The following is a 144179-nucleotide window of genomic DNA, read 5'->3' as shown; positions in this document are numbered from 1 at the left end:
GACCGACATGAGCACAGCCGTGGCCAAACGTCAGCAGGCCGTCTTGAAACTAGTTTCATTGGGGCATCGAAGCCACACAGCGCAGGAGCTCTGGAATGCCATAAAGCAGGAGAGCGATGTGTGGTTACTGCCAGCGAATCTCCAGCCAGGCATGGTAGTGTGTGACAATGGCCGAAATCTGGTGGCAGCTTTGGCCCTTGGCAACCTCACTCACATCCCATGTCTGGCACATGTGCTCAATTTGGTTGTGCAGAGTTTTCTGAGGGACTATCCGGATCTTGATGCCCTGCTGCACAAGGTCCGCCTAGAGTGTGCTCACTTGCGGCGTTCCAGCTTGGCCAGATCCCGCATTGCTGCTCTGCAGCGCCGATTCCGCCTTCCGGAACACCGCATCATATGTGACCTACCTACCCGGTGGAATTCCACGTTACATATGTTGGAGCGGTTGTGTGAGCAGCAGCAAGCAGTTATGGAGTACCAGCTGCATCAGGCGCAAAGAAGTCGCAGTCAGCGCCGATCAGACTTCACAACCACAGAGTGGGCCACTATGAAGGACGTCTGCCAGGTTTTGCGTCCTTTTGATTATTCCACGCGGATGGCAAGTGCAGATGATGCACTAGTCAGCATGACTGTCCCCCTTATCTGCCTGCTTCAGCAAACTTTGCAAGGGTTAAGGGATGATGTGGTGGAAGAGGTGGAGGATGAGGAGTCACCTTTTCCATCAGCTTCTGGAGAGTCAGCGCCACGTGGTTCCTCACAAAGGGGTACGCAGGGGCCAATTTGTGAGGAGGATGAGGAGGAGTCAATGGAGGAGGAAGAGCTCCGTCCAGAGGAGGGAGCGACACAATTGTCCAGTGGTCAGTGTGTACAGCGAGGGTGGGGTGATGACGAGCGGGCAGAGATCATGTCTCAAGCAGGGGACAGCGTTTCTGGGCCGGTTGGCACTCTGCAGCACATGGTGGATTTCATGCTGCAGTGCCTGAGAAACGACCGCCGCATCGACCACATTCTCAACATGCCTGATTATTGGGTGTTCACCCTCCTCGATCCTCGCTACCGGGACAACGTCCAAAACCTCATCCCTGCGTTGACCCGGGAGCGTAAATTGCGGGAGTACCACGACACACTGGTGAATTCCATCATCTTCTCCTGTCCAACTGAGAGGAGTGCTGCTAGTGCTTTACAAAGCAGCTCAGTGCGTCGAGGCAGTGGGGGAGGCTCTGCCCAAAGAGGGAGCAGAAGCAGTGCCTCTGCCCAAGGCAAGCCCAGTATGGCACAACTCTGGCACACTTTTGTGTGCCCGCCCCAAATGTCTACACCATCACCGGCGGCTCCAGTCAGCAGGAGGCAACGGTTCCGTCAGATGGTGACAGACTACATGGCTTGCCCTCTTACTGTACTCCCAGACGGCTCTTCCCCGTTCAAGTTTTGGGTCTCTAAGCTGGATACATGGCCAGAGCTAAGCCAGTATGCATTGGAGGTGCTGGCTTGCCCTGCGGCTAGTGTCTTATCGGAACGTGTCTTTAGTGCCGCAGGTGGTGTACTAACAGACCGTCGCATGCGACTATCCTCCGATAACGTTGACCGGCTTACTTTCCTGAAAATGAACCAGGCCTGGATCTCGCAGGAATTTGCCACTCCTCTGCCTGATTAAGTAATTGGGTGTCATCCAGGTCTCCTGCTGTGTTCATCTTTCTACCACTTGAACTGCTATTCCTGGGCTCCAACACCGCCAGTTGCGGCTCAGAAGTGCAGGCTGCACAGTAAAAACATACGACCCAGTGTTATTGGGTTTCAGTAACGTCAGCTGATCCCCAGCTGTGTAGCCGGCAATGTGTCCTGCGACCGCCACGCTGGCACAACAACCTAAATGTAAGGGAACCTGTCCCCCCCCCCCCCCCCCCGTCGTTTGTTACTGAAAGAGCCATCTTGTGCAGCAGTAATGCTGCACAAGGAAAAGGTAGCTCTTTTTTTTTAGCTCTTTGCACACGCAGAACTTAACACTTATAAAATGTGTTCACTGATACCGTTATACCGTCCCGGAGCTGGGACTTTCCTTCGTAATGTGACGCAGCACAGCCGTCATTCCTACCCCCTTGGTGCCATGCGCTGCCTCCTCAGCGTTGTTTTAAGCTGTCACGGAGCCTGCGCTGTTCTGTTATCCCTTGGGCATGCCCTATTTGCGCTGCCTGTCTTCTGACATAATTTGGTGTCAGGCTGGCTGCGCCTGTGCGGCCGCGGTGCCCGAGATCCCGCCTCGCAGTGTCTTCTGATTGAGTCACACTGCGGGCCTGGGATCCATGGGCATGCGCAGTGCATATCTTCCCCTCGGGCTCTCGCTCATTTCCCTCCGCCTTCTTTAGACTGTGCGCCGTCAGCTGATCCCTAGCATGCCACGGCCGTGACACCGCACAGTCTGAAGAAGAGGGAAGGAGGGGAGTGAGAGTCGAGGTTATGCACTGTGCATGCCCATGGTTCCAAGGCCCGCAGTGGGATTACGTTAGATGAGACTGCGAGGTGGGATCTGGAGCAGCGTGGACGCACAGGCACTGACAGCCTGACACCAAATTATGTCAGAAGACAGGCAGCGCTAATTGGGCATGGCCAAGGGCTAACAGAACAGCGCAGGCTCCGTGGCAGCTTAAAACAACGCTGAGGAGGCAGCGCACGGCATCAAGGGGATAGGAATGACAGCTGTGCTGTGTCCCATTACGAAGGAAATTCGCACCTCCGGAACGGTTTAACGGTATAAAGGGACACATTTTTAGTGTTTACTTCGGTGTTTGCAAGGAGCATAATTAAAAGAGCAACCTTTTCCTTTTGCATCCTTAGTGCTGCACAACATGGCTCTTTCAGCTACAAACGTCTTGGGGGGGGGGTTAAAGGTTTCCTTTCAACTTGCTCCAATCAGGCTTCGGCCTACACTCTGTTCCTCTGCTCCTCCTGCTGTCCCTGGGCTCTAACACCGCCAGTTGGTGCCTGGAAGTGCTGTGTGCACAGTCAACAGTCGCTCCTCTGTTATTGGGGTTCAGTAACGTCAGCTGATCCCCAGCTGTGTGTGCGGCAATACCTCCAATCTGCTCCTCCTGCTGTCCCTGGGCTCTAACACCGCCAGTTGGTGCCTGGAAGTGCTGTGTGCACAGTCAACAGTCGCTCCTCTGTTATTGGGGTTCAGTAACGTCAGCTGATCCCCAGCTGTGTATCCGGCAACGTGTCATGCGACCGCCACGCTGGCACAACTAAAATGTAAGGGGACCTGTCCCCCCCCCCCCCCTAGGCGTTTGTTACTGAAAGAGCCACCATGTGCAGCACTAATACTGCACAAGGGAAAGGTCGCTCTTGAAATTATGCTCCTTGCAAACGCTGAACTACACACTCATGTAATGTGTCCCCTCACACCGTCCAACCGTCCCGGAGGTGGGACTTTCCTTTGTAATGTGACACAGCACAGCCGTCATTGCTACCCCCTTGGCACCGTGCGCTGCCTCCTTAGCGTTGTTTGATTCCGTCATGGACCCTGCGCTGTTATGTTATCCCTTGGCCATGCACAGTTTGCGCTGCCCGTCCTCTGACATCATTTGTTGTCGTCCTGGCTGCGCCTGTGCGTCCACGCTGCCCGAAATCACACCTCGCAGTGTCGTCTAATGTGATCCCACAGTGGGCCTGGTATCCATGGCCATGCGCAGTGCATATACTAGCCTCTCACTCCCCTTCTTCACGCTTCTTCAGACTAGGCGGCGTCAGCTGATCCCTAATAGCATGCCACGGCCGTGACGCCGCACAGTCTGAAGAAGCAGGAAGGAGGTGAGTGAGAGGCGATGATATGCACTGCGCATGCCCATGGATCCCTGGCCCGCAGTGGGACTACATTAGATGACACTGCAAGGTTGGATCTCGGGCAGCTTGGACGCACAGGCACTGCCAGCCTGACACCTACATGATGTCAGAAGACGGGCACCGCTAACTGTGCATGGCCAAGGGATAACATTACAGTGCGGGCTCCGTGACAGAACCAAACAACGTTGAGGAGGTGGTGCCCGGCACCAAGGGGGTTGGAATGACGGCTGTGCTGTGTCACATTACAAAGGAAAGTCCCACTTCCGGGATGGTTTGACGGTGTGAGGGGACACATTATATGAGTGTGTACTTCAGCGTTTGCAAGGAGCATAATTTTCGGAGCCACCATTTTCCATGTGCAGTATTACTGCTGTACAAGATGGCTCTTTCAGCAACAAATGCCTGGGGGGGGGGGTTAAAGGTTCCCTTTCAACTTGCTCCACTGCAGGCTTCGGCCTACACTCTGCTCCTCTTTGATTCCCTGGGTTTCAACACTGTCAGTTGCCACCTGGAAGTGTTGTCTACACAGAAAAAAACACTAGGTGATGTGTCAGTGGGGTTCAGCACCGCCAGCTGTTCCCCTGCTGTGTAGTCGGCAACGTGTCCAGCACAAGCCACGCTGGCACAACAGAACAAAAGCTGCCACCAGTGCAGGCTTCGGCCTACACTCTGCTCCTCTCCTCCTCCTGCTGACCCTGGGCTCAAACACCGCTAGTTTTTGCCCGGAAGTGCTAGCTGCACAGAGAAAAACACCAGCCAATGTGTTAGTGGGGTTCAGCAACGCCAGCTGTTCCCCTGCTGTGTAGCCGGCAACGTGACCTGCAAACGCCATGCAGGCACAGGAACTGAAATTAAAAGGGAACCTGGCCCCACCCCCCCAGGTGTTTCTATGTATAACAGCCACCTAGTACAGCAGTACTGCTGCATTTGTACAAGGTGGCTGACTTTTTCTCCTTGCCCACGTGGAACTCAACACGTACAAAATGTGTCTCATTGAGACCATTCCACTGTCCCTGAGGTGTGACTTTCCTTTGTAATGATACGCAGCACCCCCCTTGGTAGCGTTTCCCGTCTTTTGTCATCATGGTTAGCTGGCTGCGCCTGTGCATCCGCCCTGCTAGAAACAACGCCCCTCGTTGTCATATTTATTTTGTCAGCGAGGGTGTGGTTTATGGGCACGAGCAGTGCATATGTTCGCCTGTCTTAACTCATCTCCTTCCGCCTTCTTCAGACTGTGCGGCCTCCTGGCCGTGGTAGGCGATAAGGGATCAGCTGAGGCCGCCCAGTCTGGAGCAGGTGTAAGGACATGTGTAAGCGGCAAACCTATTTACTGCACAAGGCCACGAATCCCAGCCACGCAGTGTGATTTTTTGAAAACACACTGTGGGTCTGGGATTCATGTCCATCGCTAACCGCAACGGCCGACATGAAATGAGGTCAGAAGACAGGAAGCGCTCACAGCGCATGGCCAAGGGATCACAATAGCGCAGACTCCTGTACAGCAAATAACAACGCTCAGGAATCTGCGCCCAGTACCTAGGTGCAAATTTTGACACCTGTGCTGCGTCTCGTTAAAAAGACAAGTCACGCCTCCACAACTGTTTGACAGTATAATGGGCTAAATAGTGTACGTGTTTTAGTCAGCGTGTGCAAGGAGCAAAACAAATAGAGCAACCTTTTACTTGTGCAGCATTAATGCTGCACAAGGTGTGGCTCTTGTACCTTGCAACACCTGAGGGGGGGTTAAAGGTAACCTTTGAAATTGGTTCAACTAGGCTTCGGCCTACACTCTGCTCCTCTACTCCTCCTGCTGACCCTGGGCTCAAACACCGCTAGTTTTTGCCCGGAAATGCTAGCTGCACAGAGAAAAACACCAGCCAATGTGTTAGTGGGGTTCAGCACCGCCAGCTGTTCCCCTGCTGTGTAGTCGGCAACGTGTCCAGCACAAGCCACGCTGGCACAACCGACCAAAAGCTGCCACCAGTGCAGGCTTCGGCCTACACTTTGCTCCTCTCCTCCTCCTGCTGACCCTGGGCTCAAACAACGCCAGTTTCTGCCCGGACATGCTAGCTGCACAGAGAAAAACACCAGCCAATGTGTTAGTGGGGTTCAGCACCGCCTGCTGTTCCCCCGCTGTGTAGCCGGCATCGTGTCCAGCACAAGCCACGCTGGCACAACCGACCAAAAGCTGCCACCAGTGCAGGCTTCGGCCTACACTTTGCTCCTCTCCTCCTCCTCCTGCTGACCCTGGGCTCTAACACCGCTAGTTTTTGCCCGGACATGCAATCTGCACAGAGAAAAACACCAGTCAATGTGTCAGTGGGGTTCAGCAACGCCAGCTGTTCCCCTGCTGTGTAGCTTGCAACGTGACCTGCAAACGCCACGCAGGCACATGAACTGAAATTGAAGGGAGCCTGCCCCCCACCCACAGGTGTTTCTATGTATATCAGCCACCTTGTACAGCAGTACTGCTGCATTTGTACGAGGTGGCTGACTTTTTCTCCTTGCCCACGTGGAACTCAACACGTACAAAATGTGTCTCATTAGAGACCATTACAATGTCCCTGAGGTGTGACTTTCCTTTGTAATGACACGCAGCACCACCCTTGTTAGCGCTGCCCGTCTTTTGACATCATTGGTTAGCTGGCTGCGCCTGTGCATCTCCCCTGCTCGAAACAACGGCCCTCGGTGTCTTATTTTTTTGGACAGCGAGGGTGTGATTGATGGGCATGTGCAGTGCATATGTTTGCCTGTGTTCACTCATCTCCTTCCGCCTTCTTCAGACTGGGTGTCCTCATGGCCGCGGCAGGCGATAAGGGATCAGATGAGGCCGCCCAGTCTGAAGCAGGTGTAAGGACATGTGTGAGCGGCAAACATATTTAGTGCACCAGGGCACGAATCCCAGCACCGCAGTGTGATTTTTTAAAAACACACTGTGGGTCTGGGATTCATGTCCATCGCTAACCGCAACGGCCGACATGAAATGAGGTCAGAAGACAGGAAGCGCTCACAGCGCATGGCCAAGGGATCACAATAGCGCAGACTCCTGTACAGCAAATAACAACGCTCAGGAATCTGCGCCCAGTACCTAGGTGCAAATTTTGACACCTGTGCTGCGTCTCGTTAAAAAGACAAGTCACGCCTCCACAACTGTTTGACAGTATAATGGGCTAAATAGTGTACGTGTTTTAGTCAGCGTGTGCAAGGAGCAAAACAAATAGAGCAACCTTTTACTTGTGCAGCATTAATGCTGCACAAGGTGTGGCTCTTGTACCTTGCAACACCTGAGGGGGGGGTTAAAGGTAACCTTTGAAATTGGTTCAACTAGGCTTCGGCCTACACTCTGCTCCTCTACTCCTCCTGCTGACCCTGGGCTCAAACACCGCTAGTTTTTGCCCGGAAATGCTAGCTGCACAGAGAAAAACACCAGCCAATGTGTTAGTGGGGTTCAGCACCGCCAGCTGTTCCCCTGCTGTGTAGTCGGCAACGTGTCCAGCACAAGCCACGCTGGCACAACCGACCAAAAGCTGCCACCAGTGCAGGCTTCGGCCTACACTTTGCTCCTCTCCTCCTCCTGCTGACCCTGGGCTCAAACAACGCCAGTTTCTGCCCGGACATGCTAGCTGCACAGAGAAAAACACCAGCCAATGTGTTAGTGGGGTTCAGCACCGCCTGCTGTTCCCCCGCTGTGTAGCCGGCATCGTGTCCAGCACAAGCCACGCTGGCACAACCGACCAAAAGCTGCCACCAGTGCAGGCTTCGGCCTACACTTTGCTCCTCTCCTCCTCCTGCTGACCCTGGGCTCAAACAACGCCAGTTTCTGCCCGGACATGCTAGCTGCACAGAGAAAAACACCAGCCAATGTGTTAGTGGGGTTCAGCAACGCCAGCTGTTCCCCTGCTGTGTAGCTTGCAACGTGACCTGCAAACGCCACGCAGGCACATGAACTGAAATTGAAGGGAGCCTGCCCCCCACCCACAGGTGTTTCTATGTATATCAGCCACCTTGTACAGCAGTACTGCTGCATTTGTACGAGGTGGCTGACTTTTTCTCCTTGCCCACGTGGAACTCAACACGTACAAAATGTGTCTCATTAGAGACCATTACAATGTCCCTGAGGTGTGACTTTCCTTTGTAATGACACGCAGCACCCCCATTGTTAGCGCTGCCCGTCTCCTGACATCATTGGTTGGCTGGCTGTGCCTGTGCGTCCCCCCTGCCCGACACAACGCCCCCCGTTGTCTCATATATTTTGACTGCGAGGGTGTGATTGATGGGCACGAGCAGTGCATATGTTCCCCTGTTTTCACTCCCCTCCTTCCGCCTTCTTCTGACTGTGCGGCCTCATGGCCGCGGCATGCGATAAGGGATCAGCTGAGGCCGCCCAGTCTGAAGCAGGTGTAAGGACATGTGTGAGCGGCGAACATATTTACTGCACAAGGCCACGAATCCCAGCACCGCAGTGTGACTTTAGGAAAAGCCACTGTGGGTCTGGGATTTATGGCCATCGTTAACCGCACCGGCCAACATGAAATGAGGTCATGAGACGGCCTGCACTAACAGGGTATTGCCAAGGGATAACACAAGAGCGCAGACTCCTGTACAGCAAATAACAACGCTCAGGAATCTGCGCCCAGTACCTAGGTGCAAATTTTGACACCTGTGCTGCGTCTCGTTAAAAAGACAAGTCACGCCTCCACAACTGTTTGACAGTATAATGGGCTAAATAGTGTACGTGTTTAATTCAGCGTGTGCAAGGAGCAAAATTAAATAGAGCAACCTTTGACTTGTGCATCATCAATGCTGTTCAAGGTGTGGCTCTTGTACCTTGCAACACCTGAGGGGGGGGTTAAAGGTAACCTTTGAAATTGGTTCAACTAGGCTTCGGCCTACACTCTGCTCCTCTACTCCTCCTGCTGACCCTGGGCTCAAACACCGCTAGTTTTTGCCCGGAAATGCTAGCTGCACAGAGAAAAACACCAGCCAATGTGTTAGTGGGGTTCAGCACCGCCAGCTGTTCCCCTGCTGTGTAGTCGGCAACGTGTCCAGCACAAGCCACGCTGGCACAACAGAACAAAAGCTGCCACCAGTGCAGGCTTCGGCCTACACTTTGCTCCTCTCCTCCTCCTGCTGACCCTGGGCTCAAACAACGCCAGTTTCTGCCCGGACATGCTAGCTGCACAGAGAAAAACACCAGCCAATGTGTTAGTGTGGTTCAGCACCGCCAGCTGTTCCCCCGCTGTGTAGCCGGCATCGTGTCCAGCACAAGCCACGCTGGCACAACCGACCAAAAGCTGCCACCAGTGCAGGCTGCGGCCTACACTTTGCTCCTCTCCTCCTCCTCCTGCTGACCCTGGGCTCTAACACCGCTAGTTTTTGCCCGGACATGCAATCTGCACAGAGAAAAACACCAGTCAATGTGTCAGTGGGGTTCAGCAACGCCAGCTGTTCCCCTGCTGTGTAGCTTGCAACGTGACCTGCAAACGCCACGCAGGCACATGAACTGAAATTGAAGGGAGCCTGCCCCCCACCCCCCCAGGTGTTTCTATGTATAACAGCCACCTTGTACAGCAGTACTGCTGCATTTGTACAAGGTGGCTGACTTTTTCTCCTTGCACACGTGGAACTCAACAAGTACAAAATGTGTCTCATTACAGACCATTACAATGTCCCTGAGGTGTGACTTTCCTTTTTAATGACACGCAGCACCCCCATTGTTAGCGCTGCCCGTCTCCTGACATCATTGGTTGGCTGGCTGTGCCTGTGCGTCCCCCCTGCCCGACACAACGCCCCCCGTTGTCTCATATATTTTGACTGCGAGGGTGTGATTGATGGGCACGAGCAGTGCATATGTTCCCCTGTTTTCACTCCCCTCCTTCCGCCTTCTTCTGACTGTGCGGCCTCATGGCCGCGGCATGCGATAAGGGATCAGCTGAGGCCGCCCAGTCTGAAGCAGGTGTAAGGACATGTGTGAGCGGCGAACATATTTACTGCACAAGGCCACGAATCCCAGCACCGCAGTGTGACTTTAGGAAAAGCCACTGTGGGTCTGGGATTTATGGCCATCGTTAACCGCACCGGCCAACATGAAATGAGGTCATGAGACGGCCTGCACTAACAGGGTATTGCCAAGGGATAACACAAGAGCGCAGTTTCCTGTACTGCAAATAACAACGGTAAGGAATCTGCGCACAGCACCTAGGTGTAAATTTGTACACCTGTGCTGCGTCTCCTTAAAAAGACTAGTAGTCACGCCTCCACTACTGTTTGACAGTATAATGGGCTAAATAGTGTACGTGTTTAATTCAGCGTGTGCAAGGAGCAAAATTAAATAGAGCAACCTTTGACTTGTGCATCATTAATGCTGTTCAAGGTGTGGCTCTTGTACCTTGCAACACCTGAGGGGGGGGGTTAAAGGTAACCTTTGAAATTGGTTCAACTAGGCTTCGGCCTACACTCTGCTCCTCTACTCCTCCTGCTGACCCTGGGCTCAAACACCGCTAGTTTTTGCCCGGAAATGCTAGCTGCACAGAGAAAAACACCAGCCAATGTGTTAGTGGGGTTCAGCACCGCCAGCTGTTCCCCCGCTGTGTAGCCGGCATCGTGTCCAGCACAAGCCACGCTGGCACAACCGACCAAAAGCTGCCACCAGTGCAGGCTTCGGCCTACACTTTGCTCCTCTCCTCCTCCTCCTGCTGACCCTGGGCTCTAACACCGCTAGTTTTTGCCCGGACATGCAATCTGCACAGAGAAAAACACCAGCCAATGTGTTAGTGGGGTTCAGCACCGCCAGCTGTTCCCCCGCTGTGTAGCCGGCATCGTGTCCAGCACAAGCCACGCTGGCACAACCGACCAAAAGCTGCCACCAGTGCAGGCTTCGGCCTACACTTTGCTCCTCTCCTCCTCCTCCTGCTGACCCTGGGCTCAAACACCGCTAGTTTTTGCCCGGAAATGCTAGCTGCACAGAGAAAAACACCAGCCAATGTGTTAGTGGGGTTCAGCAACGCCAGCTGTTCCCCCGCTGTGTAGCCGGCATCGTGTCCAGCACAAGCCACGCTGGCACAACCGACCAAAAGCTGCCACCAGTGCAGGCTTCGGCCTACACTTTGCTCCTCTCCTCCTCCTCCTGCTGACCCTGGGCTCAAACACCGCTAGTTTTTGCCCGGAAATGCTAGCTGCACAGAGAAAAACACCAGCCAATGTGTTAGTGGGGTTCAGCACCGCCAGCTGTTCCCCTGCTGTGCAGCTTGCAACGTGACCTGCAAACGCCACGCAGGCACATGAACTGAAATTGAAGGGAGCCTGGCCCCCACCCCCAGGTGTTTCTATGTATAACAGCCACCTTGTACAGCAGTACTGCTGCATTTGTACAAGGTGGCTGATGTTTTCTCCTTGCCCACGTGGAACTCAACACGTACAAAATGTGTCTCTTTGAGACCATTCCACTGTCCCTGAGGTGTGACTTTCCTTTCTAATGATACGCAGCACCCCCCTTGGTAGCGCTTCCCGTCTTCTGACATCATTGGTTGGCTACTTGCGCCTGTTCGTCCGCCCTGCCTGAATAAAATGCTCCTCGTTGTCTTAATTATTTTGACTGCGAGGGTGTGATTGATGGGCACGAGCAGTGCATATCTTCGCCTGTCTTAACTCATCTCCTTCAGCCTTCTTCAGACTGTGCAGCCTCATGGCCGCGGCATGCGAGAAGGGATCAGCAGAGGCCGCCCAGTCTGAAGCAGGTGTAAGGACGTGTGTGAGCGGCCAAAATATTTACTGCTCAAGGCCACGAATCCCAGCACCGCAGTGTGGCTTTATGAAAAGACACTGTGGGTCTGGGATTTATGGCCATCGTTAACCGCACCGGCCAACATGAAATGATGTCATAAGATGGGCAGCGCTAACAGGGCATTGCCAAGGGATAACACAAGAGCGCAGACTCCTGTACAGCAAATAACAACGCTCAGGAAGCTGCTCCAAGCACCAAGGCGTTATTTTGGACACCTGTGCTGCGTCTCATCAAAAAACCAAGTCACGCATCCACTACAGTTTGACTGTAGAATGGGGTAAATTGTGTATGTCTTTCATTCAGCGTGTGCAAGTAGACAAATTAATAGAGCAACCTTTCACTTGTGCAGCATTAATACTGCACAAGGTGTGTCTCTTGTACTTTGTAACACCTGAGGGGGGGGTTAAAGGTTTCCTTTGAAATTGGTTCAACTAAGCTTCGGCCTACACTCTGCTCCTCTCCTCCTCCTCCTGCTTCAACACGGGCTCTAACATCGCTAGTTTTTGCCCGCAAGTGCTAGCTGCACAGAGAAAAACACACGCCATTGTGTTAGTGGGGTTCAGCAACGCCAGCTGTTCCCCCAGTGTGTAGCCGGCAAAGTGTCCTGCAAACGCAACGCAGACACAAAGCTGCCTCCAGTGCAGGCTTCGGCCTACACTCATCTCCCCCTGCTTACCCTTTGCTCCAACACCGCTAGTTGGGGCTCTAGGAAGACAATCTTTAATAGGCAAGGCAACGCATCCGGGTTCCAGCACCGCCAGCTGGTTCTCGGCAGTGTTCTTGTCACAGGTACTCCCTCGTGCCAAGCCTGGTTTCAGCACCGTCAGCTGTTTCCGGGTTGTGTCAACTTCACTGAGACGCCTATGCTTGCCCCGTCGTGGTGCGGTCGAGTTAGCCAACTCCAGGGTGCCTCCAGTTTAGGAGCTTCCTATGTGGGCTGCGTGAACTGGTAGTCAAGGCTGGTTCTGTAGTGCCAGTAGGCTCAGCTCCCCCTGTAGGACTGTTGGGGTTCGGTAACTGCGGCTGCCTCGCGGCCTAGCTGTTCTCTCCTCTCCTGTGGGCCTTGGGGTCCACCACCTGGTTCCAGCACCGTCAGCTGGTTCCGGGCCGAGCCTTTGGCTTAGGTGCCTCCTCCTGGGTATCCGAGTTCCGCCAACGCCAGGCGGTCCTTGGTAGTGCTTTTAAGCGCGGGCACCTACAGCTTAGTAACCGGGTTCCAGCACCGTCAGCTGGTCCTCGGTCGTGCCATTGGCTCTTGCACACTGGGGCAACGCATCCGGGTTCCAGCACCGCCAGCTGGTTCTCGGCAGTGTTTTTGTCACAGGTACTCCCTCGTGCCAAGCCTGGTTTCAGCACCGTCAGCTGTTTCCGGGTTGTGTCAAGCTCACTGAGACACCTATGCTTGCCTCGTCGTGGTGCGGTCGGGTTAGCCAACTCCAGGGTGCCTCCAGTTTAGGAGCTTCCTATGTGGGCTGCGTGAACTGGTAGTCAAGGCTGGTTCTGTAGTGCCAGTAGGCCCAGCTCCCCCTGTAGGACTGTTGGGGTTCGGTAACTGCGGCTGCCTCGCGGCCTAGCTGTTCTCTCCTCTCCTGTGGACCTTCGGGTCCACCACCTGGTTCCAGCACCGTCAGCTGGTTCCGGGCCGAGCCTTTGGCTTAGGTGCCTCCTCCTGGGTATCCGAGTTCCGCCAACGCCAGGCGGTCCTTGGTAGTGCTTTTAAGCGCGGGCACCTACAGCTTAGTAACCGGGTTCCAGCACCGTCAGCTGGTCCTCGGTCGTGCCATTGGCTCTTGCACACTGGGGCAACGCATCCGGGTTCCAGCACCGCCAGCTGGTTCTCGGCAGTGTTTTTGTCACAGGTACTCCCTCGTGCCAAGCCTGGTTTCAGCACCGTCAGCTGTTTCCGGGTTGTGTCAAGCTCACTGAGACACCTATGCTTGCCTCGTCGTGGTGCGGTCGGGTTAGCCAACACCAGGGTGCCTCCAGTTTAGGAGCTTCCTATGTGGGCTGCGTGAACTGGTAGTCAAGGCTGGTTCTGTAGTGCCAGTAGGCCCAGCTCCCCCTGTAGGACTGTTGGGGTTCGGTAACTGCGGCTGCCTCGCGGCCTAGCTGTTCTCTCCTCTCCTGTGGACCTTCGGGTCCACCACCTGGTTCCAGCACCGTCAGCTGGTTCCGGGCCGAGCCTTTGGCTTAGGTGCCTCCTCCTGGGTATCCGAGTTCCGCCAACGCCAGGCGGTCCTTGGTAGTGCTTTTAAGCGCGGGCACCTACAGCTTAGTAACCGGGTTCCAGCACCGTCAGCTGGTCCTCGGTCGTGCCATTGGCTCTTGCACACTGGGGCAACGCATCCGGGTTCCAGCACCGCCAGCTGGTTCTCGGCAGTGTTTTTGTCACAGGTACTCCCTCGTGCCAAGCCTGGTTTCAGCACCGTCAGCTGTTTCCGGGTTGTGTCAAGCTCACTGAGACACCTATGCTTGCCTCGTCGTGGTGCGGTCGGGTTAGCCAACTCCAGGGTGCCTCCAGTTTAGGAGCTTCCTATGTGGGCTGCGTGAACTGGTAGTCAAGGCTGGTTCTGTAGTGCCAGTAGGCCCAGCTCCCCCTGTAGGACTGTTGGGGTTCGGTAACTGCGGCTGCCTCGCGGCCTAGCTGTTCTCTCCTCTCCTGTGGACCTTCGGGTCCACCACCTGGTTCCAGCACCGTCAGCTGGTTCCGGGCCGAGCCTTTGGCTTAGGTGCCTCCTCCTGGGTATCCGAGTTCCGCCAACGCCAGGCGGTCCTTGGTAGTGCTTTTAAGCGCGGGCACCTACAGCTTAGTAACCGGGTTCCAGCACCGTCAGCTGGTCCTCGGTCGTGCCATTGGCTCTTGCACACTGGGGCAACGCATCCGGGTTCCAGCACCGCCAGCTGGTTCTCGGCAGTGTTCTTGTCACAGGTACTCCCTCGTGCCAAGCCTGGTTTCAGCACCGTCTGCTGTTTCCGGGTTGTGTCAACTTCACTGAGACGCCTATGCTTGCCCCGTCGTGGTGCGGTCGAGTTAGCCAACTCCAGGGTGCCTCCAGTTTAGGAGCTTCCTATGTGGGCTGCGTGAACTGGTAGTCAAGGCTGGTTATGTAGTGCCAGTAGGCCCAGCTCCCCCTGTAGGACTGTTGGGGTTCGGTAACTGCGGCTGCCTCGCGGCCTAGCTGTTCTCTCCTCTCCTGTGGGCCTTCGGGTCCACCACCTGGTTCCAGCACCGTCAGCTGGTTCTCGGCAGTGTCTTTTGCTCTTGTACCTTCTGCTCCCCATCCTGGTTCCAGTACCGTCAGCTGGTTCCGGGCAGAGCCTTTGGCTTAGGTGCCTCCTTCTGGGTATCCAAGTTCCACCAACGTCAGGTGGTCCTTGGTAGTGCTTTCAGGCACGGGTACCTCCTGCTTAGTAACCGGGTTCCAGTAACGTCAGCTGGTCCTCGGTAGTTCCATTGGCTCTTGGACCTTCGGCTACCCATCCGGGTTCCAGTACCGTCAGCTGGTTCTCGGCAGTGTCTTTTGCTCTTGTACCTTCTGCTCCCCATCCTGGTTCCAGTAACGTCAGCTGGTTCCGGGCAGAGCCTTTGGCTTAGGTGCCTCCTTCTGGGTATCCGAGTTCCGTCAACGTCAGGCGGTCCTTGGTAGTGCTTTTTAGCACGGGTACCTCCTGCTTAGTAACCGGGTTCCAGTAACGTCAGCTGGTCCTCGGTAGTTCCATAGGCTCTTGAACCTTCGGGTAGCCATCCGAGTTCCAGTTCCATCAGCTGGTTCTTGGCATTTTCTCAGCCTTCTTGTACCTTCTGCTACATTTCCAAGTTGAAGACCCTAACGTCGACGACCCGGAAGACCACCACGATGACGACGACACGGAAGACCACCCCGATGACGACGACGACGACGGCGGAGACGACGACGGCGGAGATGACGACACTGGAGACGACGACCCTGGAGACGACAACATGGAAGACCGAGAAGCAGAAGAACAAGAGGCTGCAGAACAAAGAGCAGAAGAACATTAAGCATAAGACTTAATATCAGAGCAAAAGATATTATCTAAATTATATGCAGAAGAAGACTAAGCAGTGTATGGGGGTGAGTCCGTTCCTCCTCGTGGTGCCCCTGGATAAAGCCTGATGCTGCAGGCCAAACTGAACGCGGACAAATGTAACTTTTGTGACTGGCAGAACGGAAGGTGTAATCTTCAAACTTTTATAGATAACAACTACGGGAATGCCTGTCACAAATGAGAATATGATGAAGAAGTAGAATAGGAAGAATAATAACAGTGGAATAAAAAGAATATGTAGAATAAGAAGAATAATAATAGTTGAATAAAATGAATATGAAGAATGTAATAAAAAAAAAAAAATAGGTAGAAGATGAAGAAGAAGATGAATAAGGTGAAGAAGTTGATGTCAAAGATGCTGATGATGATGAAGATGAAAGTGTGGGAAAAGAAAAAAAAAAAGAAAAAAAAGAAGGGGAAGGGCGTGGAATAGTGAAACATCAATATCTGACAAAATAAAAAAAAAATTTACATAGTCAATATCTTTGTCACTCCGAACGTCTTAAAAAAAAACAAAAAACATGCTATTCTATTTGATTGGGATAAACCTCTATGACTTTAATGTCTCCGCCACCTCCCCAAATACATCCGGCATTATTCTTAGTTGTTTTCCTTCATGTAGAATGAACCTACAAGGAAAGAAAGGGTTTATTTTAATTCCGATATTTTGGTCCCATTGACTTGCATTGGGATCGGGTATCGGTATCGGCGATATCCGATATTTTTTGAATATCGGCCGATCCAAACCGATACCGATACTTTCCGATATCGGAAGGTATCGCTCAACACTAATAATCACTATATTTATTTAATCCTTATATGTACTTATTAACCTGTGTATGTTAACAAATGCAAAAGTGTACGCACTCACACAATTCAATCTTACTATTCCTTGAATTTTGTAGTTTGCAAAAAAATTGCCTTGTATTGCAAGTATTAGCCTTTTTAAATCTGTATCTGAACCTTATTGTTAAAAACATGTCAAATAAAATTGCCAAATTATCCTGTAAATAATCGTGCAAAGAGGGAACCATCACACCATTAAAAAATACGAGTGAATTTTCCTGGGCCCATCCAGTATGTGGGTTCCAAGGCCTAATGGGGTGCATAAGACTGACTATGCAGCAGGGCTCGCCTTCCTGCCATGGTATAAAACAAAGGAGTATGGAGCACAAAATGCATATTCGGAAGTAAATTTTCATGGGCCATCCAGTCTGTGGGTTCCAAGGCGTAATGAGGTGCATATGACTATGCAGCAAAGCTCGCCTTCCTGCCAATGTATAAAACAAATGAGTATGGAGCACAAAATGCATATTGTGAAGTGTATTTTCTTGGCCCATCCAGTATGTGAGTTCCAAGGCCTAATGGGGTGCATATGACTGACTATGCAGCAGGGCTTGCCTTCCTGCCAATGTATAAAACAAATGAGTATGGAGCAAAAAATGCATATTGTGAAGTGGATTTTCATGGGCCCATCCACTATGTGGGTTACAAGACTTAATGAGGTGCATATGACTATGCAGCAGGGCTGGCCTTGCTGCCAGTGTGTAAAACAAAGGAGTACAGGAGTACAAAATGCATATTGTGAAGTGGATTTTAATGGGCCCATCCAGTATATTGGTTCCAAGGCCTAATGGGTGCATATGACTGACTATGCAGCAGGGCTCACCTTCCTGGCAATTTATAAAACAATGGAGTATGGAGAACAAAATGCATATTGTGAAGTGGATTTTCATGGGCCCATACAGTATGCGGGTTCCAAGGCGTAAGGGGGGGGCATATGAATTGGTAGCAGGGCAGGCCTTGCATTCAATGCAACATTTTTTCAGGAGGCCCTCCTGGACATCTTATGAAAGGGGTATTGTGGTGTTTCATATTTCTTGGCACCCCATCCACTCACAGCATAGGCTACAACAGCTTAGGAGACTCACTGTTTCATAATGGCCCTTTAAGAAGATTAAAGCCGCCTGATGCACCAGTAAAAATAGGCTCTGTGACTTTAAGAGTCGCTCCTTCGTACATGAAACAAGATGGGTCTGCTTATGTGTCACACACCACATGGCCAGCTAGGGGTGTTAAATGTTATAATGACATTTTCCAGTGAATGCATTTGTAGTGGTTGAAAGCAATGCTAAAGTTGAAATACGCTTCAAAAACGCAGCTTCTGAACTAAGCCTAACTGGGAGAGGAAATTTTTGGTCATAGGTTAAATATTTGGCCTTACAGGCAAGTCATTAACCCGCAAAGGATGTACCTTGACATATTTCCAAGCAAAACCCGTTTTGGTTTCGTTTTCATGTGTATTTTGTGGCATCGGCAAAAAAGGCATGACTCTTCGAAAAAAAATTATTAAAGCTGTGAACTAGGAGTCAGGAATGCTTCCAGGGGCAATCCCCATGAGGTTCCTGTGTCATTTGAGCAGTGTTTCCATCATTTTCAGATGTTTTTAGACTTTAAAAGGACCCCCGGGGGGATCATGGTAAAAACACTGGGGTCTCCCATAGACTTACATTGGGCTCGTTGTTCTGTCCGAGTACCCGAGTATTCCAATTTGCTCGACTCGAGCAACGAGCACCCGAGCATTTTAGTGCTCGCCCATCACTATTAAGAACCTATACAGTCTGTTTACTGAGGAAAAGGATGAAGGATTAGCAATATGCTAGAATCCACACCGCATCATACGTGGAGGAAGGCAGAACACTGGGTCTACCAGCAAGACAATGACCCAAAACATACAGCCAAGGCAACAAAGGAGTGGCTCAAAAAGAAGCACAGTAAGGTCATGGAGTTGCCTAGCCATTATTATTAATTATTGACCTAAAATTGTGAAAGGTTTATTCTGATTTCATGCCAGAAATTGAGATAAACATGCATATGTGTCTTTTTATATAGTGTATGTAAACTTCTGGTTTCAACTGGATACATAGCACACAATTATCCATTAATTTTAAGTGACGGTCACCGCGCACCACCTCCCCCTCCTTTCAGAATGACCTCTGCAGAGATTTCAGAGCATGCCCACAACACTCTTCCTCAAAAGTCAATGAACATACACACTCTGTTAGGGCTAGCGGAATACACAAAGTAAATAGAGATGTTTTTATTGATATTGGTGCGTTCGCAGCCCGGGGTCCACCGTGCAGGAGTACCTGCTGCTAACAAACAGCGGTACTATATGGCGGTATAGACTAACTCAGTTACTTCACCAAGTAGCCGTGAAAGAGAAGCACTGTGCCCTGTTAGACTCCACAGAGGCACAGGCTAACTGCCCAAACAGAGAGCAGTCAGTGGTCACGCATGTACACAAAACTCCTAGCCGGAGGAGCCAGCATTCTAGGGGCTTATTTCAGCCGGGTCCCTGAACACACTCTCACATGACCACACTGGCGCAAAGCACATAACAAAAGACAATACTAGCGCATAGACGTGCGACCATGCGAGCATTAAATAGTTGCAGCACGTTTAGGACCTTCAAAGAAGGACCAATGGAGTTGCTGCAGTACCTGAGCATATGACCCCAGATCTCCACTGAGAGATCTTGCCCTGAGCATGTTCAGAGTGCAAAGCAGGACTTAGTCCTAGCACCTACAAGGACCTTCCAAGAAGGACCAATTACCTTAGCTGCAGTATCTGATCATGTGACCCTCAATCTCCACTGAGAGATCTTACTCTGAGCATGCTCAGAACGTGAAAAGCAGGACTTAGTCCCAGAAGCGGCGAGCAGACGTCCTGCTTTTCACGTTCTGAGCAGAAGCAGGAAAAGCAGCAATAACTCTTAGCACAGAGTCAGACTGAGCGAGACGCTGGGATCGACGCCTCTGCTGAGCAGGCTCCACTGCGGCAGGAGAAGAATGGGAGACCGCAGCGGAGATGGCCCGAGATTCCCCCTGTGCAGAGGCAGGAACTCGACCCCTAACATGGCCTCCCTCCTTGGGACTTGCTACGTTCGAAGGCAGCAATGAGCTGCAGAGCCCGAATGTGCTCAGCAAGCTCCCAGGATCTATCCTCAGGACCGTAACCCCTCCAGTCCACCAAATAAAATGTTTTGCCACGAACCACCTTGCACCCCAAAATAGCGTTCACCTCGTAATCGTCCGTAGACGAACCTGATGTCCCGGCAGATGACTCAGAAAACCGGGACATGTATACGGGCTTAAGGAGGGACACATGAAAGGTGTTGGTGATACCTAGGCGTGGAGGAAGGGCCAGACGGTAGACCACAGGATTAACCTGTTCGAGGACCTTGAAGGGACCCAAGTAGCGAGGAGCAAACTTAGTGGACTCAACACGCAGCCTGATGTTACAAGCAGAGAGCCACACTGTCGCCAGGAGCAAAGGTCGGGGCAGGGCGCCGATGTGCATAGGCGGAGGACCTCATTCTCTCCTTGGAGGCCCGGATGGCATCCTGAGTGTGGTCCCAAATGTCTCGTGCCTCCACAGCCCAGTCTGCCACCCTGGAGTCAGCAGAGGACACGGGCATAGGCACAGGAACCCGCGGATGCTGGCCGTAGTTAAGGAGGAAAGGAGTCTGACCGGTGGAGTCGGCTACAGCGTTGTTAAGGGCAAACTCTGCCCACAGTAACAAGGATGCCCAGTCATCCTGCCTAGCAGAAACAAAATGTCACAAATAAGTGACCAGAGTCTGATTGGATCTCTCAACCAACCCATTCGTCTCGGGATGATAAGCCGAAAAGAGATTTAACTCAATACTGAGTAGACAACAAAGCTCCCTCCAGAAACGAGACGCAAACTGGGGACCCCGGTCACTGACAATCTTGTCCGGCATACCGTGTAAGCGGAAGATATGTTTGATGAACAAGGCTGCCAGAGACCGTGCAGATGGTAGCCGTGGAAGAGGCACCAAATGAACCATTTTGGAAAATTGGTCAGTGATCACCCAGATAATGGTGCAACTACGAGACTTGGGTAAGCCCACAACAAAGTCCATCCCGACCATCTCCCAGGACCTGTCCACCACCAGCAGAGGATAATGCAAACCAGCTGGCCGTTGCCGAGGGGACTTGTTCTTGGCGCAAGAGACACGTGCCCGAACATAGTCTGCGACATCACGAGCCATATGCGGCCTCTAGTATGTCCTCGCCAGTAACTCAGATGTCCTTTTGGAACCAAAATGTCCACCCACCCTGGACGAGTGTGCCCAAGAGAGAACCTCTGGTCGCAAACTGGGTGGTACAAAAGTCTTGCCCGGAGGCACAGACTCTAGCGAAACCGGGGCACAGTTCTCAGACTCTCGGTGGGGACAATAAGCCAAGGCTCCTCTTCCTCCTCCACAGATGACACAACGGAGAGAGAGAGAGCATCGGCACGAATGTTCTTCTCCCCAGAAAGAAAATGAAGGGTGAAATGAAACCGGGAGAAGAACAAGGACCATATAGCCTGGCGAGAATTTAACCGCTGGGCTGTCTGCAGGTACACCAAATTTTTATGATCTGTGAAGACTTGGAAGGGAAAATGATCTCCTTCCAAGAGATGTCTCCACTTCGAAAAAGCCAACTTCATGGCTAGCAACTCCCTGTCCCTGATGGAATAATTCCTCTCTGCTGGTGAAAAGGTCTTAGAAAAGAAGAAGCAAGGATGCTTCCGACCTTGAGCATCCTTTTGGAAGAGGACTGCTCCAGCACCAACAGATGAGGCATCCACCTCCATTATAAATGGCTTATTTACATCGGGGCGATGTAGGATGGGAGCGCTAGCGAAGTGTGAGTTTATGGAGACAAAGGCCTTGGAGACCTCTTCAGACCACAATTTGGGATTTGCCCCCTTCTTGGCGAGAGCAACCAAGGGAGCCACCAAAGTTGAGAAGTGCGGAATGAACTGGCGATAATAATTTATGAACCCCATAAAGTGCTGCACCACTTTAAGAGAATGGGGTTCCTGCCAGTCCATTACAGCCTGTAGTTTGGCAGGATCCATAGCCAATCCCTGGGCGGAGATGATATAGCCGAGGAAAGGTAAGGACTCCTGCTCAAACATACACTTCTCCAACTTGGCATAGAGGGAGTTTGCCCATAGGAGGTCGAAGACTTTGCAAACATCTCTCCAGTGGACGTCAATATCTGGAGATCTTTATTAATTTAAAAACATAGTAACTGGACAATCTAGAACAGAACGAGTAGAACAGAGAACCACATGGTGCGCACATAGACCTCACCAGTGTATAAAACTCCACAGGCACACGGAATCGGGGAAGGGAAACACCTGCATTAAAGTATGTGATAGTTCACATGAAATCCTGAGGCAGATCGCAATATGAAACCACCATCCGGCATAATATATATGGCAGTACAAATCACTTAGCTATAAATAAATAGTCATACTTGACCGAGGATCCCTGCCTCACCGAAAGGAAGAAGATGTGCGACCGAAACGCGCGTCGGGGAGGGCACACGGACTCTGGGAAGGCTGGCACACTGCTTTTGACAGCGAGGTAAGATCCGCTCTGTACAGCTCCTGGTCTATTACTGCTGTGGCTTGGTTGCCTTTGATATTATTAGACTCAGGCTGTATCCTTTCGGTGAGGCAGGGATCCTCGGTCAAGTATGACTATTTATTTATAGCTAAGTGATTTGTACTGCCATTTATATTATGCCGGATGGTGGTTTCATATTGCGATCTGCCTCAGGATTTCATGTGAACTATCACATACTTTAATGCAGGTGTTTCCCTTCCCCGATTCCGTGTGCCTGTGGAGTTTTATACACTGGTGAGGTCTATGTGCGCACCATGTGGTTCTCTGTTCTACTCGTTCTGTTCTAGATTGTCCAGTTACTATGTTTTTAAATTAATAAAGATTTCTTTGTATATTTTTTCAAATACGGACTCTGTGGTCGTTTTCTTTGGTCCCCGTGGACCACTCTTTGCTCCATAGATATTAGCGACTAGTCCGATTATAGTCCTCCTTTTCTTGTGGTATTATGCTGTATCTTGTCGTGTTTTTAGCTAGTCAATATCTGGAGAGTAGATGAGAATATCATCCAGATAGACTACGACTGAGGTGGAAAGCATATCCCGGAAGATGTCATTCACAAAGTCTTGGAAAAAGGCTGGGGCATTACAGAGCCTGAAGGGCATCACCAGATATTCATAGTGCCCATACCTGGTGTTAAAAGCCATCTTCCATTCGTCCCCCTCACGGATGTGAATCAGGTTGTAAGCACCCTGCAGATCTAGTTTAGTAAACACCCTTGCTCCCCGAAACCTATCGAAGAGCTCAGATATGCATGGACGCAGTTCTCCATTCTTCTTCTGCACGAAGAAGAACCCAGCCCCAGCAGGTGACACTGACGTCCTGATGAACCCTCTTGCCAGATTCTCTTGAATGTACTGAGACATTGCCTCAGTCTCCGGGAGAGATAACGGATAAACTCGACCCCGGGGAGGCTCAGCACCAGGCAAGAGATCAATAGGACAGTCATAAGGGCGATGGGGCGGAAGGGTCTCCGCCACCTTTTTGGAGAACACGTCTGCATAAGACCAATATTGCTTGGAAAGAGAGGATAGATCTGCGGGTACCTCTGTAGTAGCAACCTGAACACACTACCTCTGACACCTACCCCCACAAGATTCACCCCATCCCAGAATTCTGCCTGAGGACCACTCGATATGAGGAGAGTGGTACCGTAGCCAAGGTATCCCCAACAGGACCTCATCAATTCCATCAGGAATGACGAGCAGAGATATAATCTCCTGATGGGATGGCGACATGGACAGAGTAAACTGGATGTTCTGGTGTGTTATCTGTGAGGGCAGTGTCGACCCATTCATCACTTGTACTGTTACTGGTTGAGCTAGCATAACCAGGGGTATTGCGTGCCGTTGGGCGAAGGCAGAAGACATAAAATTGTCCTCCACCCCAGAATCCATGCAGAGCTCTACCGAGTGGGAGGATGAGCCTAAAGTAATTGTCCCTTTAAAGGACAATTTGGAGGCAAACGTCGCCGTGTCTAGTGTATCTCCACCTACTACCACTAGATGCTGACGTTTCCTCGACCGCTGGGAACATCTGATGGCAAGATGTCCTGACTGCTGGCAAACATGACAGACCTTGAGTGCAATAGCAGTCCGGGACTTAGATCCCGCTCGTGACACTTCCATGGCGTCATGTAACTCAGGAACCTGGACCGGAGATTCCAGAGGTTTGGCGAAGGTGGGAGCCAGCCGAAACCTCTGCCTACACTGGGATCGCTCTAACCTCTGCTCGTTAAAACGGAGGTCAACGGGGGGCGTGTCCGGATGCCGAGCTGAGCAGACGTGTGGTGAGGGAGCTCCTGCCATCTTCCAGCTATAAATAGCATAATATCACCCTGCATCACCGGGTTCCACAGTCAGCATGGGGCCCAGGAAACCTAGAAACACACAGCAACCAGCGGTGGACCAGCCAGCGCAGCGGACAGCTCTGGACACCTTCCTGGGCCTTGAACAGGTCCAGGGAGATACTCAGGCACCATCTTTACAGAGGCAGGTCGGTGAGGAGGGGGTTTCCTGGCGTGACACTCTGCATCAGGACAGCATTCAGGAGGCAGATGGCTGCGGGGAGGAGGAGGAGATCTCCCCCTCTACATCGGGGGAAGAGCCGTGCACAGAAGGAGCTGAACTTCATGGAGACCAGACCAGCACCGCTGCTGACAGCAGCCACGAGGTGAGGGGGAGGGGGGATGTGGGGCCCCCCTTCCTACACCCGTCTTATCAGCTCACACAAACAAACAGCTCCTCTTCACATCAGGAGGCCCATGGACGGAATATTACACAGGACACTGCCTATATCCAACCCCATCAGGGACACTACTCCTCATCATCCACATTCTTCAGTTAACTATCCTCCTAACTCACAGCCTGTTGGCAGCTTCAGGGGGCCTCCCCCTCCCTCCCAAGACTGGCAGTCTATTCTGGCATCCCTACCATCTAAAGAGGACTTTAAGATCCTTATCAGTGAGGTCAAAGACATATGCAGGGCAGAAATAGCCAATGTAAGACAAGATTTACAACACTTAAATGGGAGGATAGAAGCCCTGGAAGAGGAACATGACTCCACAAGAAAACACATGACAGAAATTCACCAGCTAGTGTCCTCACAACAAAAAGTGATGGAGGAAATGCAGTCCCACTTAGAGGATTTGGAAAATAGAGGACGCAGATGCAACATTCGTGTGAGAGGAGTGCCTGGGGTAGAGGACTCTGAATCTCCTGATCTGATCCTGCAGGACATCTTTAATAACATTCTGGGTGCACCTTCAACCAATATAACTAAGTTGGACAGAACACATAGGGCGCTACAGCCTAAGAACATGTCTACTCAACCCCGAGATATTATATGCTGTGTTCACGACTTTACTACTAAAGAATTGATCATGTCCAAAGCCAGGACCCGGAACCAGATCCCCTCATTTCGGGGAACAGAGTTTCAGCTCTTTCCAGATCTCTCCCGTATTACCCTGCAGAAGCGGAGACACCTCAGGCCCCTGTTGTTAATACTCCAGGAACACCAAATTAAATATAGATGGGGGTTCCCATTTGCCCTGACAGCCAGGAAGGATGGAAAGTCTGCGTCTCTGCGCACCCCTGCTGATGTGACATCCTTCTGTACAACCCTAGAGATCCCAGCGGTTGACATTCCGCCATGGGTCCTGCATGTCCCTGGGGCTCCCCCTCCGCCGGTGTGGACCAAGATGGGGAGAGGAAGGCACGGGGCGCGTGGGGGAGGTGGGGGGAGGGGTGGCTGCGCCCCGTCTTCCCCCCGTGCCCGTTGACTTGACTCTTAGTTTAGGCTTGTTTAGAACGGGCCGCGTACTCTCTTTTTCCCTAAGTCCCCCTTTCTGATTGGCCCCTCTGCTTTTTGGCCTGCGACGCTGGAAATGGGACATCCAAACCCCGCCGAGGGATGGATACAGTGCTGCCCCTGTGTGTCTGGAGCCGCATCATTTACTGAAACAATTGAAGCAGGTCACCCGGGAAGGCGGGTGGCGGGGGCTCCACCAGGGCCACTTCAGTTGCTTCTCAGTTGCCCCTTTCTTCACGTTGGAGGGGCGGCTGGCTGGTTATGGACTGGCTCTCTCAGATTCGGAGACTTCCACCTATCCTAGGGCTTCCCTGGGATTGATATTGAGACCTACTATTTCTACCACTCTGGCCCTCCGAGCCAAGAGTGGGTTTCCTCAGGGGATCCCTCTCCGGATTAAACCCCGGGTATTGTTCTCAATTGTTCTTCTATGTTTTTTCACTTTTTGGATATGTAATTTACTAACTGAGTGTCTATGTCTTCCCTTTTCCCTGCTGTTTTTATCCTACCCAACCATCCAAATTTCGTTTTCACCCTCGGTTCGATCCTTGACAGCCTTCATCTGGTGGACCAGCCGCGCTGAGATAACCTCTATGTTAACCTACACCTTCAAAGGTAACGGTCCCGACACCTGCACTACATTCCACTCAATACAACTAAGATGACACGTATTGTATCTATTAACGTGCGGGGTCTTAATTCTCCCCGCAAGAGGAAATTGCTGTTACAGGAGCTGCGCTCCACTAGGGCAGATGTGGCCTTTATCCAAGAGACCCACTTTGACTCTACAGGCTCATTTAAGTTTGCCGCCCACTTATTTCCCCAACAATACCTAGCAAGCACGAATTCTAAAAAAGGGGGGGTTGCAATCCTGATTGCAAAAAACTGCCCCATAGAAGTCACTGGAAATCACTCTGACCCTAAGGGACATTACGTGATCCTAGAGGCAAAGGTGGGGGGCTCTCCTCATATTCTCGCTAACATTTATGCCCCGAATGAGAGACAGATTCGCTTTTTGAGGGGGGTATTCTCACTAGTGGGGGGGCTTCCCCGCGCGGCAACGATAGTGGGTGGGGATTTCAATCTTCCATTCTCTGAAACATTTTACAGGCTCTCTCTCGGGGGGTTGCCGCCCTCTGACTCTGTAAAGAAGCTGTCTTTGGGCTTCCGGAGGATTATAAGATCTGAGGCTCTCTTTGACGCATGGAGGGTGGCACACCCTGGAGAGAGGGCCTTCACTTTCTTTTCGCACCCACACCGGACCCATACCAGGATCGATTACTTCTTTGTAAACTCTGCTATTCTTAAGAGGCTGGTGGGGTGGAACTGGGCTCCATTACTTGGTCAGATCATGCTCCTGTGATCATGGAACTTGGGGGAACCCACTCACGACCTAGATTTGGCCACTGGCGCTTAAATGAATCTCTACTCAAGGACCCGGAAGTTAGGGCCTCACTGCATAAGCAACTGGAGGAATTCTTCCAGCTCAATACGGGCTCAGTCTCCTCCCTGGGAGTTCTGTGGGAAGCACATAAGGCGGTGATGAGGGGCCATTGTATTAGGGAGGGCGCCAGGGCCAAGAGATCCGCAGGGGTCCAGAGGGCACATTTGACTTCTCAATTAAAGCTTCATGAGAGGAAACTCGCTGAATCTCCCTCTCTGGCCGCTTTGAAAGAGGTGGTCAGACTAAGGGAAAAATTAAAAGATCTGGCGGTGGCGGGGGCGGAGAAGCTGCTAACTTTCTCTAGACAGAAATTCTATGAAAGGGGCAATAAGGCACATACCCTCCTGGCACGCCAGCTGAAGGAACGCTGCGCGGCTTCATGTCCTCAGGCCTTACGGGACGCTGCAGGGGTGACGCACTATCACCCTGATGCCATAGCTGACATTTTTTATAATTTCTACAAAAAACTGTACAATCTCGGTCCCCCATCGGCTGATGGTTCCCAGGGTTCAGGGGCTATTGGAGACTATCTTGCTACCTTAGATCTCCCCTCACTACCTAGTGAGGCGATTGAATCTTTAAATAGCGCAGTATCCCCCGAAGAGGTAGAGGAGGTTTTGGAGTCCCTACCCATGGGAAAATCACCTGGCCCTGATGGTCTGACGTATTTTTACTATAAGATATTCGCCAAAACACTTCTTCCTCACATGACCTCGGTATTTAACTCCTTCTTTCAAGGCGACCCAATCCCGTCCACAATGATACATTCCCACCTCATCCTCCTTCCAAAGCCGCCTAGGGACCCCTTGGACTGTGCAAACTATAGGCCAACAGCCCTTTTGAATTCGGATTTGAAGGTGTTCACCAAGCTGCTGGCCTCCAGACTTAATAAATGGCTACCCTCAATTATTCATAAAGACCAAGTGGGCTTTATTCCATGCCGTCAGGGGGGTGATAACACTAGGAGGGTTGTCGACTTGGTGGACATCTCGAACCGAAAGAAATTGCAAACATTAGTACTGAGCCTCGACGCCGAGAAGGCTTTCGATCGCCTCTCCTGGCCATTCCTTTTTAGTACGATGCGGGTCTTTGGCATTTCTGGGGGATTTTTGTCCGCGCTGAGATCCCTATATAACCACCCTACAGCGGCCATAAAACTTCCTCTCTGTACATCTAAACCATTCACTATATCGAATGGCACCAGGCAGGGGTGCCCTTTGTCGCCTCTTCTGTTTGCCCTTTGCATAGAGCCCCTGGCAGCGTCCATACGACGGGACCCCAATATCTCTGGGGTGATGGTTGGGAGTAAATCTTTTAAGATCGCACTATTTGCGGATGATGTTCTATTGACGCTTACTAATCTCCACGTGTCCCTTCCGAACCTCATGAGGGCTTTGAGGAGATACGGGGACCTATCTGGATATAAAATCAATTCCAGCAAAACGGAGGCTATGCCGCTGAAGATCCCCCCTGAGGTATGGGACCATCTACGCCTGAATTTTAAATTCAGGTGGAAACAGGATGCTGTGAAATATTTGGGGGTGAATATTACATCCTCATATGAGACCCTCTACAAACTAAATTTCCCCTCCCTCTTTAAAGAATCAAAAGCCCGCCTAACTAAATGGCAATCACTTCCTCTCTCGTGGATGGGTCGGATAGCGTCGGTAAAAATTAGTCTTTTACCCAGATTGATCTACGCCTTTGAGACCCTCCCAGTTGGAGTTCCGGTCTCGGAACTGAAGTCCCTTCAGGCGGCTATTATTAGGTTCATATGGCAACAAAAGCGCCATAGAGTGGCTAAGGAGGTTCTCACAGCTCATAAGACCAGGGGAGGGCTTTCTGTGCCAAATATTCTTAAATACTACTGGGCTACACACCTGAGGAGAATCCCCTGCTGGACGTCCCTATGGGCCTACAGCAGGTGGAATGAAATAGAGAAATTATGGCTTGCCCCAATACACCCTAACTCTCTTTTATGGTCGCCAGCACAATGTAAGTCCTTTCCACCCCTTCTAGGCCCCATGCAGTCCACTCGTGACATTTGGAACACCTGCACACGGAGATTCGCCCTCATGTCACCTTGCTCCCCCCTGGTGTCCTTCATCTATCATCCACAGCTCCCAGGCAGTTTAGAATCTCCTATGGTTCACCCTTGGCTTAAAGCAGGCCTATTTAGATTTGCGGACATTATAGACGGGGAGACCATGGAGATTCACTCCTTTGAATTATCTTAAGCAACATTTCTCGATTTCCAACAGGGAATTCTTTCAATACCTACAAATTAGAGATTTTGCTAACTCCCTATATGGTAAAGCGGGAGCTTCTATCCCCACGGATTTCGAGAAAATTTGAAGGAGAGGTGTGAACACCAGGGGTCTGATTTCAGAAATTTACAACATTTTATCGGATCCACAGGATGGGTCTGGTGAATCTTTTCTATATATGCGCAAGTGGGAGGCCGCCTTGGAGCGGCGTATTTCTCCCCGAGAGTGGTCTGTCATTTGGAGGAATGCCGCAAAATCATCAGTGTGTACTCTCTACAGAGAAAATATCTATAAGATACTAATGCACTGGTATCACACTCCAGAGTTTTTGCATGGACTGAATCCCTCTTTCCCTCCCTCCTGTTGGAGATGTGGGGGAAGCACTGGGTCTCTTGTCCACATATTTTGGTCATGCCCAAAAATTGTGCCCTTTTGGGGTCAGGTTAAGTCCCTCATAGATAAGGTATTGCATGCAGACATAGAACTAAACCCGCTAGTGCTTCTCCTGGGTCACGGGGCGCCGGGTATGGGCAAACTTTCCAATAGATTATTGCAACATATCCTTACGGCGGCCAGATGCCTGATTGCGCGTCTTTGGAGACAGCCGAGTCCCCCTTCGCTTCAGATCCTCCTTGGACGGATCATGGATGTCAGAAGGATGAAACACCTTACAGCCTTACTAAATGACTCGGTGGTGCGCTTCCAGGCTATATGGTCCCCGTAGGATTATTATGCAGCGGGATCCGACCTGTAGTGCGACTGAGTTCGGATTTGATTAATCGATTTAACTGAGGTTTTTCCCTTTTTTTTTTTTCCCCTCTCTCTTTCCTCCCTTCCCTCTACCCCTTATTGTCTTGTCTTTGTCATTTACGTCTTTGTAGAATTAAGGTCATTGATGGCCTTATATCATCTATATTGTTTATATCGTTTACTGTTCATGCATTCTATACAGAAACTAAATGCTTGTAAGACCCTGTTTTGTTCTAAAATGTTTAATAAAATAAAAATTTTATGGTTAAAAAAAAACGGAGGTCAATTCGAGTAGAGACAGTTATTAACTCCTCCAGTGTGGCAGGAATCTCCCTAGTGGCCAGAGTGTCCTTAACGTGATCAGCCAGCCCCTCCAAAATATGGGGATAAGTGCTTTATTTGACGACTCCAGCTCAGAAGCTAAAGTATGAAAGCGGACGGAAAAATGGCTGACCAAGGACTCACCCTGAGTTAGTGCCAGTAGTTGGAGCGCTGTGTCATGGGTGACTTGAGGTCCTAAAAAGACCTTTTTTCAGAGTGCTCAGGAACAGCGGAGCACTCTGCACCACATGATCACCATGCTCCCACAGCGGCGTAGCCCATTCCAACGCCCTGTCCGACAAGAGAGACAGAATAAATCCCACCTTAGCCTGCTCTGTAGGAAAACATGCAGCCAGGAGCTTGAGGTGAATAGAGCACTGACTCACGAATCCCCTAGAAGAATTGCTATCTCCAGAAAATTTTTCTGGCAGCGGGAGGCGAGATAATGTCAGAACAGGGGTGGCAGTGGACAAGGTTGCTGCAGCCACGCTAGCAGCCTGTACAGCAACTGCGGTAACATCCACAGCTGAGGTTGAGCTCTCGAGAGCCGCCATCCAACCCTCCAGCTGCTGGATATACCGCAAAGATTGCTGAATGTCCGCCATTTACTAGCCAGACCCTGGAGCTAGTATTCTGTTAGGGCTAGCGGAACGCACCGAGTAAATAGAGATGTTTTTATTGTATTGGTGCGTTCGCAGCCCGGGGTCCACCATGCAGGAGTACCTGCTGCTAGAAAACGGCGGTACTATATGGCGGTATAGACTAACTCAGTTAATTCACCGAGTAGCCGTGAAAGAGAAGCACTGTGCCCTGTTAGACTCCACAGAGGCACAGGCTAACTGCCCAAACAGAGAGCAGTCAGTGGTCACGCATGTACACAAAACTCCTAGCCGGAGGAGCCAGCATTCTAGGGGTTTATTTCAGCCGGGTCCCTGAACACACTCTCACGTGACCACACTGGCGCAAAGCACATAACAAAAGACAATACTAGCGCATGGCCGAGCCTTAAATAGTTGCAGCACGTTTAGGACCTTCAGAGAAGGACCAATGGAGTTGCTGCAGTACCTGAGCATGTGACCCCAGATCTCCACTGAGAGATCTTGCCCTAGGCATGCTCAGAGTGCAAAGCAGGACTTAGTCCTAGCACCTACAAGGACCTTCCAAGAAGGACCAATGACCTTAGCTGCAATATCTGATCATGTGTCCCTCGATCTCCACTGAGAGATCTTACTCTGGGCATGCTCAGAACATGAAAAGCAGGACTTAGTCCCAGAAGCATCTGCTCACCGCTGCCCAGCACTGACTTCAATGGCAGAAGCAGGAAAAGCAGCAGTAACTCTTAGCACAGAGTCAGACTGAGCGAGACGCTGGTATCGACATCTCTGCTGAGCAGGCTCCATTGTGGCAGGAGAAGAATGGGAGACCGCAGCAGACATGGCCCGAGATTCCCCCTGTGCACAGGCAGGAACTCGACCCCTAACACTAATGGTCAAAATTGTTGGTACACTTCGTTTAATGACAGAAAAACTTACAATGTCACAGAAATGACTTGAATCTGACAAAAGTAATAATAAATAAAAGATCTATGAAAATGAAGAAATGAAAGTCAGACATTGCTTTTCAACCATGCTTCCACAGAATAAAAAAAAAAATTAAACTCATGATATAGGACGGGACAGAAATGAGGGAACCCCTGAAAATAATGTGACAAGAGTCATGTTAAATCAAGATGTGTCCAGTAATTAGCATCACAGGTGACTACAATCTTGAAATCAGTGAGTGGGCCTGTATATAGGGCTAAAGATACTTGCTGTAGTGCTTGGTGACATGATGTGTATCACACTCAACATGGAGCAGAGGAAGCGAAGGAAAGAGTTGTCTCAGGAGATTAGAAAGAAAATTATAGACAAACATGTTAAAGGTAAAAGTTATAAGACCATCTCCAAGCAGCTTCATGTTCCTGTGACTACAGTTGCACATATTATTCAGAAATTTAAGATCCATGGGACTGTAGCCAACCTCCCTGGATGTGGCCGCAGGAGGAAAATTGATGACAAATCAAAGAGATGGATAATATGAATGGTAACAAAAGAGCCCAGAAAAACTTCAAAACAGATTAAAGGTGAATTTCAAGCTCAAAGAACATCAGTCATTGTATAAGCCAAAGAGGACTTCATGGGAGACGACCAAGGAGGACACTATTGTTTAAAACAAATCATAAAAAAGCCAGACTGGAATTTGACAAAGTACACATTGACATGCCACAAAGCTTCTGGGAGAATATCCTAGGGACAGATGAGACAAAAATTGAACTTTTTGACAAGGCACATCAGCTCTATGTTCACAGACGAAAAAATGAAGTACTGTATATCAAACAAAGAACACTGTCCCTACTGTGAAACATGGAGGAGACTCTGTTATGTTCTGGGGCTGCATTTCTGCATCTAGCACAGGGTGTCTAGAATCTGTGCAGGGTACAATGAAATCTCAAGACTATCAAGGGATTCTAGAGAGAAATGTGCTGCCCAGTGTCAGAAAGCTTGGTCTTAGTCGCAGGTCATGGGTATTGCAACAGGATAATGACCCAAAACACACAGCTAAAAACACCCAAGAATGGCTAAGAAGAAAACATTGGACTATTCAGAAGTGGCCTTCTATGAGCCCTGACCTAAATCCTGTTGAGCATCTTTGGAAAGAGCTGAAACATGCCATCTGGAAAAGTAAACCTTCAAACACGAGACAACTGGAGCAGTTTGCTCTTGAGGAGTGGGCCAAAATACCTGTCGAGAGGTGCAGAAGTCTCATTGACAGTTACAGAAATCATTTGGTAGCAGTGATTGCCTCAAAAGGTTGTGCAACTAGATATTAAGTTAAGGGTACCATCATTTCTATCCAGGCCTATTTCATGAGTTTTATTTATTTCTTTTAATTCTGTGGAAGCATGGATGAAAAGCAATGTTTGACTTTCATTTGTTCATTTTCAAAGATCTTTTATTTATTATTACTTTTGACTAGTGTTGAGCGATACCGTCCGATACTTGAAAGTATCGGTATCGGATAGTATCGGCCGATACCCGAAAAATATCGGATATCGCCGATACCGATATCCGATACCAATACAAGTCAATGGGACATCAAGTATCGGAAGATATTCTCATGGTTCCCAGGGTCTGAAGGAGAGGAAACTCTCCTTCAGGCCCTGGGATCCATAGGGATGTGTAAAATAAAGAATTAAAATAAAAAATATTGATATATTTACCTCTCCGGCGGCCCCTGAACTCAGCGCGGGTAACCGGCAGGCTTCTTTGTTCAAAATCAGCGCTTTTAGGACCTGAGAATCACGTCCCGGCTTCTGATTGGTCGCGGGCCGCCCATGTGACCGCCACGCGACCAATAACAAGCCGCGACATCACCGCAAGCTATTAGCGCGCTCATTTTTGAAAAATGAGCGCGTTAATGACTTTCAAAGACGTAGCGGCTTGTGATTGGTCGCGGCCACGCGACCAATCACAAGCCGCGACGTCACCGCAAGCTATTAACGCGCTCATTTTTAAAAATGAGCGCGTTAATGGCTTTCAAAGGCGTAGCGGCTTGTGATTGGTCGCGTGGCCGCGACCAATCACAAGCCGCGACGTCACCGCAAGCTATTAACGCGCTCATTTTTAAAAATGAGCGCGTTAATGACTTTCAAAGACGTAGCGGCTTGTGACTGGTCGCGGCCGCGACCAATCACAAGCCGCTACGTCTTTGAAAGTCATTAACGCGCTCATTTTTAAAAATGAGCGCGTTAATAGCTTGCGGTGACGTCGCGGCTTGTGATTGGTCGCGGCCACGCGACCAATCACAAGCCGCTACGTCTTTGAAAGCCATTAACGCGCTCATTTTTAAAAATGAGCGCGTTAATAGCTTGCGGTGACGTCGCGGCTTGTGATTGGTCGCGTGGCCGCGACCAATCACAAGCCGCTACGTCTTTGAAAGTCATTAACGCGCTCATTTTTCAAAAATGAGCGCGCTAATAGCTTGCGGTGACGTCGCGGCTTGTGATTGGTCGCGTGGCGGTCACATGGGCGGCCCGCGACCAATCAGAAGCCGGGACGTGATTTTCAGGTCCTAAAAGCGCTGATTTTGAACAACGAAGCCTGCCGGTTACCCGCGCTGAGTCCAGGGGCCGCCGGAGAGGTAAATATATCAATATTTTTTATTTTAATTCTTTATTTTACACATCTCTATGTATCCGATACCGATACCCGATACCACAAAAGTATCGGATCTCGGTATCGGAATTCCGATACCGCAAGTATCGGCCGATACCCGATACTTGCGGTATCGGAATGCTCAACACTACTTTTGACAAATTCAAGTTATTTCTTTGACCATTGTAGGTTTTTCTGTCATTAAACTAGGGGTGCCAACAATTTTGACCACGTGTATAAATTCCATGTAACTGCTGCAATGACAAAGAGACTGCCTGTGTAATCATATACACAAAATAAAAAAAAAATCTATAATCAACAAACCAAAACTATAACAAAAAAACAATATGTTCACAATTTGGCTGCAATTAGTAAAATAATCTATGTGATGAGATACATCATTTGCTTTTATGCTCTTTACACTCCACTGAAACTGCCCTCACTAAAGTCTCTAATGACCTAATAACAGCTAAATCCAAACGTCATTGCTCTCTGCTGATTCTCCTGGATCTATCTGCCGCATTTGACACTGTGGATCACCAGCTCCTTCTCACCATGCTCCGCTCCATAGGCCTCAAGGACACAGCCCTCTCCTGGTTCTCCTCCTACCTCTCTGACCGCTCCTTCACTGTATCTTTTGCCGGCTCCTCTTCCTCTCCTCGTCCCCTTACTATCGGGGTTCCGCAGGGCTCAGTCCTGGGCCCCTCCTCTTCTCTCTATACACTGCCCCTATTGGACAAACAATCAGCAGATTTGGGTTCCAGAACCATCTCTATGCTGACGACACCCAATTATACACTTCTTCCCCCGACATCACCCCTACCCTAATTCAAAATACCAAGGATTGTCTGTCTGCTGTCTCTAACATCATGTCCTCCCTTTATCTGAAACTAAATCTCTCCAAAACTGAACTACTTGTGTTTCTCCCTTCTACTAACCTCACTCTACCCAACATCGAAATTACCCTGGAGGGTTCAACCATAACTCCCAAGCAGCATGCCCGCTGTCTTGGGGTCATATTCGACACCGAACTTTCCTTTACTCCCTATATCCGATCACTCACTCACTCTTGTCACCTGCATCTTAAAAACATCTCCAGAATCCGACCTTTTCTCACCTTTGAAACTGCTAAGACTCTTACTGTTGCTCTTATTCATTCTCGTCTGGACTACTGCAACTCTCTTCTAATCGGTCTCCTTCTTTCCAAACTTTCTCCTCTCCAATCCATCTTGAATGCGGCAGCCAGGGTCATATTTCAGTCCAACCGCTTCACCGATGCCTCCATCTTGTGCCAGTCATTACACTGGCTACCCATTTGCTACAGGGTCCAGTATAAACTCATCTCTCTCACCCACAAAGCTCTCCGGAGTTCTGCACCGCCTTATATCTCCTCTCTCATCTCTGTCTATCACCCTACACGTGCCCTCTGTTCTACAAATGACCTTAGACTAACATCCCCCGTAATCCGAACCCCGCACCTCCGTCTCCAAGACTTCTCTCGTGCTGCGCCAGCTCTCTGGAATGCACTTCCCCAGACGATCAGACTGATACCTAGCCCCGACCTATTCAATCGCGCTTTAAAAACCCATCTCTTCGAACAAGCCTACCACATCAACTACTCAGTAAACTAACTTTGCCCTGTTCCCTCCTTCCAAATATTATCTGCATGTGAATCTGCACCCTACTGTTCATCTGTCTCCACACCCTCCATGCACATGATAACTGCACTTGATACTTGACTATTGCACTTAAACACACGGACTGATGACCGGATCATGCAGCTTCGTATGAAAATCCAAATTTATTATAATTGCCAGACCTGAAATAACAAGCACTTTTCACCTATTGTGTCCCCCCATTTCCTTGTAGATTGTAATCTTGCGAGCAGGAACCTCACCCCTAATGTCACTGTTTAAATTGTCTTAACTTGTACTGAATTTATTGTCTGTACATGTCCCCGCTTAATTGTAAAGTGCGGCGGAATATGTTGGCGCTATATAAATAAAAATTATTATTATTATATTCCTGCAAGTGTATCCTTCTTGTATAACTTTTACCGTGTGAATAATATCAGTTTATCAGCATTGAGCCTATGTATGCTCAATGCTTCCTGGTAATAGCATGCCGTGTAGACCAGTAAGCAATTTATGAAGAGACATTGATTTTTAGTAACGTTTCATTTAATGAAAATTCATTTTTTGTTCCTTTCACTGCCCTCCGTATAGGTTCAGCACATACAGCCCTGCATTTACACGGTAGGAGTCCAGCCGGTGAATTATGAGCGAGGTTTTGAAGCCTTACTCTGCATACATCAGCATGGCTACAGATGTGTGGAGCTGTTTATATTAAAAGCAGTAGATTGCACCTTTCAAAATCCCATTTGGAAAGGACAGAAAAACAGTGCTAGAAAAGTCAGGAAAATTTAATTTATCACGCTATTAAGTTAAGGGATTGAAAAATCACCTAGCTTCCAAGTTGCCAACTTTGATCTTTTCAAATTGGTTTGAAACACGCTGCCCTCGGTAGAAAATGAAGTATGTCTCTACGTACATGTGGGAGGGGGCTGGACTCTAACCTCCAGCTATTCCCTGCCATCTCAGCTTTGCTGAATAGAGTAAACTGCAGATATTGTGAGGCTTTAAGCAGCGCCAACAAGCCAATCTCCAACTAAATTAGATCTCGGGCTGACTTGGCTTCCTTTTTCTTCTCAAAGCCCATGAATAGACTCGAAAATGATGTGATACATTAACTCCTTCCCTGCCATTTCAAAGATCTTAATGATCTCCTCGCCAGATACTCTTAGGTGGAAATAAAGAGTGTTAAATGGGATCTGCTGTAACCAGCAGCTTGCAATGAGACTGTCTTATCCACATTATACGGATCTGTAGGTACGATGTTCAAGTAACTCTGGCATGGCCCATATTGTTAGATGCCATTCCCAAGAACTAGTTTAATGTACCGTAAATGTTCTGTGATTTTTTTTTCATCATTAGAAACATATCCAGTCTAGTCTACGGGGATTTTTCACATGTCTATTTTATTCGGGGACCAAACTTGACCACTCAGGCAAATAGGTCAGTGTTGCTTTTTCACTGATCGTTCTCTCAGACTAAAAATATGGATGATATATGGATGGAAATATGGACACCCAGAAAAAAAAGTTTGAAATCAGATGCAGCAAGCTGATAAGAATCAGTTCTTTGTGCATGAAAAAAAACAACTTGTAAATTTGGCATTCAATTTTTTTTCTTGCTTGCAGCTTGATTGTGCCCTTAAAAAGAACCTGTCAGCACTTAGGATGGAAGAACCCGAATGGTAAAGTTTTGGTCCGTAACGATCACTGTTGTGAATTCTGTGGCAGAGCTCCCTCCTGTGGTCACAAGTGGTACTTCGGCTGATTCTCTCTGGGAGCTTCCGTTTGTGGAGGAAACTGGTACTGCTGCTTCTGAGTTTCCTCCCTCAGGGGATCTGGTGAGGTCGTTAGGTGCTTCTCTACTTAACCCCACCTAATGCTTTGATTCATGCTTCCTGTCAATGTTCCAGTGTTGGACTTGTGTTTCTCTGGATCATTCCTGTGGCCTGCTGCTCTGCATAGCTAAGTGCTTCTTTGCTATTTGTTGCTATTTTTTCTGTCCAGCTTGTCTATTTGTTTTGCTGGAAGCTCTGGGACGCAAAGGGTGTACCTCCGTGCCGTTAGTTCGGTACGGAGGGTCTTTTTGCCCCTTTGCGTGGTTTTCCTTAGGGTTTTGTGTAGACCGCAAAGTTATCTTTCCTATCCTCGTTCTGTCTAGAATATCGGGCCTCACTTTGCTGAATCTATTTCATCCCTACGTTTGTCTTTTCATCTTACTCACAGTCATTATATGTGGGGGGCTGCCATTTCCTTTGGGGTATTTCTCTGAGGCAAGGTAGGCTTATTTTTTCTATCTTCAGGCTAGTTAGTTTCTCAGGCTGTGCCGAGTTGCATAGGTAGCGTTAGGCGCAATCCACGGCTGCCTCTAGTTGTGTTTGGAGAGGATCAGAGATTGCGGTCTGCAGAGTTCCCACGTCTCAGAGCTCGTTCTATTATTTTGGGTTATTGTTAGTGTTGAGCATTCCGATACCGCAAGTATCGGGTATCGGCCGATATTTGCGGTATCGGAATTCCGATACCGAATTCCGATACTTCCCGCGTATCGGATACCGGAATCGGAAGTTCCCAGAATTCAAACAGAACGCAGCAGCCAATGAGGAATGATTGGAAGTGTGGGCACATCCTGTTTAGCATGGTGGGCATGTAAGTACTGGCAAGGCTGTGATTGGCTGCTGAAATGATGTCACTCTGCACTATAAAAAACGCTGCCGCCATTTTGCGCTCACTCTGCTGTGATTTCAGTTAGGGACAGGACGCTGTGTTCTAACTGAAGGCCAGTTGAGATAGCTAATTGCTTTATTTTGCTTTTCCAAGGCTAATTTAGCAAACGCTGTGTTCACTGTTCAGTTCACCTTGCTCTTGCCTTGCAGCGCTGTTTTAACAGCGTTCTGCAAGGTCTCTGTGTGTGTGTGTGCAGCTCACTCTGTAGTCTGTGTGCAGCCATATACCCGGTTGTATTCAGCTCAGGGGGGGTTCACACTGCCTCACACAGTTGTCCTTTTTTGCTCATAGTGCAGCCTGCTGCACATTTTTTCTCAAATTTCCTATTAGTGTTTCTCCACCCGTCTCCAGCTAAATTGTGGAAAAACACTATATAGGATAACCTAGAGGGGGGTTTTGGGGCCTTGTAGCGCCGTTTACGGCTGTCTGCACGGTCTCCGTGTGAGCCCAGCTCGCCCTGTAGTCTGTGTGCAGCCATAGCCGGTTGGATTCAGCTCAGGGTTCGTTACTGGCTCATACCTTGAGAAAAATTTTCCTTTTTTTCAAATAGTGCAGCCTGTTTAAAAATTTAAACAAAAAATTCCCTATTAGTGTTTTTCCACCCGTCTCCAGCTAAATTGTGGAAAAACACTACATAGGATAACCTAGAGGGGGGTTTTTGGGCCTTGCAGCGCCGTTTACAGCTGTCTGCACGGTCTCCGTGTGAGCCCAGCTCGCCCTGTAGTCTGTGTGCAGCCATAGCCGGTTGTATTCAGCTCAGGGTTCGTTACTGGCTCATACCTTGAGAAAAATTTTCCTTTTTTTCAAATAGTGCAGCCTGTTTAAAAATTTAAACAAAAAATTCCCTATTAGTGTTTTTCCACCCGTCTCCAGCTAAATTGTGGAAAAACACTACATAGGATAACCTAGAGGGGGGTTTTTGGGCCTTGCAGTGCCGTTTACGGCTGTCTGCACGGTCTCCGTGTGAGCCCAGCTCGCCCTGTAGTCTGTGTGCAGCCATAGCCGGTTGGATTCAGCTCAGGGTTCGTTACTGGCTCATACCTTGAGAAAAATTTTCCTTTTTTTCAAATAGTGCAGCCTGTTTAAAAATTTTAACAAAAAATTCCCTATTAGTGTTTTTCCACCCGTCTCCAGCTAAATTGTGGAAAAACACTACATAGGATAACCTAGAGGGGGGTTTTTGGGCCTTGCAGCGCCGTTTACGGCTGTCTGCACGGTCTCCGTGTGAGCCCAGCTCGCCCTGTAGTCTGTGTGCAGCCATAGCCAGTTGGATTCAGCTCAGGGTTCGTTACTGGCTCATACCTTGAGAAAAATTTTCCTTTTTTTCAAATAGTGCAGCCTGTTTAAAATTAAAAAAAAAAAATTCCTATTAGTGTTTTTCCACCCGTCTCCAGCTAAATAGTGGAAAAACACTACATAGGATAACCTAGAGGGGGTTTATTGGGCCTTGCAGCGCCGTTTACGGCTGTCTGCACGGTCTCTGTGTGAGCGCAGCTCGCCCTGTAGTCTGTGTGCAGCTATAGCCGGTTGGATTCAGCTCAGGGTGCGTTACTGCCTCATACCTTGAAAAACAATTTACTTTTTTTCAAATAGTGCAGCCTGTTTAAAATTTAAAAAAAAAAATTCCTATTAGTGTCTTTCCACCCGTCTCCAGCTAAATAGTGGAAAAACACTACATAGGATAACCTAGAGGAGGGTTTTTTGGCCTTGCAGCGCCGTTTACGGCTGTCTGCACGGTCTCCGTGTGATTTAAACTAGCTCTGTAGCCCGATCTGCACAAAAAAAAAGTAAAGTTCACCAAACACAACTTAACACTTGTGTAGGCCACATTTGAAAAATAATAAAGTTTAGTCCACACTTTACAACATTAGTGTTTCTTACACCTGTTAGGAGGAGCATTTCAGGAATAAGCACACTAAGGCCTTAGTACTTTTCTGCTTATCTTTATCTGTCAACCGAGATGAAGAGGGCAGGGAGTAAGGCACGTGGGCGTGGGCGCGGAGCAGGGAGAGGAGCAGGGAGAGGACGTGGTGATTCTGTGCCTGCTGCGGGCGCCGGTGACTCGTCGTCACTCAGTTTCAGCAGGGAACAGTCCTTCATGCGCAGCTTTGTCGGAGAGCGCCGTGCACCGCTGCTGCGTGAAGACCAAATTGAAGCCGTTGTCGGGTGGAAGGCAGCTAACGCCTCGGCATCGACTTCAGTTAGTGCCACATCCTCTCAGGCACAGAGCACTGGAGAGCAGCCATCTGTCTCTTCACCACCTGCCAAATTGGCCAGGCAGTCAGAGAGCCCAGGACAGGAGCCGTCTCTACTTCTGTTCTCTGAATCTCTTGGCTTGGAAACAGGGGGCCAGCCAAGCAGCATTGGAGAAATGGAAGAAGAGGCAGTGTGCAGTGATGCCCAACAGCTTTTTCTCTCTGACTCTGAAGAGGCAGGTGGGCCAGTGCCTCCGGTGACCACAGCGCAGTACGCATCTGATGATGAAACTCAGGTGCCGCTTTCTGATGCGTACTGTGCTGCCGAGACTACCCAGGAGGAGCAGTTGGTGGCAGAGGGTAGTGGAGATGATGAGGTCCTTGACCCATCGTGGCGTGAGGAACAGGAAGGTGGTGGGAGCAGCTCTGAGGAAGAGCTTCCCCTTACGGGCCTAAGAGGGAGAGGGAGGGGGAAGACTGCGGAGCCTGTAGCCTCCACTTTGGCACCCGTTAGGAGCCTGTCTCTTTCCAAAGTCAAAAAGGGCGCTCCCAAGACTTGCAGTGCCTGGTCCTTTTTTGACACAGTTGCAGATGACATTTGTTTTGTCAAATGCAAGCTGTGTCATCAGAAAGTAAAAAGAGGGAAAAATGTCAGCAACCTCAATACCACAAATATGTGGAAACATGTGCGGACCAGGCACGCGGTGGAGTTACAGAAACAGACTGAAGATGTAGGCCAACCAACAGCGGCAGCTACCACCTCTTCAGCTCGTGTTGCCTCTTCCTCCAGCTCACGCACAGCTGGTTTGGCTTCCTCCCAGGATCGCCATGGAAGAACCTCTGGCACTGTTGTCCAGAGACCTTGTGTAATTGCACCCACAGCACCACCTTCCCAGTCATCCTCACACTCCCAGTCTACTCTACAGTCATCGGTAGTACAGGCATGGGAGAAAAGGCGGGCATTCTCGGCCAACCACCCCCGAGCACAGGCTCTGAATGCAGGCATTGCCAAACTGTTGTCCCTGGAAATGTTCTCGTTCAGGCTGGTGGAGACTGACAGCTTCCGTGACTTGATGGCATTGGCAGTCCCACAGTACAAGGTGCCCAGCCGCTTTTACTTCAGCAGGCAGGCTGTCCCTGCCCTGCACAGGCATGTTGAGGCAAACATAAAACATGCGCTACTGAACGCCGTCAGTAGCAAGGTCCACCTCACCACCGATGCGTGGACCAGTCAGCATGGACAGGGGCGATATGTTTCCCTCACTGCCCATTGGGTTAATGTTGTTGAGCCAGGTACAGATCGTGCGAGTGGCGCAGGACGTGTCCTGCCCACTCCAAGGATTGCAGGAATCCAGTCTGTACGCATCGACTCCTCCTCTTACACCAGTTCCTCAGATTCCTCTCTGCAGGATCCGTCACAGTCCACCTCCACATGGACCCGTGAACGTTTACCTATGACCGACATGAGCACAGCCGTGGCCAAACGTCAGCAGGCCGTCTTGAAACTAGTTTCATTGGGGCATCGAAGCCACACAGCGCAGGAGCTCTGGAATGCCATCAAGCAGGAGAGCGATGTGTGGTTACTGCCAGCGAATCTCCAGCCAGGCATGGTAGTGTGTGACAATGGCCGAAATCTGGTGGCAGCTTTGGCCCTTGGCAACCTCACTCACATCCCATGTCTGGCACATGTGCTCAATTTGGTTGTGCAGAGTTTTCTGAGGGACTATCCAGATCTTGATGCCCTGCTGCACAAGGTCCGCCTAGAGTGTGCTCACTTGCGGCGTTCCAGCTTGGCCAGATCCCGCATTGCTGCTCTGCAGCGCCGATTCCGCCTTCCGGAACACCGCATCATATGTGACCTACCTACCCGGTGGAATTCCACGTTACATATGTTGGAGCGGTTGTGTGAGCAGCAGCAAGCAGTTATGGAGTACCAGCTGCATCAGGCGCAAAGAAGTCGCAGTCAGCACCGATCAGACTTCACAACCACAGAGTGGGCCACTATGAAGGACGTCTGCCAGGTTTTGCGTCCTTTTGATTATTCCACGCGGATGGCAAGTGCAGATGATGCACTAGTCAGCATGACTGTCCCCCTTATCTGCCTGCTTCAGCAAACTTTGCAAGGGTTAAGGGATGATGTTGTGGAAGAGGTGGAGGATGAGGAGTCACCTTTTCCATCAGCTTCTGGAGAGTCAGCGCCACGTGGTTCCTCACAAAGGGGTACGCAGGGGCCAATTTGTGAGGAGGATGAGGAGGAGTCAATGGAGGAGGAAGAGCTCCGTCCAGAGGAGGGAGCGACACAATTGTCCAGTGGTCAGTGTGTACAGTGAGGGTGGGGTGATGACGAGCGGGCAGAGATCATGTCTCAAGCAGGGGACAGCGTTTCTGGGCCAGTTGGCATTCTGCAGCACATGGTGGATTTCATGCTGCAGTGCCTGAGAAACGACCGCCGCATCGACCACATTCTCAACATGCCTGATTATTGGGTGTTCACCCTCCTCGATCCTCGCTACCGGGACAACGTCCAAAACCTCATCCCAGCGTTGACCCGGGAGCGTAAATTGCGGGAGTACCATGACACACTGGTGAATTCCATCATCTTCTCCTGTCCAACTGAGAGGAGTGCTGCTAGTGCTTTACAAAGCAGCTCAGTGCGTCGAGGCAGTGGGGGAGGCTCTGCCCAAAGAGGGAGCAGAAGCAGTGCCTCTGCCCAAGGCAAGCCCAGTATGGCACAACTCTGCAACACTTTTGTGTGCCCGCCCCAAATGTCTACACCATCACCGGCGGCTCCAGTCAGCAGGAGGCAACGGTTCCGTCAGATGGTGACAGACTACATGGCTTGCCCTCTTACTGTACTCCCAGACGGCTCTTCCCCGTTCAAGTTTTGGATCTCTAAGCTGGATACATGGTCAGAGCTAAGCCAGTATGCATTGGAGGTGCTGGCTTGCCCTGCGGCTAGTGTCTTATCGGAACGTGTCTTTAGTGCCGCAGGTGGTGTACTAACAGACCGTTGCATGCGACTATCCTCCGATAACGTAGACCGGCTTACTTTCCTGAAAATGAACCAGGCCTGGATCTCGCAGGAATTTGCCACTCCTCTGCCTGATTAAGTAATTGGGTGTCATCCAGGTCTCCTGCTGTGTTCATCTTTCTACCACCTGAACTGCTATTCCTGGGCTCCAACACCGCCAGTTGCGGCTCAGAAGTGCAGGCTGCACAGTAAAAACATACGACCCAGTGTTATTGGGTTTCAGTAACGTCAGCTGATCCCCAGCTGTGTAGCCGGCAATGTGTCCTGCGACCGCCACGCTGGCACAACAACCTAAATGTAAGGGAACCTGTCCCCCCCCCTGTCGTTTGTTACTGAAAGAGCCATCTTGTGCAACAGTAATGCTGCACAAGGAAAAGGTAGCTCTTTTTTTTTAGCTCCTTGCACACGCAGAACTTAACACTTATAAAATGTGTTCACTGATACCGTTATACTGTCCCGGAGCTGGGACTTTCCTTCGTAATGTGACGCAGCACAGCCGTCATTCCTACCCTCTTGGTGCCATGCGCTGCCTCCTCAGCGTTGTTTTAAGCTGTCACGGAGCCTGCGCTGTTCTGTTATCCCTTGGGCATGCCCTATTTGCGCTGCCTATCTTCTGACATAATTTGGTGTCAGGCTGGCTGCGCCTGTGCGGCCGCGCTGCCCGAGATCCCGCCTCGCAGTGTCTTCTGATTGAGTCACACTACGGGCCTGGGATCCATGGGCATGCGCAGTGCATATCTTCCCCTCGGGCTCTCGCTCATTTCCCTCCGCCTTCTTTAGACTGTGCGCCGTCAGCTGATCCCTAATAGCATGCCACGGCCGTGACACCGCACAGTCTGAAGAAGAGGGAAGGAGGGGTGTGAGAGTCGAGGATATGCACTGTGCATGCCCATTGTTCCAAGGCCCGCAGTGGGATTACGTTAGACGAGACTGCGAGGTGGGATCTGGAGCAGCGTGGACGCACAGGCACTGACAGCCTGACACCAAATTATGTCAGAAGACAGGCAGCGCTAATTGGGCATGGCCAAGGGCTAACAGAACAGCGCAGGCTCCGTGACAGCTTAAAACAACGCTGAGGAGGCAGCGCACGGCACCAAGGGGATAGGAATGACAGCTGTGCTGTGTCCCATTATGAAGGAAATTCGCACCTCCGGGACGGTTTAACGGTATAAGGGGACACATTTTTAGTGTTTACTTCGGTGTTTGCAAGGAGCATAATTAAAAGAACCACCTTTTCCTTTTGCATCCTTAGTGCTGCACAAGATGGCTCTTTCAGCTACAAACGTCTTGGGGGGGGGTTAAAGGTTCCCTTTCAACTTGCTCCAATCAGGCTTCGGCCTACACTCTGTTCCTCTGCTCCTCCTGCTGTCCCTGGGCTCTAACACCGCCAGTTGGTGCCTGGAAGTGCTGTGTGCACAGTCAACAGTCGCTCCTCTGTTATTGGGGTTCAGTAACGTCAGCTGATCCCCAGCTGTGTGTGCGGCAATACCTCCAATCTGCTCCTCCTGCTGTCCCTGGGCTCTAACACCGCCAGTTGGTGCCTGGAAGTGCTGTGTGCACAGTCAACAGTCGCTCCTCTGTTATTGGGGTTCAGTAACGTCAGCTGATCCCCAGCTGTGTGTGCGGCAATACCTCCAATCTGCTCCTCCTGCTGTCCCTGGGCTCTAACACCGCCAGTTGGTGCCTGGAAGTGCTGTGTGCACAGTCAACAGTCGCTCCTCTGTTATTGGGGTTCAGTAACGTCAGCTGATCCCCAGCTGTGTGTGCGGCAATACCTCCAATCTGCTCCTCCTGCTGTCCCTGGGCTCTAACACCGCCAGTTGGTGCCAGGAAGTGCTGTGTGCACAGTCAACAGTCGCTCCTCTGTTATTGGGGTTCAGTAATGTCAGCTGATCCCCAGCTGTGTATCCGGCAACGTGTCATGCGACCGCCACACTGGCACAACTAAAATGTAAGGGGACCTGTCCCCCCCCCTAGGCGTTTGTTACTGAAAGAGCCACCATGTGCAGCACTAATACTGCACAAGGGAAAGGTCGCTCTTGAAATTATGCTCCTTGCAAACGCTGAACTACACACATGTAATGTGTCCCCTCACACCGTCCAACCGTCCCGGAGGTGGGACTTTCCTTTGTAATGTGACGCAGCACAGCCGTCATTGCTACCCCCTTGGCACCGTGCGCTGCCTCCTTAGCGTTGTTTGATTCCGTCATGGACCCTGCGCTGTTATGTTATCCCTTGGCCATGCACAGTTTGCGCTGCCCGTCCTCTGACATCATTTGTTGTCGTCCTGGCTGCGCCTGTGCGTCCACGCTGCCCGAAATCACACCTCGCAGTGTCGTCTAATGTGATCCCACAGTGGGCCTGGTATCCATGGCCATGCGCAGTGCATATACTAGCCTCTCACTCCCCTTCTTCACGCTTCTTCAGACTAGGCGGCGTCAGCTGATCCCTAATAACATGCCACGGCCGTGACGCCGCACAGTCTGAAGAAGCAGGAAGGAGGTGAGTGAGAGGCGATGATATGCACTGCGCATGCCCATGGATCCCTGGCCCACAGTGGGACTACATTAGATTACACTGCAAGGTTGGATCTTGGGCAGCTTGGACGCACAGGCACTGCCAGCCTGACACCTACATGATGTCAGAAGACGGGCACCGCTAACTGTGCATGGCCAAGGGATAACATTACAGCGCATGCTCCGTGACAGAACCAAACAACGTTGAGGAGGTGGCGCACGGCACCAAGGGGGTTGGAATGACGGCTGTGCTGTGTCACATTACAAAGGAAAGTCCCACTTCCGGGATGGTTTGACGGTGTGAGGGGACACAATATATGAGTGTGTACTTCAGCGTTTGCAAGGAGCATAATTTTCGGAGCCACCATTTTCCATGTGCAGTATTACTGCTGTACAAGATGGCTCTTTCAGCAACAAATGCCTGGGGGGGGGGTTAAAGGTTCCCTTTCAACTTGCTCCACTGCAGGCTTCGGCCTACACTCTGCTCCTCTTTGATTCCCTGGGTTTCAACACTGTCAGTTGCCACCTGGAAGTGTTGTCTACACAGAAAAAACACTAGGTGATGTGTCAGTGGGGTTCAGCACCGCCAGCTGTTCCCCTGCTGTGTAGTCGGCAACGTGTCCAGCACAAGCCACGCTGGCACAACAGAACAAAAGCTGCCACCAGTGCAGGCTTCGGCCTACACTCTGCTCCTCTCCTCCTCCTGCTGACCCTGGGCTCAAACACCGCTAGTTTTTGCCCGGAAGTGCTAGCTGCACAGAGAAAAACACCAGCCAATGTGTTAGTGGGATTCAGCAACGCCAGCTGTTCCCCTGCTGTGTAGCCGGCAACGTGACCTGCAAACGCCACGCAGGCACATGAACTGAAATTAAAGGGAACCTGGCCCCACCCCCGCAGGTGTTTCTATGTATAACAGCCACCTAGTACAGCAGTACTGTTGCATTTGTACAAGGTGGCTGTTTTTTTATCCTTGCCCACGTAGAATTAAACACGTAAAATATGTGTCTCATTACAGACCATTACAATGTCCCTGAGGTGTGACTTTCCTTTTTAATGACACGCACCACCCCCCTTGGTAGCGCTGCCCGTCTTCTGACATCATTGGTTGGCTGCCTGTGCCTGTGCGTCCGCCCTGCCCGACACAACCCCCCTCGTTTCATATATTTTGGCTGCGAGGGTGTGATTGATGGGCATGTGCAGTGCATATGTTCGCCTGTCTTTACTCATCTCCTTCCGCCTTCTTCAGACTGTGCGGCCTCCTGGCCGTGGTAGGCGATAAGGGATCAGCTGAGGCCGCCCAGTCTGAAGCAGGTGTAAGGACATGTGTGAGCGGCAAACATATTTACTGCACAAGGCCACGAATCCCAGCCACGCAGTGTGATTTTTTGAAAACACACTGTGGGCCTGGGATTCATATCCATTGCTAACCGCAACGGCCAACATGAAATGAGGTGAGAAGACAGGCAGCGCTCACAGCGCATAGCCAAGGGATCACAATAGCGCAGACTCCTGTACAGCTAATACAACGCTCAGGAATCTGCGCCCACCACCTAGGTGTAAATTTTGACACCTGTGCTGCATCTCCTTAAAAAGACAAGTCACGCCTCCACTACTGTTTGACAGTATAATGGGCTAAATAGTGTACGTGTTTTATTCAGCGTGTGCAAGGAGCAAACTAAATAGAGCAACCTTTTACTTGTGCAGCATTAATGCTGCACAAGGTGTGGCTCTTGTACCTTGCAACACCTGACGGGGGGTTAAAGGTTACCTTTGAAATTGTTTCAACTAGGCTTTGGCCTACACTCTGCTCCTCTCCTCCTCCTGCTGACCCTGGGCTCTAACACCGCAAGTTTTTGCCCGGAAATGCAAGCTTCACAGAGAAAAACAACAGCCAATGTGTTAGTGGGGTTCAGCACCACCAGCTGTTCCCCTGCTGTGTAGCCGGCATCGTGTCCAGCACAAGCCACGCTGGCACAACCGACCAAAAGCTGCCACCAGTGCAGGCTTCGGCCTACACTTTGCTCCTCTCCTCCTCCTGCTGACCCTGGGCTCTAACACCGCCAGTTTTTGCCCGGACATGCGAGCTGCACAGAGAAAAACACCAGTCAATGTGTTAGTGGGGTTCAGCAACGCCAGCTGTTCCCCTGCTGTGTAGCCGGCATCGTGTCCAGCACAAGCCACGCTGGCACAACCGACCAAAAGCTGCCACCAGTGCAGGCTTCGGCCTACACTTTGCTCCTCTCCTCCTCCTGCTGACCCTGGGCTCTAACACCGCCAGTTTTTGCCCGGACATGCGAGCTGCACAGAGAAAAACACCAGTCAATGTGTCAGTGGGGTTCAGCAACGCCAGCTGTTCCCCTGCTGTGTAGCTGGCAACATGTCCTGCAAACGCCACGCAGGCACATGAACTGAAATTGAAGGAAGCCTGCCCCCCACCCCCAGGTGTTTCTATGTATAACAGCCACCTTGTACAGCAGTACTGCTGCATTTGTACAAGGTGGCTGACTTTTTCTCCTTGCCCACGTTTAATTAAACACGCACTAAATGTGTCTCATTGAGACCATTCCACTGTCCCTGAGGTGTGACTTTCCTTTCTAATGATACGCAGCACCACCCTTGTTAGCACTGCCCGTCTTTTGGCATCATTGGTTAGCTGGCTGCGCCTGTGCGTCTGCCCTGCTCGAAACAACGCCCCTCGGTGTCTTATTTTTTTGGACAACGAGGATGTGATTGATGGGCATGTGCAGTGCATATGTTTGCCTGTGTTCACTCATCTCCTTCCGCCTTCTTCAGACTGGGTGGCCTCATGACCGCGGCATGCGATAAGGGATCAGATGAGGCCGCCCAGTCTGAAGCAGGTGTAAGGACATGTGTGAGCGGCAAACATATTTACTGCACAAGGCCACGAATCCCAGCCACGCAGTGTGATTTTTCGAAAACACACTGTGGGTCTGGGATTCATGTCCATCGCTAACCGCAACGGCCGACATGAAATGAGGTCAGAAGACAGGAAGCGCTCACAGCGCATGGCCAAGGGATAACAAGAGCGCAGACTCCTGTACAGCAAATAACAACGCTCAGGAAGCTGCGCCCATGCACCAAGGTGTTATTTTCGACACCTGTGCTGCTTTTCTTTAAAAAGACAAGTCACGCCTCCACTACTGTTCTACAGTAGAATGGGCTAAATAGTGTACGTGTTTTATTCAGCGTGTGCAAGGAGCAAAATTAAGAGAGCAACCTTTTACTTGTGCAGCATTAATGCTGCACAAGGTGTGGCTCTTGTACCTTGCAACAACTGAGGGGGGGTTAAAGGTTACCTTTGAAATTGGTTCAACTAGGCTTCGGCCGACACTCTGCTCCTCTCCTCCTCCTGCTGACCCTGGGCTATAACACCGCCAGTTGTAGCCTGGAAGTGCTAGCTGCACAGAGAAAAACACCCGCCAATGTGATAGTGGGGTTCAGCACCGCCAGCTGTTCCCCTGCTGTGTAGCCGGCATCGTGTCCAGCACAAGCCACGCTGGCACAACTGACCAAAAGCTGCCACCAGTGCAGGCTTCGGCCTACACTCTGCTCCTCTCCTCCTCCTGCTGACCCTGGGCTCTAATAACGCTAGTTTTTGCCCGGAATTGCGAGCTGCACAGAGAAAAACACCAGCCAATGTGTTAGTGGGGTTCAGCACCGCCAGCTGTTCCCCTGCTGTGTAGCCGGCAACGTGACCTGCAAACGCCACGCAGGCATATGAACTGAAATTGAAGTGAGCCTGCCCCCCACCCCCAGGTGTTTCTATGTATAACAGCCACCTTGTACAGCACTACTGCTGCATTTGTACAAGGTGGCTGACTTTTTCTCCTTGCCCACGTGGAACTCAACACGTACAAAATGTGTCTCATTGAGACCATTCAACTGTCCCTGAGGTGTGACTTTCCTTTCTAATGATACGCAGCACCACCCTTGGTAGCGCTGCCCATCTTCTGACATCATTGGTTGGCTGCCTGTGCCTGTGCGTCCGCCCTGCCCAACACAACGCCCCTCGTTGTCTCATATATTTTGGCAGCGAGGGTGTTATTGATGGGCATGTGCAGTGCATATGTTCGCCTGTCTTAACTCATCTCCTTCCGCCTTCTTCAGACTGTGCGGCCTCATGGCCGCGGCATGCGATAAGGGATCAGATGAGGCCGCCCAGTCTGAAGTAGGTGTAAGGACATGTGTGAGCGGCAAACATATTAACTGCACAAGGGCACGAATCCCAGCCACGCAGTGTGATTTTTTCCAAACACACTGTGGGTCTGGGATTCATGTCCACCGCTAACCGCATCGGCCAACATGAAATGAGGTCAGAAGACAGTCAGCACTCACAGCGCATGGCCAAGGGATAACAAGAGCGCAGACTCCTGTACAGCAAATAACAACGCTCAGGAAGCTGCGCCCATGCACCAAGGTGTTATTTTCGACACCTGTGCTGCTTTTCTTTAAAAAGACAAGTCACGCCTACACTACTGTTTTACAGTAGAATGGGCTAAATAGTGTACGTGTTTTATTCAGCGTGTGCAAGGAGCAAAATTAAGAGAGCAACCTTTTACTTGTGCAGCATTAATGCTGCACGAGGTGTGGCTCTTGTACCTTGCAACACCTGAGGGGGGTTAAAGGTTACCTTTGAAATTGGTTCAACTAGGCTTCGGCCTACACTCTGCTCCTCTCCTCCTCCTGCTGACCCTGGGCTCTAACACCGCCAGTTTTTGCCCGGACGTGCTAGCTGCACAGAGAAAAACACCAGCCAATGTGTTAGTGGGGTTCAGCACCGCCAGCTGTTGCCCAGCTGTGTAGCCGGCAACGTGACCTGCAAACGCCACGCAGGCACAACAGAACAAAAGCTGCCACCATTGCAGGCTTCGGCCTACACTCTGCTCCTATCCTCCTCCTGCTGACCCTGGGCTCTAACACCGCTAGTTTTTGCCCGGAAATGCGAGCTTCACAGAGAAAAACACCAGCCAATGTGTTAGTGGGGTTCAGCACCGCCAGCTGTTCCCCTGCTGTGTAGCTGGCAACGTGTCCTGCAAACGCCACGCAGGCACATGAACTGAAATTGAAGGAAGCCTGCCCCCCACCCCCAGGTGTTTCTATGTATAACAGCCACCTTGTACAGCAGTACTACTGCATTTGTACAAGGTGGCTGACTTTTTCTCCTTGCCCACGTGGAACTCAACACGTACAAAATGTGTCTCATTGAGACCATTCAACTGTCCCTGAGGTGTGACTTTCCTTTCTAATGATACGCAGCACCACCCTTGGTAGCGCTGCCCGTCTTCTGACATCATTGGTTGGCTGCCTGTGCCTGTGCGTCCGCCCTGCCCAACACAACGCCCCTCGTTGTCTCATATATTTTGGCAGCGAGGGTGTTATTGATGGGCATGTGCAGTGCATATGTTCGCCTGTCTTAACTCATCTCCTTCCGCCTTCTTCAGACTCTGCGGCCTCATGGCCGCGGCATGCGATAAGGGATCAGATGAGGCCGCCCAGTCTGAAGTAGGTGTAAGGACATGTGTGAGTGGCAAACATATTAACTGCACAAGGGCACGAATCCCAGCCACGCAGTGTGATTTTTTTCCAAACACACTGTGGGTCTGGGATTCATGTCCACCGCTAACCGCATCGGCCAACATGAAATGAGGTCAGAAGACAGTCAGCGCTCACAGCGCATGGCCAAGGGATATCAAGAGCGCAGACTCCTGTACAGCAAATAACAACGCTCAGGAAGCTGCGCCCATGCACCAAGGTGTTATTTTCGACACCTGTGCTGCTTTTCTTTAAAAAGACAAGTCACGCCTACACTACTGTTTTACAGTAGAATGGGCTAAATAGTGTACGTGTTTTATTCAGCGTGTGCAAGGAGCAAAATTAAGAGAGCAACCTTTTACTTGTGCAGCATTAATGCTGCACGAGGTGTGGCTCTTGTACCTTGCAACACCTGAGGGGGGTTAAAGGTTACCTTTGAAATTGGTTCAACTAGGCTTCGGCCTACACTCTGCTCCTCTCCTCCTCCTGCTGACCCTGGGCTCTAACACCGCCAGTTTTTGCCCGGACGTGCTAGCTGCACAGAGAAAAACACCAGCCAATGTGTTAGTGGGGTTCAGCACCGCCAGCTGTTCCCCAGCTGTGTAGCCGGCAACGTGACCTGCAACCGCCACGCTGGCACAACAGAACAAAAGCTGCCACCAGTCCAGGCTTCGGCCTACACTCTGCTCCTATCCTCCTCCTGCTGACCCTGGGCTCTAACACCGCCAGTTTTTGCCCGGACGTGCTAGCTGCACAGAGAAAAACACCAGCCAATGTGTTAGTGGGGTTCAGCACCGCCAGCTGTTCCCCTGCTGTGTAGCCGGCAACGTGACCTGCAAATGCCACGCAGGCACATGAACTGAAATTAAAGGGACACTGCCACCCACCCCAAGGTGTTTCTATGTATAACAGCCACCTTGTACAGCAGTACTGCTGCATTTGTACAAGGTGGCTGACTTTGTCTACTTGCCCACGTTTAATTAAACACGGAAAAAATGTGTCTCATTACAGACCATTACAATGTCCCTGAGGTGTGACTTTCCTTTTTAATGACACGCAGCACCCCCCTTGTTAGCGCTGCCCGTCTTCTGACATCTTTGGTTGGCTGGCTGCGGCTGTGCGTCCGCCCTGCCTGAAACCACGCTCCTCGTTGTCTTGTTAATTTTGACTGCGAGGGTGTGATTGATGGGCACGAGCAGTGGATATCTTCGCCTGTCTTTACTCATCTCCTTCCGCCTTCTTCAGAATGTGCGGCCTCATGGCCGCGGCATGCGAGAAGGGATCAGATGAGGCCGCCCAGTCTGATGCAGGTGTAAGGACATGAGGGACAGGCGACAAAATTTACTGCGCAAGGTCACGAATCCCAGCTCTGCAGTGTGACTTTATTAAAAGACACTGCGGGTCTGGGTTTCATGGCCATCGCTAACCGCACCGGCCAACATGAAATGAGGTGAGAAGACAGGCATCGCTCACAGCGCATGGCCAAGGGATAACAAGAGCGCAGACTCCTGTACAGCAAATAACTACGCTCAGGAATCTTCGCCCAGCACCTAGGTGTAAATTTTGACACCTGTGCTGCATCTCCTTAAAAAGACAAGTCACACCTCCACTACTGTTTGACAGTATAATGGGCTAAATAGTCTACGTGTTTTATTCAGCGTGTGCAAGGAGCAAACTAAATAGAGCAACCTTTTACTTGTGCAGCATTAATGCTGCACAAGGTGTGGCTCTTGTACCTTGCAACACCTGAGGGGGGGTTAAAGGTTTCCTTTGAAATTGGTTCAACTAGGCTTCGGCCTACACTCTGCTCCTCTCCTCCTCCTGCTGACCCTGGGCTCTAACACCGCCAGTTTGTGCCCGGACGTGCTAGCTGCACAGAGAAAAACACCAGCCAATGTGTTAGTGGGGTTCAGCACCGCCAGCTGTTCCCCAGCTGTGTAGCCGGCAACGTGACCTGCAAACGCCACGCAGGCACAACAGAACAAAAGCTGCCACCAGTGCAGGCTTCGGCCTACACTCTGCTCCTCTCCTCCTCCTGCTGACCCTGGGCTCATAACACCGCCAGTTTTAGCCTGGAAGTGCTAGCTGCACAGAGAAAAACACCAGCCAATGTGTTAGTGGGGTTCAGCACCGCCTGCTGTTCCCCCACTGTGTAGCCGGCAAAGTGTCCTGCAAACGCAACGCAGACACAAAGCTGACTCCAGTGCAGGCTTCGGCCTACACTCTGCTCCCCCTGCTTACCCTTTGCTCCAAAACCGCTAGTTGGGGCTGTAGGAAGACAATGTTTGATAGGCAAAGCATCCGGGTTCCAGCACCGACAGCTGGTTCTCGGCAGTGTTTTTGTCACAGGTACTCCCTCGTGCCAAACCTGGTTTCAGCACCGTCAGCTGTTTCCGGGTTGTGTCAAACTCGCTGAGACGCCTATGCTTGCCCCGTCGTGTTGCAGTCGGGTTAGCCAACTCCAGGGTGCCTCCAGTTTAGGAGCTTCCTATGTGGGCTGCGTGAACTGGTAGTCAAGGCTGGTTCTGTAGTGCCAGTAGGCCCAGCTCCCCCTGTAGGACTGTTGGGGTTCGGTAACTGCGGCTGCCTCGCGGCCTAGCTGTTCTCTCCTCTCCTGTGGACCTTCGGGTCCACCACCTGGTGCCAGCACCGTCAGCTGGTTCCAGGCCGAGCCTTTGGCTTAGGTGCCTCCTCCTGGGTATCCGAGTTCCGCCAACGTCAGGCGGTCATTGGTAGTGCTTTTAAGCGCGGGCACCTACAGCTTAGTAACCGGGTTCCAGCACCGCCAGCTGGTCCTCGGTCGTGCCATTGGCTCTTGCACACTGGGGCAACGCATCTGGGTTCCAGCAACGCCAGCTGGTTCTCGGCAGTGTTTTTGACACAGGTACTCCCTCGTGCCAAGCCTGGTTTCAGCACCGTCAGCTGTTTCCGGGTTGTGTCAAGTTCAATGAGACGCCTATGCTTGCCCCGTCGTGTTGTGGTCGGGTTAGCCAACTCCAGGGTGCCTCCAGTTTAGGAGCTTCCTATGTGGGCTGCGTGAACTGGTAGTCAAGGCTGGTTCTGTAGTGCCAGTAGGCCCAGCTCCCCCTGTAGGACTGTTGGGGTTCGGTAACTGCGGCTGCCTCGCGGCCTAGCTGTTCTCTCCTCTCCTGTGGGCCTTCGGGTCCACCTCCTGGTTCCAGCACCGTCAGCTGGTTCCGGGCCAAGCCTTTGGCTTAGGTGCCTCCTCCTGGGTATCCGAGTTCCGCCAACGTCATGCGGTCCTTGGTAGTGCTTTTAAGCGCGGGCACCTACAGCTTAGTAACCGGGCTCCAGCACCGCCAGCTGGTCCTCGGTGCCATTGGCTCTTGCACACTGGGGCAACGCATCTGGGTTCCAGCACCGCCAGCTGGTTCTCGGCAGTGTTCTTGTCACAGGTACTCCCTCGTGCCAAGCCTGGTTTCAGCACCGTCAGCTGTTTCCGGGTTGTGTCAAGTTCACTGAGACGCCTATGCTTGCCCCGTCGTGTTGCGGTCGGGTTAGCCAACTCCAGGGTGCCTCCAGTTTAGGAGCTTCCTATGTGGGCTGCGTGAACTGGTAGTCAAGGCTGGTTCTGTAGTGCCAGTAGGCCCAGCTCCCCCTGTAGGACTGTTGGGGTTCGGTAACTGCGGCTGGCTCGCGGCCTAGCTGTTCTCTCCTCTCCTGTGGGCCTTCGGGTCCACCTCCTGGTTCCAGCACCGTCAGCTGGTTCCGGGCCGAGCCTTTGGCTTAGGTGCCTCCTCCTGGGTATCCGAGTTCCGCCAACGTCAGGCGGTCCTTGGTAGTGCTTTTAAGCGCGGGCACCTACAGCTTAGTAACCGGGTTCCAGCACCGTCAGCTGGTCCTCGGTCGTGCCATTGGCTCTTGCACACTGGGGCAACGCATCTGGGTTCCAGCAACGCCAGCTGGTTCTCGGCAGTGTTTTTGACACAGGTACTCCCTCGTGCCAAGCCTGGTTTCAGCACCGTCAGCTGTTTCCGGGTTGTGTCAAGCTCACTGAGACGCCTATGCTTGCCCCGTCGTGGTGCTGTCGGGTTAGCCAACTCCAGGGTGCCTCCAGTTTAGGAGCTTCCTATGTGGGCTGCGTGAACTGGTAGTCAAGGCTGGTTCTGTAGTGCCAGTAGGCCCAGCTCCCCCTGTAGGACTGTTGGGGTTCGGTAACTGCGGCTGCCTCGCGGCCTAGCTGTTCTCTCCTCTCCTGTGGGCCTTCGGGTCCACCACCTGGTTCCAGCACCGTCAGCTGGTTCTCGGCAGTGTCTTTTGCTCTTGTACCTTCTGCTCCCCATCCTGGTTCCAGTACCGTCAGCTGGTTCCGGGCAGAGCCTTTGGCTTAGGTGCCTCCTTCTGGGTATCCAAGTTCCACCAACGTCAGATGGTCCTTGGTAGTGCTTTCAGGCACGGGTACCTCCTGCTTAGTAACCGGGTTCCAGTAACGTCAGCTGGTCCTCGGTAGTTCCATTGGCTCTTGGACCTTCGGCTACCCATCCGGGTTCCAGTACCGTCAGCTGGTTCTCGGCAGTGTCTTTTGCTCTTGTACCTTCTGCTCCCCATCCTGGTTCCAGTACCGTCAGCTGGTTCCGGGCAGAGCCTTTGGCTTAGGTGCCTCCTTCTGGGTATCCGAGTTCCGCCAACGTCAGGCGGTCCTTGGTAGTGCTTTTTAGCACGGGTACCTCCTGCTTAGTAACCGGGTTCCAGTAACGTCAGCTGGTCCTCGGTAGTTCCATAGGCTCTTGAACCTTCGGGTAGCCATCCGAGTTCCAGTTCCATCAGCTGGTTCTTGGCATTTTCTCAGCCTTCTTGTACCTTCTGCTACATTTCCAAGTTGAAGACCCTAAAGTCGACGACCCGGAAGACCACCCGATGACGACGACGACGACCCGGAAGACCACCCCGATGACGACGACGACGACGACGGCGGAGACGACGGCGGCGGAGACGACGACGGCGGAGACGACGACGGCTGAGACGACGACGGCGGAGATGACGACACTGGAGACGACGACCCTGGAGACGACAACATGGAAGACCGAGAAGCAGAAGAACAAGAGGCTGCAGAACAAAGAGCAGAAGAACATTAAGCATAAGACTTAATATCAGAGCAAAAGATATTATCTAAATTATATGCAGAAGAAGACTAAGCAGTGTATAGGGGTGAGTCCGTTCCTCCTCGTGGTGCCCCTGGATAAAGCCTGATGCTGCAGGCCAAACTGAACGCGGACAAATGTAACTTTTGTGACTGGCAGAACGGAAGGTGTAATCTTCCAACTTTTATAGATAACAACTACGGGAATGCCTGTCACAAATGAGAATATGATGAAGAAGTAGAATAGGAAGAATAATAACAGTGGAATAAAAAGAATATGTAGAATAGGAAGAATAATAATAGTTGAATAAAATGAATATGAAGAATGTAATCCAAAAAAAAAAAAAAAGGTAAAGGATGAAGAAGAAGATGAATAAGGTGAAGAAGAAGTTGATGTCAAAGATGCTGATGATGATGAAGATGAAAGTGTGGGAAAAGAAAAAAAAAAAAGAAAAAAAAGAAGGGGAAGGGCGTGGAATAGTGAAACATCAATATCTGACAAAATAAAAAAAAAATTTACATAGTCAATATCTTTGTCACTCCGAACGTCTTAAAAAAAACCAAAAAACATGCTATTCTATTTGATTGGGATAAACCTCTATGACTTTAATGTCTCCGCCACCTCCCCAAATACATCCGGCATTATTCTTAGTTGTTTTCCTTCATGTAGAATGAACCTACAAGGCAAGAAAGGGTTTATTTTAATTCCGATATTTTGGTCCCATTGACATGCATTGGGATCGGGTATCGGTATCGGCGATATCCGATATTTTTTGAATATCGGCCGATCCTATCCGATACCGATACTTTCCGATATCGGAAGGTATCGCTCAACACTAGTTATTGTCAGATCACTGTATGTGCTCTGACCTCCATGTCCATTGTGATACTGAATTGCCTTTCATAACAGTACAGGAAGCCCAAAAGTACTAATGATTCTCAATAGAGGGAAAAAAGAAGTTCTGAGACCATTTTTTTTTCTTGGCTTTGTGTTTTGTCTTTTTTTTCCCCTAGACATTTGGGTGGTTCAGTACACAGATGTAGCGATGGACATTAGAAGTCTGTCTTCATTTGTGGATCAGCTCTCGGCAAGAGTACAAAAGATTCAAAACACTATTGATCAGAAATCTATGTTAGAACCAAGAATTCCTATTCCTGATTTGTTTTTTGGAGCTAGAACTAAGTTTCTGAGTTTCAAAAATAATTGTAAGTTATTTCTGGCCTTGAAACCTCGTTCCACTGGTGATCCAGTTCAACAGGTTTTGATTATTATTTCTTTTTTGCGCGGCGACCCTCAGGACTGGGCATTTTCTCTTGCGCCAGGAGATCCTGCATTGAGTAATATCAATGCGTTTTTCCTGGCGCTCGGATTGCTGTACGATGAGCCTAATTCAGTGGATCAGGCAGAAAAGAATTTGCTGGCTCTTTGTCAGGGTCAGGATGAGATAGAGGTATATTGCCAGAAATTTAGAAAATGGTCAGTGCTCACTCAATGGAATGAATCTGCGCTGGCAGCTATGTTCAGAAAGGGTCTCTCTGAAGCCCTTAAGGATGTCATGGTGGGATTTCCTATGCCTGCTGGTTTGAATGAGTCTATGTCTTTGGCTATTCAGATCGGTCGACGCTTGCGTGAGCGTAAATCTGTGCACCATTTGGCGGTATTACCTGAGCTTAAACCTGAGCCTATGCAGTGCGATAGGACTTTGACCAGAGTTGAACGGCAAGAACACAGACGTCTGAATGGGCTGTGTTTCTACTGTGGTGATTCCACTCATGCTTTCTCTGATTGTCCTAAGCGCACTAAGCGGTTCGCTAGGTCTGCCACCATTGGTACGGTACAGTCAAAATTTCTTCTGTCCATTACCTTGATCTGCTCTTTGTCATCATATTCTGTCATGGCGTTTGTGGATTCAGGCGCTGCTCTGAATTTGATGGACTTGGAATATGCTAAGCGTTGTGGGTTTTTCTTGGAGCCCTTGCAGTGTCCTATTCCATTGAGAGGTATTGATGCTACGTCTTTGGCCAAGAATAAGCCTCAATACTGGACCCAGCTGACCATGTGCATGGCTCCTGCACATCAGGAGGATATTCGCTTTCTGGTGTTGCATAATCTGCATGATGTGGTCGTGTTGGGGTTGCCATGGCTACAAGCCCATAATCCAGTATTGGATTGGAAATCCATGTCGGTGTCCAGCTGGGGTTGTCAGGGGGTACATGGTGATGTTCCATTTTTGTCAATTTCGTCATCCACCCCTTCTGAGGTTCCAGAGTTCTTGTCTGATTACCGGGATGTATTTGATGAGCCCAAATCCGATGCCCTACCTCCGCATAGGGATTGTGATTGTGCTATCAATTTGATTCCTGGTGGTAAATTCCCAAAAGGTCGACTGTTTAATTTATCCATGCCTGAGCACACCGCTATGTGCAGTTATGTGAAACCAGAACACATGAGCTGCGCGCACAGTGAACAAGCCCGTAGAGACATGTTCACACCACCAAGAGACTTGAAAACACAAAAAAGCACAGTAAAACCAAAAACACACTGTTGCAAAAAAATCACAGTGGACAGCAAGTGCTAGTAAAAATATGGAAAAAACAGGGTATTTGGTTGATACGTTTTTTGCAAAAAATGTGTATTAAGCCGCTCTACCAAACGTCAAGGTATACCCATATCAGAGCAGTCCTAACTAATGTATGTAATCCCTATCTGATGTATTTAAAACCTGGTCATATGTACAATACCTGTATGAGCAGGATTCAGAAAAGGAATGTCCATGTGGACACGCTGGACAGAACGGCTCCTGTGCGGACAGCTCAAAAAAGAGGGGTGGAGGCCTCCCCAGTCTTGTGGACACAAGAAAACAATTATATGAAACCAGAACACATGAGCTGCGCACACAGTGAACAAGCCCGTAGAGACATGTTCACACCACCAAGAGACTTGAAAACACAAAAAAGCACAGTAAAACAAAAAACACACTGTTGCAAAAAAATCACAGTGGACAGCAAGTGCTAGTAAAAAGATGGAAAAAACAGGGTATTTGGTTGATACGTCTTTTGCAAAAAATGTATATTAAGCCGCTCTACCAAACGTCAAGGTATACCCATATCAGAGCAGTCCTAACTAATGTATGTAATCCCTATCTGATGTATTTAAAACCTGGTCATATGTACAATACCTATATGAGCAGGATTCAGAAAAGGAATGTCCATGTGGACACGCTGGACAGAACGGCTCCTGTGCGCACAGCTCAAAAAAGAGGGGTGGAGGCCTCCCCAGTCTTGTGGACACAAGAAAACAATTATATGAAACCAGAACACACCAGAACACAGTGAACAAGCCCGTAGAGACAAGTTCACACCACCAAGAGACTTGAAAACACAAAAAAGCACAGTAAAACCAAAAACACACTGTTGCAAAAAAATCACAGTGGACAGCAAGTTCTAGTAAAAAGATGGAAAAAACAGGGCATTTGGTTGATACGTTTTTTGCAAAAAATGTATATTAAGCCGCTCTACCAAACGTCAAGGTATACCCATATCAGAGCAGTCCTAACTAATGTATGTAATCCCTATCTGATGTATTTAGAACCTGGTCTTATGTACAATACCTGTATGAGCAGGATTCAGAAAAGGAATGTCCATGTGGACACGCTGGACAGAACGGCTCCTGTGCGCACAGCTCAAAAAAGAGGGGTGGAGGCCTCCCCAGTCTTGTGGACACAAGAAAACAATTATATGAAACCAGAACACATGAGCTGCGCGCACAGTGAACAAGCCCGTAGAGACATGTTCACACCACCAAGAGACTTGAAAACACAAAAAAGCACAGTAAAACCAAAAACACACTGTTGCAAAAAAATCACAGTGGACAGCAAGTGCTAGTAAAAAGATGGAAAAAACAGGGTATTTGGTTGATACGTTTTTTGCTTTTTTGTGTTTTCAAGTCTCTTGGTGGTGTGAACATGTCTCTACGGGCTTGTTCACTGTGCGCGCAGCTCATGTGTTCTGGTTTCATATAATTGTTTTCTTGTGTCCACAAGACTGGGGAGGCCTCCACCCCTCTTTTTTGAGCTGTGCGCACAGGAGCCGTTCTGTCCAGCGTGTCCACATGGACATTCCTTTTCTGAATCCTGCTCATACAGGTATTGTACATATGACCAGGTTTTAAATACATCAGATAGAGATTACATACATTAGTTAGGACTGCTCTGATATGGGTATACCTTGACGTTTGGTAGAGCGGCTTAATATACATTATTTGCAAAAAACGTATCAACCAAATACCCTGTTTTTTCCATCTTTTTACTAGCACTTGCTGTCCACTGTGATTTTTTTGCAACAGTGTGTTTTTGGTTTTACTGTGCTTTTCTGTGTTTTCAAGTCTCTTGGTGGTGTGAACATGTCTCTACGGGCTTGTTCACTGTGCGCGCAGCTCATGTGTTCTGGTTTCATATAATTGTTTTCTTGTGTCCACAAGACTGGGGAGGCCTCCACCCCTCTTTTTTGAGCTGTGCGCACAGGAGCCGTTCTGTCCAGCGTGTCCACATGGACATTCCTTTTCTGAATCCTGCTCATACAGGTATTGTACATATGACCAGGTTTTAAATACATCAGATAGGGATTACATACATTAGTTAGGACTGCTCTGATATGGGTATACCTTGACGTTTGGTAGAGCGGCTTAATATACATTTTTTGCAAAAAACGTATCAACCAAATACCCTGTTTTTTCCATCTTTTTACTAGCACTTGCTGTCCACTGTGATTTTTTTGCAACAGTGTGTTTTTGGTTTTACTGTGCTTTTTTGTGTTTTCAAGTCTCTTGGTGGTGTAAACATGTCTCTACGGGCTTGTTCACTGTGCGCGCAGCTCATGTGTTCTGGTTTCATATAATTGTTTTCTTGTGTCCACAAGACTGGGGAGGCCTCCACCCCTCTTTTTTGAGCTGTGCGCACAGGAGATGTTCTGTCCAGCGTGTCCACATGGACATTCCTTTTCTGAATCCTGCTCATACAGGTATTGTACATATGACCAGGTTTTAAATACATCAGATAGGGACTACATACATTTGTTAGGACTGCTCTGATATGGGTATACCTTGACGTTTGGTAGAGCGGCTTAATATACATTTTTTGCAAAAAACGTATCAACCAAATACCCTGTTTTTTCCATCTTTTTACTAGCACTTGCTGTCCACTGTGATTTTTTTGCAACAGTGTGTTTTTAGTTTTACTGTGCTTTTTTGTGTTTTCAAGTCTCTTGGTGGTGTGAACATGTCTCTACGGGCTTGTTCACTGTGCGCGCAGCTCATGTGTTCTGGTTTCATATAATTGTTTTCTTGTGTCCACAAGACTGGGGAGGCCTCCACCCCTCTTTTTTGAGCTGTGCGCACAGGAGCCGTTCTGTCCAGCGTGTCCACATGGACATTCCTTTTCTGAATCCTGCTCATACAGGTATTGTACATATGACCAGGTTTTAAATACATCAGATAGGGATTACATACATTAGTTAGGACTGCTCTGATATGGGTATACCTTGACGTTTGGTAGAGCGGCTTAATATACATTTTTTGCAAAAAACGTATCAACCAAATACCCTGTTTTTTCCATCTTTTTACTAGCACTTGCTGTCCACTGTGATTTTTTTGCAACAGTGTGTTTTTGGTTTTACTGTGCTTTTTTGTGTTTTTATGCGCAGTTATGTGAAGGAATCCCTGGAGAAGGGGCATATTCGCCCGTCATCGTCACCATTAGGAGCAGGGTTCTTTTTTGTAGCCAAAAAGGATGGTTCACTGAGACCTTGTATAGATTATCGCCTTCTTAATAAGATCACTGTTAAATTTCAGTACCCCTTGCCTTTGTTATTTGATTTGTTTGCTCGGATTAAGGGGGCTAGTTGGTTCACCAAGATTGATCTTCGGGGTGCGTATAATCTGGTGCGAATCAGGCGAGGCGATGAATGGAAAACTGCATTTAATACGCCCGAGGGTCATTTTGAGTATCTAGTGATGCCATTCGGACTTGCCAATGCTCCATCAGTGTTTCAGTCCTTTATGCATGACATCTTCCGAGAGTACCTGGATAAATTCCTGATTGTGTACTTGGATGACATTTTGATCTTCTCGGATGATTGGGAGTCTCATGTGAAACAGGTCAGAACGGTTTTTCAGGTCCTGCGTGCTAACTCTTTGTTTGTGAAGGGATCAAAGTGTCTCTTTGGTGTGCAGAAGGTTTCATTTTTGGGGTTCATCTTTTCCCCTTCTACTATCGAGATGGATCCTGTTAAGGTCCAAGCCATCCATGATTGGACTCAGCCGACATCTCTGAAAAGTCTGCAAAAGTTCCTGGGCTTTGCTAATTTTTATCGTCGCTTCATCTGCAATTTTTCTAGTATTGCCAAACCATTGACCGATTTGACCAAGAAGGGTGCTGATTTGGTCAATTGGTCTTCTGCTGCTGTGGAAGCTTTTCAAGAGTTGAAACGTCGTTTTTCTTCTGCCCCTGTGTTGTGTCAACCTGATGTTTCTCTTCCGTTCCAGGTCGAGGTTGATGCTTCTGAGATTGGAGCAGGGGCTGTTTTGTCGCAGAGAGGTTCTGATTGTTCAGTGATGAAACCATGCGCTTTTTTTTCCAGGAAGTTTTCGCCTGCTGAGCGGAATTATGATGTGGGCAACCGAGAGTTGCTGGCCATGAAGTGGGCATTCGAGGAGTGGCGTCATTGGCTTGAAGGAGCTAAGCATCGCGTGGTGGTATTGACTGATCATAAGAAACTGACTTATCTCGAGTCTGCTAAGCATTTGAATCCTAGACAGGCTCGTTGGTCGCTGTTTTTCGCCTGTTTTGACTTTGTGATTTCGTACCTTCCGGGCTCTAAAAATGTGAAGGCGGATGCTCTGTCTAGGAGTTTTGTGCCCGACTCTCCGGGTTTATCTGAGCCGGTGGGTATCCTCAAGGAAGGAGTAATTGTGTCTGCCATCTCCCCTGATTTGCGGCGGGTGCTGCAAAAATTTCAGGCTAATAAACCTGATCGTTGTCCAGCGGAGAAACTGTTTGTCCCGGATAGGTGGACAAATAAAGTGATCTCTGAGGTTCATTGTTCGGTGTTGGCTGGTCATCCTGGAATCTTTGGTACCAGAGAGTTAGTGGCTAGATCCTTTTGGTGGCCGTCTCTGTCACGAGATGTGCGTTCTTTTGTGCAGTCCTGTGGGATTTGTGCTCGGGCTAAGCCCTGCTGTTCTCGTGCCAGTGGGTTGCTTTTGCCCTTGCCGGTCCCGAAGAGACCTTGGACACATATCTCTATGGATTTTATTTCAGATCTTCCCGTCTCTCAAAAGATGTCAGTCATTTGGGTGGTCTGTGATCGCTTTTCTAAGATGGTCCATCTGGTACCCTTGTCCAAGTTGCCTTCCTCCTCTGATTTGGTGCCATTGTTCTTCCAGCATGTGGTTCGTTTACATGGCATTCCAGAGAATATCGTTTCTGACAGAGGTTCCCAGTTTGTTTCGAGGTTTTGGCGAGCCTTTTGTGGTAGGATGGGCATTGACTTGTCTTTTTCCTCGGCTTTTCATCCTCAGACTAATGGCCAGACCGAACGAACCAATCAGACCTTGGAAACCTATCTGAGATGCTTTGTTTCTGCCGATCAGGATGACTGGGTGTCCTTTTTGCCTTTGGCTGAGTTCGCCCTTAATAATCGGGCCAGCTCGGCTACCTTGGTTTCGCCATTTTTCTGCAATTCTGGGTTCCATCCTCGTTTCTCTTCAGGACAGGTTGAGTCTTCGGACTGTCCTGGTGTGGATACTGTGGTGGACAGGTTGCAGCAGATTTGGACTCATGTAGTGGACAATTTGACCTTGTCCCAGGAGAAGGCTCAACGTTTCGCTAATCGCAGACGCCGTGTGGGTCCCCGACTTCGTGTTGGGGATCTGGTTTGGTTATCTTCTCGTCATATTCCTATGAAGGTTTCCTCTCCGAAGTTTAAACCTCGTTTCATTGGTCGTTATAGGATTTCTGAGGTTATTAATCCTGTGTCTTTTCGTCTGACCCTCCCAGATTCTGTTTTCATACATAACGTCTTCCATAGGTCATTGTTGCGGAGATACGTGGCACCTATGGTTCCATCTGTTGACCCTCCTGCCCCGGTTTTGGTGGAGGGGGAATTGGAGTATATTGTGGAGAAGATTTTGGATTCTTGTGTTTCAAGACGGAAACTCCAGTATCTGGTTAAATGGAAGGGTTATGCTCAGGAGGATAATTCCTGGGTTTTTGCCTCTGATGTCCATGCTCCCGATCTTGTTCGTGCCTTTCATGTGGCTCATCCTGGTCGGCCTGGGGGCTCTGGTGAGGGTTCGGTGACCCCTCCTCAAGGGGGGGGTACTGTTGTGAATTCTGTGGCAGAGCTCCCTCCTGTGGTCACAAGTGGTACTTCGGCTGATTCTCTCTGGGAGCTTCCGTTTGTGGAGGAAACTGGTACTGCTGCTTCTGAGTTTCCTCCCTCATGTGATCTGATGAGGTCGTTAGGTGCTTCTCTACTTAACCCCACCTAATGCTTTGATTCATGCTTCCTGTCAATGTTCCAGTGTTGGACTTGTGTTTCTCTGGATCATTCCTGTGGCCTGCTGCTCTGCATAGCTAAGTGCTTCTTTGCTATTTGTTGCTATTTTTTCTGTCCAGCTTGTCTATTTGTTTTGCTGGAAGCTCTGGGATGCAAAGGGCGTACCTCCGTGCCGTTAGTTCGGTACGGAGGGTCTTTTTGCCCCTTTGCGTGGTTTTCTTTAGGGTTTTGTGTAGACCGCAAAGTTATCTTTCCTATCCTCGTTCTGTCTAGAATATCGGGCCTCACTTTGCTGAATCTATTTCATCCCTACGTTTGTCTTTTCATCTTACTCACAGTCATTATATGTGGGGGGCTGCCTTTTCCTTTGGGGTATTTCTCTGAGGCAAAGTGGGCTTATTTTTTCTATCTTCAGGCTAGTTAGTTTCTCAGGCTGTGCCGAGTTGCATAGGTAGCGTTAGGCGCAATCCACGGCTGCCTCTAGTTGTGTTTGAAGAGGATCAGGGATTGCGGTCTGCAGAGTTCCCACGTCTCAGAGCTCGTTCTATTATTTTGGGTTATTGTCAGATCACTGTATGTGCTCTGACCTCCATGTCCATTGTGATACTGAATTGCCTTTCATAACAGATCACCTAGTGTCTGTGCAAGGACCTCGAACATGGACTTCTCCAGGAAGTCCGTGTTAGGCCGGGGAAGATGGAAATTTAATTCTCCAGCAGACCTTGGCACCTGTCCACACTGCTAAAAGTATCAATACCTGGTTTAAAAACAACAGTATCACTGTGCTTGATTGGCCAGCAAACTCGCCTGATCTTATTCCCATAGAGAATCTGTGGGGTATTGTCAAGAGGAAGATGAGAGGCACCAGATCCAACAATGCAGATGAGCTGAGGGCTGCTATCAAAGCAACCTGGGCTTCCATAAAACCTCAGCAATGCCACAGGCTGATTGCCTCCATGCCACTCTGCATTGATGCAGTAATTGATGCAAAAGAGCCCCAACCAAGTATTGAGTCCATTTACTGAACATACATTTCAGTAGGCCAACATCGGATGTTAAAATCATTTTTTCAAGCTGGTGTTATAAAGTATTCTAATTTACTGAGATAATGATTTTTGAGTTTTCATTGGCTGTAAGCCATAATCATCAACATTAACAGAAATAAACACTTGAAATAGATCACTCTGTTTGAAATGACTCTAGCTAATATATGAGTTTCACTTTTTGCACTGAAGAACTGTAATTAATTAACTTTTTGATGATATTCTAATTTTGTGAGATGCACCTGTATGTACAGTATATACTCCAGTTTGGTCACTACCAACTCTGCAATAACCACAGAAACTACTCGCTGCCACCATCAATTGTTTATACTAGCCGATTGGACACCCGTTACATTACAGTTAGTGTATGGCTTCTGGGTTGCGGTTTACAGAGCAAGAGAAACAGAGCTATTACATTTTATATTTAATCCAGACAGATATGCAATGTTTATAAAAAAAAAAAATATACAAAAGGATTTTACAAAGGGGACAAAACAATATAGCATATACAACACATAAAATAAAAAGGAATAAGGAAAGAAAGTCACTAAACCTGATGTCATGGAATTGGGTCAGGTTTAAGGAGTGAAGAACTTTTATATCAAGTTCATAAGTGGCATTAGCTTTTTACCAGAACAAGTTACACCCCCTCTGGTAGCTCCTAACAGGGCTGTACCCAGAGAACTATAGGGTGTGTCGTAGTCTTCAGGATGTTATGAGATCCCCAACTTACAAGATATCTTCCCCCTGAAGATTCCCGATGTTAAACATTGCCATCATATTTTTTTATCATAATTTTACCAATTTTACCATTACATAGAAACCAAATATGACAGGTATAGCTCCATCCTACCTATAATTTACTCTGCCTCAAAAAGGTTAGAGAGTTATCTCTCTCATTAGGTCCTCTGTTTAATTACTGTCTCTCACCCCCATATGTTGCATGTAAAGGCCTTCTTCCAAAAGGAGTTTAAATTGTCAGATCTCATTAGGTATTAATCAGTATTGCTTACCTCCCAGCTATACATAATTCTCCCACTTCGCCATATGCCTAACGTGAAAGGGGGATCATCTCACTGGAGATGTCTTATCATTTTAATCTTTCTATAACATATTATATATATACAGTATATATATACAAACATTTATAAACACTAGTGATGAGCGAATATACTCGTTACTCGAGATTTCTCGAGCATGCTCGGGGTCCTCCGAGTATTTTTTAGTGTTCGGAGTTTTAGTTTTTCTTGCCGCAGCTGAATGATTTACATCTGTTAGCCAGCATAAGTAAATGGGGGGTTGCCTGGTTGCTAGGGAATCCCCACATGTACCTATGCTGGCTAACAGATGTAAATCATTCAGCTGCAGCAAGAAAAACTAAATCTCCGAGCACTAAAAAATACTTGGAGGACCCCCGAGCATGCTCGAGAAATCTTGAGTAACGAGTATATTCGCTCATCACTAATAAACACAAAAATATTGATATCTTGATAGAGAGATATAAAATTAGATGCATGGCAGGAGGACTCAAGTATGTCACTCATAAAAACACCCTTATCATTAGCTTACTGCTTTTAAAAAAAATAAAAAAAAAAAAAATATATATATATATATATATATACATAAATCAGCAAACGAAGGCAGCACTCCAAATCCTTTTAGAGGTGAAAAAATGTGACTTTTATTGAACCCACATCTCTGTGCGACGTTTCGGCTCACACTGAGCCTTTTTCAAGCCTTGAAAAAGGCTCAGTGTGAGCCGAAACATCGCACAGAGATGTGGGTTCAATAAAAGTCACATTTTTTCACCTCTAAAAGGATTTGGAGTGCTGCCTTCGTTTGCTGATTTTTGTATCTATGTGGGCAGATGAGTGGACCACTCTGCCCAGGAGGCTAGGCACCCACCGGTGAGCATTGTGCTGTTCCAATTTTTACGGTTTATGTATATATACATATATATATGTATATACTGTGTATATATATATATATATATATATATATATATATATATATATATATATATATTGCCTTGCTGGTGCATTGCCGCTGGGGCGGTGGTTGCCGCACAGCTCCGCTCCGTTAGGGTAGTAGGATCCACTACGAGGTTTGCCGTGACGTGGCAGTGGGCTTCATACAGTCTGATCAGAATGTTAAACTGAAAACCTCATGTTCAGTTATATAAAAATTTTGCTTAGCGGCTTTAGATCAACGTATGATTTTGGGATGTGCGGTTCATGCTCCTTTTTTTTCTTTTTTGCAAAGCATGTTCTTGTCTCTTTCTTGGACCAGCACTCCTCCCATTTGGAACAGGTGATTTTAATTAGCAGGAGACTGCAAAGTAAGGGGTCTAGCCCATTTTGGCTCTCACTGAAGAGCTGGAGGAAGGTGAGTTTCAGTGCTCCTTTCATTTTGGTGTTGATGCTGTGTGGCGGCCATTGTTGCTGTGGCTTTGTGCTGGTGGGGCGGTGCAGTCTGGTGTCATGGGGACTCAGTCTTGCAGCATGGGTGCTGTGGGGCAACAGGCCATCTGCCCTGCTGGTGCATGGCCGCTGTGGCGGTGGGCGCCGCACGGCTCCGCTCTGTTAGGGCGGTAGGACCCACTACGAGGTTTGCCGTGACGTGGCAGTGGGCTTCATACAGTCTGATCAGAATGTTAAACTGAAAACCTCATGTTCAGTTATATAAAAATTTTGCTTAGCGGCTTTACCTCAACGTATGATTTTGGGATGTGTGGTTCATGCTCCTTTTATATATATATATATATATATATATATATATATATATATACACAGGGTCAGTGCCGGCTCCAGGTTTTCATGGGCCCTGGGCGAAAGAGTCCCGGTGGGCCCCTTTAACGCATACCACAATTCATAATGCACGGGTATGGCAGAGAAATATAGGTATAGTACAATGCCAAAGATTTCTGTAATGTGCTGCTGCAGTGCAGTATAGAGCAACCTCCACCAGGGGGTGCTGATTAAGGAAAGGAGGCTGCACACACAGCACAGCAACACTGAACAACAACACAGGTGTCACAGGTAATGAAAGGGACATGAAACAAGCCAAGGTCATACACGGAGATAGCAGCGCAGTACAGAAGGGGTGAGCAGAGAATCGTTGGGGACAAGGAAGATGTCAGAACCTACCAGGAACGTCGTAACCAAAACGTGAGACGTAAGACGGAGTCGGGGTACAGGCCAAAGGTCAGAACAAGTAACAAACGGGTGCAGGCAGTCAGAGGCAAAGAGGAACACTAGAACAGGGATCCAGGTCAGGAGCTCAAACAGTGCAGGATGAACTATAGCTGACACTGGCCCACAGGCTGCAGAGGACTTAAATAGCTCAGCCAGCTCCAGGGTGAGGCAGAGAGGATTAACTCCCACATGACCAGTCCAGAGACAAGAGAGCTGAACATAATCTCAGAACTGGATCATGACAATTTCACTTCTTACATTTCACGAGTTTTATCTATTGTGCATTCTACATTAGCTCAGAAACCGGACAGTATAGTCCTCTATACAGAATAAGCCCCATATATTGCTCCAAACAGAATAATGAGCCCCATATATTTCCCCATACAGTATAATGGCCCCATATAGTGCTCAATACAGTATAATTGGCACCACATAGTCCTCTATACAGAATAATGAGCCCCATATATTGCTCCAAACAGAATAATGAGCCCAATATTATGCTCCATACAGAATAGTGAGCCTCATATAATGCTCCATACAGTATAATGGACATCACAGAGTACTCCATACAGAGTGACCCGCATATATTGCTCCATAAGGAACTGATCCCATATAATGCTCCATACAGTATAGTGAGCCACATATAATTCTCCATACAGTATATGATGGGCCCCATCGATTGCTCCATATATAATGGGCCTCATATAACGCTCCATACAGTCTATGATCGGCCCCATTCAGTATACTGAGTCCAATATATTGCTCCATACAGAATGGGCCACATATAATACTCCTTACAGAATGGGTCCCATATAATGCTCCAAAAATAATTGGCCCCATAAGATGCTCCATGTATAATGGGCCCCATATAATGCTCCATATATAATTGGCCATATAAAATGCTCCATATATAATTAGTCCCATAAGATGCTTCACATATTATTGGCCCCATATACTGCTCCATATGAAATTGTCCCCATATACTGCTCCATATATAATTGTCCCCATATACTGCTCCATATTGAACTGGCCACATAAGATGCTCCATATTAAATTGGCCCCATATAATGCTCCCTATAGAATTGGCTTCATAAGATGCTCCCTATATTATTGGCCCCATAAGATACTCCACATAGAATTAGCTCCATATAATGCTCCATACATGGGCCCCTTCTGATGGTGCCCATATATTGCTCCAAATATTAAAAAAAAAATTTAAATACTCACCTCTCGTTGCTTGATGCTGCTCTGCTCTGGACTCCTCAGCGTTTTCCTGCTCTGTGCTGTGACTTCTCAGGCAGAGGGCGAGCACTGGTGACGTCATCGCGCCCTCTGACCTGAACGTCACAGTCAGAGGATGGAAGATGCTGCAACGCTGGAATCGGGAGAGGTAAGTATAGCAAGTGCTGGGGCCCGGAGCAGGTGGGGGGTTCACTCGCGGGGGCCGGCACTATAGCACGCCAGTGTCCCCAACGGCGAGTGGGCCCCCTGCCTGCTCAGGGCCCCGCACTTGCCCAGTTGCAGCGGGTGCTGACGCCGGCCCTGCACAGGGTGGTCCAAAAGTAGGTGGACAGAAAATAGTAACATTTATTTTGATTTATTATTATAATTATTATTATTATTTATTTATTTTGAATTTTTATTCTATTAAACTAGAGAGTTATGTGACACAAAATAGTTAATAAATAACATTTCCCACATGTCTTCTTTACATCAGCACAATTTTGGAAACAATTTTTTTTTGTTAGGAAATTATAAGGGTTAAAAGTTGGCCAGTGATTTCTCATTTTCACAATCAAATTGATTAAACCATTTTTTTAGGGACCATCTCACATTTGAAGTCAGTTTGAGGGGTCTATATGGCTGAAAATACCCCAAACTGACACCATTCTAAAAACTGCACCCCTCAAGGTGCCCATAACCACATTCAAGAAGTTTATTAACCTTTCAGGTGTTTCACAGCAGCAGAAGCAACATGGAAGAAAAAAAATGAACATTTAAGATTTTAGTCACAAAAATGATCTTTTAGCAACATTTTTTTTATTTTCCCAAGGGTAAAAGGAGAGAGTGGACCACAAAAGTCATTGTCCAGCTTGTCCTCAGTACTCTGATACCCAATATGTGGGGGGGAATGTTGTGAATTCTGTGGCAGAGCTCCCTCCTGTGGTCACAAGTGGTATTTCGGCTGATTCTCTCTGTGAACTTCCGTTGGTGGAGGAGAGTGGTACTGCGGCTTCTGAGTTTCCTTCCTCAGGTGATGTGGTGAAGTCGTTAGGTGCTGCTCTATTTAACTCCACCTAGTGCTTTGATCCTGGCCTCCAGTCAATTTTCTAGTATTGGACCTGTTTCCTCCTGGATCGTTCCTGTGGCCTGCTGCTCTGCATAGCTAAGTTCCGCTTTGTTATTTTGTTTGCTGCTTTTTTCTGTCCAGCTTGCTTATTTGTTTTTTTCTTGCTTGCTGGAAGCTCTGGGACGCAGAGGGTGTACCTCCGTGCCGTTAGTTCGGTACGGAGGGTCTTTTTGCCCCTTTGCGTGGTTGTTTGTAGGGTTTTGTGTTGACCGCAAAGTTACCTTTCCTATCCTCGCTCTGTTTAGTAAGTCGGGCCTCACTTTGCTAAATCTATTTCATCTCTACGTTTGTCTTTTCATCTTAACTCACAGTCATTATATGTGGGGGCTGCCTTTTCCTTTGGGGTATTTCTTTGAGGCAAGGTAGGCTTATTTTCTATCTTCAGGCTAGCTAGTTTCTCAGGCTGTGCCGAGTTGCATAGGGAGCGTTAGGCGCAATCCACGGCTGCCTCTAGTGTGGTTGGAGAGGATTAGGGAGCATCTACATATCAAGGCCTCCTGGTGATCCGTTGGGGTGAAACGCGTAGAGGCGTATGAAATATCAACACTGATAAGTATCGGTCTCACCCTCTGTTTACCATGCATATATCTAAGCACTAGGCTATCTTCGGCTGAAGATAGGGTTTTTTTTTTTTTCCTTTTTCTCCCTGCAGCTATATATGTTTTTGTGCCTTGCCATTTTTGTGTATTTACACATCTGTGTCTGATCATTATCAGGCTGGGATATAATATTAGGGCTTCCCAGGGCCAGTCGTCGCTGAGTGGGGGCGCTATTCCGCTGACCAGTAGGGTGCCAACCTCCACAGCCAGGCAGGCTGCACAGCAGTAGGGTACAGAGGTAGTGAGGCCTATTTTTAATACACGAGCACTTTTTTGTTATGCACATTGTTGGTCTTTAGTCCGTGTATCTCACCCTGTCACAAACCTAGTTTATATATATGATTATTTCATAAATATATATATATATACAATCAGCCAGTTAGTCTGCCTATCTTTTTCCTGTCTAGTGTAAGTGCTGGTCTGTATGTGACACCTATATTAGGATCCATACTAGGAGACATAGGGACAGCCGACGGTGAGTGGGGGCGCCAATCTCGTATCTGTGTTTAGGGTGCCAACCTCTACTGATAGGTAGGCAGTACTAAGAGGTATTGTTTGGCAGGGTTATCCCAGAGTGCACGGTTGTGTGTTTTATGTGTTTATCTTGTTGTATTTGTGGCATGGTTTTAATTGGTATATTAATTAAAAGCTATATTTTATCTGTGTTATCTTTAGTACATAAAGGGTTCCTATTGGTATAATATAGATTGTCGTTGACCTTTAAGTAGCTGCTAAGACAGCTCCAAGTGGCGTTGGAGAGGATTAGGGATTGCGGTCAGCAGAGTTTCCACGTCTCAGAGCTCGTTCTATGTTTTTGGGTTATTTAAACTACCTCAATAGTCCACTAATCCAATTAGTTATGGCACTTCCAACAATAATCCTAACGAAAGCAGACTTATATCAAAAACTGCCGCAAGAAGAGATCCATATGCATATATAAAACCAAAGTTTACTTTATTAACACAAACTATAATAAAAATATACACAGACAGATGAAACATATATAAACAAAAGAGTGTCTACAGGAATAGAATCAGTGGAGCTCAGACCAATATATCCATATATTAGTAGTTCTCAGTAATCATATATCACTCTATCAGCCTATATCATGACGACATGTGGTGGATCTACTATTCATAGTCCTAATGGCGACAAGTCACCTATTTAGAATAAATCCTATCTGTCCACCATACATATCAATCTACTGATATCAGGAAACCATGGATACGTAAGAAAACCTTATTTATCTAGAGTGTTTACAGACTAGCCGTCCTGCACTAACATCACCTGCTATAATACAGCATAATATAATAAGGTGCTCACCTACATACCGAAAGTATTCCCAAGGAGACAGAGACCAACAGGTAGGAGCCCACTGAACCCTCCAGGTGCGCCCCGACACGCGTTTCGCCCGCAAGCTTCTTCCGGGGGCGTAACCCAGTGAGAGAGAAGACGGCCTCTTATATCTGGCATCACCAATGGAGTAGCGGTACATCATAGGGGGCGGATCAATTATGCGTGTCCGTCAGGTGTCTTGGCGCATAGCGTTCCAATCGCATTCCTGTGCCTAAAGGCGCTACTGAGACTGCGCTCACAGGAACGCTGCGTGAACCGCAAGCGTAACCAGAACAGAGCGCATCTAAGTGCGCCGGGACTTGGGATTTACCGCGCATGCGCACTACCCGGCGGACACCGAAAGACCATCTCACACATGGACGGCGCAACAGAGTAAAGGGAAATTACTCCATGTGGACCATAACTGTTATACCTAGTATCCCAAATGAGGAACTGTGCCTAAATACAACTATATAAGAAATTAATGGTGACTATTAACAAAATAGACATTAATGATAAATAATTAATTAGCAGTGATCTATATAATGCCTAATGTAATCTAGGCATATATCCTAAATAGGATAGATATATTAAATAAATAAACAATGGACATAAATAAAAAGTGCAAGGTGTCATTTATTAAAATAATCATACTGTGATATACATCATCATTACTGTGATATAAATAAATAAATAATTAGTAGTGATAACGGTGAACTTATTTTTAATACCCCAATAGAGGTGTCAAAGAAGTGATTATATAAGTACAGAACTAATGATTCCTAATATAATATATATATACCAAAGTGCATGTGCATTATTTAAAAGTGCCTTCAGTCATATATACTTTCTCATTTCATTTTACTTATTAAAAAGTGACAAGGTGCTCTCGTACAAAAATTATTGTCGCTCGTTCATTCCTAAAACTAAATACATATACTGCACTAGAATATCTATACGCCATTCTATAATACACTAAATACCTAGTAATACCCCCCAAAGGAAATATTACCCCCTCATACTATCCATCTATCACAGTAAGTCCACTAATGGGCCCCAAAATTCCCCAATATTGCACAACCCCTTTACCCACTTAAGCACTTTTGGGTTATTGTCAGATCACTGTATGTGCTCTGACTTCTATGTCCATTGTGGTACTGAATTACCTCATCATAACAGGGGAACCACTGTTTGGCACACGTTGGAGCTTGGAAGGGAAGTAGTGACTTTTTGGATTGCAGACTTTGATGGAATGGTCTGCGGGCGTCATGTTGCATTTGCAGAGCCCCTAATGTACCTAAACAGTAGAAACCTCCCACAAGTGGCCCCATTTTAGAAACTAGACCCCTCAAGAAACTTATCTAGATTTGTGGCGAGAACTTTGAACCCCAAACACTATGTTTGATAAATCTCCCCCTTCATAACCCTATTACACATACTGTCCACCTATATTTGGACCACCCTGTATTTATATACATCAGCAGGAGATTATTACATGAGCATAAACTTATTACATTTAAAATGGGTGTCCAGTGGCCAATCACACCTGATGTGTGTTTCGCATTGAAATGGTTTGTTCAGGAAGGAAGAAACTGAAGCTCAGAGTTCATAAAAGCAGCCCACTGAGCCTTCAAGATTTGAAGAGTGTTCGTGTGGAAGAATGGGCCAAAATCAAAAAGAGCAATGCATGCCTCTAGTTTCTCCATACCAGAGCATCTTGAAGCTGTCATCACCAACAAAGGCTTATGTACAAAGTATTAAATACATTTCAGAAAGCATGTTCAATACTTTTTCCCTGTGTCATTTCTCATTATTACACATAGCTTAATTTATGGACATCTATGGTTTGAATTGTTTGCATGTGTGTATGTGATGGGTTGTTACTGACATCTGGTGAGAATTTAATTTCAATAGCATCTTTAGAAATATATTTTCTTAAAAACTTGGTTACATGTTCAATACGTATTTCTCCTGCTGTATATAAAGTGATAGAGTTCCATAAGAAGGATTTCTATTACATAATATGTGAAAAAGGTGGTTTACGGTAATTGGATTTTGACTTTTAATGTTTCTTTTCAACATAGGGAAAATATTTTGTCTAGACTCTAAAAATTGCTTGAAGGTTCTGTCACGGTTACTTCCTGTTGTATCCATCCCTATTCTCCTCTTAGCCTCTTCCAAACTCAGAGCACGGCTTTGTCTTTGTCTCTGTCTTCCTGCTGGGCAGTCTCTAGTATTTTCTTTACTTTCTGTGTACTCTGACGTCTGGTCTCCTAAAGCTTTAGCACTTGCAACAGATCTTCTTCTAACTCTAGATTTATGAAGTGCGCCTTCTCCAATGCTCATTGCTTGAGCAATAAGGTTCTAGAACCACCGTTATGTGCAGCATCTCATGACTTGTTTGAATTGGCTTCAGCCCAGATAGTTTCCTAACTAAGGACTCATGCAGACATCCATGCAAATTGAGAGTCTGTCATAAACGGGTCAGGAGAGCCTCAGCCAGTCCATGCATTAGCAGTCTATGTTCAGACCACATTGCATGAATGTCTGCATGAGAACTAAGAAAACACATGTTACCAGTCTGATGTCTGTCCTGTTCCACCATCTCTTACTTTCCATCTGTTTATTGGGTTGCAAGAACTCCACTTGCTCTGATATTCAGTAAATTTTTTGCAAGAGCTCCACCAGCCTTGAACTTCATATTGTCCTACGATCTCTGCCTTTTGTCTTGGTGCTGAAAACTGGTATTGGCTGCCTTTCTCCATGCCAGCTGTTACTATTTCAAATTTGTCTTGGAGTCTACTAAATTTGTATCAACGCAAAAAATTATCTTGTTCATGTACGTCTCTTCTCGGGTTTAGTTTCATAGAGGAGTTTATCGTACAAACCACATTACTGGACTTTTCAATAGCTCACTTTAGCAGCTTTGTAGGACTTATATTATGGAGACCAAAAGTAGTAGACCCTCCTCCTCATTGATCCTTCCCAAAATGATCACAAACAACAACATAAACTTTTCTTCACCTAGGACAAGGAACCAAAGCCCTAGCCCTATATCAAGTTAAGACAAATTAGCATGTTGGCTTTCTCTTAGCGCTCAGTTGCTGTTCACAAGCCTCTATCTAGCAAGATCATTTAGCCGAAAGCTAGCATGACACCTGTTCAGTTACCGGTGAAAATGGTATCCAGGGTTAAATAATCAAATTGTTCTGGAAGTACTACTTATACACTAGATATATTCTTGTTTCAATTATTTTGTTTGGAAACTTTGAATGACATTTGAAAATGTCAATAAGCTGCTGCCTACGGCAAAATTAATTTTGAACTGCATGTCGATACTCAAAAATTTTTGAACACTAATCCATGTCTTTTCTTTTCATAAAGGAATCAATGAAGGAAAATAGCCATCAGCTGAAGCGTGGCCGGCTCACAAAGACAGTCATGGCATCAGCCCTTGCCTCTTTGCCTACTCTGATGTCGTACCTGCTTTATTTTCTCTAATTGTTGGTTCAATATAAATTTTATTAATGAAGAGAAAGAGCCTGCGCCTCCCTAGATGCCAGCAGATAAAATTAAATTATATGATATCCTGCATTTGATTTAGACAACCTAGACATAATAAACATTTGGGTTTGAAGAATCACATGTGCATGATTTATAGTAAGAAAAATAAAATGCTATAAAGTAAATGCTAAGGTTTGCTATAAAGTGAATATTGTACAACGCCTTATCATATAAGTGGTACACCATATTGTGCCACACAAAATGCCTATGGATTGGTAACATAATTATACATGCAATTTTATTGTTTGTGCACACTGCGTCGTTAAGGCATCGGCGAACCCATTGAGATTTAAAATCTGTAGGCACTGGAGGAAAAAGGACTGCTGTATTTTTTATGAAATGTCCTCTTTAACATATTCTTTGGTAACATTTTCTGTGGCTTTGCTACTATCCACATTTTTTTAACTGTATACATAGAATAATGATCCACCTAAAAATGGTCTGGTCAATTCTATTCAGCATTTTAATGAGCGCTTTTTTTTAGACGGAATCTGCCTGAAAAAACCATTGTGTGCACATGCCCTTATAGTAGTTCATCTATGTGGAAGTTCCCTTACTCTCTAATACCTTTATACAGAGTAAGCTATGTTTATCGGAATGATCTATTTTATATTTAGTATATGAAAGGGATAATAATAATAATCTTTATTTTTATATAGCGCTAACATATTCCGCAGCGCTTTACAGTTTACACACATTATCATCGCTGTCCCTGATGGGGCGCACAATCTAAATTCCCTATCAGTATGTCTTTGGAATACTGCCAACCATTACAAATATATATTAAAGGGGACATGTCAGAGTGAGGATGCATTGCGAGCTGCAGACAGTATTTTATAGATCAGGAGATGGTGAGCAGATTGATATATTATTTTGCAATTTTTGAATTTTAATTCAAAATTAATTCAGAATTTTGGACTTATGAATAAAGTAAGTGGTCATAGTCACTGATTTACAACTATCCCTAAAAGCACAATAATAATAATAATAATAATAAAAAAAAAAAAATATATATATATATATATGTATATATATATACAGGATATACACACATATATATATATATATATATATATATATATATATATATATATAGCACCAACATATTCCGCAGCACTTTACAATTAAGCGGGGACATGTACAGACAATAAATTCAGTACAAGTTAAGATAATTTAAACAGTGACATTAGGAGTGAGGTCTCAGCTCGCATGCTTACAATCTACAAGGAAATAAATAGGGATTTTCATATAAAGCTGCATGATCCGGTCATCAGCCCGTGTGTTTACGTGCAATAATCAAGTATCAAGTGCAGTTGTCATGTGCATGGAGGGTGTGGAGACAGATGAATAGTAGGGTGCAGATTCAGAATAATATTTGGAAGGAGGGAACAGGGCAAAGTTAGTTTACTGAGTAGTTGATTTGGTAGGCTTGTTTGTAGAGATGGGTTTTCAAAGCGCGCTTGAATAGGTCGGGGCTAGGTATCAGTCTGATCGTCTGGGGAAGTGCATTCCAGAGAGCTGGCGCAGCACGAGAGAAGTCTTGGAGACGGAGGTGCAAGGTTCCGATTACAGGGGATGTTAGTCTTAGGTCATTTGTAGAACGGAGGGCACGTGTAGGGTGATAGACAGAGATGAGAGAGGAGATATAAGGCGGTGCAGAACTGTGGAGAGCTTTGTGGGTGAGAGAGATGAGTTTATACTGGACCCAGTAGCGAATAGGTAGCCAGTGTAATGACTGGCACAAGATGGAATATACAAAAAAAGGTTGCACTCTATCGTGCCAAAGCATGTCTAATATGAAATATATGAAATACATGCAATATGAATAGCAAAATGGCTTTTGAACATTAAGAAAAATATTTATGAGACGCTTTGCACAAAAACTGGCCAAATAGTGTGAGCCCATCAACCATCGTCAAGGTGGCCTCATTAATCAGATGGGTCCCTGACCTCTCTGTCCAAACATGGACACTTACCTAAGGCTAATGTCTGAATGCATGGGTGAATGTGGACACCTCTCTCAGTAAAACCTACATATATGGGTTGAAAGGAACCAAATGTGATTAGATGTAATTAAAAACCACATGGTAAAGGGAGGAGTGCTCAGTCAATAAGCTAACATAGAAATGACAGAAAAATGACTGGCACATCCAAACTAGTGTGAATAGGTGCACATCAGGAGCAGCTACCTCCATATACAATATAGAAAAAAAGGTTGCACTCTATCGTGCCAAAGCATGTCTAATATGAAATACATGAAATATGAATAGCAAAATGGCTTTTGAACAATAGGAAAAATATTTCTGAGACGCTTTGCACAAAATTTGGCCAAATATACCTTGCCTAAGTAAGTGTCCATGTTTGGACAGGGAGATCAGGGACCCGTCAGATTAATGAAGCCACCTTAACGATGGTTGATGAGCTCACACTATTTGGGCAAATTTTGTGCAAAGCGTCTCAGAAATATTTTTCCCAATGTTCAAAAGCCATTTTTGTATATGGAGGTAGCTGCTCCTGGTATGCACCTATTCACATTACTTTAGATGTGTCAGTCGTTTTTCTGTCATGGCACAAGATGGAGGCATCGGTGAAGCTGCTGGACAGAAATATGACCCTGGCTGCCGCATTCAAGATGGATTGGAGAGGAGAAAGTTTGGTAAGAGGGAAACCTATCAGAAGAGAGTTGCAGAAGTCCAGACGAGAATGAATAAGAGCAACAGAAAGAGTCTTAGCCGTTTTAAAGGTGAGAAAAGGTCGGATTCTGGAGATGCTTTTAAGATGCAGGTGACAAGAGCGAGTGAGTGATCGGATATAGGGAGTAAAGGAAAGTTTGGTGTCGAATATGACCCCAAGACAGCGGGCATGCTGCTTGGGAGTTATTGTTGAACCCACCAGGGTTATTTCGATGTTAGGTAGAGTGAGGTTAGTAGAGGGGAAAAACATAAAAAGTTCTGTTTTGGAGAGATTTAGTTTCAGATAGAGGGAGGACATGATGTTAGAGACAGCAGACAGACAATGCTTGGTATTTTGAATTAGGGTAGGGGTGATGTCAGGGGATGAAGTGTATAATTGGGTGTCATCAGCATAGAGATGATACTGGAACCCAAATCTGCTCATTGTTTGTCCAATAGGGGCAGTGTATAGAGGGAAGAGGAGGGGGCCAAGGAACCCTGCGGAACCCCGTAGTAAGGGGACGAGGAGAGGAAGAGGAGCCTGCAAAAGATACAGTGAAAGAGTGGTCAGAGAGATAGGAGGGGAACCAGGAGAGGGCTGTGTCCTTGAGGCCTATAGAGCAGAGCATAGTGAGGAGGGGCTGGTGATCCACAGTGTCAAATGTGGCAGAGAGATCCAGGAGAATCAGCAGGGAGCAATGACCTTTGGATTTAGCTGTCATTAGATCATTAGAGACTTTAGTTAGGGCAGTTTCAGTGGAGTGTAAAGAGCAAAAACCAGATTGTAATTGTTGGATAGTGAGGTGATGAGGGTGATGAACTACGATTCTTTGGCCAAATGAAGGGCAGAGTTATAGGTTTTGAGCATGAACTTATAGTGGATGAAGTCTTCTGCTAAGAGAGATTTTCTCTACTGCCGCTCTGCTCACCTTGAGCAGCGCTGAAGAAAGCATGATTGCATTGTGTGCCAGGGCTGCCGTTGTCTGTGTTGGGTCTTTCTGCGTGTAGAAGGTGCTGCTTCATCAAGGGCATTCTTCAGTGTATTATTGAAGTGTGACAGTGCTAAGTCTGGACAAGAGAGGGAAGAGATGGGGGCTAAAGATGTGTGGAGATTATCCATAAGCTGCTGGGTATTAATGGTACGTGTATTCCGATAAGTGTTGTAAGTGGGGGTGTCCCGGGTGAGGAGAAAATTCTTGACAGAGAAGGAAAGAAGGTTGTGGTCCGAAAGCGGGAGAGGGGAGTTAGTAAAGTCGTGCAGCAAGCCGGGACGGGAGGAAACCAGGTCCAGAGTATTCACGTCCTCATGCGTAGGAGAATTGGTAAACTGTGAGAGGCCAAATGAAAAAGTTAGAGAAAGAAGATGAGAGGCAGATTGGGAGAGGGGATCATTGATGGGGATGTTAAAGTCTCCCATGATGAGGGTTGGGATGTCACAGGATAGAAAGTGAGTAAGCCAGGTGGCAAAGTGGTCTAGAAACTGGCAGGAGGAGCCTAAAAGGCAATAAACAACCACCATTCGCAAGGAGAAGGGCTTAAAGAGTCTGACAGTGTGGACTTCAAAGGAAGGAAATGCAAGTGAGGGAATCGGGGGATGACCTGGAAAGCACATTGTGATGAAAGGAGCAAACCAACACCTCCACCCTGTCTGTTCTCAGGTCTGGCGGTATGTGAAAATTTCAGCCCACCAAACGAGAACGCGGCAGCAGCAGTAGTGTCTGAATGCTGGATTAAGGTTTCTGTAATAGCCAGAAGGTTAAGGGAATTAGAGAGGAAAAAATCGCGAATGTAAGTTAGTTTGTTACACAGACCGTGCATTCCAGAGAGCACATTTGGAAAGCGATAGGAGAAGGCATGCACTGAATGTTAATAAGATTAGCATGGTTTCTATATGCAGCTGGAGGAGAGTAATGTATGCTGGTGGAGGGAAGCTGTTATGATCCGGTGACCTAGGAGCTGCATGAGAACTTTCACTGGAGATGGTGTCCACTATACTGACCGCAATCCTGAACTTAACACCGCAACTAGAAGTAGCTGTGGAGTGTACCTAACACACCTAGACACCTCGTGACAGCCAGAGGACTAAATACCCCTAAAGATGGAAATTGGAATACTATCTTGCCTCAGAGAAAATCCCCAAAGGACAGACAGCCCCCCACAAATATTGGCGGTGAGTGGGAGAGGAAAAACATACACAGGCAGAAAAACAGGATTTAGCACAGGAGGCCACTCTAGCTAGATAGGACAGGATAGGACAGAGTTCTGTGCGGTCAGTATTAAAACCCTTCAAAACATACACAGCAGAATATACAAAAAACTTCCTACATCTACTAAAAGATGTAGGAGCGTAAATCTGCAACTCCAGTGAATCCAACAATCAGAGCAGGAATAAAACTGAAACAAGCACACAGCAGTGTGCCACAGATACAAAAACCAAACACTTATCTTTGCTGAATTTGGCAGCCAGCAGGAGAAGCCAGAAAGTGATTCAACACTTCACAAGGAACATTGACTACTGGCAAGGGCTAAAGGATCCTGCACACCTAAATATCCCAGTCAGAATTGTAATCATCCGATACACCTGGCCAGGACTGTGAGTCAGAGACAACTGCATTCCCACCTACAACCACTGGAGAGAACCCAAGAGCAGAATTCACAACAGTACCCCCCCTTGAGGAGGGGTCACCGAACCCTCACCAGGGCCCCCAGGACGATCAGGACGAGCCAGATGAAAGGCACGGACCAAATCAACAGCATGGACATCAGAGGTAAAAACCCAAGAATTATCCTCCTGGCCATAACCCTTCCATTTGACCAGGTACTGAAGCTTCCGCCTCGAAAAACAGGAATCCAAAATCTTCTCAACAACATATTCCAACTCCCCATCAACCAACACAGGGGCCGGAGGATCAACAGAGGGAACAACGGGCTCCACATATTTCCGCAACAAAGATCTATGGAAGACATTATGGATAGCAAAAGAGGCCGGAAGCGGCAGTCAAAAAGACACCGGATTAATAATCTCACAAATCCTATAAGGACCAATAAACCGAGGCTTAAACTTAGGAGAAGAAACCTTCATAGGAACATGACGGGAAGACAACCAGACCAGATCCCCAACCCGAAGCCGGGAACCAACACACCGACGACGATTAGCAAAACGTTGAGCCTCCTCTTGAGACAACACCAACTTGTCCACCACATGAGCCCAAATCTGCTGCAACCTGTCCACCACAGAATCCACACCAGGACAGTCAGAAGGCTCAACCTGCCCAGAAGAAAAACGAGGATGAAAACCAAAATTACAAAAGAAAGGCGAAACCAAAGTAGCCGAACTAGCCCGATTATTAAGGGCAAACTCGGCCAATGGCAAGAAGGCCACCCAATCATCCTGATCAGCAGACACAAAGCATCTCAAATAAGTCTCCAAGGTCTGATTAGTTCGCTCGGTCTGGCCATTTGTCTGAGGATGAAATGCAGAAGAAAAAGACAAATCAATGCCCAGCCTAGCACAAAAGGCCCTCCAAAACCTAGAAACAAACTGGGAACCTCTGTCGGATACAATATTCTCCGGAATACCATGCAAACGAACCACATGCTGAAAGAACAATGGAACCAAATCAGAAGAGGAAGGCAATTTAAGTAAGGGCACCAAATGAACCATCTTAGAGAACCGGTCACAAACAACCCAGATAACAGACATCTTCTGGGAGACCGGAAGATCAGAAATAAAATCCATCGAAATATGCGTCCAGGGCCTCTCAGGGACTGGCAATGGCAAAAGCAACCCACTAGCACGGGAACAAGGCTTGGCCCGCGCACAAGTCCCACAGGACTGCACAAAAGAACGCACATCACGTGACAATGAAGGCCACCAAAAGGACCTGCCAACCAAATCCCTGGTACCAAAAATGCCAGGATGACCGGCCAACACGGAACAGTGAACCTCAGACATCACTCTACTAGTCCATCTGTCAGGAACAAACAATTTCCCCACAGGACAGCGGTCAGGTTTGTCAGCCTGAAATTCCTGAAGAACCTGTCGTAAATCAGGGGAAATGGCAGAAAGGACCACCCCCTCTTTCAGAATACTGACCGGCTCTAAGACCTCAGGAGAATCAGGCAAAAAACTCCTAGAGAGGGCATCAGCCTTAATATTCTTAGAACCCGGAAGGTACGAGTCCACGAAATCAAAACGGGAAAAAAACAAGGACCATCGAGCCTGTCTAGGATTCAGCCGTTTAGCAGATTCGAGGTAAATCAAATTCTTATGATCGGTCAAGACCACAATACGGTGCTTAGCTCCATCAAGCCAATGTCGCCACTCCTCAAACGCCCACTTCATAGCCAACAACTCCCGATTGCCGACATCATAATTGCGTTCAGCAGGCGAAAACTTACGGGAAAAGAAGGCACACGGTTTCATTAAGGAACCAACAGGATCCCTCTGAGACAAAACGGCCCCTGCCCCAATCTCAGAAGCGTCAACCTCAACCTGAAATGGAAGATAAACATCCGGTTGGCGCAACAATGGAGCAGAAGTAAATCGATGTTTAAGCTCCTGAAAGGCAGAGACAGCCGCAGAGGACCAATTCGCCACATCAGCGCCTTTCTTCGTCAAATCGGTCAAGGGTTTAACCACGATGGAAAAATTAGCAATGAAACGGCGATAAAAATTTGCAAAACCCCAAAATTTCTGAAGGCTCTTCGCGGATGTGGGCTGAATCCAATCATGAATGGCCTGAACCTTAACCGGATCCATCTCTATAGACGAAGGAGAAAAAATTAAGCCCAAAAAAGAGACTTTCTGCACCCCAAAGAGACACTTAGACCCTTTCACAAACAGGGCATTGTCACGAAGGATCTGAAGTACCATCCTGACCTGTTGCACATGAGACTCCCAATCATCGGAAAAAATCAAAATATCATCCAAATATACAATCAAGAATTTATCAAGATAAGTCCGGAAGATATCATGCATGAAGGACTGAAAAACAGATGGAGCATTAGAGAGTCCGAATGGCATCACAAGGTATTCAAAATGGCCTTCGGGCGTGTTAAACGCAGTTTTCCATTCATCACCCTGCTTAATACGAACAAGATTAGATGCCCCTCGAAGGTCAATCTTGGTAAACCAACTAGCTCCCTTAATCCTAGCAAACAAATCGGAAAGCAAAGGTAAAGGGTATTGAAACTTGACCGTGATTTTATTCAAGAGGCGATAATCTATACAGGGTCTCAAGGAACCATCTTTTTTAGCAACAAAAAAGAACCCCGCTCCCAACGGTGAAGAAGATGGCCGAATATGCCCTTTCTCCAAAGACTCCTTAATATAGCTCCGCATGGCGGTATGTTCAGGCACAGATAGATTAAAAAGTTGACCCTTAGGAAACTTACAGCCTGGAATCAAGTCAATAGCACAATCGCAGTCCCTGTGCGGTGGAAGGAAACTGGACTTGGGCTCATCGAATACATCCTGAAAATCAGACAAAAACTCTGGAATTTCAGAAGGTGAAGAAGAGGAGATTGACATCAAAGGAACATCATTATGAACCCCCTGACAACCCCAACTAGTCACAGACATGGACTTCCAGTCCAACACAGGATTATGTACCTGCAACCACAGAAAACCCAGCACGATAGCATCATGCAAATTATGCAACACCAGAAATCGACAATCTTCCTGATGAGCTGGCGCCATGCGCATGGTCACCTGTGTCCAAAACTCTGGCTTATTTTTAGCCAAGGGTTTAGCATCAATGCCCCTTAAAGGAATAGGGTTCTGCAAAGGCTGCAAGGGAAAACCACAACGCTTGGCAAACTCAAAATCCATTAAATTCAAGGCGGCGCCTGAATCCATAAACGCCATGACAGAAAATGATGACAATGAGCAGATCAAGGACACAGATAACAAAAATTTAGGTTGTACAGTACTGATGGTAATTGAACTGGCGATCCTCTTTGTCCGCTTAGGGCAGACAGAAATGACATGAGAAGCGTCACCACAATAATAACACAACCTATTCTGACGTCTGAAACCTTGTCGTTCCATTCTAGACAGAATTCTATCACATTGCATAGGCTCAGAAATTTGCTCTGAGGATAACGCCACAGCGCGCACAGTTCTGCACTCCCGCAGGCGTCGGTCAATCTGAATGGCCAGAGACATAGAATCACTCAGACCAGAAGGCGTGGGAAACACCACCATAACATCTTTAACGGATTCAGAAAGCCCCCTTCTGAAAATTGCCACCAAAGCATCATTATTCCATTTAGTCAACACAGACCATTTTCTGAATTTCTGACAATACAATTCTGCCGCCTCTCGACCCTGAGACAGGGCCAACAAGGTCTTCTCAGCTTGATCCACAGAATTAGGTTCATCATATAATAGTCCTAAAGCCTGAAAAAAGGAATCAATATTAAGCAAAGCCGGATTCCCAGATTCCAGGGAAAACGCCCAATCCTGCGGGTCGCCACGCAGCAGGGAGATTACGATCTTTACCTGCTGAATGGAATCACCAGAGGATCAAGGTCTCAGGTCAAAAAACAGTTTACAGTTGTTTTTAAAACTCAAAAATTTAGACATGTCACCAGAAAACAAATCAGGAGTAGGAATCTTCGGTTCAAAAGCAGGAGTCTGAACAATATAATCAGAAATACCTTGCACCCTAGCAGCAAGCTGGTCTACACGAGAAGCTAATTCCTGAACATTCATGCTTGCACCAGGCTCCTCAGCCACCCAGATATTAAGAGGGAAGAGAACACAAAACAGACTGGAGAAAAAAAATGGCTCAAGAGCTTCCTTCCCTTCTTCTGAGATGCATTTAACTCATTGTTGGCCAGTAGTACTGTTATGATCCGGTGACCTAGGAGCTGCATGAGAACTTTCACTGGAGATGATGTCCACTATACTGACCGCAATCCTGAACTTAACACCACAACTAGAAGTAGCCGTGGAGTGTACCTAACACACCTAGACACCTTGTCACAACCGGAGGACTAAATACCCCTAAAGATGGAAATAGGAATACTATTTTGCCTCAGAGAAAATCCCCAAAGGACAGACAGCCCCCCACAAATATTGGTGGTGAGTCGGAGAGGAAAAACATACACAGGCAGAAAAACAGGATTTAGCACAGGAGGCCACTCTAGCTAGATAGGACAGAATAGGACAGAGTTCTGTGCGGTCAGTATTAAAACCCTTCAAAACATACACAGCAGAATATACAAAAACCTTCCTACATCTACTAAAAGATGTAGGAGCGTAAATCTGCAACTCCAGTGAATCCTACAATCAGAGCAGGAATAAAACTGAAACAAGCACACAGCAGTGTGCCACAGATACAAAAAGCAAACACTTATCTTTGCTGAATTTGGCAGCCAGCAGGAGAAGCCAGAAAGTGATCTAACACTTCACAAGGAACATTGACTACTGGCAAGGGCTAAAGGATCCTGCACACCTAAATATCCCAGTCAGAATTGTAATCATCCGATACACCTGGCCAGGACTGCGAGTCAGAGACAACTGCATTCCCACCTACAACCACTGGAGGGAACCCAAGAGCAGAATTCACAACAGGAAGCCCAGGGTTGGGGGAGGTGTCCCCTGCAACTAGTAAAAGGAGAAAAAACAGAAACAGCAGGTGGTGGGATGATTTGTATGAACATTTTGAGTGCTGCATGGAGATATTGGATGGTTTGAAGTGGGTAAGAAATGTCAGTAGAGCCTCATAATTATACATGGGAGAGATGAGAAGGGAGGGGTGGATATGGAAAGAGTGCACCGAATGTGTTAAAGGGCGGGCGAGTTGGGAGAAAGCAGAAGTAAAAACAAATAAGCAGCAGATTGATATGATCAATGCATAATGTAGTACGACTGACCAAGCAGCATGCTTGTATGAAAAACTTGTGCACCTTACCTGTCTCTTGCCCTGTCCAACTGCCAAGCACTTTATCCCATTGCACTTAATATCTGTTGCATGCGTGACCTTGCACGTGTGCTATCCCAGCCAGAGCTAAATATATATGAAATGAAATGCCTGCTAGCATCAGGCACCAAATAGCCACAATCAGTAATTAACCAATTAGCACAATGCCAGAGCAGGCATTACTATGCAGGGTAAATAACCAATGCTGAACAAGGCCATAAAACAGTGGAAAAAATAACTTTGAACACTATAAAGCAGAAACTAAAAGGAGAGAAAAGGAAAAAAAAGAACCACCACAGGAGAGATGGATTAAATACCAAGAAAAATGTTTGCTAGCTATGATTCATTTCACACTTGTCAGTCAGCACACAAACGGATGATGGGTTAAATAATCCCTTTGCCCCAAAAGACAGTATGCATGATAATGACCAAGTCCATTTTTACAATTCTGACCAGTGTCACTTTATGAGGTAATAAAATGGAATGCTTCAACAGATCCCACTGATACTGAGATTGTTTTTTTTTGTGACATATTGTACTTCATGATTGTGGTAAAATTTCCTCAATATAACTTGTATTTATTTGTGGGGGTAAACAAGCAGGAGTTCTGTGGCCAAAGACCTGTGATGGAGGAGAAAGAAGCAGCAGATGCCGTTGATGGGATGGATGGTGGTTGGCGAAGCCTGCTAGTAAGAATTTTAGAGTAGTGAAATTCCCAGACTAAGGCATGTTGATAGCGCATGTGCTGGTTCGTGCATGTAGCAGTCAAATTATTGAAATTTTTTACTCTACTGAAGCATTATTTGCAAAGTTGGCAGATAACGTGACAACCCTTGCCACCCTTGCGAACTGCAGACTGGTATGCGGTGGAGGCCGGTGACCACAGCTTGTTGTGGTTACATCATTCCATGTCTGTGGAGCAAGCCGCAATGTAAAATCTTCATTTTCCCCCTCCTCCACCTCCTTTGCTGAGCTACTCAGCTGCATGACTGTTGTGAATTCTGTGGCTGAATTCACTCCTGTGGTCACAAGTGGTATTGCAGCCTCTGGGCTTCCTCCCTCAGGTGTTTTGGTGAGCTCGTTGGCTGCCTTGCTATTTAACTCCACCTGAGTCTGTCTTCCTTGCTCCTTGTCAATGTTCCAGTGTTGGATCTGAGCTACTGCATCTTTCCTGTGGCCTGCTGCTCTGCTAGATAAGTGTTACTTTGTTTTTGTTTCCGTTTTTTCTGTCCAGCTGTGCTATTCTCTTTGCTGGAAGCTCTGAGACGCAAAGGGTGCACCGCCGTGCCGTTAGTTCGGCACGGTGGGTCTTTTTGCCCCCCTTTGCGTGGTTCTGCTTTAGGGTTTTTTGTAGACTGCATAGTTCTCTTTGCTATCCTCGCTCTGCCTAGAATATCGGGCCTCACTTTGCTGAATCTATTTCATTCCTACGTTTTGTCTTTTCATCTTGCTAACAGTCATTATATGTGGGGGGCTGCCTATTCCTTTGGGGTATTTCTCTGAGGCAAGTCAGGCTTGTATTTCTATCTTCAGGCTAGTCAGCTCCTCAGGCAGTGCCGAATTGCATAGGTAGTGTTAGGCGCAATCCACTGCTGCTTTTAGTTGTGTTTAGGTTAGGTTCAGGTATTGCAGTCTGCAGAGATTCCACGTCTCAGAGCTTGTTCTATTGTTTTTGGGTTATTGCCATATCACTGTATGTGTGCTGATTACTGCACACTGTGTTGCCTGATAGCACAGCATAACAGTACAAGGAGCCCAAACCAATGATTCTCAATAGAGGGAAAAAAGAAGTCCTGACATCATTTTTTTTTCCTCAGCTCTGTCTTCAGTTTTTTTTTTTTTCCCCTAGACATTAGAGTGCTTCAGGACACAGCTGTGGACATGGATATTCAGGCTCTGTGCTCCTCAATGGATAATCTCGTTATAAATGTACAAAAGATTCAAGATACAATTGATCAGAAATCTATGCTAGAACCAAGAATTCCTATTCCTGATTTGTTTTTTGGTGACAGAACTAAGTTCCTGAGCTTCAAAAATAAATGTAAGCTATTTCTGGCCTTGAAACCTCATTCTTCTGGTAATCCTATTCAACAGGTTTTGATTATTATTTCTTTTTTGCGCGGCGACCCACAGGACTGGGCGTTTTCTCTTGCGCCAGGAGACCCTGCATTGAGTAATGTTGATGCGTTTTTCCAGGCGCTTGGATTGCTTTACGATGAGCCTAATTCAGTGGATCAGGCTGAGAAAAATTTGCTGGCTTTATGCCAGGGTCAGGATGATGTAGAAGTATATTGTCAGAAATTTAGGAAGTGGTCAGTACTCACTCTGTGGAATGAATCTGCACTGGCGGCTTGGTTCAGAAAGGGTCTCTCTGAAGCTCTTAAGGATGTCATGGTGGGATTTCCTATGCCTGCAGGTTTGAATGAGTCTATGTCCTTGGCCATTCAGATCGGTCGTCGCTTGCGCGAGCGTAAATCTGTGCACCATCTGGCGGTATTGTCTGAGAGTAAACCTGAGCCTATGCAGTGCAACAGGACTATGACTAAAGTTGAACGGCAAGAACACAGACATCTGAACAGGCTGTGTTTCTACTGTGGTGATTCCACTCATGCTATTTCTAATTGTCCTAAGCGCACTAGGCGGTTCGATAGCTCTGCCGTCATTGGTACTGTACAGTCCAAATTCCTTCTGTCCATTACCTTGATATGCTCTTTGTCATCGTATTCTGTCATGGCGTTTGTGGATTCAGGCGCTGCCCTGAATCTGATGGATTTGGATTATGCTAAACGTTGTGGATTTTTCTTGGAGCCTTTGCGGTGTCCTATTCCGTTGAGAGGAATTGATGCTACACCTTTGGCCAAAAATAAGCCTCAGTACTGGGCCCAGCTGACCATGTGCATGGCTCCTGCACATCAGGAAGTTATTCGCTTTCTGGTACTGCATAATCTGCATGATGTGGTCGTGTTGGGGTTGCCATGGCTACAAACCCATAATCCTGTATTAGATTGGAACTCTATGTCGGTAACCAGCTGGGGTTGTCAGGGAGTACATGGTGATGTTCCATTTTTGTCTATTTCGTCATCCATTCCTTCTGACATCCCAGAGTTCTTGTCTGACTTTCAGGATGTATTTGAAGAGCCCAAGTCTGATGCCCTACCTCCGCATAGGAATTGTGATTGTGCTATCAATTTGATTCCTGGTAGTAAATTCCCTAAGGGTCGTTTATTTAATTTGTCCGTGCCTGAACACACCGCTATGCGCAGTTATGTGAAAGAATCCCTGGAGAAGGGACATATTCGCCCATCGTCATCACCATTGGGAGCAGGGTTCTTTTTTGTAGCCAAAAAGGATGGTTCGCTAAGACCGTGTATTGATTACCGCCTTCTTAATAAGATCACTGTTAAGTTTCAGTATCCCTTGCCATTGATATCTGACTTGTTTGCTCGGATTAAGGGGGCTAGTTGGTTTACTAAGATTGATCTTCGTGGTGCGTATAATCTGGTGAGAATCAGGCAGGGAGATGAATGGAAAACGGCATTTAATACGCCTGAGGGTCATTTTGAGTATCTGGTGATGCCGTTCGGACTTGCCAATGCTCCATCTGTTTTTCAGTCTTTTATGCATGACATTTTCCGTGAGAATCTGGATAAATTCCTGATTGTTTACTTGGATGACATTTTGATCTTCTCTGATGATTGGGAGTCTCATGTGAAGCAAGTCAGAATGGTTTTCCAGGTACTGCGTGCTAATTCCTTGTTCGTGAAGGGATCAAAGTGTCTCTTCGGTGTGCAGAAAGTTTCATTTTTGGGGTTCATCTTTTCCCCTTCTACTATCGAGATGGATCCGGTTAAGGTCCAGGCCATCCAGGATTGGACTCAGCCGACATCTCTGAAAAGTCTGCAGAAATTCCTGGGCTTTGCTAATTTTTATCGTCGCTTCATCTGTAATTTTTCTAGCATTGCTAGACCATTGACCGATTTGACCAAGAAGGGTGCTGATTTGGTTAATTGGTCTTCTGCTGCTGTGGAAGCTTTTCAGGAGTTGAAGCGTCGTTTTTGCTGTGCCCCTGTGTTGTGTCAACCAGATGTTTCTCTTCCGTTCCAGGTCGAGGTTGATGCTTCTGAGATTGGAGCAGGGGCGGTTTTGTCACAGAGAGGTTCTGGTTGCTCAGTGTTGAAACCATGTGCTTTCTTTTCCAGGAAATTTTCTGCTGCTGAGCGTAATTATGATGTGGGCAACCGAGAGTTGCTGGCCATGAAGTGGGCATTCGAGGAGTGGCGTCATTGGCTTGAGGGAGCTAAGCATCGCGTGGTGGTATTGACTGATCACAAGAATCTGCCAAGCGCTTGAATCCTAGACAGGCCCGTTGGTCGTTATTTTTTGCTTGTTTTGATTTTGTGATTTCGTACCTTCCGGGCTCTAAAAATGTGAAGGCGGATGCTCTGTCTAGGAGTTTTGTGCCCGACTCTCCGGGGTTATCTGAGCCGGCGAGTATCCTCAAGGAAGGAGTCATTGTGTCTGCCATCTCTCCTGATTTGCGGAGAGTGTTGCAGAAATTTCAGGCTAATAAACCTGATCGTTGTCCGCCCGAGAAACTGTTCGTCCCTGATAGGTGGACTAGTAAAGTTATCTCTGAACTTCATTGTTCGGTGCTGGCTGGTCATCCAGGAATCTTTGGTACCAGAGAGTTAGTGGCTAGATCCTTCTGGTGGCCATCTCTGTCACGGGATGTGCGTGCTTTTGTGCAGTCCTGTGGGATTTGTGCTAGGGCTAAGCCCTGCTGTTCACGTGCCAGTGGGTTGCTTTTGCCCTTGCCGGTCCCGAAGAGGCCTTGGACACATATTTCGATGGATTTCATTTCTGACCTTCCCGTTTCTCAAAAGATGTCGGTCATTTGGGTGGTCTGTGATCGCTTTTCTAAAATGGTCCATCTGGTGCCCTTGGTTAAATTGCCTTCCTCCTCTGATTTGGTGCCTTTGTTCTTCCAGCATGTGGTTCGTTTGCATGGCATTCCTGAGAATATTGTTTCTGACAGAGGTTCCCAGTTTGTCTCGAGGTTCTGGCGAGCCTTTTGTGGTAGGATGGGCATTGACCTATCTTTTTCCTCGGCCTTCCATCCTCAGACTAATGGCCAGACCGAACGAACCAATCAGACCTTGGAAACATATCTGAGATGTTTTGTTTCTGCTGACCAGGATGATTGGGTGTCATTTTTGCCGTTGGCTGAGTTCGCCCTTAATAATCGGGCCAGCTCGGCTACCTTGGTCTCTCCATTTTTCTGCAATTCTGGGTTCCATCCTCGTTTCTCTTCAGGACAGGTTGAGTCTTCGGACTGTCCTGGTGTGGATTCTGTGGTGGACAGGTTGCAGCAGATCTGGACTCAGGTAGTGGACAATTTGACCTTGTCCCAGGAGAAGGCTCAGCTTTTCGCTAATCGTAGACGCCGTGTGGGTCCCCGACTTCGTGTTGGGGATCTGGTTTGGTTATCTTCTCGTCATATTCCTATGAAGGTTTCCTCTCCTAAATTTAAACCTCGTTTTATTGGTCCGTATAGGATTTCTGAGATTCTCAATCCGGTGTCTTTTCGTCTGACCCTCCCAGACTCCTTTTCCATACATAATGTATTCCATAGGTCGTTGTTGAGAAGATACGTGGCACCTATGGTTCCATCTGTGGAGCCTCCTGCCCCTGTTTTGGTGGAGGGGGAATTGGAGTATATTGTGGAGAAAATTTTGGATTCTCGTGTCTCTAGACGGAAACTCCAGTATCTGGTCAAATGGAAGGGTTATGCTCAGGAGGATAATTCCTGGGTTTTTGCCTCTGATGTCCATGCCCCAGATCTTGTTCGTGCCTTTCATGTGGCTCATCCTGGTCGGCCTGGGGGTTCTGGTGAGGGTTCAGTGACCCCTCCTCAAGGGGGGGGTACTGTTGTGAATTCTGTGGCTGAATTCACTCCTGTGGTCACAAGTGGTATTGCAGCCTCTGGGCTTCCTCCCTCAGGTGTTTTGGTGAGCTCGTTGGCTGCCTTGCTATTTAACTCCACCTGAGTCTGTCTTCCTTGCTCCTTGTCAATGTTCCAGTGTTGGATCTGAGCTACTGCATCTTTCCTGTGGCCTGCTGCTCTGCTAGATAAGTGTTACTTTGTTTTTGTTTCCGTTTTTTCTGTCCAGCTGTGCTATTCTCTTTGCTGGAAGCTCTGAGACGCAAAGGGTGCACCGCCGTGCCGTTAGTTCGGCACGGTGGGTCTTTTTGCCCCCCTTTGCGTGGTTCTGCTTTAGGGTTTTTTGTAGACTGCATAGTTCTCTTTGCTATCCTCGCTCTGTCTAGAATATCGGGCCTCACTTTGCTGAATCTATTTCATTCCTACGTTTTGTCTTTTCATCTTGCTAACAGTCATTATATGTGGGGGGCTGCCTATTCCTTTGGGGAATTTCTCTGAGGCAAGTCAGGCTTGTATTTCTATCTTCAGGCTAGTCAGCTCCTCAGGCAGTGCCGAGTTGCATAGGTAGTGTTAGGCGCAATCCACTGCTGCTTTTAGTTGTGTTTAGGTTAGGTTCAGGTATTGCAGTCTGCAGAGATTCCACGTCTCAGAGCTTGTTCTATTGTTTTTGGGTTATTGCCATATCACTGTATGTGCGCTGATTACTGCACACTGTTTTGCCTGATAGCACAGCATAACACATGACTATGTGTTCACACCAAGTGGGATCTACAACCTCATCGTTATCCTCTGTGTTCTCCCACTCCTTGTCCTGAGAGTCACCCTCTTCCCATTCCTAACATCACAGCACAGAGGACTGCATGGACCTCAGGTATCTGAGTCTCATCAGTATCACCTCCACCTTTGGGGCTTAACGTCTGGTGTTGAGGATCTGGATTATAATCAGACCCTACTTCATCTGGCCTTGGATCCAACAGGAAAAAATGTTCGGCATCAGGGAAGATGCCTTCCTCTTCTGGATTCTGTGAATCTTTGTAGTAGACCTCTGATGCCTATGAAATAGAATGTGTGAACAGCTCTGCAGAATGGCCCATCTGGGGTTCCACATAGTCAGTTGGGAACAAGGGTAAATGGTGTGCCAACTCTGAGGATTGTATGTGTGTGATGTTAAGGTGGAGGAAGAGGAAGAGAGAGGCAACTTTATGCAGCCCTTGCCAGCCTCTGGAGTACATGCTCTTTCTGACCCTCATCTAAAATGTGTACCGCTGTGCGGCTTCCAAAGAAAGGGAGTCTAGTAACCCATTCAATAATAGATGTAGTCAGTTCTTTGGATAGGACAAGGTGATGTTTGTTTTGTAGAGCTTTCAGTAATATTATCACCTAGGCCACTTACACGTCGAACACCGAGCCTAGTCCCTCTTCCTCCACGACCTCGATTTTTCCCACTCATGTGGGAACCAGCTGTTTTATAACTCTAGGCCCAGACCTGTCAGTCACCTGTCACTAAATGAACAATCAGTATTTATTTTCTGAGATAGTGTGCCTCAACAACAATATTAGCCATAACAATTTTAATCAGCAAATAGGGCCTCCTGGCTGCACCCCATTATTAGTCTTAATGATTTGGATTAGCAAATAGGGCCTCCTGGCTGCATCCCAGTATTAGTCCTAATGATTTTAATTAGCATATATAACCTCCTGAATCCTGACTGCAACACAGTATTAGCCCAAACAATTTTCAGTAGGAAATGTAGACTTCTGCCTGCACAACACTATTAGCACAAACTAGTTAGATGCTGGAAGGTGGATTTTCGCTCAGGACAGGATCCTAACTATTTGACAACTTGCAGCAGCAGGAGAAGCCTCTCTGCACTGTTACACTGAGAAAATGGTGCCAGCAAAAAAAAATGTCCGCTTTTAAATAGAGAGATGTGACTTCAGTAGTCAATGACAGAAACCTTTGTGTTTGGATGTTGTAGATTGCTTCTGCACCCTGATTGGCTACCAGAATGTACACACGAAAAAAAAACACTCCACCACTCCTCTGACCTATACACACCCCATCCTCTCATACACATCCCTCTTATCATCATTCAGATGAAACCCCGATGAATCCATTTACTTTAATAGGTCAGCAAAATTAATTTGAACTCTGTCTGGCCTCTGATCAGTGATGTCCTTTTTCAGAGGCGCACTTAACTGGCCGATGGCACTTTTATGCACTCCTGGGTAACAGGTCAGACGGTGTCCACAGTGCCTCCATCTGTCTCATTATATGGAATCTTTTGCCAGGGGTTTCATCCAAATCACATATTACAGAGATTTACATGGAAACCCTGGTGAAACAGCTCAGCGTAGAGCGCAAGATAAATATGCACCAAGCCTTGCTGCAATCTTTGGGAGGCAGAATGAACAAATCAACAGCACGTGAGGCACTGTTGTTTTTTAATTTTTTTACACCATTCCTCTTGTGATATAAGTGATTGGACGACTTTTATTCTTCGGGTCAAACCATCTGCAGTCTTGCAAAATATATTTTAATTGTTTTTTCATTCTCTTGTATAATGTCAATCAAAATCACAGATGGTTCCATTTGTTTTTATTCTACCCATTTCTTTAATAGTTTGCAAAATTCTTCAGCAATCTCTGGACAGATTATGCGCAATGTGGTCTAATGCCGGGTAATTGTCAGTTACATACTGTAACTTAAAATCATGTATCTTATCACTTCTCCTGCCTTTGCTTTAGTCAAAGCTTCTAAATCCCCCCAAGTACGGCCATAGGTCATCGGACTTAGTATACAACTCACCTGGACTCAGAAAAGATCACCAGGAAGGTAAAGATAAATTGTAAGAAATTGTTTCTTATCTTGCTGTTTAGACGCGTTCACTTCATCTGTCCATCCCAGGAGACATCAATCAAAGTAGTTTGGATGGGAGTACTTGTTGTCTGGTCCTTTTCGGGAGCCAAATTTACTGAAAGCTCAACAAGCCCACCAGAGTTGATGTCCAAGGCCAGATTAGAGGAGTTGTGATGAACGAGCTCAGAGAATCAAAACACAGCAAACGCACGTAGTGTCCTGCAAGATATATATTTGAGCAAAAAGCGGGTGGGGTTTATACACAACCCCTGACAGAAAGGAGTTTATGCCAAGAAGCAATACCTGTTTTGTTGAATTTAGAGTTAAATCTGTCAAGGTGTCTGGTTTGAATCAGTTTCTCAGGCACTTGGAATGTGTAGGGGGTTGAGGTGGGGGTTCTGTGTAAAGGTGATAGGGCATAAAATGGGGACTGAGAAGACAAAATGGATCCTGATTTCCAACAGTTCCGTGTGACAGCTTCACTTTAGGAAAATTAACCAGCACAAAATTGTGGACCTAAAAATGATCACAAGGCTTAATGCTGGCCACATTTTTTGTCTCCCAAGCAGCAGCTTTTTTTTTCTGGGCAGCTTATCAAATAGTCATGGACAGACAATCTTTTTTTACTGACACATTGGAAAACTGTAATAACACATTATAATTATAAATGATCGATGTCTACAGCGTATAAGTCTGATATGTAGGGACTGGGGCTGAAATTCAGTCCTGTCATTTGAATTCACACAGGCCCATGTTGTCCCTGTCCCCAAGCACTGGATGGGATATATTACTAATATTACCCTGGATGGAGGAAAGCAAGATATACTACAAGACCAATATTTCTAATGATACCAGTGGCCTGCTGGGGTGAGTGACTGAGTCAGCAACTTTGTGCTGTCACAACAATCTCCAAGAACAGTCTCAAGATCATAGAGGAGATATCAAGAGATGGGTCATTGCATGACGAGAGCTGTGTAGGGACATAAAAGGGGTTTAATCCAGCAACAAGACCGGATTCTGCAGAGAACTGCAAGAGCCCTAAAAAATGATCTCCAGCAGTCTATTAGTGTGTGTTTCTAACTATCAGAAGCAGATTCTATAAGGGTGGTATAAGGGCCTGTCCTTCAGTGGGACCTGTGCTCACAGTCCAGAGTGGGGTGCACCAGAGAACACCAGAAATGGCAGGTCCTGAACTGGTAAAGTCTAAAGTAGCTGTGGTAAACATTGTGCTGCCTGCATCATCCTGCATGAACATTTTGATGGTGGGTCAGTGATGGTTGGGGAAGAAGATCCTGTTGAACACAATCCTTATCTTACACCTGATACAGGACAATGCCTTATGTGCCCATGGTGTATAGACCGTTCCTGGATGACAAAGATATTAATGTCAATCACTAGCCCTCATGAACCTTAAACTTGAATACAATTGTGAATCTCTGGGAAATTACATATGAGTACATCTAACACTCTCAAGAACCACTACAGGCTGATGCCTTGATCCAGGTCTAGTTGGAATTTCCCCAGGGCACATCTTCCATCTTATCGGGAGCTTGCCAAGAAGTTGTTGGTAGTTCATATAGTAAGGAGGGGGCCATGCACATGATTGAGTCACATAATGATTTTCTGTGATTGAATTCATGGAAATTGGATTTGCCTGCGATTTCAATATTTCTTAGTCCCTTGGACTTCAGTCCTTCATTGATTGATGATTTTAGTTTCCATTTACCATTGCTGCATTATTTTCTTTTCAATGAATCACATAATGTTAATAAAGGATTTCTTTTCAAGTCTTTTGTTCATTGAGATTCAATGCATGATTTGTGTTCCCTTAGTTTTTCTCAACTCAACAGGAGATATTCCAGAAATTCCCATTTACTGATGATTTTCTTGTTTTAGGAGGCATTGCTCTTTAAGTATAATTTCTCCGGTAGACTTGAAATGCTTTTTAACAGATCAGTAGCAGATCTGGTGAAGTAAAAGCAAACAGCAAGGGGCAAACTATTGCTTATCAATGACACATTGATGTAGGATCTACGTCTTAAACATTGTTTTCTAAACTGCCAGGTACAAAGCACAGCTGGATTAACATTAGCTCTAATGGAAAGAATTAGGAAGTGGGTATGCGTGTGAAATAATTTTGTTAGCTTGGCTTGGAAAATTGATTAATTCCACTTAAAGGCTAAAATGCAGCTTGGTGAATGATCAGGCACAATTAATCTTTACTGTGGACATCTTGCTAAAGGCCATCTTGTAAAGCTGACAATATAAAGCTTAATCGCCTAGGCAACCAGCATCCTTTGCTGATCCTGCTTGATATGTCATCATAAGCAAAACTCCAACCCAGTAACAGGGACAATTTTATGGATAAAGCTGAGCCTCTCCTGATGCTCATCTGTGCAAGGCGGAGTGTCTGCAAATGAAATGTCAGAATTTCTGTTCTCAAGGACCTTGATATCTAAAACATGCCAGTGAAGAAATGATTTAACCTCTCACTTAGACATTGCATTTTTTTAAAAGAAACAAGCAGTTTTTTAACACCACTCATTCCATATAGATGTAAAAAAAATAACGTCCCCTATATCAGGGATGTCAAACTCAAATACATAGTGAACCTAAATTTAAAACTTGTGCCAACTTTCACTATAAGAGAGAAAAATAAAGGTATAAGTAAATGCTGTACATGATATACAAATTGTAAAAAACATCAGGCGCCCAAAATTGGTCATTCTGGCTGCAAGACAATATAGAGTGGGGGGGAGTAAAAAGGGTTACATTTAAAAAAGGACATAAGCCGGGTAGGAGTTGCAAACTTGTGGACGTGTAGGGTTTTGTATTGAAAGAGTGAAAAGGGGCACAGCCTTCTGCAGTGGGCCCCCAGTGATCTGCCGTGGTCGATCCCAGCTACGGAGAGAAGGCAAGAGGCCCCCCAGCAGTTGACAGAGCGGGGGGTCAGGAGCAGTGTATGCGCCACAAGAGGTGCAGTGTGTCCGAAGTTGGTGGATACGGTTGGGTTCTGCAGGACGTCCCCATTTGTGTGGCTTTCTTCTTGCCGGACTTGCAAATGGAGAAAGTGGACAGATGATGAAGTGGAATGGGGCACGGTGACCAGGGAGGCTGATCATAGACAGTCCAATCCTCCTGCGGCCCCCTGGGCCTGATGACGAAGTGCATAGCCTGGGTTCAGCAGTGAGGATGGCAAGATATCAGGAATGTCAGTTGGCGAGCAAGTCCAACGGTCAACTTGACGGCTGTTTCAAGAATATCTCTGAGGAGATGCAGATTGTTTGCAATTTACCTGTTGTAGGGGTTGGTAGTAATGTTGTCAAGGCTAGTAATGAGGGGTGGACTCCGGGGGATGATCACAAGTTTTTACTGTGGGGGTCGAATTTGTGGGTTCAGTTGTTGGGTGTATTGCAGGGCTTAGAGGAAAAATGGGTGGTCTCTGGCATTTTGCAGTCTCCGGTAGGGGCATGGGTGGCCCTGACGGGTGGCGGTTCAAAGTGCAGTCAGGGGGCTACAGTTGCACAGGATGTTATGGAGATTGATCAGCAGAGGGTGTTGCGAAAGTCATCATAGAAAAAAAAGGTCCATGTGAACTGAAGAAGGAAGATGAGGTTGTGCTTTTGGATGATAGGGCAAGGAGCAATGTACAGTGGAGGAAATAAGCATTTGATCCCTTGCTGATTTTGTAAGTTTGCCCACTGACAAAGACATGAGCAGTCTATAATTTTAATGGTAGGCTAATTTTAACATTGAGAGATAGAAAATCAAGAATAAAATCCAGAAAATCACATTGTATAAATTATATAAACTTATATGCATTTTACAGTGAGAAATAAGTATTTGATCCCTCTAGCAAACAAGACTTAATACTTTGTGGCAAAACCCTTGTTGGCAAGCACAGCAGTCAGACATTTTTTATAGTTGACGATGAGGTTTGCACACATGTCAGGATGACATCTCTTTGCAGATTATTTCTAAATCATTAAGATTTTGAGGCTGTCACTTGGCAACTCGAAGCTTCAACTTCTCCAGGAGTTTACTATGGGATTAAGGTCTGGAGACTGGCTAGGTCCCTCGATTATCTTAATGTGCTTCTTTTTGAGCCACTACTTTGTTGCCTTGGCTGTATATTTTGGGTCATTGTCTTGCTCGAAAACTCAGCCACGACCCATTTTCAATGTCCTGACGGAGGGAAGTTGGTTGTCACTCAGAATTGTACGGTACATTGTCCTGTCCATTCTCCCATTGATGTGGTGAAGTAGTCCTGTGCCCTTTGCAGAGAATCACCCCCAAAACACCTACATGCTTGACAGAGGGAACTGTGTTCTTTGGGTCATAGGCAGCATTTCTCTTCCTCCAAACACGACAAGTTGAGTTAATGCCAAAGAGCTCAATTTTTGTCTCATCTGACCACAGCACCTTCTCCCAATCTCTCACAGAATCATCCAGGTGTTCATTGGCAAATTTCAGATGGGCCTCCACATGTGCCTTCTTGAGCAGGGGGACCTTGCGGGCACTGCAGGATTTTAAACCTTTTCTTGGTGACTGTGGTCCCAGCTGTCTTGAGATCATTAACAAGATCCCCCGTGAAGTTAAAGCTGATCTCTCACCTGCCTCATGATCAAGGTTACCCCACAAGGTGAGATTTTGCATGGTACTCCAGATTGATGACGATTGACAGTCACTTTGTATTTCTTCCATTTTCTTGCTATTGCACTAACAGTTGCCTCCTTCTCACCCAGCATCTTACTTATGGTTTTGTAGCCCATTCCAGCTTTGTGCAGGTCTATGATCTTGTCCCTGGCATCCTTATAAAGCTCTTTGGTCTTGCCCATATTGTAGAGGTTAGAGTCTGACTGATTAATTGAGTCTGCAGACAGGAGTCTTTTATAAAGGTGACTATGTAAGACAGCTGTCTTTAATGCAGGTAACAAGTTGATTAGGAGTGTCTAACTGGTTTGCAGCAGGCAGAACTCTTAATGGTTGGTAGGGGATCAAAGTATTTATTTCTCTCTTTGTCAGTGGGTAAACTTACAAAATGAGCAAGAGATCAAATACTTATTTCCCCCACTGTAGGTTTTTTACTGAATGATAAAAGATTATATTGAATTGGTGTTATGACAAATTGTATACCTTAATGCCATTCAGAGAGGACACATCTTCTATATTTTATATAATTTTGTCATTTACGCCAAGGATAGTACCTAGAGATGCCAATCTGGCTCTGCCGCAGGTTAACACTTGGCATCTCGAGAGCAGATGTCCCCGAGGTGCCAGAAGCGCAGGTTTCATCCCTGTATTTAGAGAAACATTTAATATAAGCAAAAACAGTAAAGCATTGTACATAATTTTTTCACTAATTGCCACATTTATTTGGGCTAAAACTTTGCACATGTGAGCAGGAAGGGAGTAGAACATCACTGTTAATTATGCAGGATAATACTTGGCCTTGGTTTCCAGTTAATGACACTAATTAGGTTGTTTTGTGTGTTAGGGATTTGAAGCACATCCTGTTCTATTTTCATCACCCGGTGAACATTTTTCTGCCAGAGGAACAACAGATTTTCAAGCGTTGCTGTCTGGGTCTCTTGTTGGGTAACGCTAAAATGGATTTTGGTTAAGAAGAAACAACTGTGTCTCCGTTTTGCCCCCCTTTAGCAAGTACGTTTTAAAAGAATAGATGTTTTGTATAGAACTGTTTAAACAAGTAGTTCTCTACCAGGGGCATAAATGGATTCTAATATATAATTTATAATGTTTAATTTTTACATTTTTTATTTTCTCACTTATTGAAAAAGCTGGAAGAGAAGTTTTCCCCTATGAAATAATCATTTAGTGTATAGTCCCTCAAGGCAGTGACGAAGCAGTCATATTTATGCCATGGTATTTGGAATGTTATGTGGTAGCTATTAAGCCCTGTTACAGTTTTTACATTGGGGTTCTTCACGTTAAGCCTCATTTAAAAGTCTATTTTTTTGCATACGAGAAAAAAGGACTATTTGTCCTCAGTATGCTAAATGTGATTTTTCCATACATTTTTGGATTTTGGGTCCATGTAGCTGTTTTTCTCATCAGTGTTGCATCCAATTTTCTTGCAAAAATTAAAAAAAAACCACTTTCCAGCTCTGGATTAAACAGTAAAAAATGGATGCAACACTTAAATGAAATATGGTGGGCAATTGTTTTTTTTTCTTTTTTTATGGGCTTGTGTGCTTGGCAACCATATTTTTTTTTAAATGGCTCACATTTAGACCAATGTTATTCAATGGTGCAGTGCACAGGAATCGGGGTGTGAAAAAAGTAAGAGCATGCACAATTTTCCTCCGTAAATCAGATGAGACTCACCCATTAACCCTATGAAAAAAACTGAATGCCACACAGAGCCACAATATAGCATTTGATTTTTATGGATATATTGCAATACTGTAACATAGGAAACTACAAATGGTCCTGTAAATGATTAATAGCTGCTGCTTTAAAAAGATGGATTGCATATGGACTGCATATGGATTGCATAAGGAAGACAAGTTAGAAAAAAGTCATCCAACTTTTCTTGATGTAACTCAGAATGACATTTTGTACGGTTGTGCGAACCTGGCTTTACAAAAAGTCATAAACAGCTAGGGATAAAAAAATCCCTAAAATAATAAAGGCGGAAGGATTTGCATTCAATACACACAGTCAGAGATATACAACCTCTGGCAAAAATTATGGAATCACCGGCCTTGGAGGATGTTCATTTAGTTGTTTAATTTTGTAGAAAAAAAAGCAGATCACAGACATGGCACAAAACTAAAGTCATTTCAAATAGCAACTTTCTGGCTTTAAGAAACACTAACAGAAATCAAGAACAAAAAATGTGGTAGTCAGTAATGGTTGCTTTTTTTAACCAAGTATAGGGGGAAATTATGGAATCACTCAATTCTATGGAAAAAATTATGGAATCATCCTGTAAATTTTCATACCCAAAAACAACACCTGAATCAAATTAGATCTGCTCGTTAGTCCGCATCTAAAAAGGAGTGATCACACCTTGGAGAGCTGTTGCATCAAGTAGACTGACATGAATCATGGCTTCAATACGAGAGATGTCAATTGAAACAAAGGAGAGGATTATCAAACTCTTAAAAGAGGGTAAATCATCACGCAATGTTGCAAAAGGTGTTGGTTGTTCACTGTCAGCTGTGTCTAAATCTGGACCAAATACAAACAACATGGGAAGGTTGTTAAAGGCAAACAAACTGGTAGACCAAGGAAGACATCAAAGCGTCAAGACCGGAAACTTAAAGCAATATGTCTCCAAAACAGGAATTGAGTGGAAACTGGAGTCAACATCTGTGACCGAACTGTAAGAAACCGCCTAAAGTAAATGGGATTTACATACAGAAAAGCTAAACAAAAGCCATCATTAACACCTAAACAGAAAAAAACAAGGTTACAATGGGCTAAGGAAAAGCAATCCTGGACTGTGGATGACTTGATGAATTATTATTATTATTATTATACATTTTTATAGCGCCATTTATTCCATGGTGCTTTACATGTGAATACGGGGCAATGTCATATTCAGTGATGAATCGCAAATCTGCAATGGGCAAGGTGATGATGCTGGAACTTTTGTTTGGTGACATTCCAATGAGATTTATAAAGATGACTGCCTGAAGAGAACATGAAAATTTCCACAGTCATTGATGATATGGGGCCGCATGTCAGGTAAAGGCACTGGGGAGATGGCTGTCATTACATCTTCAATAAATGCACAAGTTTATGTTGATATTTTGGACACTTTTCTTATCCCATCAATTGAAAGGATGTTTGGAGATGATTAAATCATTTTTCAAGATGATAATGCATCCTGCCATAGAGCAAAAACAGTGAAAACATTCCTTGAAAAAAGACACATAAGGTCAATGTCATGGTCTGCAAATAGTCTGGATCTCAATCCAATTGAAAATCTTTGTTGGAAGTTGAAGAAAATGGTCCATGACAAGACTCCAACCTGCAAAGCTGATCTGGCAACAGCAATCAGAGAAAGTTGGAGCCAGATTGATGAAGAGTACTGTGTGACACTCATTAAGTCCATGCCTCAGAGACTGCAAGCTGTTAGAAAAGCCAGAGTGATGTTTTGGAGTATTTTTTTTGTTTGTTTGTTTTTCATGATTCCAAATTTTTTTCCTCAGAATTGAGTGATTCCATAATTGTTTCCCTATGCTTGGCTGAAAAAAGTAACCATTACTGACTACCACATTTTTTGCTCTTCATTTCTTTTAGTGTTTCTTAAAGCCGGAAAGTTGCCATTTGAAATGACTTTAGTTTTGTGCCATAAAGAATGAAGATCATCCAATGCCGGTGATTCCATAATTTTTGGCAGGGATTGTACATTGACATTTCTTGGCGCCAATTAAAAATCAGTAACTGTTCTCTCACACAGTAAGGATGGTGCAGGTTGGCGGGACGTTGTCCAAAGCACCCCTGGTTTTGGAGAGTAGGCAAGCCCTCCACAAGATACAGATAGACACAGGATATTAAAATCATCTTCATTTATATTTAAAGGTTTTCTAATATGTAGGCAATAAAACTTCTAGATGTTTGCATAATTTACACAGGAAGCAATGATGGAAAAGATGCACTTTCCTTCACCTAGTTGTGAACTGTGGTACACTTGAGCCTTTGCTACCACCTGAACTCTGCACCTCTCTCTTTCATACACTGTTGTACCCATCTCACTTTTATTAATGAGGCCCAATTATCTCACAACTCACTGCTATTGACATCCAGGTCCACCATACTACTGGCCTTCCAACAGGCATCTGCCCACCTCACTCAGTCCCAGGATGGCCCCATGCTAGATATTGTCTTCTACCAGATTCTGGTCTCATTTGAATGGCTTCTCTGTCTCTCATACCTTTGCATTGTTGCTGCATGTGACTGACCTTCATGGAGTAGTCAATGCTGGGACTAATTTCACTCACTTTGGGCTGTGGATAATCGGCATGTTTCACATATATATTGATTCATATAATAGGCATTTATCTGTCACTCTGTAGCAGACTGGGTGGTGGAACCTCTGTGCTGTGGCCCAAGGAAAGCCTGGAGGGGCAAACCTAGGAGCCTCATCAAATCTGACCTCTGATACACTGTGGCTGACGATACCGTGATCCAAGGAGAGATGAAGGAGGTAGAACCAGGTGCTACACCAGGACTGATCTCAGGTGGATGGTGCCTGTCCCCCATGGGACTGGAGGCAGGGATGGCATACTGAGCAGCTACTGACAGGCAACGCTGGTATAGTGGCTATCATGACAGACACACAGGCTGGTATTGGCGGACACAACAGATAATCTGGGAGGCTAGTGCAGGTGGGTGCAGCTGACGGACAGGCAAGTGGGCATGGTTGACAGACAGGGAGGTTGGCACAGCTGATAGAGAAGGTGGGCACAGCTGATAGGCAGGCATGCTGATACAGTTGATAGGTAGGTGAGCACGGCTGAGTACAGGACTGGTATACTGGATACGAATACTTGGACCTGAGAACAAGCAAGCATGTAAGAACATTCAAACAAAGTTGGTCTGGCACCTCCATGTTTGAGGAGGTGCTTTAAATAGTAAGTGGGACACTTTAGGAGGACACGCTCAGTGCCTGGGGATCTGCGTACACTGCGGCAGCCGCCAGCTTGGAAGGAAGAAACAGTGCGGGATGTGGGTGGCGGCAGTGAGTAAGCTGGCATCTCTGACGGGGGAGGGAGGCAGAAGGCAGGGGTGCTGGTGCTACAAACTCATCATTCCTGCCCTGGAATATGGTATGGAACTCTCACATGCTGCTCAAGAGACTTTAAGATGTTATCTGTCCCTTCTTCTGTGGTGCAAGCGTCCATTCCAAGATATAGAAGGAACAGACATAGTCATCAGTCCTAGAAAGTATGAGACTGAGGTACACCTAATGTGAAGATATGAACAGGACTCGAACACTAGCCCTGCAAATACCTCCAGTAACAATTGTAGAGCATCTTTCCTTTGAACTTTTCATTATACCTCCTGGAAATGTGCAAATAAATTGACAACTGGTTGTTATTAGTCTCTATGTCAAAGAGCTTTGTCCCTCCCTACACAGATTGACAGAGTCCACTCTTATCTGACTGTGTGAGACATTGTAAGGACATTTTCCTTTGACAGCTAAAAGGTATCACCCCATTATGAATTACGCTTAGGCAAGATGTAAAACAATTTTGTGCTACTCATTTACCCCTTCCTGTATTTTATAGGAAATCTGTCATTAAAGGGAACCTGTCACATTGAAAATGCAGTTCATTCTACACGCAAAATGTTATGGAACAGAGAGAAAAGAGCAAATACATATTTTTGTGTGAAAAGGCTCAGTATAACCTGTGTTTTATACATTTAATCCTCTGCTATTTGCGGGAAATTTGTTCCAGTGGGCGGTCCTAACATGCTGACAACTTCCTCTGTATGCACATAAAGAAAGCTGTCTGTCATTGATAGGACCACCCACTGTATCTAAAATCCCAGGTAGAGCAGAGGATTAAATATATAAAACGCAGGTTATACTAAATCTTTTCCTTCAAAACTATTTATCAATCTACTCAGCTCCCCCTGCTCTGTAACATGGAGCCTGCAGAATGGATTTTTATGGAGGCAGGTTCCCTTTATGATTAACCCTTCCAAAACGTTGGTATGAACATGCAGGCTTTTGATAAATCAATCCATTCACATCTTTATATCTTCTATCTGTTACTGCATTCCCAGGAAATTATCATTTTAATTCATATGCAAATGATGTGTTAAGTATTATGGGCATGTATTACCCTAGCCACTGCTTCCCCAGCAGCAGCTCATTAGGTCAATTAATAGCTCATTGCCTGGGTGAAGTCAGACACAAGGCAGTCAGATAGTGAGCGATCTAAAAACTAAAGAGGTTAGTGCTGGACATGAAAACAATCTTGTGAAGCATAGGTCCAGGAAGTACTCTGTCATGCTGAGGCACTTCTTTGCATACGATTTAAAAAGCTGATTTTTCAGGAATGCAGCAACAGATAGAAAATTACAAAGGTGTTGATGGATTTAGAAATCAAAGACTTACAGACTATGGAGTCTGGAGGAAGTTGATTTTACTTACAGATTCCCTTCATATAAGAAACTACCAGTAAGATCCACCAACCTCCCCTCCCCAAACTGCATATATGAAACTTTTAAAGCTTAATCCAGTAACATCTTTATATCTTTTATCTATTGGTACATTCCTAAGAAATCATCATTTTAATAGCAAATATGCATTGCAAATGAAGCATTAAGAGCAAATGAAGTGAGATAGAGCATTTCCCCAGAATTATCAGCTACGCATAGACCACAGACCAGACCCCAAAATTAATTTGAACCCCAGACAAGATGCCAGAATGAACACAGACAAAAGAAAAAACCCATAAAGAAACATCACAACAACCCAGTATATTGGAACCTGAAGCTGAAGAGAAGGCGGGTAATGGCCTGCTTACATTAGCTAATTGCACTTCCATGCGCATAGAACAATCGTTAACACAATCGTTCCGTGCACATAGAAGATCGTGTTATCAGCAGTAAATGTGCAGATCACACTGGAAGATGAACAATGATTTTTTTAGCTTGCTTACAAATCATCTTACCTAATCTACTAGCATTTTGCTTGTTTGTTGGGTGATTATCGGCTTACAGGTCCTTCTCAAAAAATTAGCATATAGTAACAGGAACACATGGGCTACTTGCACAGTGAACAAGTCTGTAGGATCATGTTCACACACCACCAAGAAACCTGAAGACACAAAAGAGAATAGTAAAACCAAAAACACTCAGTTTGAAAAAATTATTGCAGTAATCCGCAAGTGCTAGTAAAAGATGTAAAAAACAGGGTATTTGGTTGATACGTTTTTTGCAAAAAATGTATACTAAGCTGCTCTACCAATCTTCACGGTATACCCTTATCAGAGCAGTCCTAACTAATGTATGCAATCCCTATCTGATGTATTTAAAAACCTGATCATCTGTATATTACCTGTGTGAACAGGGTTCAGAGAGGAAAAATCCATGTGTGCATACAGAGTAGAACAGCTTTTGTGCAGATAGCCCAAGAGGAGTGGTGGGTAACTCCCCAGTCTTGTAGACACAAGAGAACAATTATGGAAACAGGAACACATGGGCTACTTGCACAGTGAACAAGTCTGTAGGATCATGTTCACACACCAAATACCCTGTTTTTTACATCTTTTACTAGCACTTGCGGATTACTGCAATAATTTTTTCAAACTGAGTGTTTTTGGTTTTACTATTCTCTTTTGTGTCTTCAGGTTTCTTGGTGGTGTGTGAACATGATCCTACAGACTTGTTCACTGTGCAAGTAGCCCATGTGTTCCTGTTTCCATAATTGTTCTCTTGTGTCTACAAGACTGGGGAGTTACCCACCACTCCTCTTGGGCTATCTGCACAAAAGCTGTTCTACTCTGTATGCACACATGGATTTTTCCTCTCTGAACCCTGTTCACACAGGTAATATACAGATGATCAGGTTTTTAAATACATCAGATAGGGATTGCATACATTAGTTAGGACTGCTCTGATAAGGGTATACCGTGAAGATTGGTAGAGCAGCTTAGTATACATTTTTTGCAAAAAACGTATCAACCAAATACCCTGTTTTTTACATCTTTTGCTAGCACTTGCGGATTACTGCAATAATTTTTTCAAACTGAGTGTTTTTGGTTTTACTATTCTCTTTTGTGTCTTCAGGTTTCTTGGTGGTGTGTGAACATGATCCTACAGACTTGTTCACTGTGCAAGTAGCCCATGTGTTCCTGTTTCCATAATTGTTCTCTTGTGTCTACAAGACTGGGGAGTTACCCACCACTCCTCTTGGGCTATCTGCACAAAAGCTGTTCTACTCTGTATGCACACATGGATTTTTCCTCTCTGAACCCTGTTCACACAGGTAATATACAGATGATCAGGTTTTTAAATACATCAGATAGGGATTGCATACATTAGTTAGGACTGCTCTGATAAGGGTATACCGTGAAGATTGGTAGAGCAGCTTAGTATACATTTTTTGCAAAAAATGTATCAACCAAATACCCTGTTTTTTACATCTTTTACTAGCACTTGCGGATTACTGCAATAATTTTTTCAAACTGAGTGTTTTTGGTTTTACTATTCTCTTTTGTGTCTTAAAATTAGCATATAGTGTTAAATTTCATTATTTACCATAATGTAATGATTACAATTAAACTTTCATATATTATAGATTCATTATCCACCAACTGAAATTTGTCAGGTCTTTTATTGTTTTAATACTGATGATTTTGGCATACAACTCCTGATAACCCAAAAAACCTGTCTCAATAAATTAGCATATTTCACCCATCCAATCAAATAAAAGTGTTTTTTAATAACAAACAAAAAAACCATCAAATAATAATGTTCAGTTATGCACTCAATACTTGGTCGGGAATCCTTTGGCAGAAATGACTGCTTCAATGCGGCGTGGCATGGAGGCAATCAGCCTGTGACACTGCTGAGATGTTATGGAGGCCCAGGATGCTTCAATAGCGGCCTTAAGCTCATCCAGAGTGTTGGGTCTTGCGTCTCTCAACTTTCTCTTCACAATATCCCACAGATTCTCTATGGGGTTCAGGTCAGGAGAGTTGGCAGGCCAATTGAGCACAGTAATACCATGGTCAGTAAACCATTTACCAGTGGTTTTGGCACTGTGAGCAGGTGCCAGGTCATGCTGAAAAATGAAATCTTCATCTCCATAAAGCATTTCAGCCGATGGAAGCATGAAGTGCTCCAAAATCTCCTGATAGCTAGCTGCATTGACCCTGCCCTTGATGAAACACAGTGGACCAACACCAGCAGCTGACATGGCACCCCACACCATCACTGACTGGGGAAACGTGACACTGGACTTCAGGCATTTTGGCATTTCCTTCTCCCCAGTCTTCCTCCAGACTCTGGCACCTTGATTTCCGAATGACATGCAAAATTTGCTTTCATCAGAAAAAAGTACTTGGGACCACTTAGCAACAGTCCAGTGCTGCTTCTCTGTAGCCCAGGTCAGGCGCCTCTGCCGCTGTTTATGGTTCAAAAGTGGCTTTACCTGGGGAATGCGGCACCTGTAGCCCATTTCCTGCACACGCCTGTGCACGGTGGCTCTGGATGTTTCCACACCAGACTCAGTCCACTGCTTCCTCAGGTTCCCCAAGGTCTGGAATCGGTCCTTCTCCACAATCTTCCTCAGGGTCCGGTCTCCTCTTCTCGTTGTACAGCGTTTTCTGCCACATTGTTTCCTTCCAACAGACTTACCATTGAGGTGCCTTGATACAGCACTCTGGGAACAGCCTATTTGTTGAGAAATTTCTTTCTGGGTCTTACCCTCTTGCTTGAGGGTGTCAATGATGGCCTTCTTGACATCTGTCAGGTTGCTAGTCTTACCCATGATGGGGGTTTTGAGTAATGAACCAGGCAGGGAGTTTATAAAAGCCTCAGGTATCTTTTGCATGTGTTTAGAGTTAATTAGTTGATTCAGAAGATTAGGGTAATAGGTCGTTTAGAGAACCTTTTCTTGATATGCTAATTTATTGAGACAGGTTTTTTGGGTTATCAGGAGTTGTATGCCAAAATCATCAGTATTAAAACAATAAAAGACCTGACAAATTTCAGTTGGTGGATAATGAATCTATCATATATGAAAGTTTAATTGTAATCATTACATTATGGTAAATAATGAAATTTAACACTATATGCTAATTTTTTGAGAAGGACCTGTATTTGCACAGGCAGATTTTCATGCTGTCTAAATCAGGGATATCAAACTCAAATACACAGAGGGACAACTTAAAAACATGGGGAAAGTCGCTGGCCAGCCTTAATATTTATTATAAGAAATGTCTACAATTGAGAATGAGAAAGTTTTTCCATATCATTAAATACAGTAATGAACCTTTTCATATGGAAACAAACTTAAAGAGGTTGTTCCACAAACAAAGTATATTTTAATTAACTCATCTTAGAATAAAATAAACACATAATTACAAATGGGGCATACTGGAATAATATAATATGTTAAGTAAGAGTTGTAAAAGCATATGGCCAAATGGCCTAATTTAAATATATAATAACAAAGGATAAAAACCTTGAATAACATGGATAATAAAGCATAACACCAAGAAAAGTGCCTACCAAACACAGTAAGATACTCCCAGAGTGAATTCCTCAACAGTACCCTCCACAGACATGGTATGATGACCCTACTGTAATAGAGCAAGTTCTTGGAGGTATACAGGAGTTATCACAGGTTTACCAAGACAGAAAGGAGCCAGAAGACCGCAGCATTTGATTTCTCCTTCATATTAAAAGATGTAAATTTTTTAAAATATTGCAGGGATAAATCTGCTCAGTTGAGAGCCCCTGGAAGCTTTCCTGCATTAAGGCTCTCAGCTGTGCACTGTTAGACACTCCTATCTCCTATATAATCTTGCCCTGGCTAGCACTCATTGTCAGAGCTAGTGTTTGCTGCATGTCTGGAGGTTGTTGGTGGATATTATTGGGTAAGATGTTTGATAAATTTATCTGTGACTGTTGCTTGGTCTTAAATGTGTGATAATTACCTTTTCTTCTCCTACTTTAGTTTAACCCCATCCTCCACTGCCTGGTGCATTCCTTTGTTTGTGTGAGTATGTGGCTTCATGCTACCCGTTCTACAGCTGTTGAATGAGGCAGTTGTTGTGTGGCAGTAGATTTGTTCCAGTGTATCAGAATTAGTTTGGGCATTGTGAATTAGAAAATGTAATACATTGCATTGTATACTGATGACTCATAAATGTGCTTTGCTGCCATTTACTGACCAATGTGTATATGATTACTCTCCTCACAAAAGCTGCCACAGAAACAGTAGGGAGGAACATCCTAGGTCAGTGCTCACACAGACTTTCTGAGGTAACTCCCAGCTCAGGACTCTCACACTTCCTGAGGTAACTGTTGTAAATTCCGCTCTTGGGCTCCCTCCGGTGGTTGTAAGTAGCATTTTTGTGAGTTCTGCTCTTTGGCTCCCTCCTGTGGTTTTGAGTGGTATGGCTGCTTCTTGGATTTAGCTTCAGCAGCTGTTTTCACTGATCGTCTTTCTGGCTCGGCTATATTAGTCTGGCCTTATCCCTCATTCAATGCCAGTTGTCAATTGTTCCTGCCTGGAGTCATTGCTCTTAGGACTTTCCTGACACTCTGACCAGTTCATCAAAGCTAAGTCCTTGCTTGTCCTTTTGCGGTTCTCTTGTTGTGGACTTTGTTGTTCAACACTTTCTTTGTTTTTGTTCATTTGTCCAGCTTTTCAGTATGGATCTATTCAGTTAAGCTGGAAGCTCTGGGCAGCAGAGTTTGCCCTCCACACCTTTAGTCAGGTGTGGAGATTTTTGCATTTCTCTGCGGTGGACATTTTCTAGTTTTTTTTTACTGACCGCACAGCGTTCGGTTCTGTACTATTTCTATTTAGCTAGAAGTGGCCTCCTGTGCTAAATCTTGTTTCATACTACGTATGTCATTTCCTTCTCCTCTCACAGTCATTATTTGTGGGGGGCTAATCTATCCTTTGGGGATTTTCTCTGAGGCAAGATAGTTTTCCTGCTTCTATCTTTAGGGGTAGTTAGCTCTTAGGCTGTGACGAGATGTCTAGGCCGAGTTAGGAGCATTCCACGGCTACTTCTAGTGTTGTGTTGAGCTTAGGGACTGCGGTCAGTATAGTTGCCACCTGCTCAGAGCTAGACGCATGTCGCTCCCTAATCACCAGATCATAACAGGTAACTTCCAGTTGTGGGCTGTTCAAGCTTCCTAGGTGAGCAAACACTCTTGCTCCCTTCATAGTTTTCCATGCAAGTCCACACTGATGGGGCATATTTCTCCACATAATCTCCTTCACAAAGGAGTGAAGTCATCTAGTCAGGAGAGATAATCCTGCACATGTGCTCTCCTGCATGCTGGTTATCCTGTTTGCTTCTAACCAGGACCAAACCCACATGGATGCCACGACACTGACTTTGTTTAACCTACCCCCTGCGATAGGGAAAGCTAGGCTCAAAATCGTGAGTACTTCCACACTTTAGTGTGTTTCCACAGAGAGCCAATCTGTGAAGGTCCCTCCATGAGTGTAATATTTCTTAGTCTGCGCATAACATTTCCTGTAATAGCAAGTGAAGAGAACTCTGCTCCAGCCGCCCTGAGAGTCCATAGCCTCACTTGTCTCATGAGGAGAGAACCATTACTTTCATATGCACAATGTACTGTGAACATTGCCTTTAAGAAAGAGCCTGTACCCCTTTACCTCTTTCAGAAAAAAATTGTTATGTTTACAAGTTCACCTGCATGTCTGGCTGCTTGAGCTTGCACAAACACCATGGGCGCTCTGAAACCTGCACCCAGAAACCACCGCTACAGGAATGCTGCAGGGGTCCTATACCATCCACAAGTGCCATCTCCCCTATCTATATATATAATTGTCAAAGGGTCACTTCCGTCTTTCTGTCTGTCTTTCTGTCTGTCTGTCTGTAACGGCCACAACCAATCAGCGATGGGCACAGTCCGGCAGCAAAATGGCCGCTCCCTACTCCCCTGCTGTCAGTGCCCGCTCCATACTCCCCTCCAGTCAGCGCTCACACAGGTTTAATGGCAGCGTTAACAGACCGCGTTATGCTATTTGGCATCAATAGTAAAAAGAACTAATGTTAAAAATAATAATAATAAAAAAAATCATTATATACTCACATTCCGTTGGCCCCCGGATCCAGCCGAGGCCTTTCCCGCTCCTCACGATGCTCCGGTGACCGGTCCATGCATTGCGGTCTCGCGAGATGATGACATAGCGGTCTACCGAGATGCTACATCATCATCTCGCAAGACTGCAATGCACTTTTGGGACCTGAGCGTCGCAAGGAGCATCGGTAAATGCCTCGGCTGGATCCGGGGGCCGACTGAGGGTGAGTAAATAACTATTTTTTATTTTAATTCTTTTTTTAACAGGGATATTGTGCCCACATTGCTATATACTACGTGGCCTGTGTTACATACTGAATGGGCAGTGTTATATCCTACGTCTCTGTGCTATATACTACGTGGCTGTGCTATATACTACATGGCTGTACAATATATTACGTGGCTGTGCAATATACTATGCGGCTGTGCAATATATTACGTGGCTGGGCAATATAATACGTGTCTGTGCTATATACTACGTGTCTGTGCTATATACAAATTTGAATCACGCTTTGCTAATTGGTCGTGGCCGGCTGAATCTTGTGTATGAATTGCATTATTCTGAAAACTTAATAAATAAACTACATACGTATTCTAGAATACCCGATGCGTTAGAATCGGGCCACCATCTAGTTGACAATATTTGTGGACACGAGTGAAGTGTTGAGGGGTCCAGAGACCCACTTCAACTACTGCAACATCATTATCTGCTGCCAGTGGGAATACATGCCCCAGCTGGTGCTTTTGCAACATTTGGCAGTTCCCCACCACAAGTATATTTGTATGTTTGGTATTTTTCGTTATCCCTGTTATCCTGTTGCTGTATTACAATACACTACTATTCCTCTCTTCCCTGGGTGGGAGAAGGGTACAGACTGAGGGCGGATTCAGGAGCTAAAGCAAGGTACATGGCCCTGGCATCTCCACCATCAGAAGTAATTTAGGGAACACGGCAAGCTGGGGGGCCTCTAGCACTAGGGACATCGAAAGAGCCCTTTGTCCTGGAACTCCCGACAATACAGTGTGACAGGGGATATAAAGTGGTTGAAAGAACCCAATTTACATGAGGCAAAAACTGGTGACAGATTCTCTTTAATACATCTCCAACCGCAGCTTTACAAATATAGTTTTGTACTGCACACAGTCCGAAGTACATGTGAGATGTATTTGTTTCTGTGGCAAGAGGAATATCCAAGTTGATCCAAGCAGTAAATAAGCCAGTAAATATTTGCTAATATCTGGTCTATATCATGCTTCTCACTCAATTTCCTGTCACTCGCCTCCTTTCTTCATTTTTTTTACTCTTTGTACTTTATCTAGCTCTTGACAGTCTTGTAGTTTTCTCACACTTGCTGTTTGGTTGATTTATTTGAATAAGTTCCCGGCTCAGTCTCTCTCTCTGTATCTTACTGTATGTGTCATCCACTCAATCTTTATCTTTCTTTCTTCCTCACACTTGTTATCTATATTCTTTACATCAACCATTCCTCTGTATAAAGCCTGACAGCACAACACAGTTGGGAGATACAAAGATTCACTACCTCATTTGTTTATAATAGGTATTTGCAATTTTTTTATTTTTTTCCCCCGCTTCTGTCTTCTAACTATTTGTGTCTGCTCTTGTACGCTTCTGCAGATCTCTGACTGTGAGAATCAAAAGACATGCGGAAAATCATCCGTTTTCCATTTGTTTATTTAAAGGTCAGACGGCATAAGGGCAAATTTCAATTATATTAAATTGATTTATTAGTTTTAAAGGCGAAATCTCATGAAATACGGTCAATTATTATATCTCAGATTCTTTTTTTGAATTGTGACGACTGTATGTATTAAATCAATGTGATAAATGTTATGTCATTTCATGAATATGTCTATACTTAGGGAGGTTGGCCATATTCTATTTCTTTTAAACAAATTTCTTGGGGGGGGGGGCTTGATTTTGTGTCATCTACTAATATATAAGTACTACCGGTTCTCCTTCTGTGCTTGATAGTACAGTTCTGTTCTTAGACTGCTCAGATCATATGTTCTGAAAATGACTCCTGATAGAGGAGCATCTAACCAGAACTGTCCATCAGACTCTGTTATTCAGTTGTCCTTTCTCCAGTAGCAAATGATGCCTCACTTCCAACCTCAAGCTGGTCCCGTACCCTCTCAAGCTGGTCTCGTTGCCACGGTAATGGTTACGACAAAAATATCATCTTCCAACGTAATCTTTTATACCAGGCTCAGGTGGCAGGACTTTGCCAGAGTATTCATTCCACGTTAAATATATTCTCTAGTCTTTCGTGGTTGTGATTTAGTAAATCTGCCTCCGCTGCTACAACTTTGATCTTCTGGTCAATGGTGTTACAGCGCTGCTACATCAGCTTCCACTAAAACAAATCTGCAGGACCCAAGGGAGATCAATACAAGACTCATTCAGCTACTTTTCCAGCACTTTTTTTTTGGCCAGCATGTCAACTTACTCCTCTGCAGATAGCTGCAATGGCAACAGTTCTGCCCCTGAGCTCAGGAAGTACGAGTTATGTTTTGCACTAACTTAAAACAGACATGGACAAATAGAAGCACATAACCATCAAAGAACAGCAGAGCTGAACTTTGGCTCACTACAAGCACATTTGCTGCAGCTATCATAGCTCTGTTGTATTACAACACTGGCCTTCTGTGAGACAGAAGCTGAAGCATTGAAATACCAGATCCCTGCATAGCAAAAAAAGGATAGGATTTAGAATGCTACAAGGGCCCATACATCTGACCAACATGAAGGGGGGCCCAAGTCCAAATTTTGCACCAGGGTCCATTCCATTGGACTCTAGCTATGCCAATGCGTGTGGTCACATAACCGCCAGCTTGCATGGGGAACACAGGACATTTGTGACAGTGTGCACATTGCCAGCTGCAATGATTCGTCAGTCTGCAGTCGCATTGAGTTACTGCACACTTTTCATTTCAACTTCTTTGATATATCATTTATTGCTTTCTTTTGTACATCTTTTGATGGGTTTACTAGTTCCTCTCCAAAAAACCACAGACTGAGAAATCAGAGCACAATGTTGCTATAAATCTATCTTACAAAATCCCACATGCGTAGTCTTTCTTCCTATTCCCGAGATCAGAATTGTAGATATTTGTGAATTTTTGCTCTCAGTTGAGACGATTGCTTCAGAAATAATTTGTTTCAGAAATGACAGACATTATTGAGTCCTCAGATAAATACCCCGGTAACACCCTTGTACTTATCACATCACTAATTATCCTAATGTAAAATATAATGTTTTATCTCAGGCTCCTTAGACCTGCAGGAGGCGTCATTAACAAACCAACAGAGACATCACAAGCAGGATGCAGTAGGGAAAAAAAAATCCTATTTCCAATTTTCAGAACTTGGCTGACAAATGAATGAGGCATATCTACTAATGAGGACTCTGTTTTACATCTAATCAATATGTTTAGGTGACTTATTGTCTCCAGACAAGTTGCCCTCATTGCTGATAATTAAGACTGAGTCCAGTGCAATTTCTTAATGAGCTGGAAAAAAATATCAATATCAGGTCACACGTGGTTTCTCTACATACACATTGAATAAAACAACCATTTTTCATGTGCGTGCACCTGTCCGAAAGATCCGAATGGGGTAGGCAGGAAAGCATGACTTTACTGACGAAACAACTCAATCTACATCAGCATATGTGAATATCAGTCCCTGAAATATCTGCAATAAATCTGCAGTATGGAGAATGAATGGTGCCTGAAATGGTTTCCATACGTCAGTGTTTCCCAAGTAGTGGCTCATAGTAACATAGTAACATAGTAACATAGTTAGTAAGGCCGAAAAAAGACATTTGTCCATCCAGTTCAGCCTATATTCCATCATAATAAATCCCCAGATCTACGTCCTTCTACAGAACCTAATAATTGTATGATACAATATTGTTCTGCTCCAGGAAGACATCCAGGCCTCTCTTGAACCCCTCGACTGAGTTCGCCATCACCACCTCCTCAGACAAGCAATTCCAGATTCTCACTGCCCTAACAGTAAAGAATCCTCTTCTAAGTTGGTGGAAAAACCTTCTCTCCTCCAGACGCAAAGAATGCCCCCTTGTGCCCGTCACCTTCCTTGGTATAAACAGATCCTCAGCAAGATATTTGTATTGTCCCCTTATATACCTATACATGGTTATTAGATCGCCCCTCAGTCGTCTTTTTTCTAGACTAAATAATCCTAATTTCGCTAATCTATCTGGGTATTGTAGTTCTCCCATCCCCTTTATTAATTTTGTTGCCCTCTTTTGTACTCTCTCTAGTTCCATTATATCCTTCCTGAGCACCGGTGCCCAAAACTGGACACAGTACTCCATGTACGGTCTAACTAGGGATTTGTACAGAGGCAGTATAATGCTCTCATCATGTGTATCCAGACCTCTTTTAATGCACCCCATGATCCTGTTTGCCTTGGCAGCTGCTGCCTGGCACTGGCTGCTCCAGGTAAGTTTATCATTAACTAGGATCCCCAAGTCCTTCTCCCTGTCAGATTTACCCAGTGGTTTCCCGTTCAGTGTGTAATGGTGATATTGATTCCCTCTTCCCATGTGTATAACCTTACATTTATCATTGTTAAACCTCATCTGCCACCTTTCAGCCCAAGTTTCCAACTTATCCAGATCCATCTGTAGCAGAATACTATCTTCTCTTGTATTAACTGCTTTACATAGTTTTGTATCATCTGCAAATATCGATATTTTACTGTGTAAACCTTCTACCAGATCATTAATGAATATGTTGAAGAGAACAGGTCCCAATACTGACCCCTGCGGTACCCCACTGGTCACAGCGACCCAGTTAGAGACTATACCATTTATAACCACCCTCTGCTTTCTATCACTAAGCCAGTTACTAACCCATTTACACACATTTTCCCCCAGACCAAGCATTCTCATTTTGTGTACCAACCTCTTGTGCGGCACGGTATCAAACGCTTTGGAAAAATCGATATATACCACGTCCAATGACTCACCGTGGTCCAGCCTATAGCTTACCTCTTCATAAAAACTGATTAGATTGGTTTGACAGGAGCGATTTCTCATAAACCCATGCTGATATGGAGTTAAACAGTTATTCTCATTGAGATAATCCAGAATAACATCCCTCAGAAACCCTTCAAATATTTTACCAACAATAGAGGTTAGACTTACTGGCCTATAATTTCCAGGTTCACTTTTAGAGCCCTTTTTGAATATTGGCACCACATTTGCTATGCGCCAGTCCTGCGGAACAGACCCTGTCGCTATAGAGTCCCTAAAAATAAGAAATAATGGTTTATCTATTACATTACTTAGTTCTCTTAGTACTCGTGGGTGTATGCCATCCGGACCCGGAGATTTATCTATTTTAATCTTATTTAGCCGGTTTCGCACCTCTTCTTGGGTTAGATTGGTGACCCTTAATATAGGGTTTTCATTGTTTCTTGGGATTTCACCTAGCATTTCATTTTCCACCGTGAATACCGTGGAGAAGAAGGTGTTTAATATGTTAGCTTTTTCCTCGTCATCTACAACCATTCTTTCCTCACTATTTTTTAAGGGGCCTACATTTTCAGTTTTTATTCTTTTACTATTGATATAGTTGAAGAACAGTTTGGGATTAGTTTTACTCTCCTTAGCAATGTGCTTCTCTGTTTCCTTTTTGGCAGCTTTAATTAGTTTTTTAGATAAAGTATTTTTCTCCCTATAGTTTTTTAGAGCTTCAATGGTGCCATCCTGCTTTAGTAGTGCAAATGCTTTCTTTTTACTGTTAATTGCCTGTCTTACTTCTTTGTTTAGCCACATTGGGTTTTTCCTATTTCTAGTCCTTTTATTCCCACAAGGTATAAACCGCTTACACTGCCTATTTAGGATGTTCTTAAACATTTCCCATTTATTATCTGTATTCTCATTTCTGAGGATATTGTCTCATGAGATATATGTTTGTAGTTACTACATATAGGCCCAGAATGGGGCAAAGCAGATGGCCTACCTGACAAGGGATGGATGCTAAGGTCGAACTGTAAGCCCTATGGAAGTATTGGAAAGGGTAAAGTGTAGTAAGAGGAAAGCTTTGGAGACACAGGGAATTACACTTGGAAAATGAGATTTGGAAAATAAGGTGCCTAATTAAAATGGGTGCAGGATCCACCACTAGGATATATAGGAAAAGTAGGATAATGGCTCATTAATCATCGAGGGGAGCAATGTAACAACTGTTACTTCCTTTTAGTTTTGAACTATGGCAAGCAGGAATGGAGTTTTTAAAAGAGGTGCACTGTATGAGGAAGGAGCCTCATCACAGGTAATACAGTTACTTCATTGGTGGACACTGCCAGAAGAGACCCCCTGTGCAAGAACAATATACAGTGCCTTGCGAAAGTATTCAGCTCCCTGGAACTCTTCAACCTTTTCCCATATATCGTGCTTCAAACATAAAGATGTCAAATGTAAATTTTTGATGAAGAATCAACAAGTGGAACACAATTGTGAAGTTGAACGAAATTTATTGGTTATTTGAAATTTTTGTGGAAATTCAAAAACTGAAAAGTTGTGTTGTGCGGTAGATGCCGCGTTGGAGAGATCGTCACACTGCCCACTGAATCACCACTGGGTGAACCCGTTACATAGAGAAACCTTAGGGCCTTATAGCGTACATCTATACTCCCTAACAGATGGCTGGTGGGAGTGTACCCTGTTGTGAATTCTGATCTTGGGCTCCCTCTGGTGGTTATGAGTGGTAGTGCTGCTGTCTTTGGATCGCAGCATTTATCAGGTGCGTCCATTTATTGCAATTTGGACTGGGCTATTTAGTCTTGCTTGATCCTATAGTCAGTGCCAGTTGTCCATTGTTTTTGGATGATTCACATCCATACCTGGTCTCTCCTGTTTTGCTGTTCATATCAACAAATATAAGTTCAGGCTTTGTTTTTGCTGTCCACATGCTGTGGGCCTTATAGTTCAGTGCATTTTCATGTTTTGTCTTGTCCAGCTTTGTCTGTGTAAGGATTTTTTACAGCCTAGCTGTATCTCTGGAGATGCAGATATACCCTCCATGTCTTTAGTCAGATGTGGAGATTTGTATTTTCTGTGGTGGATATTTTCTAGTGTTTTAATATTGACCGCATAGTACTCTGTCCTATTCTTTCTTTTTAGCTAGAATGGCCTCCTTTGCTAAATCCTGATTTCAGTCTGCGTATGTCATTTCCCTATCCTCTCACAGTCAATATTTGTGGGGGGCTGTCTATCCTTTGGGGATTTTCTCTGAGGCAAGATAGTTTTCCCGTTTCTATCTTTAGGGGAAGTTAGTCCTTAGGCTGTGTTGAGGTGTCTAGGGAGTGTTAGGTACATCCCACGGCTACTTCTAGTTCCGGTGCTAAGTTCAGGCTTTGCGGTAAGTACAGGTACCACCTTCTCCAGAGTACGTCTCATGCTGCTCCTAGGCCACCAGATCATAACAGTACCCACTATTGCACACGGACGGAGCGCCTTCACCCAGGCACCAGATCTCTACCAGTTTCTCGTGACACATTATAAAGTAATACCGTGACCTTTTGAATTACCTGGGAGTTTTCGGCTCTATACATGGTTACGGACCCACTGTAGTTCTCGCAAGTACACAGTGGGTATTCCCACCATAGCAATGTTCCTGATGAAGGTCCGGTGAGGACCGAAACGTTGTTTATTTTTGCTGGACTGCATTAAAAATCTTCAAATTAAACAAAAGTTGAGTGCCAAGCTGTACATTTATATTATTGACAGGTTGGGCTCCCACTCGTGCACCACTTTTCAGCTGTGCAACGATATATTCACAATATTGGTAATAAAAGGCAGCTGCTCCATTTTATCCAAAGTCATGTGCGTTCTGATCCTTATTTTGGAATGATAGCTATTGTGGATATAGATTGACTGAGAGTAGTCACATTTTCTGATCATGCCTCACTTGACTTTGTAAGAGATGAGCACATTGATTCTGAAAGAATAAATTTTGCTACAAATCCTGACGAATCACAATGTTTTGAGTTTCAATTTGCACAAATCCAGGCTGCCAGTTAGTCACTATATTACTAAATTCTACTATTCTCACCTCCTTTTGGTCCACCTCATACCTATTCTTTGCTTGTGTCTTTAGGACTAGTTCTCCAATGACTATATTTTGGCCTTCCTCTTGTTCTGGGCTCACATTGGCCACTACACATTACAATGGCATGGGGCAGTATCAATGCTGGAAGACGCAGAGCAAAAAGAACTGGTCAGGAACCTGCAATGGCAGGACAGGTGTCCAGAAGAGGCAAAAATAAAAGTGTATCGATTTTATAGACCTTTCTCGGCGGATGAAATGTGCGCCAAATTTATTAAATGTGACATTTACCCACCTAAATTGAATAAAATCTTCAAAAATTGAATTTCGCAAGATTCACTCAACATTAGCGGTTGCCCTGATGGCTGCCAAATTCCTTGCGAACCAGTGAGACCAGAGATACAGTTTCCGTGCTTTATAAGTTTCTCTATAAGGTAATAACCATTTCATTGACTTAGCTGAGACACCAGAATGACTGGACTTTGCACCTGTGAAATAATATGTGCAATAGTTCAAGCTAAACCCAGAATGGTTCCAGTAGGCATGTCAGTGCCAGAGAAGAAGATGCAACGTGATGCCCCTTAGTTGTATACCCTAGTATTACCATTAGATAACATTAGACATCACTTCATATTCCATTTCATCGAGGCAAGAGGGAAAATTTATGTACTTAATAAATCTGGATCTTTGCCTGCAGAGAGGGAGGGTAGCCGAGAGAAATTCTGTGTTTGTAGTGACACCATGCAAATTAATATTAATCTAATCTCACAAAACTAATGTGTATTTGCATACATAATTACACTATCTAGAAATGCATTATACATGTAATTAAGAATGCTGGGTGTATGACAGTCACAGGCGCACTTTGATACTACAGAACAAGTTAGATTTCCTAGTCAGATACAAGCAGCAGGATTTTTAATAACACGTACAATGCAATGATCTTTTACCAAAGTTAATGTCAGAAAACAAGTCTGCGGCTCAGGAAAAGCTCAGATTGTTAATAATTAAAGACTACACAGCAGCAAACAAATAAGGGATGTGGATGAAATATAAGCACAGGACTTTAATTAGGAATCAGCAAATATTTAGTAGCTGATATTACTCAAGGTAAATCTTATAAACACACAACTTCCTATGGTGTAACAATATGCCGACCATAGCCGGCATCCTCGTACGTAATGTGAAGACCATGGAGAAGCGGCCACAGCTCAGGTCCATTCAATCTCTCATCAAATAGTGCAGAACGTTTGGAAAAACAACGTAGCTATGAATATGATGGGAACCCCATCCAAAGGTCATGACAACATTTTCCTAGAATTAAAGGGATTTCTCACCCCCTTTTGAACATCTTTTTTCAGCTAGTAGAAATCTGCTCATATAAAGTAGCCATTAGTCTAAGGCAGGGGTCCCCAACTCCAGTCCTCAAGGCCCACCAACAGGTCATGTTTTCAGGATTTCCTTTGCATTGCACAGGTGATGCAATTATTACCTGGGCAAGACTAAGGAAATCCTGAAAACATGACATGTTGGTGGGCCTTGAGGACTGGAGTTGGGGACCCCTGGTCTAAGGGACCTGGCCTTTCCATACTTTAAAGGGAACCTGTCACCTGAATTTGGTGGGACAGGTTTGCGGTCATATGGGCGGAGTTTTCGGGTGTTTGATTCACCCTTTCCTTACCCGCTGGGTGCATGCTGACCGCAATATTGGATCATCAATATCTAATAGGTGGTGGTGTAACTCCTGCCACCTCACTGATCAGCTGCTCCCAGTGCCAGCGGAGGTTTGAATTTGCTCAGTTGCAAAGCTTCACTGCACAAAGCTACTGCACATCCACCCCTTGATCATTATTCCGTTGATGGAACTGGGATGTGCAGCTCTACAACTTAGCACAGCCAACCACCACTGGCATTGTAAACAGCTGATCCGCATGTGTGTCGGGTGTCACACTGTCAGCGACCAGAAATTGATGACCTTCCCTAAGGATAAAACATCAATATAAAAGTCCTGGAAAACCTGATTAAAGATGTGTTCTTCCATCTTCCTTAGTTTTCTTTGCAGTATACTATTCCAATATGACCAGTTTTGAAAAGAAACGTGGCTTTTTGATACTCTGTTGGGAGATTTTTTTTATATGTTTATATCATTGAATCATAGAATCATAGATTGTTAGAGTTTGAAGGGACCTCCAGGGTCATCGTGTCTAACCCCCTGCTCAAAGCAGGATTCACTAAACCATCTCAGACTGATGTCTGTCCAGCCTCTGTTTGAAGACTTCCATTGAATTGAACTGGCAGCCTGTGTCACTCATTGGTCACCCTCACTCTTATATGGTCATATAGTCCTTAGTCGCCATGATGTGAATTGTAGCCTGATTAGTATTTTGCTAGAATTTCACAATATTGAATTGAATTTATATTTTGAGAAACTGGAGTCTTTGTCAAAATTCACAACAATGTAAGGGTGGACACTAGTGATGAGCGCAAGTGCTCGTTACTGGAGTTTTCCTACAGGGAACAAGTATGCTCCGAATATCGCGGGTGCTCTAGTGAAATGTTCGAGTCCTCGCAGCCACATGTTTCACAGCTGTTACACAGCCTCAAAACATGTGGGGATTGCCCATGTTTACCCTCGGTTAACGAGCATTTGCACTCATCACTTGTGGACACTTCTTTTTATGGTCGGCCATTCCGTTGGATGACTGGTGCATTTAATACTGCATCAATCAAATGGCCACTAGACTGCACTCGACTTAAAAATGTGATATTATAGTGAAGCAACCACTAGAAATATTTTCAAATTAACCACATATTCCCATCTGTTCTGTATTTTATTTGCATTAACCTTGTGCAGCTTACGCTAAAATATGAACTCAAATTGATATGGGTAAAAAGGGGTTAAAGGCACAAAGTCCATCAAATCTCTACTAAAATATACTAATTTATATTTTGGTACATTGCCAATGTACAACATTATGTTTAATTTCATTTTCTTCCACTTTCTACATTTCGCCGTGTCTTGAAACAACATGATTTATGATTGAGCCCTTAATGTAAGCTGGCAGCCGGCTACAGACTGAAAATTTTCATACTCTCTGTAGCTTCAACTGTTTTCCTCTCTCTTTGTGAGTGCAGAAAACAGGTTTGCCTTTTGTCATCCTCATTAAAGCTCTGAGTTTCCATTTAAAGGTTTTATGGGAAATAGATTTGCCACTTCAAGCACCCCAACAATACGATTCTGCATGTCAGATTGTTAAAAGCAAATAAGGAATGTAGACAAATTACTTTTTACGAGCCTCCTCCTCCTCCTGCAGTCTGGATCCCTACATTCTGATATTCAAACATTTTTGTAGATTTGCTTCATTATGTGGAACAAATAACAGGAGAATATACAAATCTGATAAATCTCAGGGCGTTGGAAGAGAGCTGTATATCCTATTGCTAATTCAGAAATGTTCTTCTTTACCCCATCAATACACCAATGCAGAGTACAAAGGGTTACTGTTGCCCAGGGTATTCCTGGTACTGACCTATTTCATTTATGACCAATAGACATATAAAAACAGCATCCTATCTAAAAATAAAGAACAGAAAATCACATTGTATGATTTTTACATAATTAATTTACTTTTTACTGCATGAAATAAGTATTTGATCACCAATGAGCAAAAATTCAGGCTCTCACAGACCTGTTAGCTTTTTTTTTCAGAAGCCCTTATAGTCTGCACTCATTACCTGTATTAATTGCATCTGTTTGAACTGATTACCTGTTTAAAAAGTAACTGTCCACACACTCAATCAATCATACTCCAGCCTCTTCACCATGGGAAAGGCCATAGAGATGTCTAAGGACTACAGGGACAAAATTGTAGACCTGCACAAGGCTGGGAGGACTACCTGACAATAGGTAAGCTAGGGGTGGGATTCAAATTTATAACAACAGGTTCTGTTTTTGTGCGTAGGAAAAACACACCCATTTTTTAAGCCACACCCATTTACACACACCTTTTCCTCAAACATATACAAGTAGGGGCGCAGTCAAATCATACCTCCCAACTTTTGAAGAAGGGAAAGAGGCCACGCCTCTGACCACACCCATTTCACAACAAGTCACACCCATACCCATATCCCAACCACACCCATTTAACACTGCTGATCATACTATTTCATAAACACTAATTATAAACAAAACAATATGGCCACACATGATGCTCCATGCTGTATAATGGCCACACATGATGCTCCATACTGTATAATCGCCACACATGATACTCCATACTGTATAATGGCCACAGAGTGCTCCATACTGTATAATGGCCACACGATGCTCCATACTGTATAATGGCCACACACGATGCTCCATACTGTATAATGGCCACACACGATGCTCCATACTGTATAATGGCCACACATGATGCTCCATACTGTATAATGGCCACACATAGTGCTCCATACTGTATAATGGCCACACATGATGCTCCATACCATATAATGGCCACACATGATGCTCAAGACTGTATAATGACCACACATGATGCTCCATACTGTATAATGGCCACACATGATGCTCCATACTGTATAATGGCCACACATAGTGCTCTTGTACTGTATAATGGCCACAGATGATGCTCCATACTGTATAATGGCCACACATTATACTCCATACTGTATAATGGCCACACGATGCTCCATACTGTGTAATGGCCCCACGATGCTCAATACTGTATAATGGCCACACACGATGCTCCATACTGTATAATGGCCACACATAGTGCTCCATACTGTATAATGGCCACACATGATGCTCCATACTGTATAATGGCCACACATAGTGCTCCATACCGTATAATGGCCACACATGACGCTCAACACCGTATAATGACCACAAATGATGCTCCATACTATATAATGGCCACACATGATGCTCCATGCTGTATAATGGCCACACATGATGCTCCATACTGTATAATGGCCACACATGATACTCCATACTGTATAATGGCCACACATGATGCTCCATTCTAGATAATGGCCACACATGATGCTCAATACTGTATAATGGCCACACATAATGCTCCACATTGTATAACGGCCACACATGATGCTCCATACTGTATAAAGGCCACACATGATATTGCGCACAGTATAATGGCCACACATAGGTACTCCTACACACGTGGCTCCTCTCCGTACACCTTGCATACACGGCTCCGCTCCATACGCCTCGTACACATATGGCTCCACTCTGTACACCTCATACATATGCGGCTCCGCTCCGTACACCTTGTAAACATGTGGCTCTGCTCCGTAGACCTTGCACACACGGCTCTGATCCGTACTCCTCATACACACACGGTTCCACTCCGTACACCTCATACACACATGGCTTCACTCCGTACACCTCATACACACACTCTGCTTCACTCCATACACCTCATACACAAAAACGGCTCTGCTCCGTACACCTCATACACACAGCACCGCTCCATACACCTCATACACACACACCTCTCGGCTCCGTACACCTTATACACACGGCACCGCTCCATACACCTCATACACACACGCGGCTCTGCTCCGTACACCTCATACACACACGGCTCCACTCTGTACACCTCATACACACAGAAGGCTCCGCTCCATACACCTCATATGCACACGGCTCTGCTCCATACACCTCATATACACACACACGGCTCCACTCTGTACACTTCATACACACACGGCTCCGCTCCATACACCTCATACACACATGGCTCCACTCCGTACACCTCATACACACACTATGCTCCGCTCCGTACACCTCATACACACAAACGGCTCTGCTCCGTACACCTCATACACACACGCTGCTCTGCTCCGTACACCTCATACACACGGCACCGCTCCGGACACCTCATACACATGGCTCTGCTCCGTACACCTCATACACACATACAGCTCCGCTCCGCACACCTCATACACACACGGCTCCGCTCCGTACACCTCATACACACATGGCTCCACTCTGTACACCTCATACACACACACGGCTCCACTCTGTACACCTCATACACACACAAGGCTCCGCTCCGTACACCTCATATGCACACGGCTCCGCTCCGTACACCTCATACACACACACACGGCTCCACTCTGTACACTTCATACACACACGGCTCCGCTCCATACACCTCATACACACACGGCACGGCTCTGCACACCTCATACACACATACACGGCTCCGCTCTGTACACCTTGTACACACACACCTCATACGCACCTACACACGGCTCTGCTACATCCACACTGTAAATAACTCCTGACCCCACACATAAGCTTACTGTCGTCCAGCACCATGACAACCAGCACAGCAGAGCTCAGTCCTGCAATACAGGGAGACCCCTAATCATGTGACTCCTGACTCCTCCTCTCCTGTGACCTCATCACAGGTCCTGTGCGCACAGAGCAGCGGCAGCCATGTGATGTGAGGCTCTGTAGGTGGAGGGATGCAGCTCTGCAGTGCTAGACCACGGGGCACTCTGAAATTGGGACTAAGCAGCAGGATACGGGAAGGTTGGGAGGTGTGGTACCGGATCGCGGTTTTGAATCTCCCTGATTCGGAGAACCAGCTACTTTTTTAACAAGCGGTTCCATCGAACTGGGGGGAACCGGCAGAATCCCACCCCTGAGGTAAGCAGTTTTGTGAGAACGCAAAAAACTGTTGGCACAATTATTAGAAAATGGAAGAAACACAAGATGATTGTCAGTCTTCCTCAGTCTGGGGCTCAATGTAAGATTTCATCTTGTGGGGTAAAGACGATTCTGAAAAAGGTCAGAAATCAGCCCAGAACTACATGGGTGGACCTGGTCAATGGCCTGAAGATAGCTGGGACCAGAGTGTCAAACATTATCGTTAGTAACACACTATGCCATCATGGATTAAAATCCTGCAGGGCACACAAAGTCCCCCTGATCACACCAGCACATGTCCAGGCCTGTTTGAAGTTCGCCAATAACCATCTAGATGAACCAGAGGAGGCATGGGTGAAGATCATGTGGTCAGAAGAACGCAAAATAGAACTTTTTGGTATTAACTTTACTCGCCGTGTTTGGACAAAGAAGAAGGATGAGTATAATCACAAGTAAACAGTCCCAACTGTGCTGCATGGTGGGGGAAGCATGATCCTTTTGGGGTACTGTTTTGAAAGGGGATAGGACAACTGCACTATATTGAAGGGAGGATGAACAAGATCATGTATCGCAAGATTTTGGCCAACAACCTTCTCCCCCCTATAAAAGCATTGAAGTTGGGTCTTGGTTGGGTATTCCAGCATGTTAATGACCCAAAATACACTGTCAGGGCAACTATGGAGTGGCTCCATAAGAAGCATTTCAATGTCCTGCAGTGGCCTATCCAGTCTTCAGACCTGAACCCAATAGAAAATCTTTGGAGGGAGCTGAAACTCAATGTTGCCCAGTGATAGCATGAAAACCTGAAAGATCTAGAGAAGATCTGTATGGAGGAGTGGGCCAAAATCCCTGCTGCAGTGTGTGCAAACTTGGTCAAGAACTACAGGAAATGTCTGACGTCTGTCACTGGAAACAAAGGTTTCTGCACATAATATTAAGTTCTGTTTTTCTATTCTGTCAGATACTTATTTCATGAAATAAAATGCAAATTATTTATGTAAAGATCATACAATGTGAGTTTTTAAGATTCTGTTTCTCACAGTGGAAGTGTTCCTACGATAAACATTACAGACCTCTACATTATTTGTAGGTGGGAAAACTTACAAAATCTGCAGTGTAGTAAATACTTACTTCCCCCACTGCATCAGACACATTTATTGCATATCCACAGGATAAACCATAAGTGTTTGAAAGCTTTGGGTATCTCTGGTTACAGCTTGGTGCAGCCAGCCACCAGCCACATCATCCTAGCAGAGAATAAATGGACTGGTACTCACACAAATGTTTAATACAGGAATACTCTTTTGAGTATAAAGTACAGAAACAGTACTCTGAAAAGTTTTAGGCAGGTGTTATAAAAATGCTGCAAAGTAATACAAAAAAGTGTTAATAGTTTATCTTTATCAATGACCAAAATGCAAAGTAAATGAATAAAAGAGAAATCTAAATCAAATTACTATTTGATGTGACCTCCCTTTGCCTTCAAAACAGCATCTGAGCATAAATTTTGCTATATTACTATCATGCCGCTACTGCCGCCTCCTCAGCCCTGTCATACTTACCTGTCTTCAGGGTCCTGGCGCGCCTCACCTTCTGCAGCTTCTTCCCCTCTGCGCTCGCTCCCGGCCTCTGCTTCTCCTGCGCGCGCGCATGCCAGGTTCAGCGCTGCGCATGCGCACTTCTAATCCTCTGTCGGCGCTCCTTTTCATCCTCTCTATGGTCCTGGAAGACTGGTACTCTGAGAGTTCGCACCCTCTGACCTTGGGTTAATCCTGTCTTTCCAGTATCCTGTCAGTCCCTATGGCTCTGCATTACCTTAGTCAGTCCCTGTGTCACCGCAATACCTCCATCAGTCCTTGTACCGCTGCAGTATCTCCATCAGTCCCTGTGTCACTCCGTCAGTCACCGTACCGCTGCAGTACCTCTGTTAGTCCCTGTGCCTCCGCAGTGCTTCGGCAGTGTCTGTGTTCCTGCAGTGTTCCTGCTCTCCGCCTCTTCTTGGTCTTCTCCCGTCCCGGTCCTCCAGCTTCCGTGACGATAGTCCCTCACGGGCCTGCCCCTAACTCTCCCTGTATAGGGGGCGGTCTATCTGGTCAGCTCATCCGTGGGGGGTTTGTCATCCCGGTCTAGAGGGTCCACTTTCCGTTTTCCCTCTTAGAACCGTCACAATTACACTTGTCACTTGCACACAGTTTCTGAAGAAACTCATCAGAGATTGTTCCAAACATCATGGAGAACTAACCACATCACTATAGATGTAGACTTGTGCATATGCATATCCTTTTGTCTCTTTATGCAATCAAAGGCAATGATGTAGAGTTCATTTACATTGAAGATAGCTCTTAATGACATTGTCTGTATGTTTTGGAGTCATTGTCTTGCTGCAGAATAGATTTGGAGACAATCAGACACCTCCCTGATGGTACTGCATGATGGATAAGTGTAAGGAATGGAAACAGAGGCACAGATGGTGAATTTCACATTCGTTTTTATTTTAGCTTAACGTGGAACCTCGGGACCACGGCCGGGGGATCCTAAGGGGGTGTGATTACGTGAGCCCCAGGCACCCGTGGTAAGACCCCTTGAACAGGGTCAGAATGGGATGCCTGGGGGACATGGGTGCTACCTCCAGTTAGACCCTGGACTTGTGGTACCTTACCCAGGGGGACAGACGGACAAGCAGGGTTAGCAGGTGACGTAGAGATAACCGGTGGGTACCGGGGGTACGGGTAGAAGCTGCTTCCGGCGTTATTGACTTCCAGAGGTACGGGTAACTGAATGGCATGATGAGACGGAACTGGAGTAGGCAGATCAGAGGTCATCCAGGAAAGCCAAGTGACGGCTAGCAGATAGTCTGTGGAGACAAACAGTGTAAGCGGATCAATGGCAGCAAACTTCAGAAAAGAAGCACATGCTAGCAGAAACCGGAAGCTAGCAACAGAGGATACTTGTTGCTCCAGCACCCTTCCTATGATGGAGAGGCCAGAAATAGTGATCATTAACATGCCATTGGTCAGAAGCACTTTTTGGAACATGTGCGCTGTCTCCTTAAGAGACCGGGAGCGAGCGCGCGTGACCTAAGCACACAGCCTGAGAACCTGCTGGCTGCGTGCCGGGAAGCAGAGGAGGAAGAGGAAGCAGAGGCTGTGTCAGGATAGCGTTGAGCCTGCACAGAGCGGGAGTCCCGTCGGGTACCCGGCGAAGGTACAGGGATCAGACCGGGTGTAACAATAAGTATCTGCGTGTCTCTTTCAGCAGAATTCCACTGCTGCCACCAACTTTGACGAACTCGCACCTCGACACCCTGCTTAACGTCACTGTTACGTCGGAGGAATCACGCGGTACGGTCTTAGCACTTGACAAACGTGAAGTACCACACACTGTGGGGACATGTTGAGTCAGCTTGGCATAGTTTTACACAGACATTCCCTGTCCACACAGGCCCAGGGAGGCATGGGGAGTGAGAGGATGTGGCCCATGCAGTTGCTAACGTGGCACCAGACTCGTTAACAACTCTGACTGGCTGAGAGACCCCTTCCACTAGCACCTTTGAAACAGCGCCTGGTCAGCCCAGTAGGACTGCCATCAGTTATTCGTTAAATATAAGTCCGGTCCATTAACTAGATTATATATGGCCAGAAACCAGCCCTGGTTGCATGGAAAGTTCAGCCAAGAACATGAATGTGTGTATTCGTTGATCAAGATAAAAGAGATTCCTGGCACCCCCAGGAAGAAGCAAACGTGGCAAAACGTGAGTTGGGGTGGTGGGACTTTACATGCCTGACACCTACCATCACCACCAGAGATACATCCAACACTATACTCCCCAGGTAATACCACCTATCTTACAGGCACAATGTCAAATAAGAGGGGTTTTGTATGAAGATGGCTGCATGCAGGCTAATGTGATAAGGTGAACTTAACATATCGGTGATTATAGGTTGTTATTTATGCACAAACATTGTACTATTTTTCCCATACTTATATGTGATTATGCACCTTAATATTTCATATAGCAAGCCTTTTTGTGCTATTGATGGCAGTCCTCCATATAAATGTGGCATTTCTGTTGATATAGTTATAAGGGGCATAGGTTTCTGTCTAAACCTAGTTTCAAATTTTTGTCTGCCTAGGCAATTATATAGCTTTCAGCTTTACATATCCGGTTTAACATATAGTGAAAGTGGGCTTTGATATTTGGTAATAGGGCATATTTGCTGGATTGGGGGTAATTATGGTGCTTGAACCCTCTAGGTTCAAGCAAAATATTGTAATCTGATTTCTTATATTTTATTCTTCTTCTTCTCTGCGTTTTCCCGCAATTAATGCAACGAGACCCCATTCAGGCGGCGTTTCGAAGCCCTCGGTGGGGACAGGTATGCTATGTATTTTTGGAGTCGATCCGATTTGCAGTTTTTAAAAAAATCGCATTTTAAAAAAAAAATTTCCCATAGGAATTAATGGCGACCTTTCCATGACCCCCAACTGACATGAATTGAAGCCACAGCGCAGGTGACCTTACAAAGATGGCAGTTAAGCAATTGTACGGTGTCCATTTTAGGACATGATCATTTATCAGTCAAACATCAGAATAATGTGACTATGACACCCGACATTCCGACACCCGACACTCCGACACCCCGACACTCCGACACTCCGACATCCGACACTCCAACACTCGATACTCCTACACCCTGACACCCTGACACTCTGACACTCCGACACTCTGACACCCGACTCTGACACCCGACACCCAACTGACACCCGACACCTGACTCTGAAATAAATAAAACAAATTTTTGGTGCTTGAACCCTCTAGCGTTGCAATCGTCAGCGGTATCATTCAGTGTGAAGGGACCTTAACCCCTTCATGACCTTGGGATTTTTCGCTTTTCCGTGTTCGTTTTTCACTCCCCTCATTCCCAGAGCCATAACTTTTTTATTTTTCCGTCAATTTGGCCATGTGAGGGCTTATTTTTTGCGGGACGAGTTGTACTTTTGAACAACATCATTGGTTTTAGCATGTCGTGTACTAGAAAACAGGAAAAAAATTCCAAGTGCGGTGAAATTGCAAAAAAAGTGCAATCCCTCACTTGTTTTTTGTTTGGCTTTTTTGCTAGGTTCACTAAATGCTAAAACTGACCTGCCATTATGATTCTCCAGGTCAGTACGAGTTCATAGACACCTAACATGACTAGGTTATTTTTTAACTAAGTGGTGAAAAAAAATTCCAAACTTTGCTAAAAAAAAAAAAATTGTGCCATTTTCCGATACTCGTAGCGTCTCCATTTTTCGTGATCTGGGGTCGGTTGAGGGCTTATTTTTTGCGTGCCGAGATGACGTTTTTAATGATAGCATTTTGGTGCAGATACATTCTTTTGATCGCCCGTTATTGCATTTTAATGCAATGTCGCGGCGACCTAAAAAACGTAATTCTGGCGTTTCGAATTTTTTTCTCGCTACGCCGTTTAGCGATCAGGTTAATGCTTTTTTTTAATTGATAGATCGGGCGATTCTGAGTGCGGCGATACCAAATATGTGTAGATTTGATTTTTTTTTTATTGATTTATTTTGATTGGGGCGAAAGTGGGGTGATTTAAACTTTTATATTTTTTTTATTTTTTTCACTTTTTTTTTTTACTTTTTTTTTTTTACTTTTGCCATGCTTCAATAGCCTCCATGGGAGGCTAGAAGCAGGCACAACTCGATCGCCTCTGCTACATAGCAGAGATCTGCTGATCGCTGCTATGTAGCAGAAATGGAGGTGTGCTGTGAGCGCCGACCACAGGGTGGCGCTCACAGCCACCGGTGATCAGTAACCATAGAGGTCTCTAGGACCTCTATGGTTACCATCCTGACGCATCGCCGACCCCCGATCATGTGACGGGGGTCGGCGATGACGTCATTTCCGGCCGCCCGGCCGGAAGCGGTAGTTAAATGCCGCTGTCTGCGTTTGACAACGGCATTTAACTAGTTAATAGGTGCGGGCAGATCGCGATTCTGCCCGCGCCTATTACGGGCACATGTCAGCTGTTCAAAACAGCTGACATGTCCCGGCTTTGATGCGGGCTCACCGCGGAGCCCTGCATCAAAGCAGGGGATCTGACCTCGGACGTACTATCCCGTCCAAGGTCAGATAGGGGTTAAGGACTTACTAGTCCACTAATTGTACAATATTATTGAGTAAATAGGGACCACTGCACTGCTATAAGAAATGTATGTAACAAGGTTCCCTGATTTCTATAGCAAATGTTAGTGGCCTGATTAATGAAAATTGCCTCAGAGTAAAACCATTTTGGTTGTCCATTGCAGCCGGAGGTCAGCTTTCATATTTGAAACTGCTAAGGTAAAATGAAAGCTGACCTCTGATTGGTTGTTGGGGCAACTAGAGCTGTCTGTCAGGCAGTTTCACTGTGTGAGGCCTGTCCTTCCTAATCTGCTAGTCACCTTCTAATCTAACTTTACTTTCTTACAGTATACACCTGATACTCTGCTGTAAAGCTGGCAGCGCTGTTCAAGCACCATGTATTTCCTTCAGGACATACCCATCTAGTTGTAGTTTGTAATTGCATGGACACAGTATTAACCTCCCATACAGATATGTAACTATTTGCCCTTAGCCTTATAAAGCTGGGTCCGATACATGCTGACAGCTGATTGTAGTTATATATCATCTGTTTTACCCAATAGATAGTATGTATTAATGATTACCCTATTCGGTCTAAACCAGACAAGGGGCCGAAATGAAGAGATACAGAACATAATAAAATTAAAAAGCTTTATTGTGCAATGATAAATAATGGTGCAAATTAGTGCACAAGAACCCTAACATAAGGTGGGAGGCAGAATAGTTATATATGGTATAAATACAGCATAGGTAAAACACACTGCAGAGTAGTGAATGTATTCCTACGTATTGCCTGGTAAACTGCTAGCTGTCTCAGCATGCATAAAATATATCAACATTGCGTATATGAGTATAACCAGAAACAATAATGATATCTACCTGCAACAGACCCAGCTTCCCACCTCACCCCCAACGCGCGTTTCGCAACCAGCTTCTTCTGGGGGTGTGTCTGGGGTGGGCAAGGATGGAGTTTTTATCATAAACTTGTGCCAATGAAACAAAGAAGATGAAATCATGTGATGCAAGTTTATGATAAAAACTCCATCCTTGCCCACCCCAGACACACCCCCAGAAGAAGCTGGTGGCATAACGTGCATTGGGGGTGAGGTGGGAAGCTGGGTCTGCTGCAGCTAAATATCATTATTGTTTTCTGGTTATACTCATATACGCAATGTTGATGTATTTTATGCATGCTGAGACAGCTAGCAGTTTACCAGGCAATAAGTAGGAATACATTCACTACTCTGCAGTGTGTTTTTACCTATGCTGTATTTATATCATACATTACTATTCAGCCTCTCACCTTATGTTAGGGTGCTTGTGCACTAATTTGCACCATTATTTATCGTTGCACAATAAAGCTTTTTAATTTTATTCTGTTCTGGATCTCTTCGTCTCGTCTCCTTGTCGGGGTTAGACTGAATAGGGTAATCATTAGGGTTGAGCAAAACGGATCGTTCATTTTCATAAGTCGCCGACTTTTGGCAAAGTCGGGTTTCATGAAACCCGACCCGATCCCTGTGTGGGGTCAGCCATGCGGTACGCGACTTTCGTGCCAAAGTCGCGTTTCAATGACGCGAAAAGCACCATTTCTCAGCCAATGAAGGTGGACGCAGACTGTGGGCAGCGTGATGACATAGGTCTCAGTCACCACCATCTTAGAGAAGGGCATTACAGTGATTGGCTTGCTTTCTGCGGCGTCACAGGGGCTATAAAGGGGCGTTCCCGCCGACCGCCATCTTACTGCTGCTGATCTGAGCATAGGGAGAGGTTGCTGCCGCTTCGTCAGAAGTAGGGATAGCGTTAGGCAGGGTAAATTAACCCCCAAACCGCTTGTGCTGTAGCGATTTCCACTGTCCAACACCACCTTTTGTTTGCAGGGACAGTGGAGGCTAAATTTTTTTCTTCAGCGCTGTAGCTCATTGGGCTGCCCTAGAAGGCTCCCTGATAGCTGCATTGCTGTTTGTACGCCGCTGTGCAAACCAACTGCTTTTTTCAAAGCACAAATCCTGTTGCTCCTTCCTTTCGGCACAGCTATCTTGTTTGTTTGTCCACACTTTTGACTTTTTTGTGCAGCAGTCCACTCCTTGTTATTGCTGCCTGCCATACTTTGCTGAGATTACAGCAGGGAGATAGTAATTGTAGGACAGTCCCTTTTTTTTTTTTTTCGTTATATCTCTTCAAGCCACTTTCTGCCACAGAAAATATACTCTAATACAGTGGCCCAGATTTATTCACTAGTCTCCCTGAAGAAAAAAATAAATAAAGGGTGCAGATTAAAATTGACACATCTGCATCAGTGGCAGTCCTGTGTGTGGCATCTGTGTCTCATTTTCTGGCACAGAAAACATACAGTCTAACAGTGGGCCTGATTTCTTGCCAATTCTCACATAAATAAAAAAAATTTGTGGGAGATTAAGATTGGCATTTCTGCTTCGGTGCCAGTCCTGTGTGTGCCACCTGTCTCTAATTTTTTGCCACAGAAACCCTAGTGTGTAATACTGGGCCAGATTTTTTTCAAATTCTCCCTGGAAAAAAAAAATAGTGGGAGATTAAGATTGCCATTTCTGCTTCGGTGCCAGTCCTGTGTGTGCCACCTGTCTCTAATTTTGTGCCACATTAAACCTAGTGTGTAACATTGGGCCAGATTTTTTTCAAATTCTCCCTGGAAAAAAAAAATAGTGGGAGATTAAGATTGCCATTTCTGCTTTGGTGCCAGTCCTGTGTGTGCCACCTGTCTCAAATTTTGTGCCACATTAAACCTAGTGTGTAACACTGGGACAGATTTCTTTTAAATTCTCCCGGAAAAAAAACAAATAGTGGGAGATTAAGATTGGCATTTCTGCTTCGGTGCCAGTCCTGTGTGTGCCACCTGTCTCTAATTTTGTGCCACATTAAACCTAATGTGTAACACTGGGCCAGATTTCTTTTAAATTCTCCCTGAAAAAGAAAGAGTGGGAGATTAAGATTGGCATTACTGCTTCGGTGTCATTCCTGTGTATGCCACCTGTCTCTAATTTTGTGCCACATTAAACCTAGTGTGTAAAACTGTGCCAGATTTTTTTCGAATTCTCCCTGGAAAAAAAAAACAGTGGGAGATTAAGATTGCCATTTCTGCTTTGGTGCCAGTCCTGTGTGTGCCACCTGTCTCAAATGTTGTGCCACATTAAACCTAGTGTGTAACACTGGGCCAGATTTCTTTTAAATTCTCCCTGGAAAAAAAACAAATAGTGGGAGATTAAGATTGGCAATTCTGCCTCAGTGCCAGTGCTGTGTGTGGCATCTGTCTCTAATTTTGTGCCACAGAACATATACTGTATAAGAGTGGGCCACATTTCTTCAATATTCTCCCAGAAAAAATAAAAAGGGGGAGATTTTAATTGTTAGTGTCTGCATCAGCGTCAGTCCTGTTAGTGGCATATCTGTCTGCCACTGAAGCTGTGTAGTGTTATACATTGGGCCTGATTTTCCCTGCAGTCTCACCCACCTATAAAGGGATATATAAATCCAACAGAAGTTTGAGTTCACCTTGTAACTGGTTTTACAGTAACAAATACCGTTAGTTTGGTTACGTTTTTCAAACAATGAAGAAGTGTGGTGGAAGAGGTCGTGGCCGTGGGCGGTCATTGCCAGCTGGTAATGATGGTAGTGGTGGTGGAGCATCAGGTGGTCGTGGGAAAAGCAATATAGCACCTAAGTCTCGAGTTGTTGAGCCAGGTTTGTCGTCTAGCTACACAAGGCCTCGAACGCTCCCTTTTCTGGGAGTAGGAAAACCGCTTTTAAAGCCGGAGCAGCAATAACAAGTTTTGGCTTTCCTTGCTGACTCAGCCTCTAGCTCTTTCGCCTCCTCTTCTGAAACTGCTAAATGTAAAAGCAGCGTGTCGTTAGTGGATGTTCACGGTCAGGGACAAGTCGCTTCCTTGTCTTCTTCACCAAGAACAACAGAGAAGGATGCAGCAGGCGACACAACGGGTTACTCCATGGAGCTCTTTACACATACCGTTCCTGGGTTAGAAAGTGAAACAGTTAACAGGCCATGCCCATTACAAGTTGAATCGGAAATGGAGTGCACAGATGCACAGCCACAGCCAGATTACTATGCTGTTCCTTTGACTCAGACCAGAACATTGCCATCGCAGTGTACTGATCCAGAATCAGACCCTGATGAGACTATGGTGCCCCGTCACGAACGCTATACCACCGGCTTACACGGTGACACAGATGAAGTTGCACACAAAATAGAAGAGGAGGTCATAGATGACCCAGTTGTTGACCCTGATCGGCAGCCATTGGGGGAACAGGGTGCAGGCGGCAGTAGCTCTGAAGTGGAGGAGGAGGAGCCGCAGCAGGCATCAACATCGCAACAGGTTCCATCTGCCAGGCCCGTATCTGGCCAAAAACGCGTGGCAAAATCAGTTGTAGGACAGCGTGGACATCCGTTTAAAGAAGCTCAGTCTGCAATGCCTGAAAAGGTATCCGATAGTAGAAAGAGTGCAGTCTGGCTTTTTTTTAAACAACATCCAAACGATCAGCGCAAAGTCATCTGTCAAAAATGTTCAACTACCTTAAGCAGATGTCAGAATCTTAAAAGACTAAATACAAGTTGCATGCGTATACATTTAACCACCATGCATTTGCAAGCATGGACTAACTACCAAACATCCCTTAAGGTTGTAGCACCCTCGGCCAATGAAGCTAGTCAGCAACACTACATCCCTTCCCTTACTGTAAGCCCACCGTTTACCGCACCACCTGCAGTAAATGTGCAGGTTTCGTCGCCAGGCCAAAGCAGCCAGGGAATCACCAGGTTCATGGTAGGAAACACTGCATGTAGGGCACCAGCAAGAATACCATCTCCAACCCTCTCTCAGTCTGCCATGTCCACCGGCACCCCCGCTAGTTCCACCATCTGCAGCTCTCCAGTCCAGCTCACCCTACATGAGACTCTCGTTAGGAAAAGGAAGTACTGATCCTCGCATCCGCGTACACAGGGTTTGAACGCCCACATTGCTAGACTAATCTCATTAGAGATGATGCCCTACCGGTTAGTTGAAAGCAAAGCATTCAAAGCCCTGATGGACTACACTGTACCACGCTACGAGCTACCCAGTCAACACGAGAAAAGCCATCCCAGCCCTCCACCAGCATGTAAAAGACCGCATCGTCCATGCACTCAGGCAATTTGTGAGTACAAAGGTGCACCTGACAACAGATGCATGGACCAGTAGGCATGGCCAGGGACGTTACGTGTCCATCACGGCACACTGGGCTAATGTGGTGGATGCAGGGTCCACAGGGGACAGCAATATTGGGACAGTTCTGCCTAGCCCACGGTCTAGGAAACAGTTGGCTGTAGGCGTTCGCCCCCCCTCCTCCTCGTCCTCCTGCAGAAGCGAGAGCTCGTCCACAGACCGCAGTCGCACGACCACTCCATCTGCAGCTGCCACTGTTGCACACGAGGTGTCCCATTATGGGACAGCTAGTGGCAAGCGTCAGCAGGCTGTATTGGCAATGAAGTGTTTGGGCGACAACAGACACACCGCGGAAGTTCTGTCCGAGTTCTTGCAGAAAGAAACTCAGTCATGGCTGGGCACTGTACATCTTGAGGCAGGCAAGGTAGTGAGTGATAACGGAAGGAATTTTATGGCTGCCATAGCCCTTTCACAACTGAAACACATTCCTTGCCTGGCTCACACCTTAAACCTGGTGGTGCAGTGCTTCCTGAAAAGTTATCCGGGGTTAATCGACCTGCTCCTCAAAGTGCGCAGACTTTGCGCGCATATCCGCTGTTCGCCCATACACTCCAGCCGTATGCAGAATCATCAGCGGTCTTTGAACCTTCCCCAGCATCGCCTAATCATTGACGTTGCAACAAGGTGGAACTCCACACTGCACATGCTTCAGAGACTGTGCGAACAGATGCGTGCTGTTATGTATTTGTGGGAGGATACACATACACGGGCAGGCAGTTGGATGGCAGACATGGAGTTGTCAGGTGTGCAGTGGTCGAAGGTACAAGACCTGTGTCAAGTCCTTCAGTGTTTTGAGGAATGCACACGGCTGGTTAGTGCAGACAACGCCATAATAAGCATGAGCATCCCCCTAATGTGTCTGCTGATGCAAAGTTTGACGCACATAAAGGAGCAGGCGTCTGCAGCCAAGGAAGAGGAAAGCCTTGATGACAGTTAGCCATTGTCTGGTCAGGGCAGTCTACAGGACGAGATAGCAGGCGAAGAGGAGGATGATGGGGATGAGTATTTTTTGAATGAGGAAGCTTCTCAGGGGCCAATAGAAACTGTTGGCGTTTAAAGGCCGGGTTCAGGTTTTTTGAGGGAGAAAAGTGACGTAGATTTGCCTGAAACTGCCCCTCAACCCAGCACAACCGCAGATTTCACAACTGGAACTTTGGCCCACATGGCAGATTATGCCTTACGTATCCTCAAAAGGGACCCACGCATTATTAAAATGATGACCGATGACGATTACTGGTTGGCCTGCCTCCTTGATCCTCGCTATAAAGGCAAATTCCAAAATATAATGCCACATGAGAACCTCAAACAAATATTAGCAACCAAACAAGCAACTCTGGTAGACCGTTTGATTCAGGCATTCCCAGCACACAGCGCCGGTGATGGTTCTCACACAAGGTGCAGGGGGCAACAGGGCAGAGGTGTTAGAGATGCACAAATCAGAAGTGGCGTTGGACAGAGGGGTTTTCTGTCCAGGTGGTGGAGTGATTTCGCAATGACCGCAGACAGGACAGGTACTGCAGCATCAATTCAAAGTGACAGGAGACAACATTTGTCCAGTATGGTTACTAACTATTTTTCATCCCTTATCGATGTTCTCCCTCAACCGTCATTCCCATTTGATTACTGGGCATCCAAAATAGACACCTGGCCTGAATTGGCAGAATATGCATTGCAGGAGCTTGCTTGCCCAGCAGCTAGTGTGCTATCAGAAAGAGTATTCAGTGTGTTATTAAAGGCAATTCAGTACTACAATGGACATAGCGGTCAGAGCACATACAGTGATCTGACAATAACCCAAAATCATAGAACGAGCTCTGAGACGTGGGAACTCAGCAGACCGCAATCCCTAATCCTCTCCAAACAACACTAGAGGCAGCCGTGGATTGCGCCTAACTCTGCCTTTGCAACTCGGCACAGCCTGAGAAACTAACTAGCCTGAAGATAGAAAATAAGCCTACCTTGCCTCAGAGAAATACCCCAAAGGAAAAGGCAGCCCCCCACATATAATGACTGTGAGTTAAGATGAAAAGACAAACGTAGAGATGAAATAGATTCAGCAAAGTGAGGCCCGACTTTCTTAACAGAACGAGGATAGAAAAGGTAACTTTGCGGTCTACACAAAACCCTAAAGAAAACCACGCAAAGGGGGCAAAAAGACCCTCCGTACCGAACTAACGGCACGGAGGTACACCCTTTGCGTCCCAGAGCTTCCAGCAAAAAAATTAGACAAGCTGGACAGAAAAAACAGCAAACAAACAGCAAAGAAGAACTTACCGTATATACTCGAGTATAAGCCGAGATTTTCAGCCCAAATTTTAGGGCTGAAAGTGCCCCCCTCGGCTTATACTCGAGTCACGGTAGCGGTGGGGTCGGCAGGTGAGGGGCTGAGGGCGCTGAGGCATACTTACCTAGTCCCAGCGATCCTCGCGCTGTCCCTGCCGTCCCACGGGCTTCGGCGCTGCAGCTTCTTCCTCTCTTCAGCGGTCACGTGGGACCGCTCATTACAGAAATGAATAAGCGGCTCCACCTCCCATAGGGGCGGAGCCGCTTATTCATTTCTCTAATCAGCAGTGCCGGTGACCGCTGATAGAGAAAGAAGCTGCAGCGCCGAAGACAGGAGGGGACAGCGCGAGGATCGCCAGGACTAGGTGAGTATGTTATATTCACCTGTCCTCGTTCCAGCCGCCGGGCGCCGATCCATCTTCCCGGCCGGCGCCTCCATCTTCCCGGCGTCTGCGCTCTCTGACTGATCAGGCAGAGGGCGCGATGACGCATACAGTGTGCGCGGCGCCCTCTGCCTGATCAGTCAGAGCAGAGACGCCGGGAAGATGGAGGCGCCGGAACGAGACGCCGGGAGCTGCAATCAAGGGAGGTGAGTATGTGTTTTTTTTTTTTTATTGCAGCAGTAGCAGCGGCAGCACAGATTAATGTGGAGCATCTATGGGGCACAGTGAACGGTGCAGAGCACCGTATAAGGCACAGCTAG

The sequence above is a fragment of the Ranitomeya imitator genome, chromosome 4 (genome assembly GCF_032444005.1).
Source record: "Ranitomeya imitator isolate aRanImi1 chromosome 4, aRanImi1.pri, whole genome shotgun sequence".
Taxonomy (NCBI): Eukaryota; Metazoa; Chordata; class Amphibia; order Anura; family Dendrobatidae; genus Ranitomeya; species Ranitomeya imitator.
Note: the sequence above shows the minus strand (reverse complement) of the source record.